Source organism: Leuciscus leuciscus, assembly GCF_965113295.1.
Source record: "Leuciscus leuciscus genome assembly, chromosome: 7".
NCBI lineage: Eukaryota > Metazoa > Chordata > Actinopteri > Cypriniformes > Leuciscidae > Leuciscus > Leuciscus leuciscus.
In genome coordinates this window covers 39,972,471-40,116,649 of record NC_138731.1, presented here as the reverse complement: position 1 = coordinate 40,116,649, position 144,179 = coordinate 39,972,471, and the positions used below count along the sequence as shown (strand labels likewise).

At 37.8% G+C, this 144,179-nt stretch overlaps 3 protein-coding genes across 6 annotated transcripts; 1 reads left to right on the top strand and 2 right to left on the bottom strand.

The window, feature by feature from the left end:
• Positions 1-2,271: 2,271 nt before the first annotated feature.
• igfbp2b (insulin-like growth factor binding protein 2b) lies at positions 2,272-24,600 on the bottom strand. Its single transcript, XM_082175338.1, has 4 exons — positions 23,901-24,600; positions 11,477-11,634; positions 7,642-7,782; positions 2,272-5,888 (listed from the first exon to the last, which is right to left on the bottom strand). Exons 1-4 carry the CDS (start codon positions 24,241-24,243, stop codon positions 5,730-5,732), a joined length of 801 nt encoding a protein of 266 aa, XP_082031464.1. The 5' UTR covers positions 24,244-24,600; the 3' UTR covers positions 2,272-5,729.
• A 19,800-nt stretch (positions 24,601-44,400) lies between these two features.
• LOC309502801 (uncharacterized protein) lies at positions 44,401-52,828 on the top strand. Its single transcript, XM_082175339.1, has 4 exons — positions 44,401-44,490; positions 46,738-46,810; positions 47,014-47,185; positions 50,041-52,828. The coding sequence occupies exons 2-4, from the start codon at positions 46,750-46,752 to the stop codon at positions 50,258-50,260; spliced, it is 453 nt and encodes a 150-aa protein (XP_082031465.1). The 5' UTR covers positions 44,401-44,490; positions 46,738-46,749; the 3' UTR covers positions 50,261-52,828.
• A 5,065-nt stretch (positions 52,829-57,893) lies between these two features.
• On the bottom strand, positions 57,894-139,097 carry slc4a3 (solute carrier family 4 member 3). 4 transcript variants are annotated; one of them, XM_082174614.1, is made up of 23 exons: positions 138,971-139,097; positions 126,030-126,183; positions 102,239-102,395; positions 96,784-97,031; positions 95,650-95,825; positions 93,634-93,854; positions 77,903-78,045; positions 75,418-75,598; positions 74,413-74,548; positions 69,525-69,708; positions 67,440-67,542; positions 67,060-67,244; positions 65,753-65,975; positions 65,452-65,670; positions 64,657-64,805; positions 64,314-64,508; positions 63,582-63,785; positions 63,068-63,157; positions 62,689-62,855; positions 62,305-62,558; positions 59,543-59,712; positions 58,881-59,054; positions 57,894-58,767 (listed from the first exon to the last, which is right to left on the bottom strand). In XM_082174614.1, the coding sequence occupies exons 2-23, from the start codon at positions 126,081-126,083 to the stop codon at positions 58,690-58,692; spliced, it is 3,711 nt and encodes a 1,236-aa protein (XP_082030740.1). In that variant the 5' UTR covers positions 126,084-126,183; positions 138,971-139,097; the 3' UTR covers positions 57,894-58,689. The 4 variants fall into 4 exon arrangements, with proteins under 4 accessions (XP_082030740.1, XP_082030742.1, XP_082030741.1 ...); XM_082174616.1 differs by having other exon boundaries at positions 69,543-69,708; XM_082174615.1 differs by lacking the exon at positions 138,971-139,097 and adding an exon at positions 129,428-129,591.
• Between the last annotated feature and the right edge of the window lie 5,082 nt (positions 139,098-144,179).

The following is a 144,179-nucleotide window of genomic DNA, read 5'->3' as shown; positions in this document are numbered from 1 at the left end:
ATGAGGACCCACGAATATTCCCCCATTATTATTATACATTATATTCAACATTATATATAGTAGTTTAATGTAGTACTGACACTACAACTCTGTAAACTTGAATTTTTTTCTCACACAGAAATTATACACAATACATATTGTCACTATATCTACGATACATATTGATGCATTTTTGTATTGCGATACATTGTGACACTATATACTGTTACACCCCTATATATATATATATATATATATGTATGTGTGTGTGTGTGTGTATATATGTATATAATACACACAAAGAGTCACACCAATCCATCGGGAATCTGTGACACATGCAGTCATTGTTCATCTGCCAATTCAATTGTCTTCATTGTTGAACCAGGATTTGGGTGATTAACAGACGAGCCCAGAGGAACAGAGCATTACAGGATACAGGTTTATTTTGGGTGAAGACTTGCTGCATTTAAACTCTGCCCAGAGGCAAGGCACCTGGCTTTCCAGAGAAGTCAAAGAGATTGCTCAGGAACAAGGAAGTCATTTACCAAGAGCCCCAACATCAAGGGGGGATCTCTGACCGACAGAAAGGAGTCCCAACTTCTCCATTCAAATAAGTGGGGAAACCAACAGTACGGATAGATATATGTGGAGCCATGTTTTATCACAAAGCACCAGGGCAAGTTAGCACAACATTTCATGACTGCTTGGACTCGAGGATCAAGCCAAAGAGGCAAAAGTGCCACTGATAAGAGCCTATATTGCAAAACATTGTTGATAAATGGATTAAATGGTATTTCTAACATGTTTTCTTGTGAGTTCAGAGCCAAACCTCTAGCAGCGCCGCTGCTTCTATGCAAATAGCTGGAAAAATTACAAAATATGTGGATTTTATTTAAATATATGGTGTGAAATAAGTACTGGATAGTGTTTGGGGTCTGAGACTTTAGTCGCCTCAAGGTAATGGCTAATGCAGACATACAGGTGAAGTTCTTCCTGGGATAACTCAGGTTTACGGACTCCAGATGTGATGGATCAGGACTTTGTCCGCAGCCGGGCAGCATTCATTTGTAAGAGACAGATCAAGGATGGGGAAACGAAGCAGACCCGGAGAGGAACACGTGTCGGCGATTTGATTTGTGGGGCAGTGAACATGACAATTACTATAGCCTTCAAAGAAACTGACAACTGCGTTTTAGACTTCAAAGCACTCACGTCCCTTTTATCGCGCAATTAGTTGAACAACTATAGATGGCTGCATCTTATCACAACATGTGGCTCTCCACACCGCTCTTTCGCCTGAGAACACAATGATTAGAGTTTAGCTTTTCATCCTCGGCCGGTCCCTGCGTGAGGCGCACCGCTGCTGTTCGCTCCTGTAATATTTTTGAGATTCACATTCTGCTTTCTGTTTTAAGGAAGGATGAGATTTGATGCAGATAAACTACTGGACACCAGGGGAAGCTTAAGGTGGATCTCTTACCTTACAATCTCTCCGTAGACCAAAAATAAATAAAATCATGTGCACTGCTAAAGTATATAAGGCTCTATGTTTAAACAGATAAAATTAAAATAAGAGATACAAATAAAAAAACATAGAGAGACAATGACCTTGATAAATCTCAGTCATCAAGAGGATAATCTGGCCAATGAATTTCCAAACCTTTTCCATTTGCTTGCTTTTACTGAATAAAGCTCTTAAAAATACTTTTACTTACATCAATTTCCAGCTGAAAAAATTATTTTATAGCAGAGCATTTAAAAAAAAAAAACAATCTATATAATATTTAAGAAATCAGAGACATGCAAATAAAACACTGTAGTAACATCAATTCAATGAATTTCTTGTCTACCACAATAACGTGTTTGATTCATTTTAATTTGTGGTCTAATTCTATTAATACAAACTAATTTTAAATATATATTTAAAAAATATGATTTTATAGTATTTGGGATGTGCTGGACTGGAGTAGACTTTACAGAGTGCTTGACTCTTGCGTAGTCAAACCAAAATCTTGACTTCTTTTTCATTCCTTGGCTTTTTCATGCCTGGAAATCACCAATATTATTGAATGCTTTATGACCATGGGAACCCTGAGAAGGTAATCACCACTTACAATATATATATATATATATATATATATATATATATATATATATATATATATATATATATAAATATAAAATTCAGGACGGGCTTATGATTCATGTGCATGGAAAACATTGACAAGACAACTCAAAACCCAACAAAGAAATCATAAAGAAAATTCATAAAATGAAAACTCGACAAATGAATCATGTGTCTGAAAGATAATACATTTAATCATGCTGGATTTTATTACAAGAATTTAAAACCAATGTCTATTTGTGCATGCATTTATGGCTTTTTCCATTGCAGTTGTACAGAAAACTCAGTTCATGCACCATTCGCATGACAGTGGACACAAAGAGCATGCTTTGAGTAATGTACGTTATTTAAAACCACCGCATCTCGTGACACACAGGATACGCAATGAAATACAGAAAAAGAAAAACATGTGAGATGCTGGCATGGTACATGGCTTTGGATTTGCTCAAGAAATTCCCCCTGTCATTTGTTTAAGACTCTCCAAATGCAGAGACCGGCTCTGACAGTTTTACACTGCACCAGATGGCAAGCAATCCTTCCCACCGTCACACTGGCTCCAGGCATGGCACAGCATCGAAACGTTCACACAAGTACACACAAACACACACACATACATGAACACTTCCATCCCATCGGAACCGCTCTGGCAAATCAATATGCCCGAAAACCACAGGGATTGGTTTCGCACTGTTTTCAAACTAGGCCAAACTCGAGCTCCCGTAAAATTTACTGTACCACCGGAGGGTAGGCAGCAATCTATTTTGGAAACAAACCAAAACGGAAAACTCGTAACCCGTGTCTCAGCAAATCTATCTATGAGGCACCAAAATCACACGAGGGGCAGTCTGTAGCGGTAGTTAGCACAATGCTAACTAGTTAAAGTAAATACATGTAAGCTACTACTTAAGGCGAGCGAGATGTGGTAATACTGTGAAAGTTACTGGAGGTTAATGTGTTAATGTATCATAAAGACTAAGCTACAAAAGCAAACGCTGGGCTGAACACTGTCTAACACGTTAGGATCAATGCTAAAGCGCAATCGACCTCTATTTCCGGATTGAGCTGTTCAATTCAACTCTCACAGCGAGGGAGATGATGGGAAAGAGAGAGACAGATGGGGAAGAGATAAGATGAGTAAGAGATATGGGTACTAAATGAAAATATAACTTAATCAAGGGATGTTACAGCTGCCGCCCTTTAACAACCCTTAACTGTTGTTCACATTGATAATGATGTCGGTTTCCAGCGACATGACAATAAGGTCACATACAGTGGCACACAAAAGTCTGATGCGAGGCTACATTGACAATTGAAATTTTAAAAGTTTACGTTTATGAGCAGCATCTGGATACTTGTTTAATTTGTGTTCAGATTTTCCAAAGCTATGGCTATTTACACAGGCCACCAATGACGTCAGAACTTGCAGTGGTAGGACCGTCCAGAACAATCATTGATCTGGGGACCTCCAGCAATAAAACCACTGTTCGTGTGAACAGGCTGCTAACAGAGCAATGTAACCCATTCAATCCCACTGCCCCTATCCATTTAGGTTTGATTTGAAAAATGCTTGGGGTCATTACGGTTTTTTTTTATGGTTTTTTTTGTTGAAATATGATACTTTTATTCAGCGAGGATGCATTATATTGATGAAAAGTGACAAAATATTTCAATTTTAAATAAATGCAATTTATTTGCAATTTGTTTTGTTTGTTTTGTTGTTTTTTTCATCCAAGAATTCTGAAAAAAAATGTTTATCGCGGTTTCCAGAAACATATTAAGCAGCACAACTATTTTCAACATTGATAATGAATGATTCTTGAGCAGCAAATCATCATATTAGAATGATTTCTGAAGGATCATGTGACACTGAAGACTGGTGTAATGGCGTAAATAAAAGCAAGTAAAATTCAGCTTGTCCATCACAGAAATAATTAATTTATAATGTATTAAAGTAGAAAACAGTTATTTTAAATTGTAATAATATTTCACAATACTTTTATACTGTTTTTGTTTTTGTTTTGTTTTTATCAAATAACCAGCCTGGTCATTTAAGAATTTATTTTTCAGATTTAAATTAGTTTTTGAATTGGATGGATGGATAGGTTCAAGGTTCAGACTTTTGTACCCCATTGTATGTTACTTTATTGTTTGCAATTTTCTATTGGACCGACTGAGCCTAACCCTGCAGTTCCCCACAGGTTACAATTGTGACCCAAGAATAAATCATATACTTTCACTAACTTCAAGCTTTTTTTGTTAAGAAAAATGTGTTGCATTGGGCTACCCAAAGAGTAAAAAATAATGTTTTTTTTCACATTCCTTTCAAGAACTCTTCAACTCCACATTCAAACATTCTACTGGGCAAAATACATCCCTCTGCAGATGAGAGTGAAGCAAAGTGAGGCACAGCCCACTGGCACTGCAGGCAAACCTCTGTTTATTTATAGGCACTTATCCCACTTTATATCACATTTGTCAATGTCAGCCCTGTGTCCAAATCAAGCCCTCTGTCAGCACATCATTAGTAAACTCTGATCCTCACTCTACAAACACACACATACACCACCTGCATTCTAGCACGTCCGAAAGACCACGAGAACAGAAGTCTATCAGCCGCCATGAGCAGGGATGGCCAGATCTTGAGTACCTGGAAGCGACAGCAATTATCGATTATGAAAACACACTTAATTACGTGAACTTCAAACCTATGATGCCGATTGAAGTTCAGTAATATGTGCCAAAATGTGGCCTCATTTTCAATTTATCCTTTGTTTCTGTCACATTTTAGGCCTTTAGCACTTCGCACTCTGATTGGTTAGAGGGACGGCAATTTGCGGTGACCCCGCATAGCAACTTGCGTACATGGTGACTTTCAGCCCGAGGCAACTGAATGGAAACATAAGTAGTGGTTTAGAGACACATTTTTTAAATGTTTTAAATGCATGGTCTTAATGCAACACTCATGCGGAAAAGACGCCAGTTTGATGCATATCTACAAACGGCACTTGAGTACTCAAGGTTGATTTATCAGTCGGGTACTCAAGTAGTCAAAATGGCCTCCAGCCTCTCAAGCACAGGTCCTCTCAAATCAGCCAACAAATCACGACCCCTCCGCTTTCTCTGTCAACGAGTCACAATTTTTGGTTTCATAATTTGGGAAGTCAAGCTCCTGCTGTTGTTCATTTGCAGTTTCTATAATCTGTTTCTGGTGACCAACGGTGCAATAAATGCGCAACCATTTTTATTGGGTCTCCAAAAACAAAAGAGAGAATTAAACGGACACATCTTCACACCGAACAGCTGCAAATGCTGTACAAGCGACTCCCTGCAACCAGATTCAGTCACAAGATTAAAAGGCACCAGATGAGCCTATAAATAGGCAGAAAAAAACAATCACTCAGGGTTAAATTTGGAGTACAGTTATCTGGATTTGAGAAGTTTAACTACCTGTCCTTGAAATGTCTTTGCTGGCATGTGACTTTCCACACTCCTATTGACAATACAGATCATACTATTTCAAAAATACACACACATACAAGTACAGAATTACACACATGCACACCACTCTTGCACTCGCTTTTAACTCTCCTTGTTTGTGACCCGGTGCATCTCCCTGATGGAGCGTCTATTTCTGCTGGGCGGTGGGCGGTTCCAGGTCGGGGCCGCCATAGAATTGGCTGCAATTGGGGTCCCCCCTCACTTTGGGGGACGAGGGTATCTGGACACCAGTGTAGGGGTTGACGCACCAACACTCGCCCCTCTGTCCGTGGTTGGACATGTGGCACTGGAATACAAGAGAGGGAAGATGATGAGAGGGGCGGGGAAACGGTGGGTGTTAGGGGCTTAATGAAGCTCTTGGGCGAGTACGGGGTGGAGGCACTGGCCTAAAACAGCCCTCCCGCCTCATTTGGCCCAGCACGTCTCATTGACCCCTACTGAGCACTCCCAAAATGAGGTCATAATTGAACTGGACATAGCTGACGCTGAGACCCAAAATAGGCAAAAAACAGATTCTTAATTTTGTCCTCCAATGGCAAAGAACAAAAACTGACAGTTACAGTAATCGCAAGAGGAACAGGATGATTACAAAACAATTAAGTATGGTGAGGTACACTGTTTTGAGCCCTGGGAACAGGGTTTGCACGTCAAAACAACATTCCAAATTTACATCTCTGGAACACGTTTGTCCTGGTTTAAGCTGCAATGTGTCATGTCCGGACATAGAAATATTAAATATAATATAAAATTATATAATATAAAATTAAAATTATATTAAAAAGAGCCTAGAAAATAGCTTTATATTTATATATATATATGTGTGTGTGTGTGTGTGTGTGTGTGTGTGTGTGTGTGTGTGTGTGTGTGTGTGTGTGTGTGTGTGTGTGTGTGTGTGTGTGTGTGTTTAGGGGCAGGGTAAGGAGTTGGTCATTCGTACGAATTCAAAAGAATTGGGCAACTCGTAAAATATGTACAATTTACCAAAAATCATATGAATTCGTATGAGTGAGGTCGTATGTATTTGTACGAATTAGCCACCTCGTAAAAATCAGGTTGGTGTGTGTGTGTGTGTGTGTGTGTGTGTGTGTGTGTGTGTGTGTGTGTGTGTGTGTGTGTGTGTGTGTGTGTGTGTGTGCGTAAATATATATATATATATATATATATATATATATATTGTATATACATACATACATACATATATAACTCTATGGTAACTATACAGTATACAGTAAGAGTGAGAGCTAAAGAATGTATGTAGGTAGGAAAGATCAGATAATTTGTTCATCACTTTTAATAGCAGACTTTGGTATCTTGGCAAATTTGAACATATTTTAAGACATTGTTGAGACTTCTGAAAAAAAGTGGACATTCGTGAAATTTTTTCTAAAGAACCTAAGAACCTTCAACAGAATCCATCTAGTTGGTTCTCATTTTATCTCATCAGGCTGTGTAAGAGAGGTCATTAAGATATAAAAGAGATTACAAAAGAGTTCTCATTAGTGATTCTCTTTCCTCTGAGAACGTCACTACAAAGAAGGGCAAGCCACCCCACAGACAGGTTAGTCATTCAGCAAAATTTTCATTAGCTTGTAACTCTCAGCTCAGATACGGTTGCCTTGGCTTTGATAAAACAGCCTTCTGTAGAGAATGTGGGAATGTTTTATACACAGTTTCTCTTTGGCTCTATCTTTGTGTCATTATTGAACCTTCCATGTGGAATTGGATAATAAAACAGCAGGTTGCTGCAGATTGAAAGGTTGTGCAATGTCTCATATTCCTATTGCCCTATAGAGAAATTAACACCCGCCGCCATTCAAATGTGGGTATGTTTTGTTCTAATCTACTGGCCAATGTACCAGGTGACCTGAAAACATTTCAAACAGACAAAGGACAAAAAGGCTTCATAAACTACTTCCATTTTATTTACATTGTAACTTATCTAATGCATTTCAATTAGTAAATGAAAATGTCTGGTAAAATTGGGCATTGACAAGCTACCACTGTCTTCGAAAGATTGAGGTAAGTGTAGATCATTTCACCTGCTTAAGGTTGTACTGTCCTGTCTTGTCACAGTTGGGAAACTTCAGGTCATACAGATTTTCCAGAGGCCCCTTGTTGTCATGGAACACCATTCGGGAGATGTTCTCTAAGACTTTATCCAGCTCCTGCTGACACTGGCTCTGTAAGACAACACAGACATACAAACATATATTTGAGTATTTCTTCAACTCTTAAAACAGCCTAAAACACATTTTTTTACACTCTCACTAGTTTAATTTGTATACTAACAATGTCCAGAAATGGACATACAGAAATGGAGTCATTTTTATATATTTTCTAATTAAACATTTCTATCACATCTCAAATTGCATTCTATGATGAAAATGACGTTTTTGGAATAAAATGGCAATTTCTTTTGTCTTGCTAAGGCTAATTTTATAGTTAGCATTTTATGTATTCTAAATACACACAATTTTCACACTTTTTTTAATAAATGCACAAGATTACAGCTTGAAATGCAAAAACAAAACAAAAAAAGAAATATATATTGTGAGTTTATGCTATTACCGGGCAGTGTTTTTTAGACATCAGAAATCTCATTTGTAAGTCGTAAAACAAATGTAAATGTAAAACTATAAAGTTTTAAACTAGTTTATCTAGTTTCTAGTTTGATTAAATATAGTAAATATTAACATAACAGGCATTCACAAATATAAACATCAAAGTAGCAAAAAAATGTGATGAAGGGACAGAGTTAATTTGACCTTCATATTTAAAAAAAAAGTTAGTTTTAATAAAAATTCTCGAAGAAACACTCACATAAGAAGGAGAGTGAGATAAACAGCAAGCCGGCGGCTTCATGAAACATTTATGTGGCTGATATTAATCTCGTACTCCAACTAATTTTCTGGCTTGGTTCTACCTCCCCACCTCTCAACAAGGACAGGCATCGGCATCAAAGACCATTCCTGTCTCCCATTCCTTCTCTTTTTCCCTGTATCTCTCATGATGGCTGCTCCCTGCTTGGCCCGGGATAAGAGGGCACTGGGGGAAGAAGGCCTGCCAGGGATCTTATCCGTACCGTGCGGATGAAAAGTGCTCCATCACAAAGCAGTGAACAGTCCCCTGCTGTCATCGAACATGCCGTCACCCTGACATTCTCCTTGAATGTCTGCTTTTCATTGGGATATGTAATGGTTACACTACTGATTTATGACCCCCACAGAAAAGATGTTTATTCGGTTTGGCTTTTATTACCCTACCATTATCACTGGTTTGAATTTTTATTGCCTTGGCTTCTTCTTTTTATTGCATCTACCTTATTTTAGTACTTTCCAACATCCATTTGCTTTATCAACATATCATTTAGCTGTTTTTATTGTAGTTACTATATCTTTCAGGTCAGCAAAACCAGAACCAGTGTGCTTCATAGTACAGCTAAATGTTGTCTTAGCTGTTGTTTGTTGATGGTCACATCGATTGTCTTTTCCCAAACTATTCCTTGCACAATAGAATACGAAAATGTGAGTGGATATAGGACTGTTTTCATTAATGCGCTTAAGGCGTCCTTTAAATAGTGAGGATATGCTGATATGACAATGTAAAATGGGGATGCTCGATCTTAATAAGTTGTTATGCAAAACCAGGGCCTAAAACTAATGTTTGCCACACCTGAAAATGGCCAGTGGCTTCAGAAAATGTACTGGCCACAAATATTTTTTTACCAGCCATGAAACAGATTAATCCTAATAAATGTTACAAATTATTTAATCTAGAGTAGTGAGTGATTTTATTTGCCTTTTGTTGTTTGATTAACATTAACAGACAGCAGCAGGACTATTAGGCTGCTGTCACTTTAAGAGCTAATGCACGGATCCAATATATCATAACCCGATACACATGCATTTTATTTCTCAATTGTTTACAAACACTTAAGTCATAACTGACTATGTATACGAGGATACATGTCAGTTGTTTTGACATAATTTGTCTGTTCAAGCGCAAGAAGACGTGAATAAGAGCTCAATTCAGAATTTGCACGCTGTCTGAGACGTGACTTTCTGAGCGCGCTTCGGATGAATTGAGTTCCATTTCGCATCTTCTTGCGGTCGAATATTTAAATTGGCAAGGCTTAAACTTTCAGCGCTGGTCCTTCAACTGTCTTGAGCATTGTTCACACAATATTGCATTGTTAGAATTCATAAAAATGTTACCGGCCAACTGGCAATTGACACTGTGTCATATAGTACCTGTCAATGCCGATTTTAACTCGCATTTGGAACTTCGCGAGTGTTAATTTTAGGCCCCATTCAAAGCATGTCCTACAACATTTGAGTTACTACGAAAACTACCAGACCTACCATTGACTTCGGTAAGTTTTACTTCACTCAAATGAAGTGAAGGCCAAGTATGGTAACCCATACTCGGAATTTGTCCTCTGCATTTAACCCATCCAAGTTAGTGCACACAGATTAGGAGCAGTGAGTAGTGAACACACACACACTGCAAACCGCAGACACACCCATTCACTGCAGCGCCTGGGGAGCGATTGGGGGTCAGTCGTTTCCTGTCGGTATTGAGAATTGAACCCATGACCTTCTGGTAACAAGTCTGACTCTCTAACCATTAGCCCACAACTGCCTAAAAATTTATGAAAAAAGAAAAACGAATTGACAACTAAAGTAAATTAGCTAGAAAATGTGTCTATTGGCTAAGAACAGTAGATGATGCCTGATAGAAATGCTGATTGGGGTGAGGTCCTGTTGTAGTGGTCACTTGGCTAAGGATTTAAGGGTCCAGGTAAAGCATGGTACAATTCCAAGAAAAGTTAATTAACTCTGTGGATTTGTGTGATGGCCAAATTCGACAAGCACTGGCCCATTCCTTGTTTCAGCAGAGGCGGGAGCCGTTTGTTCTGTCTTGGCAATCCGATTGTGACTGTTTGCTATCACCGGGCAGTGTTTTAGACATCAGAAATCGCTGGTTAATTAGGTAACTAAGGAAATTATATTTTCAACTGAAAACATAGCAAAAGTGGCACCAGAAAAAGCCTTGATACAAAAAACACTCGAAAAACAGCTTACAGCTGTTTTTGCACAGTTCCAATCATGAAAATAACATACTGGAGCAATAAATTATACATTGACAAACAACCTCAGACCACAGAATTATAGCGACATCAAATTTAGAGGGTTGTACAAAGGACATACCGTAAATCTGAACCCCAGAAAACTGTGTGAGGATAATTCATGTTTAGTTGATACAGAAAAGAGCATTTCTATGTCATAGTGAGAGACAGTGTGTGTGTGTGTGTGTGTGTGTGTGTGTGTGTGTGTGTGTGTGTGTGTGTGTGTGTGTGTGTGTGTGTGTGTGTGTATATACCTACTTAACTATATTTTGGGGACAAATTTGTACCCAGAAGTGACCAAAACCTGACAAAATCTCCAAAAACCTCCCTTTACGGATGTCCTCATTTGTAAATCTAGTACAAAAATTAAGAAATTAAAGGTTTTTAAAAATGTAAAAATGCAGAACGTTTTGTGTGATGGGTAGGTTTAGGGGTATATACAGATTGTACAGTATAAAAACCATTACGTCTATGGAATGTCCCCATCTAGATAGCTACGTAAACGTGTGTGTGTGCGCGTGCGTGCGTGCATGTGTGTTGTGTAAGGCCATACTTTTGTGTATGTGGTGTATTAGTCCGATAACCAGAAGAGGGCACTGCCGTACTGAACACAATGACATTCAAGGTGAATACAGGTCTTTATTTCAATATGTCAATCATTCTCTGTGTTAATCTAAAGGCCCTTTCATACGACTCGCTTTATTGTTCTCAAGAGTGCTGTGTCTTCTTCACAGAGGGACACTCACCTGTTTGGGGGGAAGCGTTTTGAGATCATCCAGGGAGCTGAACATCCTGTTCCTCTTACTGTTGTGATGCTGCTTCACAGCCATTTCCTTGTAGTGTTGGTAGTTGTTTTCTTTGCTGGTCTTCTTCATCAGAGGGGAGCGCGTGCTATTTACTTCTTCTGATGGAGGGAAGAGTATAGGTTACAGGAGTTGTGCAAAATTCATACAAATTTTCTCTCTCTGTCTCTCTCTCTCTCTCTCGCTACACATATACATACACATATACATACACACACACATACACACACACATACAATGTATGACTTTAAAGTACATATGTAATTGATACTGAAAAGTGAAATAATTAGAAATACAATTGCTTTTGAATGCTGCACAACTCTATCAGGTTAGATGTTGCTTTACAAATTATTTACATTATATTATTACACATTATTGTTCTCAGGTCAAAGACCGCAAGCAATCTTTTTAGTCAATAAAAACAAACCCTGGATCAGTGTCCTGGCAGTGCATCAAAGCATGGCAGAGAAAGAAAGTTAAAGGCTGGGATTAATGACAGCTCTTGATTCCGATAGGCACAGAGGCCTGTGAAGAGATACGTGCCTTTTAAGTCAAACCATGCCTGGCAAATCACAAGTGAACTACTAATAACAAAAGCAGACTTTTATCCTTATTTAAAAGTATAGTTTACCCAAAAATGACTTTCATCGTATGAAAAAAAGACATTTTCAGAATATCTTCTTTTGTGTTGCACAGAAGAAAGAAAACCATACAGATTTGGAATGGCATGAGGGTGATTTTGATCCTTCTGCAAAAAAAAAGAAGGTATATAGGTTTGGAACGAAATAATATAATAAAATAATAATAAATAATAACGCAACTGTTCTTTCACAAATCATTTTTTACATAGGTTAAGGCCGGGACACACTAAGCCGGACGTCAGGCTGTTTTAGAGGTTTAATCTTCCGCACCGTTGGCTCTAGTCTGACGCCATCAGGTTTTTTAAGCCGATTCAGCATGTTGAATCGAGAGAGAGAGCACTCTGATTGGCTGTTCAACTTCGCGAATGAGTCAGTGCACGAGAATAAAAGTGAAAGTGATGAAAGCGAGCAAAGAAGTCAGGACAGTACAGATAGAAGGCTGTTATAATCTTACCTGAGCAATTGAATGCATGAATATTTTCATAACATGAGCCGACTATGAAAAAAGTGATCAGCGTGATTGATATTCAAAATGGTAAGCAAGCACTGCTTTGTTTGCGGTTTTGTATGCAGTCCTAGTTTTGGTTTCCCTTTTTGAACGACAAAAATAGACTATTGATACCTGCTGATATAGACAGATATTTGCACACAGACGCAGAACGCACATGCTAGTTGACAGTCACCTAACCTTTAGTCCTTTAGGTGTGTTCAAGTGCAGCTTTTTGGCCGAGACGCAGCCAAGGAGAGGTGACAACACAGTCAGCTTTCATCGCAGCGAGTTCTTTGATGTCGGCTTGGTGTGTCCCAGGCTTTACATGTACCTCTTGGTAACATCACTTGCACAAAGCGGGTCATTTGGACTCTAGCTGGCCCTTTGAAACTCTCGCCTGCATTCAGATGTGTTCTGTGTCTGGCCCATCGACATTAAAAAGCAGAAACTCAGGCAATGAGCCCAGAGCGGCTCGCATGATGTCAGCGTAGGGTGAGTATGAGCCTAGAGATCTGAAGGAGGGTGATCGCTCTGAGCATTGTCCAGCACTGAATACTGTGGTCTAAAGTTTCAAGCCCAATTGTGAGGAACAGGCCTAAGAATAGTGTCTGAAATAGCGGGTGACTTTGCCAGAGTTTGCCTCATTGAAGACATTATTGGCGGGCGTGCTTCAGCAGACACCTGCCATTACATATCCTCAGAAGCATCCCTGTTCCACACTCTCATCCCTGGGCCTACACCAGCAACACTTCCCACTCACAGTTCCTCTCTCTTTCCAAAGGCTTAGTGTGTGGGCTGTGTGGTTGGGGAGTGGACAGGAACTCTTTTCAGGGCTTGGGCCGGTTTCTCTCTCGCTTCTCCCAAGGAAGCATGACATGCTGTTGAAAAGTCAAGTGCCACTTGTGAATTTACATACCGACTCTGATCCAAAACCTAGTGAGATATCTATGTAGGGTCTATGTAGAGGCATTTTAAGGCATCACTGACAAACTTCCGGCACAAAACCTGCTCCAACAAGAAGATTTGTGTCGATTTTCAAAAACACAGGCAATCCCATAATGTATTGAGCTCAGAGGGGGGAAAAAATATCTAATTATGGTAGACAAAGCAAAATGGCAAAATACAAACGCAATGGATTCAGTACCAAAAAAAAAAAAAAAGGACAGACCAACATTACATTTCTGGACCAATATTTATAACTAATAGTTTACTCTTTAAACAGGAGCTTAAAAAAAAATGTAAAAAATCCCTCGAAAATGTATCCTGCGGTGTTGGTTAGGCTGCATTTTTAAAACCTTGGAAACATTAAGACATTTTAATGCTAATAATAAGTAGTATTTATAATTTTGAAGTACTTTACAACAACAGCAGCAACATCATATACTAACATTACATTTCTGAACCTATATTAGTGACCAATATTTTACCCTTTAAACAGGAGCTAAATAATTTTTTTTAAAGACCTTGACTAGACTAGAATCCAAACTCAAATTAAATCTGTTCATCATATAAAGCAATCATGTCTCTTCAAATCATTTGGACTAAACTGCTCAATTCATCTGGATTAGTTTAACGATCTTTTATTAACTTTTTGAAGCGTCTAAGTAGTAGTTGCGTAGCTGTCAATGACAGAAATATCTCAGAATTCATCAAAAAGATCTTCATTTGTGTTCCGAAGATGAACAAAAGTCTTACGGGTTTGGAACGACATGAGGATGAGTAATTAATGACAGAATTAAATTTTTTTAGTGAACTAACCCATTAACTACCACTTAATTTTCTGACAAGTAAAACCATTTAATTTAATATGAAATGTGATAATTATAATCATGATACAAATCTGTAAAAACATCACACAGATAGAATAATCTTTACATATATGATCTAGTAGAGGGAAAACTGAAAAGAAAAAAACAGCAACTCAAGGTAATTTCTGCTCTGGTTGTATGCTACCACCCATAATCAAACACTTCAAAACTTCTCTTTGACCACTGATTTGGTTTAATCTATGCATACTTCTTTAATGAGCTTAAACGGCAGGCTCTCTCCAGGATTTATCGAAATGCAGAGGTCTGACGGCAGGATTATAACTGGTTGTATTGGTTTACATTACACAATCTACTGATATATACAAACATGCACTCTGTGACATGCAACATGAAGGTCTCTTGTAACCAGTAAGCTATGGTCAATTTGTGGATGAACTGAGGCCCACTGCATGCTGGGAAATCAACCCAAAGACACTGACATTGATTGAAACCTGTTCGCAGTTTACCCATCTGGTTAAACATTTACAGAAAATGCTCTTTCAGCCCACACGGCTATGTAGAGGGAGCCGAGCAGCGATGTTGTTTTTCCAAACAGGCTGCAGTGAGCATGCTGGCTCTCAGAATGTGTCTGCATGAAAAAGTAATGCAAAAAAAACATAAGCAGCTGTGATGCCCGAGAAGCCGGCTTGTATTTGGCGCTTTTTCTTACTTGCATAACCATGTGGCCTTTTGTAAAGGTTGTAACTTCAAGGACTCGCTGTACCACGGCGGCACGAAATAACAGTGTAGAATGTAATTTAATTTCCTTTCTTCTGTGGAACTACACGACTCACAGGAAAGCTATGCCAGTGTCCGGCAAAACAGGACCAGGTGTGGGAGAGTTTTGCAAAAACTAATTGTTGGTTTTGGTTGGTGCAGAATGGCTTCCCTTGGGCATTTGCAAGAGGTTTTTGGAGTTCAAATTTGATGCAGCTTTTATTTGGCCTGGCACGTCGTACGATTACTTGCAAAAGAGTTTAAAGTCCCCCTGAAATCAAAATTGAATAATTTTTTGGGGGCTTTTAGTATGAGTATGTTAGCCTTCCTGTAATTTATAAGCTAGTGTGCTCCAAAACAATGACAAAATTTCCATTTAAGCATTCAAAATTTACAGTTTCTCTCTTCTGCCAATATGGATCAATGATTTGGATGACATCATCACTCTGCACTTCAGCTTCTCATCAGATTTTCTGTCCAATCAAATGCTCTCTAGTATCTGAAGCATCCCGCTCCCTACACTATAAATAGACGCTGAAGCTGCGGCTGAAATTGGGCACTTGTTCACACATGGCGCACTGTGCACTACATAGGGGACAGGATATGATTCAGACAGTGTAAATATGTTTTCCATTGGGGCGAATGAAGTTTTGTTTCACGTTAATGTCACGTGTCTGCTCCGGTCCAGAGACTTTAGAGCAGATCATATGTGCGAGTCGGCGCATACCAGAAAACATATCGGACCCATTTGAATTCTGCAAAGAATGCTATATTTTAACACAAAATGGAGGAGAAACGTATTATAGAGCACAACGGCTCATCAAACAAACTTCAAACCTCATTGGTTCTTGCTGAAGCTCAAACGTGCGGCGAGAATGAACCTCATTGAGCTTCCATTTACCACAACTGATGTGTGAGTAGATGAATGCGAATAAAAGCCTAAATTCAATCTGTTCATCATATAAAGCGATCATGTCTCTTTACGATCTCTTTATGAACTTTTTAAAGCGTCAAAGTGTCTGAAAAAGCTCTCAGATTTCAACAAAGACCTTCATTTGTGTTCTTAAGTTGAACAAAAGTCTTACGGGTTTGGAACGACATGAGGGTGAGTAATAAATGACAGAATTTTCATTTTGGGGTAAACTATCCCTTTAAACTAAACTGAAAACTGTTAATTTAAATATAAAAGATCATTCAAAATATGAATAAACTATAGGCCTATAAACAATACTAAACTAACATTGGAAGAGAGCTTGGGTTTGGTCCAAACAAAGTGTGAAAACAGCTGTAAGAGCTAGTTGACTTATTTCCCCAATTCTTACCACTTCTTTTACTGTTCTGTCCTACAGGAACTTTCACTGGTGTCCTCTATCTGTCCTCTACATCATTGAAACATCTGTTCGGTGTCTTAGTATTTCGCACTCTCTCTGATTCCACTTAAGAAAATCGTTCTGAGAAGTAATTTGTCACCATCCTCTGGGAGCACTTCCCCGTTTTTTTTACTCCCCCCATTTGATGAAAAAGCATTTAAGATTTAATTCAACCTAAACTAGCCTCCCTGAGCCTCTTCTCAATATGCAGTGGATCGTGCCAGCACATTTCTCTGTGTTTCTCTTCAACTCTCCCTCTCTCTCTCTTTTATCTTTTCTGTAATTGCATATGCAAAGACTAAACAGCAATGTTGTACAGTCATAAATCAGAGGCCTACTGAGGGAGCCTCGATGATTCAACAGCCACTGTGCACAAAGGAAATGTTCTCAGCAGACGAATGAGATTCAGTCCTCGATTCTGCTTTTGAGTGCATGTGCTTAATCTGATCATTTATATATACTAAACACTGATTTCAACAACAACAAAAACAATGTAGTATGAGATGCAGGTTAATGAAGCACTGCTATAGGTTTCTCACAAGTCATGCAGGCATTCAAAGGTGTTGCACGTAAATATACTGAACAAGAACTCAATAACTGAAATCAGTGAAAATATACCATCACAGCATTTAAATAAACATCAAATTGAAAAGTCCTATATCCACTTTTTATAATAACAAACAACATATTATGTACATAACACAACATGCTCACATTACAAGAAAATATCAATATATTGTGAATGTGATTAACAGTTATTTCAAATTCATAACACTGACATGTTCAATAGTGCAAAGCATAACAAAACTTTCTCTTTCACTAATATGCATATCCAAATTTAGGGTACGTTTACATGACAATGATGTACTAAAAATGGGAACGTTTTTCCTCGCGTACAGACGACAACAGTGTCAAAACGATCCTCGTTCACACGTATTATGTATTATAACTGTATTATGCCTCCAGGCTAGTAGGTGGCGATGTTACTTTGTAAAGAAACACTATGCGCCTACAGGCTGAACATGTAAAACACATGCGCATGACGTCACAGTTTTCACAAATTCGTGTTTATGTATAGTTTACACGGAGAGGATGAGACACTTTGAAATCCGTTTTCAGAAGCTTGCGTTTTCATGCCCACAAAACACTGTTGTCGTGTAAATGAACGACCAAAACGCATAACATTTTTAGTTGAAAACAGTGACGGGTTAATATGTTATGCTTTAATATGAATGATTCTTGAAAATTCTGTTATCATTTACTCATCTTCATGTAATTTCAAACCTGTATCTTTATATATATATATATATATATGCCTGTGTTCCTCAAAAGCAAGCAATTTGATAATCAGTTAGAATTTAAAAAATAGCATTAAAATTTTAGACTTTGAGGAAACAGCTTGAAGTCAAAGTTTTCCTCAGGAAATGCCTTGGATTCATGTAGTGTTGATCTTCTATCTTCACTTGGCACCATAGCAACTACAGCCTCCTGAGTGTCAAGAACTGCCTGAGCTTGAGCATTTGACAAGTGGTTGAGCAACAAACTTACAAAACTAAGCGCAGTGCTAAGCTTGGGTCTCAGGAATATGCTTTGCTATGTAAGCTACCATTAGTTTACAGAAATAATGTCCTCCTGCCATGAATTTTTTTTTTTTTTTTTTTTTTTTTTTTTTTTGGCAGTCATTTTAGAGTGAATATACCTGTTGCAGTCGATATTGACATTTTCAATTGTGTATCAGTCAAGCAGGCAGCCAGATTTATAGCAAGTAGTGAAAGATAGCTGGATGTGTCAGACTGTGTATTTTTGCTGACGCTTCATCGTCTCTCCAGTCTGTGGGGTGGGTTGTCTGGATGGCCTGAGGTAAAAAGAGCCCAGGAGTTTTTTTGTTATTTCAATTGCTTGTTTGACACCCATGACACTCCAGATGCCCCGGGGTAAAAGTAAAGTCATGGCGCCTACATGGAGCCTTTCTGGTGTCACAGGTCTCGACAAGCCGCCGCCACCCAAGGCACTGGAAAGGTGTTGAAGAAAGCGTGTTTCTGCATATCAGACCCCGGAGGGTTCCGAGGGCAAAACACGCGATACAAGGAGAAAGAGGAAAAGACTGAAAAACAAACATGAGATATAAACCACTAGCTTGAATAAACTTTGATATATATTTTATTATGGTGGCGAGGAGGCTGGATTTTCTGGAGAGAATCGGTGCAAAAGTTTACATTTGCATCTTTCTACTTGCTTTTATCTAATGACCCATGGCCGTCTTTGCAATCCCAGTGTCCATTTTATTTTAAAGTATATTGATCAGTATAATTTCAGATTTATCAGACTTATTTATCAGATCGATGTTTCCAGGTTTTGTGTCATTTTATTAGAAGCAAAAGTATATTGACTGATGCCCACAATGAGCAGTGTAAAAATAATTGCTAATTCAAAATAGTCATAAATAATATAATAGTATATAAATAATACTACAATAACACCATCTTGTAGCAAACCTGCTGTATTATTAAGTCATTATTTACTCATCCTCATGTTTTACCAAACCATTATGATTTTCATTCTCCATGAAGCACAACAAGTTAGGCTGAATGTCGACGCTGCTTTTTATGCCACACAAAGATTTTTTTATCACTCAGCCCCAAAAAAGTATCATAAAAGTAGTCTATACAACTCATGCACAATATTTCAAGTATTCTGAAGTCATATGATAATTTTGTGTGAAGCACAGACTAAAAATTAAGATGTCCACTGAAAATCTAAATTCACAAATATTCCAAGTCATCTGAAGCAATATTATTACATTTTCCTTCTGCTATAGCTTTGAAATTTCATGTGTAGTTGAATTTTTTCAAACAGTGTAAAAGGGCACATGAGAACCAATGTCGTTTCCCATCTAATCTTGTGTGACACACATAATTACGGCATTTTGCAATAAAACACAAACTGGAGAAAAAAAAAAAAAAAAAAACTTTGGTTGAGGGGTGGATTATTGAATAACATCTTAAATTTCTGGATGGATGGATGGATGGATGGATGGATGGATGGATGGATGGATGGATGGATGGATGGATGGATGGATGGATGGATGGATGGATGGATGGATGGATGGATGGATGGATGGATGGATGGATGGATGGATGGATGGATGGATCGAATACAACAACAAAACCGGCGAAAGTCACGCAACCTAAATGTCAGAAATTGTCAGTAGCGGTGTTCAGCCTTACATGTACGAACCGGAGTCGGACACAGATGGAGAGACTCAGGAAGAAGTTACAACTTTCAGAATGAAACTGGAAGTTTCTGAGTGGTTAGAGGATACATTTATGTAGTTGTTGTGGAGTTAAGTTGATTCAACTCAACGACTAGCATCTACCATCATGTTAATATAAAAATCTTTCAGAAACAACTTTTGTGCAAATCCAGAGTTGAACTGACACTCGTTTGTGAAGCAATCCGGCGTAAAATTATTTAAAATATATAACACTAACGAATTTCTTCGCCACATTTCCTTCATAAAAGAAGTTCAACCACGGTGTCCTCAGTGGTAGATGCCAGGAGTCTTAAGAGATATTGTGTTCATTGGTACATCCAATAACAGAACAATTGTAATGTTTTTGGCGCAGATATTGTATATCTCCAGCTGCTACAGCGAGGAAACAGAAATGGCTCACACAGGGCGGGATCTATGCTAATAAAGCAGATTGTCACCAGTCATGGGTGGAGCTTCCCCCTACTCTCTTACGTAAGATTAGGAGGGAAATCTGGAACCGCTCATTTGGAGAGACTATTTATGATTTATGGGGATTATAAAAAGGAGAGGGTGGATTTTTACCATTATAGGCTGGTTTACACACACTGGACACACATCTGTGTTAAAACACCTTATAAAAGTGAATTTTGCATAATAGGCCCCTTTTAAGTGCCATGCTAAAGGTCACAATGATAGAGGTCATCAGATGTGTACTAGGAACATATTAGATGAATAATGGTCATTCACACACATTGCAAAATAGTTATTTTCAAAATCCATATTGACTAAACATATTCAAGTCTTCTTGCAGCAGATCCTAAGTTTAAGCCAAGGGAGTATTATGCAAGTCAGCATCTGTGCACCGCTTAAGTGTCATTACTAAAGATGTTCCTCTCATCAGGTCCAGCATGCTGCTGGATCATGTCTGAGGGAGCCGTTCGACATATGAACAACGCTTACTACAGGTGGTGCAATATGCTCACAGTTGAGGCCATGCACAAACCTACACACAGTGCAATGATGCCAGATGATTCTGAATCTAATTCAACAGACTCAGTGCAGAATGACCTTTCTTTTTGAGATGCATTGTGCCAAATCCCCACAGTTAGTTAAAGCTACACTGATGAGTGCACACTAATGCAGTAACACAAAATGAATACCTCTCGGCATGTTGCAAACACAAAGATGAGGATCAGAGGTCCTGCATGCAGCACCTTGTAGTGAGTTTTCATAATTGCAGCATTCATTCAGAGTTCACTGCATTAATTAGCCTTAATAGACAACATAATCGCTATTCATTAGATCAGCATTAATTTGTGTTTTCTTTTCAGCAGAAACAGAAGTACTGGGCAAGAACGGGTCTAGCCTTTGCTAACAAGATTTCCACATGACTTTCAGGAATCGTACTCACTCACAGGACTTACTGGTTTGATGCTGATTGTGAATTCTTCCCACAGAAAAGAGTGAGAAAAGAAAGACAAATGTGCTTATTACTGACCGTAACAAGCGCGGGAACTGAAGATCGGATTTATATTCGTTTGCGGAGACACATTTATGTGGCCCAGTGGAAATGGACCAGTTTTAACAAATCAGATAGCTATCTGGTCAGTAAAAATACATGAAGTGACCCAGTGTGAACTGGCTATTAGGTGATTATAGGTTGAATGTCCAAGTTGAAGGGTGATTTTTGCAACAACAACAACAACAACAACAAAAAAACAAGGTATCATAATAGTCCATACGACTCATACACTATATTCCATGTGTTCTGAATATGAAGCCATTCTGTAGCTTTGTGTGAGGAAAAGAACTTCACTCACTGGGTTTTAAAATGGTTTGTTCACCAAAAATGAACATTTTGTCATGGTCCAACTATAATTTTCTTTCTTCCAGAAAACATTAAGGAGATCTAATGCAGAATGCCTGAGCTTCTGATTTCCACAAAATGACAGTAGGCGTTGATTTATACCGTAACCACAACATAAAAATAACATAAAAGTATCATTAAAAAATGCTTGACTTATCTGATATGTTCAAAGTCTTCAAAAGCCATTCAATTGTTTTTTGTGAAAAATAGACAAAAAAAAACTCCCAAAATTTTCCATCTCGAATGCGCTTCGGAGGGCATTTACACCTGGTGTTTTCACAATCAGATAGCTATCAGATCAGTGAAAATGCATGAAGTGACCAGGTATAAACAGGCCCAAAGAAAATAATACAGGGCCAGAAAAACATGAAGGGGAGTAAAGGTGAATTTTAATTTGAACTATCTTTAGAGCTGGCAGTATTTTCTCTTCATTAGAAACCTGCATTGGAAAGGGTTGTAAATGAGCAGATTAATTGCCGGTGCTGGGCAACCTTGTTGCTTTTGGTATCCCAAAATACACCATTCAGACAATGCTCAGACAGTATAGAGGGGCACATTCACAATGGTGCTTGCAAAAGTCCAATTTGTGCAGGGAGACATTAGCCTTTAACCCCTGATTTCTTGGAAAATTCAACAACACAACCGTAATGGCTGCCAATTTGTTTCAAAGCAGAGGCATTTGGCACAGTTTAGACATCAGTAATTTGAAAATTCTTTATTTTATTAGAAATCTAGGTCACATATTTCAGTTGTATGGCAAAGGTTTGGAAGCGCTCATCCTGGCCTCTAGAGCAAAAGAGACGGCCTTTGGTGATACCCAAATGAGATCTGACAAATTATATTATCAAGGCAAAAAGGCAGCATTGTGCAAGATACATTAGGACTATGTTCCTACAGACATATTCAGAAAGTACTAGTTGTCCCTGAGAAAGTTTCAGTTTCAAAGAAATTTCTTTTTTTCCTTGTACAACCTTGTAAAAAAAGGATGGATGAAACTACTCTTTACCTCAATGTGTTTAGTGATCCATGTTGTTGGTCACTCAAAACCCTGGAAAAAATTGATTAAAAAAAATAATTGCTTCTCTGGGGACCACTGGATTAAAAAAAGATAGAGAGAGAGAGGCTGATATGAATAAAATGAGAAAGAATAGCAAAAACGTCACAGTGTCAACAGTTTAACAGGTGATTTGTTTGCTTACTGAGGAAATCAGTGGACCCATGGTCAACTGAACTTCAACACTGGTCATCCCATTGCACCTTGGTTTCAAAAACAATGTTATATATCTCCAATTGCTTCTAAAGCAGGTACAAGAGAAGCAGACCTCAAAAGTCTAAGGCTGCTGCTGCTTACTGATCTAATCTGACTGTATTAAACCCTAAGGACCATAACAATAAAAGCATGGATAAAGCACCATCTAACCTAAGTAAATATATAGTTCCCACAGATTTTTACAATGAATTTCCATGTTTTCCAGTTGTTTGTGACTACTAGATAAGCTTAGAAGAATTTGGGCCTGTAGTGACTACAGAAATGTCCATTATTTTTCCAGCCACATTCCCATCGGCTACAACCTGCAGCAACGAAAGAAATGAACCCAGTATACACACACACACACACACACACACACACATTTATATATATATATATATATATATATATATATATATATATGTATGTATGTATGTGTATATATATATATATATATATATATATATATACTGTTGAATTCCTTCTAAGATACATAAGTAAAGTGCTTAAGAATTAAATATTTATTTCATATTAATTTATTTATCAATTTCTAGAAGATGAAATATTTGAACAACTGTCCAGAAATGTCCATGACTTTTTAATATTGCATTAATTCCCATGACTTTCCCAAATAAATCTAAATTTTGACAATGTCTGACATTACCATGTTTTCCATGACTGTGAGAACCCTGATGTAAACTAAATCAAGCATGTATGAGCAGATGCACCAGAAGCAGTTCAGACAGAAGTTGGTGATCTAACAAAGGGGCTGTATAAACAATCAAACAAGATGGTGGAGAAAAGGGTGCCAGAACAAAGACCCTGCACTGATTTTTGTTGATTCCCCAAGTCCTGACACATGGAGAAAAGAGGAGGCATCAAAGTGCAACATCATCCGTGTCATATACTTGTATGCGTACATTTTGTCAGCGGCTGTGCATCATTACAAGTTCACAAAGTCTTGAGACTCACCACTGTGTCCTGACTCCTGGTTAGTCATGGTGGGCTCCAGGTCCACTTTGTTCTCGCATCGTCCTAGTCCCTGTATCAGCTGTTCCAGTGGTAACTCTGAATTCGCACTCGGGTAACACCTTAAACCGCTCCCGCATCTCGGCGTATAGACGCCGCACAGCTCGCCCTTCTGCCGTGCGCAAACCGGACAGCAACCGCAACCCGGTTCCCTGACAATCTCGCAAGAGGTGGTGGTCTTGGGACACGCCGCCTGGCGCTCCGCGGTGCAGCTCGGGCAGCGGAACACGATCTCCCCGACCGAGCCGTGCACGAGCAACAAACTGCAGAGCAATGCACAAAACATGCCGTTATCTTTAAGACTGACAGATGTCGGGATTCTGCAGGCGACTTCAGGTGGAAAAGTAAAAGTGCGTTTGGGGACAGGTGAGGTTCGCCGGAGAGCTCTGCTGGGTCCTATTTGCTGTCATGTTACTCCGACATGACATCACGTCAAAACCTAGTCAAAGTCAAATGAAGAGTCGATATAGTCATCTGTTTCATCTTTGAAAGATACGCTGTGTTGGATTAATGTTTGTTATGATTGATTCTACTATCATGTTTCTTAAGTTGAAATGACCATAGTAAGCATATGTCTGGGCTAGTCAAAACAACAGCATTCTCCTTCAATGTTTTTGTTACAATACAATGAGTGTGCGATTTAAACATTGACTTGATTGGAAGACAATTCTATGGAAGCTTGTTTCCTTCACTGAATAAAAAATAAAAGAGGTAATTGCGACTTTTTATCTCACAATTCTTTCAATTTTTTTCTCGCAATTGCAATTTATCGCAATTCTGAACTTTTTTCTCCGAATCGCGTAATATAAACTTGCAGTTTTTTCTCGCAATTGCAAGTTTACATCTCGCAAATTCTGACATTTTTCTCACAATTGCGGGATATAAACTTGCAATTGCGAGATATAAACTTGCAATTGCAAGTTATAAAGTCAGAATTTTAAGATATAATCTTGCAAATCTGACTTTTTTCTCACGTTTGCAAGTTTATATCTCGCAAATTCTGACTTTTTTCTCGCAATGCTGAGTTTAGGCCTATAGCTATCTAGCAATTCTCACTTTTTTCTCAGATTGAGTTATAAACTCGTAATTACAAGTTATAAAGTCCAGTTCTGAGGGGATAATTTTCTGTGAGTGTGTGATTTATACATTTACTTGATTGGGAGAGAATTTTATGGAAGCTTGTTTCCATAAAGCTTGTAACGCAAACCACTTGAGCGGCCTACTGGTGCACACAAATTCATTGACGTGATATGTGACGTTTTGTGGTTACTAAAACTGTTTGAAAACCATTAAAACTTATATTAGCTACTTATACATAAAAAAAAAAAGAAAAAAAAAAAAGATTAACTACTTTTTAGGATCTTTTTGTTTTTTTAAGGGTGTTCAAGCCTTAAAACAAATTAAGAAAATGACAGAAAGATTATTTTTGCACTCTCCCATTTTCATTAACTGTCAGTAACTCTCCCATAACAGTTTCTTTGGTATGTTGACAAAATCTAAATAGTCCACCTGGTTTATGTCCCCTTGTGGGTCCCTTGTACAATATACTTGTGTTTCGAGAAGTATTTGTTTAAAAAAAATTAAATAATTGTTTTGTTTTTTTGTGGTGGTTGCTTGTTAAATTGGCCTATAAGAAAATAGGTGGATTCACAAAATGCTTATTTTTTTCTTGCTGATCAGATTATTTCAGGTCTACACCACCCCTTTCAATTAGATCAAAACTTCATTGGGTTCGAGCTCAATCGTATTGAATGAGATTTGAATGAATTTACATAAAGGCTTACAGTCTGATTGAGCCATCAATCCGATTATAAATGGATTATTTGGTTGCATGTAAATGTAGCTACTGTGGGACAGGTTATGCACCGAAGTTTAATACTTAAAGTTAGGCGTTTGTTCAAGTTTCGTTCAAACTTAACCCTGAGCAGTAGTAGCAATGCTTGCGTTAGCATAGGCCTACCAATAATTAATTCTTAATAATATTTAAGCTCCTTTGCTGATGTGTTCATTGTTAATTAGTTTTGGCTGCCAGGACTGTTATATTTCTGGACTTGGCAGAAAAGGCTGGGCTTGACAATAACAGCTGTAGCTAATTTATTATTTAGTTTATTTCTTTCTGTTTCCAAATCACGTATCTCTCTGTATGTGAGTCAGGAGCTGTACTGCTAAACAGGCTTCTGTTACCCCATGTGTCTGTCTCTCATGGTTGCTGTAGAGACTGAATGTTGTTGATCACTGTTGATTTATGAGCACAGAAACAGCCGCTGACTGAGTAACTCTAGCCTGTAGTAACAAGCTGTCAGGCATAAGGATTCTTTGTTTAATGGATTGTCTATGATTCTATGGCTTATTCATGCCTGTGCGTCCCCGTGGCTTATGAAATAGACTTTGGAGACTTAAGGCTGAAGTCTTGATTAGCCCTGAATATACAAATCACTGTATATCATCAGGAAAAAACACATGCAGTCAAATTTGCTTAACAAACCATTTGTCAGATATAATGTAGTTTTTAGCTTTCTGATGGGAAAGAATAGTTGATTGATTATGCCAATTATTTTTGGACTAGTGGTATTTCAGTTCTATTAAGGGAATAGTTCACACAAAACTCAAATGTATCTAATATTTATCTATTAAAAGAAATGAAAACTCACTCAATCTATTTTCTAAATGCGTGTTATAGATTATATTGTAAACAATTAATATGTGCATGTTTCATTTTGAAAAATATTTTGACCTCAAAATGTCATAACTGGACCTTCCGGTGAAAACGGCAAACTTCTCTCTAATGATGTATGAAGGACTTCTCCAATCATTTAGTCCACTTAAACCCCGCCCATGAAAGCTTACATTCATCTGCCTACACTTTTGAGTGCCACGCCCACATCTCATCATCCAATCAACAACTGATTCATAGGACCAAATCCCCGGCCTACATTTTTTTTTTCTTAATTTTTTTTTTTTTAATGATCTATTACACTCTGATGTACTTCAAAATATGTATGAAAAGATTTGTCAGTACTTTGGTTTCATCGCAACTTTAAATTTCGGTCTGTGTCTCACACAAAGTTATCACACAAAGTAATCATATAACTTCAGAACATTCCGAAAATAGTGCAGAAGTTGTATGGACTGCTTTTACAATTTTTTGTTCGTTTTGGAGTTTGTATGAAAAAGAGCTATATTACAAATCTTCAAAACTTCTCCTTGGAAAATAAAAAGCAACAAAACAGTTTAGACTAGAGTAAATAAATAATGAGAACATTTTTATTTTCAGGAGAACGACAGTATTCCTTTAGGAGAAGAAAAGATGGAGAGATTGAAATGGAGGGAGGGAAAGAGGTGTCTCTTATTTTGGAAAAGCAAATAAATGGCATGAACCTGAGCAGCTGCCGTATTACACAATGTCTTTCCAAGGTCACCAACTGGAATATCAAAGAATTCCCACTGAGCAGCCAACGGACCTGGTCTATGTATAAACATCCTCAGAGTCCGTGTTCTTGTGCCACACTAAATATGACATTAATTCTCACTAAAAATAAATCTGTGTGTGTGGGAAAGTCTTAAGTGAAGTTTTCCATAATTAGACATTTCCTCAACCAAACATTAGGCACAGAGATCCAGGAAGACAGCTAAGGGTTGAGCAAACTGGCATCCAGGTGAAGGGACACCTGTTTCATGCTACCAATACACGAGGCAAGAGAGCATCAGGAAAAAATTGCCTTTTACACTTTTCCACTGTTAACAAGCTTCCTGCATTTGACCCATGGGTAAATTCTGGGACTTCCAGGCGGATGTTGTGCAACTTAGCAAAGGATGAAGTCTGAGCCACCTTGGATTGGTCTGTGAGGTAACGTCTGACAAGTTGGTCCCTCAACACCATCTCTGAACCTCCTTTCTCTTAACACACCAGAATCTGGCAATACTTTTTCCACAAGGAAGTATATACGGAGTCTATGGTGAATAAGCATTACAGATTTTATTTCTCACCACCGTTAGGGCCAACTCTTCATGTCATGTTTTACTGCAGCTTGGGTTAGTTATTATTAGGCCCAGACGACTTTTATTCGGATTTTCAGTGTTGATTTTGAGGAACCATGCAGCGCAATTCTCCAAAATGGTTTTAACAATGTCAAATGTGTTAAACGGATCTTAAAGTAGTTCTCTCTTACTTTAGATTATGTATGGGCCTAGTTATCCAGTTAGGATACCGTATATTTCATGAGTGAAACAATAAATAATAGTATCTGTGTCCTCATTTTTGTTCTATTTTAGGAGATCTCCACAACTAACTTGCAGATTTAATTTTACACTTCATTTGTCCTCTGCAACTTTCCTCCCAGATCATGATATGTGGACATCATTCTCTCTCTGCATTCTCCATGTTTCATTAATTATCCGGCCCCCACCACACAGTAATTTGTTTGGCACTGGTGAACTGCGGCCAGTCAACTGAAAGGGTTGAACCCTCGGCATTGCCAAGATACACAGTATCTTCTTTGTGTCCAGATATAAATAATTGCATTGAGTGTGGAGGACTGCCTGGACATCTTCCCTTCAGGTTTTTAGGAAGAGTGGCAGCAAAGACCAATGAGATTTGTCTGGCTCATTGAAGGACTGGAGTCTGAGTGCCACCTGGAGGATTAAGCCAGGGAAGATCTAATGCAGATCTAGAAGGTTTTGGGTTTAAAGGGTAAGTTCACCCAAAAATGAAAATTCTGTAATTAATTACTCATCCTCATGTCGTTCCAAACCCATAAGACCGGTCAGAACGTCAGCTCACTATTGGCTGACGCTGGTCATGTGTGTGATGCACAAGTATTCTCGTCGCTTCATAATATTAAGTTTGAACCACTGTAGTCACTTGGACTATTGTAATGATGTTTTTACTACCTTTCTGGGCCTTGAAAGTTGCAATGACGTTGCTATCAATGGAGGGACAGAAAGCTCTAAAATTTCATCAAAAATATATTCATTTGTGTTCCGAAGATGAACGAAGGTCTTACGGGTTTGGAACGACATGAGGGTGAGTAATTAATGACAGAATTTTTGGGTGAATTAACTCTTTAAGGACTTTCCATATAATGTTCCACATTGCCACTCATTTTGGCCAAAAACTGTGTGGACTAAGTACAGATGATTTCAGTTGTGGTTGCAGATATCTAGTTTACTAACTAATTTGTGCTTCAAACTAATTAGTTTCTTACTAAGTATCTTTCAATGATTTTTGAATGAACTTTTCTCAGAGGCATTCATTCTATCAACAAAGTACACAGTTTTTCCATGCAGATTGGGAATGACCTGTGTGCTCTTATCTTATTTATTCCTGTGATGCAAAGCTGAATTTTCAGCATCATTACTCCAGTCTTCAGTGTTGAATGATACTTCAGAAATCATTCTAATATGCTGATTTGGTGCTCAAGAAACATTTCTTATTATTAATGTTGTTGTGCTGCTTAATATTGTTTAAAATGGGATACATCTTTTTCTTGATTTCGTGTTTTCTAAATTCTTCTGTATCCTGCTATCTATTGTGCTCACTAGGAGCTCAAAAGCAGAAGTCTTCTTGCTTCTGACAACTATAATGTGTACGAATTTACTATATTTCAGGGTTCATATTTTCATCCCTGTCTAGAATAGCTGTAACTTCCTGCAGTGTCACTTGTTCTTCTGACTGGGAATGTTTTTTACAAATGTTTTGTCAACAACTTTTATCGGATTTGGACCTATTCCTTTTAACCCCTTAAAGGAACATGGCGACTTTTTGGGACTTTATTCACCGTATCCCCCAAAGTTAGATAAGTCCATACATACCTTTTTCATCTCCGTGCGTGCTGTAACTATGTCTGACGCACAGTCCACCGCTAGCCTAGCTTAGCACAAAGACTGGAGGTAAACGGCTCCAGCTAGCATACTGCTCCCAATAAGTGACAAATAACGCCAACATTTTCCTATTTACATGTTGTGATTTGTATAGTCACAGCGTGTACGAATAACAAGGTCACATGAGACACAACCATCTTCTAACCGTATACACACTGGGAACTATATTCTCAGAAGGCGAAGCACTGCTACTTCTGCGGAGTGATTTACTCCAATTCTGAGCGAACTCTGCTCCTCACCACAGGGGCTTCTCAGGCGCTGCGAGCAAATCACTCCGCCCAAGTAGCAGTGCATCGCCTTCTGAGAATATGTGACCTTGTTATTTGTACACGCTGTGACTATACAAATCACAACATGTAAATAGGAAAATGTTGGCGTTATTTTGCCACTTATTGGGAGCAGTCGGGTCATTTATTTTTATTTTTTTATAGATTGGGCTTTGGTCGGACTCGGGCTCATTGAGCTTTTCTCCTTTCATCGTGCCCATAATATACGTGCAGAGGGCAGGCTACTGTATGAAATATTGTTATATTGATAATATTATAAATATGCCATGCAATATGCGATCACTCAACTAACGTGACGCGCGTGCAAGGTGACAGTTGACCATGCAGAGCATCAGGGAGAAGTTGGAGCGTAAGTTGTTACTAAAAGTTCCCAATACTTCAGGAAAAGCTGCATTTTGAAAGAGTTTTGATTTGATTACTGAGCCTGAAGCCTTCAACAGTGGATGCTATTCTTTTTCTTCACAACGATCGCGAGTAGCGAATGAGCCTACTCAGTTCAATGGATTTTTTATTAATTTTTAAATTTTTATTATTTATTTATTTATTATTTAACGTTAGCCAGTTGGCGAAGAGTTCTTTGAAACGTTGTTCTTCAGTAAAGTTACTTGACATAAAAAAAAGGTAAATCTTATTACTGCTGGATCACATTTGGCTGTATAATATTCTCTACTGCATGCTTATGCTTCTCTGTAATGGACAGTCTGTATTAATATGTGGGCATAATTGTCGGTGGTGGTAGTTATGTTTGAGGCCTATAATAAAAGTTTACCTAGTAGCGTGTGTGTGTATGTGTGTGCGTCTAGCAGAGACAGCGCGCATCAGAGAGCGCGCGTCAGAGAAAGCTCAAAGTGATACTGATGTTGGTCTCGGGTCGGGTTCGGGCAGAAAAATTGCAGACGTTTTTGGGCTGGGGCCGGATTAGGGCTTGAACACCACGGGCCAGGTCTCGGTTAGGGCTGGATGTTTTGCCCCATGCAGGGCTCTAGGCAGTATGCTAGCTGGAGCCGTTTACCTCCAGTCTTTGTGCTAAGCTAGGCTAGCGGTGGGTGCGTCAGACAGAGTTACAGCACACACGTATGTACGGACTTATGGTATGTATGGATATGTATGTATGGACTTATCTAATGTATGGTATGTATGGACTTATCTAACTCTGGGGGATACGGTGAATAAGCTAAAGTCCCAAAAAGTCGGCGTGTTCCTTTAAGGAGTCAACTTCTTTTTTCTTATCTTTGTACTTTGCTCTCTTGACTATGTTCGTTTTAGTCGAGAGGCAGTTGGTTCATTTTGAGTAGAAGTCAGGATGCATACCCACAATTCTTGTCTCCGGAGGCTGTCCATGTCAAACCATCATTAAAACTCGTGGGAAACGTGGTTCCTGTTTTCCCTTGAGTCAGATTGATAGCTGGTCTATGGCTCCTATTATTATGTACGAGTATTTCCTCTCTTATGGTTTCCTGTACAGTAGATGTGTTTTCAATAGGAGACATATGGGGGTGGTTAATGATCTGGGCTGGGTTCAAAATCCGGAAGGGAAGAATGACTCTTGAAATGGGCAGCTTTTTCGTTTCTTATCGCCACTGTGCATTTGAGTAAGGAACAAGGCTGTCAGTCTAGTTGTCAAAAGCAGAAGAGAGCCAGTTGGAGTCTTGTCTCAAACAAGCTATTTTTAGTTCAGTTATTAAATGCAATTGCTTTGATGGCAAAGCTGAATTTTCAGCATCATTATTCCAGTCTTCAGTGTCACTTGATCCTTCAGAAATCATTCTAATATTTTGTCGAAACCATGGCATTTGTTCAGGATTTTTTGATGAATAAAAAGTTCAAAGGAGGATTTATTTGAAATAGAAACCTTTTCTAACATTATCGATGTCTTTACTGTCAATTTTGGTCAATTTAATGGGTCCTTGCTGAATAAAAGTATTAATTTCTTAAAAAAAACAAAAAACTTTAACACTTTTAACTTTGTATCTTCTTAACTCTTTCCCCACCATCATTTTCTGTTAAAAGCAACATTTTTGGTAACTTTAACACAAATTTCATGGCCCCCAGAATATTTTGTTGTATAAATATATGAACATGCAATATATCATAAGAAAGAACAGAGCCTCTGTCAAAAAAATAAAAAAATAAAAAAATAAATTCTAGCCTTAAGCATTCTTTTTTTTTTATCAACACTCACTTGACTGTGGGTAAGTTTCATAAAAAAAACAAAATTTTGAACAAAAAGCTAAGAAGATTCAAAACCTTTTTTCAAATATTACAATGTGCACAAGTAATGCTTTTATCACTTGTTTCTGCTCCTTTATTGTCTGTGTTTTGGTCCAGAGATTCTCTACTCTTTCAGAAGTTGCCTAATAGTGCCCCCTACCGTATAAAAGTGAAAATACAGAAAGCCAGAAAATTCCGACAATGGAGGCGAAGCGTTGTCTTATAAATGAGAGAAAAATTCTGTAAATGGCGGGGAAGCGTTGTCGCATAAATGACGGAAAATTGTGTCAATGGCAGGTAAGCGATGTCTCATAAATTACTGAAAATTCCGTCAATGGAATTGCATTTGAGAAAGCATTGTCTCATAAATAAGGGGAACATTTGTCAATAGCGGGGAAGCGTTGTCTCATAAATGAAAAGAAATCTGGCAATAGCGGGGAAGCGTTGTCTCCTAAATCATGGAAAATACCGTCACTGGCAGGGAAGCATTGTCTCCTAAATGAGGGAACATTATGTCAATGGCGAGGAAAGAGTTAAAGTTGTCATAAAAAATATTGGGCCCTATCTTGCACCCAGCACAAGTGACTTTGTACACCGACGCATGTATCATTCCTATTTTGCACCTGCGCAAAGCGGACTTTTCCCTCCACAGAAGCACGTCGGTAAGTTAGGAAATACACTTGCGCTCCCGGGGGCGGTTCAGCGCAAAGAGGAGGCGTGTTCCGGCGCAAACGTTCCTTCATGCTATTTTGCAGGTTTAGAAAACAATTGCGCCACTAACCAGGAAAAAATTGCTTAAAGTCAGTGGCGCGTTGTGCATGTTATTCATATGCTATTTTAAGGGCGCATGCTTGGCTATAATCAATGTAGCATGTGCACAACGCGCATACACTTTGATTCTCTCATCTACACAGAAGCAGTTTTCATTTTTGCAAATCATACATTATTACGATGGATGGATGGATGGATGGATGGATGGATGGATGGATGGATGGATGGACAATTTATTATAAAAGCATACATCTAGCTTACACATTTACCCAAATTATCATACGCCTGTTTAACCGAAGTTAATTTGGGTGGGTTTCTCCATTTCAATGTAACTTCTCTCTTTTACGGCCGTGACGAGAGCGTTGCTCTCCTTGGCTGTGAACCGCTCCTGGCGCGCGCCTGGCAAATCCACCGTTACAATAGCAATCCGCTATGGAAAAAGCGCGTCTGCTCTTAAAGGGAATGTGAGATGACGCTCTGATTGGTTTATTTCACGTTACGCCCAAACCACACCTATGAATAATGAAGCTACTTCAGACCAACCCATTTTAGATTTGCGCCTGGCGCAAGAGTCATTTATCCCGCCGGGAAAATAGCACCAGCGCCGAGACCCGCCCACAAAGTTACTTGCGCTTTGCGCTTGACACTTGCGTTTCAGATCGTTAAAATAGGGCCCATTGTCTTAAAGAAATCTTTGAATAACTTCAAACTTTTAACTTTTTGAAAAATATAATTTGGATAATTTCTTGAAGAACGATGATGGAGGACAGATCTTTCAGGTAAAATCTGACATAAATAGGGGACAATATATCAATATTTCAGTGGTGGACGAAGTACACATACCATGTACTTGAGTTAAAGTAAAGATACTCAAGGTAAAATATTACTCAAGTAAAAGTAGAAGTGCTGCCTTTAAACATTCACTTGAGTAAAAGTACAAAAGTATTTGCCTTCAAATGTACTTAAGTATCCAAGTACTATGATTTTTTTATTGCTATAATGTCCTATTATAATTTTTGTCACAAGACTCTTGCTTAACTCAGTCTACGTGAAGACTCTGTCACTCTTGGCACATCCGTCTATTAATAAAATGACATTAATTAGTCTATAATATATATATATATATATATATATATATATATATATATATATATATTAATATATATAATATATATATATTTGAATTGAATAAATGTTTTGTGTGTTTAATTTTAGACGGAAGGGGTCAGTATTTACCGATAATTGCTGCAATAATAGCTGCTGCTCTCTGCCCCGCTTAAAATTATTGGCAACACAAATTGTTTGGAACTATTGAGAGCTACACGAATCACGTGACCGCGCGGCGGCGAGATCACAGTAGGCTTGTTCGACTTGAAACGGCACACTGCACAGACCAATCGGTGAATGACATTAAAATATCGCAAGAGTACCGCAAGTAGACGCCTCTGTATGCTTTTCAATCGCTCTCGCGATTTCGCTCTATACTTTGATGTCATAAACTGATCAGTCTGTGCAGCGCCGGTTCAAGTCGAACAAGCCGTGTGTGTCGCAACCTTATACTGTCTATGGTCGCAACTCTCATATTTAACGGCTCTGGTTCGCGCAGCCCCGTTCACACTGCCAGCGACACGCAGCGACAAAGCGACATGATCCCATTCATTTCAATGGAGCGCTGGCGACTTCCAGCGACACGAGCGACGAGCGACAGTGACAGTTGGCGACAGAATGTGGGCGTGTCAAGCGACACGAGACGCGCGACAAAAGTTCAGAAATTTCAACTTTATGCAAATGAGAAGCGATTTTCGCGAGCGACAACCAATAGGAAAGAAGACTTTCAGAGGAGCTCAGCTCACGTTACCGTCTCGAGTGCAGGCAAGACAGAAGAGTTCGAGGGCGATTTCACTGTTTTATATGATTTGACTGTAACCACATACATGGATATAATAAAATGATGCATGGAAAAGAAACTGTCGACAGTCTCAGTGAGTTTAATTCACACATTTAGTTCGAGTGTTGTAATTATGATGCAAGTTTAGCACTGCTGCAGATCATTTTACAGTTTCCCCTGCATTATGTTGACTATTAGGGACAAGAAAATTTATTATTTGTCAAATTCGAATGACGTTTTAGTAATTTATGACAGTATGAGTTAATCTGTTGATTGATCGATCGTTAATGATTTAATCCACTGAACACTGCTGTGGTAATATAAAAACACTCTCCCAACAGCATACTGTTTCTTTTGAGCCTAAATCCTAGTCAAATTAAAATGATATAGTTGTATATATCACTTGTGATGGTATTTTGTATAGATATGGCCAGACGTGCAGTCTACCAGTCACATTAGAGCGACAGCACTATGAACGCCCACAAGCGACTTCACAGTACAGAGACTAGCGACATACAGCGACAAAATCACTGGCAGTGTGAACGGGTAGTAGATACCACCAAGGCAAGTTCAAAACAAAGCGCGCACGTTGTAGGCTACTGTGATAGGTGGCTCTTTTGACCAGTTAAGGCTTTATCCACTCATAAATAAAAAGGAACGACTGATTTTGAAAATGTAGTAGAGTAAAAAGTAAGATATTTGACTTTGAAATGTAGTGGAGTTAAAGTAAAAGTCTTCCCAAATTTAAATACTTCAGTAAAGTACAGATACGCAAAAAAGCTACTTAAGTACAGTAACGAATTACATTTACTTCGTTACTGTCCACCACTGCAATATTTCATGGATTTAACTCTTTTGCGGACAAAAAGTGTTGTTGGATGTTTCTCAATGGACGCTTGTCATGGACATTTTACCCAAGTGCGACGGATTTGATTCATCTCACGATCGCTATTTCATAACAAAGGTATAAATAACTGGTCACAATATTTCTGCCTCACCTTTGTTCGTTGTTTCTTCATCGTTGTATCTGATGAAGTTCAGTGCACTTAACATGAAGTTGTAACTTGATTGAACTTAAAACTTAAAGGCAGCAATTAAACTTGAAGAGGGTTGACATGTTTTACAATGTGTTTATTATAAAATATTCTTTGCTTCTGACACTTGTAGCAAAATGATTCATTTGTGCCTTAGGGCCAGTGAACATGATGGCAGGGCAAGTAAAAATGGAAACTACAGGCGTGACTGAGCCAGCAGAAAAAAAAATCCTTATTGTTGAGACCTGCAACAAGGTCCTAATGCAGATCCAGCCTGTGTGTTTGTTCAGAGGCTAATGGGATTACGCCTGCATTTCACTAAAATGGAAATGTTTTCATATAACCACTCCTGGAAATTTTTCCCATCGCAAATGGCTTGTGATTGTAGCATGTGTATGTTGCCTAGCAACTCCAGATGGATGTGCATTAGGTAAATACTTTTACGCCGTGTGAAAATTCTGAATGGCGCTGAAAGGTATTTTCACAGCATTTATAGGTGTCCATCTTTCAAGCGGTTGTCTCATTGAAGCAAATTTAACAGTGGAGCAGGAGAATGTTTCCATTGCTCACGCTGGACTGTAATTGAAAGGAACAGAGAAAAGGATCATCTGGCCTTGCTAACACCCAGGACGAAAACTTGGACTGATGAGATGAAAGAGGTGAGCAATGTTTTCCAGTTCCACTTTAATTGCGTTTTAAAATTAAAAGAAACAATAAGGCCCCGCTCTGTTCTGCCTTCCAAAGAAAGCACCGAACTGAACGTGGGGTAAATGTGGTCACCTTGGACGAAGAATGGACCTGGTCTCAACACAGCGGAGTTGGTTGCAAATCACAAAAGTAGTTTGGCAGAAAGGACAAGGCTGGTGTCACTCTTCAACCCTGGAGAATCCAGAATATATTCCAGTACTTCAACAATTTAAGTGAGTCAAATCCAGATTAGGCGAACACACTTGTTTACGATGTTTTCGCTAAGTTGTTAAGCTACCAGAATATACTCTTTCAGTGAGATCATTACTTCTTTGAAAACCTTAAACTTCAAGAGGGATAATTAAACAAACTAATAATAAGGAAATGGCTTAAAGTGTTATGCATCACTCACTAAAAATGTCTTAATTCATTATGAGCCTTTCATGTTGAGCTCTCATTAGTTTCAAGACATCACTCTGTCTCAGTCTGATTACTGACCACCTCATGTCTACTGGAAATGAAAACTGTAAAGCAAGAAAATGGCAAGCTCCAATTAGATTCCTCAAGAGCAACACAACTTTTGGCAGTTTATTACCACACAGTCCATCATAAATTGTTTTTAAAACTACCATGTTAATAGAGTGAATGATTGTGAAGAAGAAATAATCACTGGATTTAATGTTTTGCATGAAATTGTGAAATTATCCATACTCACGTATAGTTCTGCAGTGATGATTAATTTTTGTAGGGCAACCCAGAAGTTCACATCATCCTGGATCTCTCGAAAATTTTTTTGATTTTTCCATTGACTTGATTGATTATTGCAGAAAATAAGCTCTGTGGACAACAGACGTTTATGATTCTCACAAGTTTTGTTCATCAAGATAATCTTCACAAATCAACACAACTTTTATGAATTTTGAGACCTCAAACAATCGCCTGAAGTAAAAAGCTAAAGTTAGGCAATACCATGGTTTCATCATTTTAGCATCACCAGCTTTAAGCTTAAGATAACTCTTTCAGTCTTAATATATCTGATAGTTCAGGTTAGAATAGTTTGCAAAGGTTTAATTATAAATTCAACATGACTGTAAAAGTGACTATTGTCAGGTCTATGTTCTGTTTTATTTAATCTGGTACACTGGTAAATACCAGTTCACAAGTGGAAAATATCATCTTTTCCATAGCACGTGAAGGCACCATGAGACATGTGGAAAACACAAAAGGGGGTAAACAAAACACATAATATATAAACAATTAAATAATCATAACAACAAAATATAACTAACAAACAAAATAACAACTCAAACGGAATACTCTGCCACCCCCATGATATGGGAAAACATGGCGCAGTCCAATTATCCATTCCCCTACTTAAACAGCTGAGAGTCAGTTGAAAGCAGGGGGGCAGGGTTTCATATTATTTAGAAGTTTCCCCGGGCGCCGCCATTGGCTAGCGGACCATCACCTGCTGTTAGCATCCCATTGACTCCCATTCATTTCGGCGTCACTTTGACATCGAATAACTTTACATCTGAGGCGTTTAAAGACTCCATTTGTCCATTATTTATTTCTAAAGAAACACGACAATGTATAAAAGGCTCCATTACCTTGTATCTTACGTTATGGCCCCGTAGAAGCAGTTTTTGTAAAAATAGGCTAACGATTGCGTCATAACCACTCGACTCTCTGTCGCACAGTAGAGAAATTACCGTATGGACAGGAGGAGAAGCTCGCGCGCAATCGGGGGGAAGTGGAGGCAAAATGACAAAGTAATTAATCAGAATACTTAATTACTTTGCTCCTGCTCCTAGCTCATGGACACCTCCTACTCACACTCTCCGTCTCTGCAAGTTTCGGAAGGGAATGATTCAGATTTCTCTTGGCACAGCTACTAGAAGACAGACGGGTTGCTCACGTCACATCTACGTCGTCAAGCTCAGTTTGAGTCTGCGCAGTACGCTCAGCCATCAGGAAGTTAGTGCTTCTAGTTGACTTCACTTGTCTCCGTTATTTATATAAAAGTGAGATTTGGGTTTTTCAGATTTTATGTATGTCAATAACACTGCATAGAAATTAACAAAACACGTTTAAATGGAACTTCACAGATTCCTTCCCTCAAAATAAATAAAATGTTGTTCTCGACTCAAATGTTCAAATTCTAGATTTCTTCCTTTACTTATGACCTTATGTCAATATTAGCTCAATTTTAACACTTGAATTAACTAAAAAAAATAACCCAAATACCAGTGTATGTGAAATCACATATACAAGTTTACACCATAAACATTCATATGTAAAATTGCATGAACAAAATCTGTTCAGTAACTTTTTAGAATGCACAGTTCGATAATGTCAGTCCAGATGATAACAAATTATATTCTTTTTTCCCTCAGTTCCTTATAAAGAATGGTCCTGTGCTCAAAAAGAACGAAATGTTGTAAATACTCCAAACCTTCAAGAACCAAATGAAATGTTTCGTTGGAAGCAATGCAGATGTCCAGGAAGGCAAAAGTTAAGTGTCTTTGGTCGTCTCAAGGGTGGCCCGCCATCTTCACACAGTGCACATTTGAAGTGTTCATTAAACAGTCCTCGAACAGAAGAATCCAGAATCTAAATTCTAAGATAACAAAACTGGCCTGCGCGCACACACAGGACAATTTTCTTACTCAATCCACACTTACATACATTTTTTTACAGCTCTGTACATATTTTTAAAACCGTGTATACATTTACTCCATACAAAACTGAAAATTTTTCCTCTCAAAAATACACCGATACACCACTGAATCACCATATTTCAATATGTATATTAAAATAAACATTTTAACTCACCGATTCCTTTGTGTATTAATGATATTTCTTATTTTCTTTCAGGTTTCCACCGATCGCCTAACGTAGGGGCAGGGTTTCATATTATTTTGAAGTTTCCCCGGGCGCCGCCATTGGCTAGCGGACCATCACCTGCTGTTAGCATCCCATTGACTCCCATTCATTTCGGCGTCACTTTGACATCGAATAACTTTACATCTGAGGCGTTTAAAGACTCCATTTGTCCATTATTTATTTCTAAAGAAACACGAAAATGTATAAAAGTCTCCATTACCTTGTATCTTACGTTATGGCCCCGTAGAAGCAGTTTTTGTAAAAATAGGCTAACGATTGCGTCATGTCATAACCACTCGACTCTCTGTCGCACAGTAGAGAGATTACCGTATGGACAGGAGGAGAAGCTCGTGCGCAATCGGGGGGACGTAGAGGCAAAATGACAAAGTAATTAATCAGAATACTTAGCAAAAGTTGCTCCTGCTCCTAGCTCATGGACAGCTCCTACTCACACTCTCCGTCTCTGCAAGTTTCGGAAGGGAATGATTCAGATTTCAGAATGTGTCCAGTTTATATACTGTCTATGGTTGAAAGTCCTTTTGCCTGTCAGCCAGCGACCCCCAGCAGCAACTCCCCAAGAACTGGTAACTCAAAGAGAAAGGTATTAATTTCACAGAACGTAACTTAAAAATAATGAACCTGAAATTAGCTAAATTGACAAAGTTAACTAAATGTGTGCACCCAAATAGAAGACTGTCAAATAACCAATAAAACAGTTTTTAAAACTAAAGTGTGTGTCCAGTTATTTATTTTGTATAGTATGTAATGTGCTCAAAACAAATGAAAGAGTTACCACCTTAAGCTATTGTTGTTTCCATGTGTGGCTGCTAGTGCGGCCATCACAGTACAATAATTACGTAATATCTAAATCATACATATATATATAGGCTAAATCACAAGCGGGCATTACCGATTACATTATTTTATGTTGTAGAATAATAAAATGTGAAAATATATATTGAGCTTGTTTTAACTACAGACCTTATTTCAGGCATTTAATCAAACGCCCATTCAAAACTAAAGGCTAAAATGCAAACTCGTTTCTGGATTTTAGCCTACAAAAATACATAATCTATCCAGCGCTCTATTTTGCACATATTTCCAGTAATTTATTTAGTTTTCTGTACTAATGTATGCTGAGATTGCTGTGCCTTTGATTATGGTATCATCTATTTCAGATTTCCCTGCCATTAAACAGCATGTAAAAACAAAACTTAGTGATCGGAAAAATCTGCGAAGTAGACCAGACTTGTTTCAAGTCAAAACTCTGGATACTATGCCTTAAATAATGTAATTTCACATATGAACCAAAGACATCCATCCTGACATATGTCAGACTCCAGCAGGCTTAACATTTCAATAGTGCGTTTAGGTTTCAGCATGCTGTCTAAGTCATGGATACGGCACTTACGTTTATTCTGCACTATGGGAGGCCTTGTATATGTTCCAATGTTGATATAACAGTATGTGGGAAATCTGCTGATGTTGTTAACATTGATCTAGGGCTCCTGGGGGTGATGCATTTATGTAGAGTAAGGTCCAAAAGTCTGAGACCAATACTAGAAATGCTTCTACTTTGCATTTACATCCATTTTCGTTACAAATTATATTATGAGCTAGCCTGGCAAGCAAGACCTACATCAAGATGTTTAGTCTGACACGCTCACTCCGAGGGGCGGGATAAACGGCTGTCTTTCAAATTCCCTCTGCACGCAATAGGACAACGCTTCAACCAACCAGAGCGTTTTCCCAACAGCGGAGCTAGTTGATAGATTCAACTTTTGCCATATCTGGCCGGCAAAACTACGAACACATCTTCCTTTTTTAAAGAATGACTTAAGTGCTCTTTTCTCAAAGAAAAACTTAACTCCAAGTCCTCCAGAGTCGCGGACAAAGCCGATTCGAAAGACTGTTCTCCAGCAGCCGTCATTCTTTGTTTTCAAGTAGCAGCCAGGTAACCGTCGCAACTCTGTTGTCATATGTTAAGCCCGCCCCGCCTACTCTACAAGCGACGTGATTGGCCTGACCCAATTTAGGTTTTTGCAGCTCGAAAGTCTATGGAGAGTTGCTAGACTGCCCTGGCTGCAAAATACATTTTGCTGCCGCTAGGGTGCGTCTAGATTTCTAGGCTAATTATGAGCAGCAAGTTGACTGAAAATTTGCATTGATACAACAGAGATTCAAGTGGCATTCTTTGATGCAGTAGCAGACTGTTTTAAGTGACGGTTTTCCACGAAACTCCCCGGCACATATGGCTATATTTAGCAGCTTGACGGTTTCTCATGCAATGCCTTCTGAGGGCTCAAAGGTCATGCACATACAACAGAGGTCTCTTGCTTTTCCCTACACAGACTGAGATTTCTCTGAATACTCTGAATCTTTTCACAATATTATGTATGGTAGATGGTGAAAGACCTAAATTCTTTGCAATCTTGCATTTAGAAATGTGATTTTTGAGCGATTTGACAATTTTCTCATGATATTTGGCACAAAGTGATGAGCAATTACCCATATGCAAAGACTGAGATGTTCGTTTTACACTCAATCCCGATACCCTCACCTATTACCAATTCACCTATTGTGGACTGTTTCAAAAGAGTTTAACTTGGATATTTTATATGCTTTTCACTTTTATTTTGCCTTTCTTTTTTTTTTTTTGGAGTGTGTTGCAGCCATCAAAATCTAAATGTTTACATTTGCAAAATACAATTTAGTGAAATATTTTCTTTATACTTTTGTCAGTTAAATAAAGTTGAAAGAGAATTAACAAATCACAGATTCTTGATTTTATTGCATTTTACAAAATGTCCCGACTTTTCTGGATTTGGGTTGTATATCTGGGAACCACAATATCGGGCAAAACTTTTTGTCATGGCCAAGACAAATTTGTGCATCAAAAATATTGCATTGAATATGAAATGTCTGTTTTAGCCAATGTACATTGTAGTTCTTAACCGAACAGTGAAAGATAAGATTTTGTAACCAAGCGTGTAAAATAAGCTCTTTGAGTTATTAAATTCTGCCCTTTTTGAAAATATGTGCAATTTATTTTGTTTATTAAACGCGACGGAGTGCCAACTCCACTCTCGTTCTTCTGTTGTACAAACCCAAACCTCAACTTTGGAGAAGCATTAAAACTCAAACAAAACCCAGGAGTTATTAATGCTTTTTGGCCGGGCTTCAGACAGCCGTCTTGTTTTATGGTTAGAATTCGGGGAAATGATTTAATGGAAAAGGTTCAAGGCACTACCCGGCTGATTCAGCTTTCCTTTTTCCTCTGCTGTTTCACTTGCATACCTAATTCATGTTTACAAATGTTTCCCCTCCACAAGCACACACACACACACACACACACACACACACACACACACAAATAGATCCCCACTTTCCTTTTAGAGGTCATGGAAAGGTCTCCCCTGCAGGAACTGATTTATGAAATGTGCATATGCTGCAAAATTGCATGGATGGGAAATGTGCTGTTATGAATCCCTGATCTTTTTTTCTTCTTCTTCTTCTTTTTTTTGTTGTGTGCCTGGCATCATTTTATCATCATCTCTAGGATTATGCAGACCAACATGCACCATGACAGAACTCGTAAATTTGAGTGAAACATCTGCATGATTATTCACAAAGATAACTTGCTTCATGGCATGAATATGTGGCCAGTAGGAAGGGGATTCTGGGGAATATGTGCATGTCACACAACTCTTAAAGTCAACAGGACCTTCTTAACTTTCCAAATCACTTTCCTGGTCTTATTTCGAATGATTGGTGCATGATATTAATTATAATTTTGTTCCATGCAGGTCCTGGGAATTTGTATCAGATAAAATCAAGTCATATCCTACAAATATACAGTTTCACTTAGAAAAACAACACTTGTGGAAGTAAAATGGGTTGGAAAGACATTTGAAGTTTAGTTTAAAGTAGAGAGAAAAAAAAGTAGCATTCAGTAGCAAAAACTATTTTCTATTTATGTATTAGTATTTTATGTGCTTATTTTATTACCTCTACTTTTCATTGATTAGTTTTCCCCCTTTGCAAAGCTTAAGCAGTACTAAAATATATATTTTTTAATTCTGACCTTAAAGTGGCTTGTTAAGTTTTTTTTTTTTATACAAACAATTATTTTATTTTATCCACTTAACAATATGTAAAGTATGTAAAGTCAAAAATGCTGTTTAATATTGACTTCAAATTGATTTATCAATAGTTTATCATTCTATTATTCTTATTTTTTACACAAAAAATATTTAATTTTATCCCCCTGCAATGGTTTAGCGATATATATTAAATTAAATCATGCCAAAAATGCATTTAAAATTGACTTAGAGTGATTTATCCATAGTTTAGCATTTTATTATTATTATTTTTTAATACCAAAATTATTTTATTTATCGTCATGCAATGTACGATAATGAATATGTATTAAAGTATGCCATGCCAAAAATGCTGTTTCATATTGACTTTAAAATAAATGTTATTTCCCCTGCATGTGATGATATAGCAATATGTAAGCTACTAAAATATGTCATGCCAATATAGCAAAATGAATTTGAAATTAGTAGCCAGACTTGGTGTGAATGTTTATTGTGATCAGGCCTGGGACACACTGGAACGTGGATCACATGCCTGAGAACGAAAGGGAAGGACACACAGGAGCCTGGGAAAGGAAACAGACGTCCAGAGGCTTAGTGGCTGTCATTGCGAAAGCAAATTCCCACTCTAATTAACATCAAGAGTTTCAGTGACTGTGTACATATGCACTCTGTCTCTCTCTCTCTCTCTCTCTCCATTAGTGTGGATCACAGCACAGGCTCTGAAGATACTTGAATTTATCCTCTAGCATAAGTAGGTGATATAATCTGAGAGGCTGCTCCAAAGGCAAGGTAAGTGCGGATTTTAAAAGCTGGATTTGTATTGAAAAATATATATATATTAACAATAGTGGGTGGTGCTAAAGATCATGCAGAAAATGTCCACCTGTTAGTGATGTGGGAATGGCAAAGCGTTGGTCTTAACATTCTGACTATTATCCATGTTGTACAGATGGCTGTACACATCTCAACCATTTTAGGAATGAGATTACATAGAGCGCAAATGTTCTCCTGCTTCTCAGATGTTTCTCCGGGAAAAAAAGAACTTTAGTATTTTCAAGTGTCTCCTCTAAAAGTCTCAGAAGAGATCTTGATGTCTCACATTTGCCAAAAAAAAAAAAAAAACCCACCAAGTCTGCAATCAAAAAGATCAAAGAATCAAAGATATTATTATAAACTCAAATTATTCTCATCAAATTCATCCAATACCAAATCATTTGAATTGCACTGTCACAAATTGTATAGCTCTTTCCCAGCTAACAAAAAAAAATGTTCTAAGAATGTTTTGCTAATGTTCTCATTAAGTTATAAAAGCATTATTTCTAAATGGTCTCTGAATGTTGAAAACTGGAAGTTTTTTAAATGTCTTAAAAACGTTTTTGCAAAATGTTTATACAGACGTTAAAGGGATAGTTCACCCCAAAATGAAAATCCTGTGATAATTTACTCACCCTCAAGTTGTTCTAAATCTGTATAAGTTTCTTTGTTCTGATTAAGCTATTTTGAAGAATGTCTTCAAATAAACAAATTGACTTCCATAAAATATCTCCTTTCCTGTTCAACAGAAGAAAGAAACACATACATCATTTTTATTTTTGGTTGAACTATCACTTTAAGGCAACATTCCATTATATCATTCTTCAAACATTACGGGAATGTTACTTTTGAGTGTTCTCTGAACATTCTGAAACAAGTAGTAAGTTAGTAACATTTAAAAAAAAATTTCGACGAACATCCAACTAAAATGTTTCAGAACAAAAACACTTCATGAACAATGTATAAAGCAAAATTTTTATGCTAACATTTGAGAACATTATTATAACTTTAAATAAACATTCTATTGATGTTATTAGTTTTTCCTTTGCATTTTTCGTGTATAGACGACAACGTCGTAAAAAAGATCCCTGTTCACACGGATCCACGAAAACTAAAAGCGCTGTATAATTCATGCCAGGCCAATAGTTGGCGATGTCACTTAGTAAAGAAACACTAAGCACCTATAGACTGAACATGTGATACGCATGCGCATGACGTCACTGCTTTCACTGTGTTTTTGTAGTTTACATGGAGACGATAACGGTATCGTTTTCAAAAACTTGCACTTTGAAATCCATTTTCAAAAGTTTGTGTTTTCAGGCTCCCCAAAACGCCATTGTAGTGTAAAACGCATACAAAATTAGTTGAAAATAGTGTCGTGTAAATGACTCCTATATTTCTGAGGGTTTCCTGTCAACAAATCCCCCCCTTTTTTGTAGGAGAAACATCTGAGACAAAATTGATACTTTAATGAAATTTAACAGATCTCCATGAAGTGTCCCATTTTATTCCTAAATTTCCACCTTTGAAACATATGTAACACTAATGAATCATAACTGTATTTGTTCTCCATTAAGTCTCATGAGTTATGAACGAGAAGTCTCTGAGCAATATTTTCCTTTGGGTTTGAGACTAACTTTCCAAAAGCCATTTGATATATTTGACTGTAATCTGAACCCTTGTTTTTGTAAATAAAAGGTCTTTCACACATGTTTCATAATGAAGGATGGTGGGTGTAAAACAAATGTGCAAAAGCTAACAAGTGCTTGCGGGAATAATGAGCCTTTTTGGAATATTTTGACACTGTTTGAGCCCAGCTGAGACACATGCTGGTGGAAAGATTGTTCCATTAAATCAGAGCCAAGAGAAAATGTGCATCTTGCCCATGTCAGTAAAAGTCAAGCATACTTAGAAGATATAAATCACCAAATGTGGGAGACTCATCAGAGGGGAACTCTAAACAAGAGCTCTGGAAACATGATAAAGTGAGCAAATGGACCGCAGCCATAACGATGTCAGCCCGAACAAAGAGACCACTTAAATATTGTGCTTTATGAGACCACCTCCTCCACCTCCTCAGCCTGCCGTGGCTTATATTTCTCATCAAGATAAAGAATATCCTTTGGGCCAGTTTCACGGATCTGTTTGAAAGGCATCGCGCCATTAATACAGGCATTGTTTGGACTGTTTGACGAAAACTCACAGGTTCTCTGCTTTTCCCAGAATTCTTCAGGGATGGAGAGAAGCGAGGCCTCTGTGATTTCTGCCCGTTTCATCATGTGTTTAGCGTTCGCAGGTAATCACAACTGCCCTCTATGCCTTCGTGAGAGATTCAACAGACCCTCCCTCTTCTGTCTGGAGCAAGCAAATGCAATTAGTCCAAAGGAAATGGCCATTTACAGACATGAAATCATCCTTTGTGTAAATTATACGTCTTTTAGTGGCTGTAGAAATGGCTAATGTATCTTTTCTAATGCATCTTCTTTTACTTTGTCCCAGTCTTGGTGAAGGGAGCAGAAAGCGTCTGGATGCCGCCAGAAAGGTGCAGGGGTCTGCCATGTGACAAAGTAACCTATGATGCTACGGTTCATGAATTTTGTGTTCTGCCGTTCACTCAGACTATGGCAACCACTGACTACCAACTCAGTTGTCCCTGGCCAACCACTAGAAGGTGAGATAGTTGATTGTTATATTGTCTTGACACAAGCAGCTGTAACTTCTCCTAGAGCAGGGGTCCTGGAGGGACAGAACCCTGCAGAGTTTAGTTCCAAACCTGCTTCAACACATACCTGGGCTCCATCCGAATTCGCATACTTCCCTACTATATATTAACGAGTTTGCTTGCCCATAAAATCTTTAAGATATTAGGTTAAACTTATTTGGCTTGCTGTCCACTGAAGAGGGGCTCGATGAAGCAGCTTCAACTCAAGCTCTGATATACCCCCCAGTGGCTAAATGTAGGATATGATAATTGAAGGGCAAGGTACCTGAGATGAAGGTGGAGTTTGGGGAGGTGGAGGGATACTGGAACAGCTGATGCTAGAGAGAGGTAAGCGGCTGCTTATATACTCAGGCTGTTGATTGAAAGATTAGATGGGCTCACTCCTCCCTAACTTGCGTTTAGGAACTTCATATAGGTGAAAAACATTATGACCAAAGAAGCATGTTCAAATTCACAGTACTGAATTTAAAAAAGTACCCGGATCATACTTGTGGTGAGATTTTGAAGTATGCATACTATGAATGGACACTTTACAATCCCATGAGGCCACGGGAGAGGATTTGTGAATGGCAGTAAAGCAACATAACTGACTCTTGGTTGGTCACATGATAATGACAACATGGCGAATGTAGCCAAGTTACATTGATACTACACACACTCATACTATTTAGAACATAATTTTTTTGCGGTCATTAAGTAATTACTTATTCTAAATAAGCCCCTACTCAAGAGAGTATGCGATTTCGGACGCAGCCCTGTAGTTTTCAAATAAGCCTGAAGGACTTGATTAGCTTGATCAGGTGCATTTAATTAGGGTTGAAGCTAAACTCTGCAGGGCTGTGGCCCTCCAGGAACTGAGGGGCTGTTTACACAACACCGTTTTCATCTAAAAACGCAAAAAAAAATTGCGTTTTGGCCATTAATTTATACGAAAACAGCATTTTTGGGAGCCTGGAAACACAAACTTTTGAAAGTTTTTGAAAACGATAACGTTATCGTCTCTGTGTAAACTACAAAATCGTGAATTGGTGAAAACGGGGCCGTCATGCGTATGTGTTCAGTATATAGGGGTGTAGTGTTTCTTAAGTAACATTGCCAACTACTGGCCTGGCAGCAGAATACAGCGTTTTTACTCACTTTCGGGGATCCATAGGAATGGGGATCGTTTTGACAACATGTCGTATGTGCACGAAAAATGAAAAGCAAAAATATTTCCGTGTTTTAACATCGTTATCGTGTAAACGTTCCCTGAGTTTTGTACCCGCGATCTGGAGCTTTCAAACAGGGTAATTATCGTTAACTAGTTAAAACATTTTTGTTAATTGAAATAATATAAAATCACAAATATTCAATGAAATACTAAACATAAATTAGGAAGGTTGCCTTGGCTACTAACTGAAATAAGTTTAAGTACTACAATTGGAGTAATATTTAAAAAGAACAACAACAACAACAAAATCATAGCAAGCTTATTTTGTTTTATTATTTAACTATTTTATTTTGCCTTGTTATTTAATTTTATTTATTGAATTTACATTGTATTTCATTATGTTATTTTATCTTTATTTTTGGTTTTATTTATAATATTTTATTTTATTGTTGAATCTTATTTAAATTTTATTGTATATTATTGTATCTTTGTAATTCATATTTTATTATATTCTTTTATCTATTATTATTATTATTAGAATTATTATTCTATAATATTATCTATTTATTCTAAATATCTATTATTTCATTCATTATTTTTATCTTATCTTTTCATTTCATGCAATTTATTTATTTATAATTGTATTAATATTTTATTTTATTATCTATCTATCTGTTCATATGTGTCCGTCCATCCATTTTTGTCTCATTAGATAGATAGATAGATAGATAGATAGATAGATAGATAGATAGATAGATAGATAGATAGATAGATAGATAGATAGATAGATAGATAGATAGATAGATAGATAGATAGATAGATAGATAGATAGATAGATAGATAGATAGATAGATAGATAGATAGATAGATAGATAGATAGATAGATAGATAGGGATGAATGGATCCCTATCTATCTATCTAATGGGACAAAAGTAAAAAAAAAATCCCTCAGTAGGGATTTGAATGACTTCTTCTTAAAGAGCGTCTGCAGTCTAGAGTCATGGGAAAGTCAAGCCTTTCTGCTTCCCTGGGGTCTTTGTAACATCAGATTTTTATGAACAGTAACGCCAAACCCAGAGGATGACTTTACACTCTTCAATCTTCACGACAGCCAGCCCATGTGGGTTGTCTTAAACCAAAATATTTAGTCCAAGTAATTGCGTATCTCGATGAGCCAACAAATTACAGCGTACCTTCAACTTGACTTCTCTTGTAGTGCCAGGGCTGTCGCTACAATTCAGGGGGCGCAGGACAACATTTTTATGGTTTGGCCCTTACTTTCTGCTAATGAATAGGTTATACGAGTGGTTCTCAACTGGTGGGTCATGACCTAAAAAAAATGGGTACAGTTCTATACTGAGAAAACAATGCTTACAGCAAGCAATAAAATGCAACTTATATAATGATATATAATATCATATCATATCATATATATATTGTCCTCTCTATACATAGTCATATATCAATTTGTGAAAGGGAGTAAACATTTCCCATATATTTTACTGTTGACATTAATGATACTACTGTATTAATACATTGTTAAATGAACATTGAATAATGTTTTTAGGGCATTTTTGTATGGAAGTGTCAGAGTAAAAAAAAAAAAAAAGTTAGTTTCTCTGTAATTCACCTGCTGTTTCTTTTGGTCTCTCAGACACTACGTCAACCTGATGTTGTGCATTGAGAATCTGGCTAACAACACATGCTGTACCTACGCTCCCTACAGACACCACGTGTTGATGGATATCCACAAGGTGTATTTTTCTCTGTGCTTATATATGAAGGATCCAGGTGTGCCCACCCTCCTGCTGCTCATCGTCCCCTGCACCATTGTCCCGCTCATAATACCGTTCCTCTGCCAGTACTTCAATTAGAGTATAGACTGGCAAACTACAACCGATGATCAGACAGAGTGTTACTTTTTAGAATGGATAATGTGAATGAATCAAAGTATTCTCAGATGTTTTGAAAGGCCTGACACTCACAATATATCTGCAATGATATTTAATGCACCATTTGATTGGCTATTAAGTTTCCTAAAGACCATACTAGATTACATTTGTGCATTTGGCAGATGCTTTTATCTCTGAATCCATGACCCTGCTCTCCTGCTCTACTGTTCATGAGCTGCAGGAATGCTTTACTATCTATACTGTCATTCAAACATTTAGGCAAAAACGCTAAATTACAAATGAATTTGTGAAGCGGTGACGGCATGCGCATTCGTGTTACGTGTTCGGTCTATAGCCATGTCAGTGTTTCTTTACAAAGTGACATTGCCAACTACTGTCCTGGGAGCATAATACAGCAATTTTAGTTATTTTCACGGATCCGTGTGAATGTGGATCATTTAGACAAAGTAGTTGTCTCTGTGCGAAAAAAGCAAAGGAAAAATCTTTCAGTTTTTAATGCATTATTTTCATGTAAATGTACACTTATTTTCACAAAGAGTTCCTTTGTTTAACAGTACAAACAGTGTTATTGTGAAATATTATTACACTGTAAAAAATTTCTAACCCTCCCAAATCAAAAATTTCAAGTGACCGATAACATCTAAATTTCTTGCAATAGTCTGTTAACATTGGCTCAATGAGAAATAATACGTCAGACTAAGTGAAAAATTTAGATGTTATCGGTCACTTGAAATTTTTGACTTGGGGATGTAATTTTTTTTTACAGTGTACAATTTTACGTTTTCTATAGTCCTATGTTAGGACAATATATAGTATACACAGTATACATAAGTTATAGCACAACAACACAGAATATACATATACTCAATGAACTGCATATTATACAATATACACTTAAGATACAAATGCAGGCTATATATATATATATATATATATATATATATATTCCCCCCGCACAAATATATAATGTAAAATACTATATAATGTAATACTGTCGCAACGAGTACACAAGTGATTATGAACAGTGGGTTTGATCAGTCCGTTTAGTTTAAGTCAGTTGAATTAATATTGTGTCAGCCAATGAATTAGGATAATTATATCTAAAGAGCAGTATATAAGGGTCCGGTGTGAGACTGTAAAAGGCTGAATGTGGGAGTTTAAGAGTTCAGAAGTCTGATCACTTGAGGGAAGAAGCTGTCACATAGTCTTCCGCACGATGATAGCAGCGAAAATAGCCCATGGCTCGGGTGGCTGGAGTCTCTGATGATGCCACCAGCTTTCCTCATAGATGTCCGGGAGAGAGGGAAGCTCACCTCCAATGATGTGTCCGGCTGTTCGCAACACCCTTTTGCAGGGCTTTCCTGTTAATGGCAGTGCTGTTGCCGGACCAGGTAGTGACATAGCCAGTCAAGATGCTCTCCACGGTGCTGGTGTAGAACGCCTTGGGGATGCGAAGGTTCAGGACAAACTTCCTCAGCCGTCTCAGGAAGAAGAGGAGCTACTGCCTCTGTGTGGACAGACCATGTGACGTGGACACTGAGGAACTTGAAGATGCTGACCCTGTCCACTGGTGTCCCGTTGATGCTGATGGGGCTCTGTTCTCTATCTTGTCTCTTGAAGTTCATCACAATCTCCTTGGTCTCGCTCATGGTTTCATCGTTCTTCAGTTATCAGTCCTACCACTGTTGTGTCATCAGCAAACTTTATGATGGCGTTGGAGTTGTGTGTTGCCACTCAGTAGAGGGAGTACAGGAGTGGACTAAGAACAGAAACAGAACTTATTACGCATAATAAATGTCTTTACTGTCACATTTGATCAATTTAAAGGATCCTTAGTATTAAAGTATTAAGCTGGATAAAAGTATTAAGTAAAAAAAAAAAAAAACATTACCAACCTGAGACTTTCAAATTCAAACTATATATATATATATATATATATATATATATACATACATACAGTATATATATATATATATATATATATACACACACACAGATACAGATAGATGCAGTCATTTAAACAGTCAATGCAAAGACATTTGAAACACATAATAAATATTTATTTTGAGACAAAAAAATAACAATTTGTTTTACAGTGCTCTGAAAACAGTGTTTTCTTTTTACAGAATAGCAATTGGAACTGCTATTAAATATACACATAACATCATAGTATTTTCAGTATTGCTAATGCTAAATAATACATAATTTTCACCATATGAACTCAAAATGTTTGTCTTATTTTCTGACAGACAAACTACACGTCTTAATTATGACCAGGCAACACTTTTAGAGATCTAATAGAGGTCTTTCTGACATGGTCTAAAATGCTGCAAACTCAAAAACCACTACATAAAATAAAGGATTTGCCATGACTCTTTTTTTGTGTGTGTGTTATATAGAGGTTGTCTCATCTGGATCTAAAGTTAGCACTGTTTGAATTAGCATGTAACAGAGGTAATGAGTCTCAGTATCTTCAGCTTGTAGTCGTAACTGTTTACAACTGAGTAAAATGCTTTGTTAGAACCAAAACACTGGCTTTTGTGTGGTCTGTGTGAACTGTTAAATGTGTTGGGTGTGAATGAGATTAATATAATCTGACTGCAAATATTTCTGATTGTCATCCATTTCATCACAACGGGAAGAAGAATGGTGTACATTTAAAATTCACAACATGAAACAAAATGCAAGCAAGTGTAAAAGGCATCAGACATGAAGTTAAACACATCTTTCATAGCATCGGGTGGGTGGTCTGCACATACAGGGTGGCACCATCCACCAAAACCGTAGTCATTCAGACACACATTTTGCGGTTGCACAAATCATACTGTTTCCTTTTCATCCTAAAAACCACAAACAGGAAATGGCAGTGCTTTTTATTATTTCACATAATAACCATATCCACACAAAGTGTTTTTCCTTTTTCAACTTCTCATATGACCCTAAAATAAGTGAGGTACCGACATCGTTGAGCTCCCCGCAAACCCGAACAAGTGTGCTCTTCAACTACGGAGAGCTTCTGGACTTCCACATCAGGTGAAAGTCTCCCAGATACTTCGTTAGTTGGGTGAGTAACATGTCTATAACCACTGTAACAGTTCAGTGGGTGCAAGAAATCTATGCCACTCCATGTACATTCACTGCATCACATCTGTGGCTCAAAGAATTCAATATTAAAACCTTTTTTTTTTGTGCTTAAAGAGCTGTCTCACTCCTTCATAGGCTGCTAGGTAATCGATATCTGCCATCCCAGAAAAGTTAGTAAAGACATCGTTAAAAATAGTCTAAGTGACTACAGTGGCTCAACCCTAAGTTTATCAAGCGACAAGAATACTTTTTGTGCGGCAAAAAAAATAAAGACTTTATTCAACTATTCATTTTCTTCTGTGTGGGCCTCAAAGTTCTCAAAGTCCATGAAGTGTAACAGCGTAGCGCTTCTGGGTTGTACGTCAGAACGTAGGCTCACTATTGGCCGACGCTGGTCATGTGTGTGATGCTGGCCAATAGTGAGCCTACGTTCTGACATACAACCCAGAAACGCTGCACTGTTACATATGTGAACTCACTCAGAGGCCCACACAGAAGAAAATGAATAGTTGAATAAAGTCATTATTTTGTTTTGTTTTTGGCACACAAAAAGTATTCTTGTCGCTTGATAAACTTAAGGTTGAGCCACTGTAGTCACTTAGACTATTTTTAACGATGTCTTTACTAACTTTTCTGGGATGGCAGATATCGATTACCTAGCAGCCTATGAAAGAGTGAGACAGCTCTCAGATTTCATCAAAAATATCTTAATTTGTGTTCCGAAGATGAACAAAGTCTCATGGGGTTGGAACAACATGAGGGTGAGTAATTACTGACAGAATTTTCATTTTTGGGTGAACTAACCCTTTAAAGGAATGATCTGCTATTTCCTAACCTGAAGGGGAATTCCATGTCAAACATATTGGTTGCAGCAACTATGAGGCAAAACACTGAAGGAATATGATTCACATTAGCAAAACTAGGTTAGTCATTGAAAACAGTTTGAAACAACACCCTTCTGATCTAGAATAAATCTTTTGCTGCTGAACCAGGCAGCCACGACTGATAGTAGAAAGCAGAAAATGCTGTTGCTGCTACAGGAAAGAGGTTTTGAAAACAGAACATTCCTTTAATAGCTTTTATCCAACATTTTCTGAAAATAATCAGAGCCAATTTAAGAGAGAACTGAATTCGATGTAAATGAATAGCAGCAAACTTGGTGATCACTGTAGGTTTTGGCCCAAAAATGCTTCGGGTATCAAGTGATGTTTAGTATTTCCATTCTTTCATTTTCAAGCTTAAGGTAAGTTTTGTTTTGGTACCAGAATGGTAGATAGGCTAACTCCAGGAATCAGGAGGCCAAATGGTTTAACTTTAGGTCAAATTGTTCAAAAGTTATAAGCAAATAAATTTTTGACAAGTCACCCATGACCAAACCATTCAGTCTGTTTTCCTACATAGTTCATAGACATAGTTCACCCAAGATTGAAAAATCATTTAGGCCTACTCAGCCTCATGTGACTTTTTTCTTCTGCAGATCACAAAAGATGATATTTTGAAGAACTTTGTGAACCAAACAACACTGGAGTCCACTGACTTCCACTGTATCTCATTTATGTTTATGGTCCACAGTCATACGTGTTTGGAACCACATGAGGGTGATGAATGATGACAGAATATTCATTTTTGGATGAACTGTCCCTTTAACTTAATCTGAAGATCATTGGAGAAAAGACTGGAGAAAATTCGTTAGAGGAGCAGCACAATTTATCATCAAATATCGAAGATGGAGGCCGATCTACTAGGTGCTAAATAGTCTGACAAGCTTGAAGTTGGTTAAAAGGCTGCCATAGACAGACAAATAATAGTATGAAAACCAACAAATACAATAAGATGCATCCAAATCGTCACTGCTTACCTTAACTACTCTTAGAGGTGAAAGCACACAAAGTTGGGCCTGTATGCTCACAATCCATGGATCAAGCCAATCATGTAAATTAGTGCAATGGGCAGATCTGTGTAACTTAGCATTCCTGCTTACAGTGCTAATTCATAGTGGGAGATGAAGATCAAAAAGCTCCTGGAAAACATGTCTCTGTTTCTTTCACTTTCCTTTGTTGCTTGGATTGAACTAACTCAAAAAAGCAAGCCTGCAGAGATTGTGATGGAAGTGTGAGCATTAGTGGTAGTGCAATACATTTCAGACTCTCCATAAAGCTTTAAACTTCTTCGAGATATACAAGAAACTAATAACCCCAAGAAAACATCAGCTCTGAGAGCAACCAAGGAGCTTTGTTTCAACCCAATTGGAATGAAAAATTACACAGAATATCTCTTGAATATCTCCATATAATTGAAAACGAGATGGAGCAAATGCGCCACATTTTTCATCAATTTGTTTTCAAGACCAGAGTATCTGAGCTGCTTTCCACATTAATTTTATAGCAACAACATGCACAATCATCTCATTTTTATTTAACTTCTCCGAAGTAATTTTTGGAAAAATATCTGAGACCAAGTCAACATGGAGACAAAATGTATCCAACTAACTTCATTAATGCATGTTCCTGGCCTCGGTGCACATTATTCCAAAGGAAACAATGTTTGTCCTCATTAAAAGTGTAACAACTCACTCTACCTCTGAAATGACTTTCCTGTTTGCTGACATCACTCTAATATTTGAGCCCGGCCCCTTCACCACATGTCTCCATTTTGCCATTTAATGCTCACTTAATTTATAAAATCAAGTCCCACCTTATATTTTGGCTAATTAAAAAATCCTGTTTCATCAGAGATGTCACATTACAGAACTAAAAAAGGAATGTGAATGCCATTTCCCATTTACCTTACATAAAACCTCACTCAGAACTTCAATAAATCTCCTGAGCTACAAAAAGAGCCATTTTTGAGCAATAACATTTGCCTTTGGTCAGCTAACATATGTAGCTAAAACTAAGATCTGTAGCTTACCAACCGATGAGCCTGCCAAAGGCTTCACACACTGGGAATCCGATTCTCAAGCAATTACAGCTGGCTTGTCCTCATCAAATTTCATCACTCAGCTACATCCCTAATAAATGCTAAGGGCAAAAAAATTAAAACCAACATTTTACCATCAGTTTACCCTTTTGGCTTCCGGACAGAGCTATCCGATGGCTCAACTAAGAATACACGGCAAAACACCTCAGATGTGTGGCTTCGTATTAAGTGCTTCAAAGACCTGCCATTCGCAACCACAGATCTCCCCTTACCGCTCTCAGGCTCGAAAGCAGCACTTAGCTTTGTGCTTTCCAAGAAACTAAACATCTATTCAGAGAAGCATAGCACTGCATGACAGATATTCCTATATTGCACAATTTCCCCTTGTTTTCACACTAAAAAACTGGGGAAACGACGAGCAAAAAGAAACACATGTGGAATATGTGTTTGTGATGAAATGAGCTAGTGTACCGTGACAAGACCAAGAAGTCTGTATTACGCACAAACAAATTCAATACACGCATGGACGGCACGCTATTTACAGTCCAAAAGGGCGGCTTTCTCTAAAGGCAATTGTCCGAACTCAAAACATGACTGTAATGGAACGATTCTTCCTGTTTTCAGGTCCGTCTGAGCCTTATGTATGAGACTGTTTTGATCAGAGGAAATTTCTTTATCAAAACACAAAGAAAGAGATGAAGATGTAAAGGTTTAAAAAAATAATAATAATCCAAATGGAACGGCAAACAGGTGACTCGAAAGTCTAACTGCTAGTGAACTAAACTCGTTTGCTGATTGTGTCGGGCTGGTCGGGATGCTCAAACAAACAGAGCAATGTTTTCAATATGTTGCTGCATATTAAGTTAGGTTGGGAGAAAGTATTTTAACACAGAAAATACACACATCACCTTTAAAGGCTTTATATCAAGGCAAGGGAAACATGGATTTGTTGGCTTAACAAGGATTTTAAAAGGTCATGCACATTGTAGCTATCCTCTGACCTTATCCTATGACCCTGACAAACAATTTGGCAGTACGTTTCATCAAAGCCTCCAGTCTAAACTGTAGCAATAAGTGCATCCATACACACTGGCAGTTGACAGCCTTTGGAATCGTATTGATTCAAAAAGTTAGCATTTATGCAATCAACGAAATCCAGGTTTCTATGGCTTTAACCTATTTCAGCTGAACTGTTCCCAAATACACTGCAGTATAACAGCATAAGGAATGGAATTAGTTCTCTGAAAAGATCTATATTGAAAACACACAGACTTGAATGAACAGATTTGGGCAATAAAGCCTATAAATTCTAAATGCTAAATTTATATATAGCAAAATAAAGCTGAGCTGCTCAAAGAAAATAAACTTATCAGTCACTCTGGGAAACTTCAAGACAAATAAATAAATAAAAATAACATAAATAAATAATAGAATACAAAATAAAATACACTTTTAGCAGTGAATCTGTTTGGAAGGGAAATCATGTTCTGAGAGATAATTAATCTCTTGTAAAAAAAATAAAATAAATAAAATAAAATAAAATAAATAAAATAAATAAAATAAATAAAATAAATAAAATAAATAAAATAAATAAAATAAATAAAATAAATAAAATAAAATAAAATAAAATAAAATAAAATAAAATAAAATAAAATAAAATAAAATAAAATAAAATAAAATAAAATAAAATAAACTTTTAGCAGTGAATCTGTTTGGAAGGGAAATCATGTTCGAAGGTTTGTTTCGCTAACTCCAAAAAGCGACTTAATTCAAAATGACTGACAGGCTGAGAGTGATATCTGTCAGGAAGCAGGGACATTTTCTGCATGCTATTCCATATAGCACCTTTACACGTATTGTAACTACTGCATACATCAATCAAAGTAATCTCACTACTGCATAAAGTACGTCTAAAGGGACTGCACTACTGTTTTCAAGCAACGGGACTGCACAGCAAAGGGATTGACCAGTCTAAAGGGCACTGAGAGGTCATGCTACTGTAATATTCAGACCCTGTGGTCAATGCCTACAGTACAGTACAAGGCAACAAAGATCTACAGGCGCAACTTATTGGATTTGTCTCACCATCATTGCACTTTGGGAGGTCTAAGGTGCACGGGCCATATCTATATATTATATTATATTATATTCAAAGGTCACTGGGCAGCAGCAGTCAAACATGTAGGCCACGTTTTTGGGAGAAAAAAAAAAACAAAGAGAAAAAAGATAAATAATAGTAAGTATCCAAAATATGATTTCAAAGTACACATGAAATAATTCTGAAAGACGGCAGTACATCAGAGTTCTTCAGATTCCGTACACCTTTCCCATTATGCATAGACCTGCGATCGATCGGTCAGTGACGAGGTGAGCCATGTGACCTGCATCTAGACAAGCATGTGGATCTCGTTGTACTCATCGCGTCCATCTTCATCAAAATTTGGCGAATCCTCATCAGCATCCAACTGCAAGAACAAAAAATGTGTTAAAATGAAATCAAAACCAGGTTTTGATCGGATCATCAGGTGTAAAGGAGAGCATGGACAAACATGAATGCAATATTAATTAGCAGACTCACCGCTGCAAGCTCTCTCTCCTCAAAGATCCTGGTCAGGATGAGTCTACGCAGAGGTACGGTCATGATTAGGATGAAGGGAAAGGCCAAAGAGACTATGGTCGACTTCACCACCCACAGCAGGACGATACACAACAACTGAATGATGGTGAACATGTTCATACGCCAAGTCTTCACCTGAATGTCAAACACGTTAAGCCTAGAATTACAACAAGGTCTGAAAACTTGTGAAAATGCTTCTATTTAGCATTTTTCTATTATAATATAATAGATCATATTTTTGCATAAATTATATTGTCAGACACAAATTTGCTTATTTCATAAGCAACAGAAATAGAGCAGAATATGAAATATTTTCAAGCCTAGATTTCCAATGTGGTCTCAGACTTATGGACCCTTACTGTGCATGTAAACTATATACAGTGTTCCTTTTTATTAAAAGTGGTTTGTCATTTTAATTTTGGGGATTCTGTGAAAAAGTGCAAATTGCAATGGGGATTTGTGCGCCACCTTGTGGATGCTTAAAAAACTTTCAAACAGAATCCAGATGTCAATTTAGTACAAACTTGTAGCATATACCAAAATCAAACACAAACACAGATGATCATCATTGCATTTGTAAATAACATCACCACCAGCTCAAACTCTTGGGAAGAACTGATTACCTTGGTGACATAGATGTGGTCAGGGTGATGTTTAGCAGGCGTGACCATGAGTGTGATTCGCTCATAAAGCTGGATACCAGTAAGAGAAGTGATGCCCATGTACAGAAATATCCCAAACAGCACAGCCAGAGGAATATGACGCAGCACATCTGTCATCACTATAGACAACCCTGCACAGAAGAGATAGGATTGATAACAATTGATAATATGATAAAGGACACCAGAGTTCAATACATATTTCAATTTAATATATTGATAATCAGATTCAACTATTCTTCTACAGAGTAGGCCCAACAGTTCATTATTCTAAATGCAGGATGTTCATGGTTGCCAATCAACACAGCATCTTGGCACATTTCTGGTGTTCATTTTCATTCGTTTTGAAGTAGTAAAAACTAATTGCAACTGCAAGCTCTGACTTCTTCCTTTTGGCTGTTGGGATGTCATATAAGTAGGCATGAGGAACGAGAGGCTGTTCTGTATCGTAAATGAACTCCGCTTTGCGTCGTGCCTAACAACGCCCTTCAGCCGTGACTTATTCACGATACAGCACTAGCCTCGAGCAGGTAGTTAATTACTTAAACTTACCATTTGGTGTTATTTTATTATTTTATTGCATTTATCACTTCTTCAACCTAATATGAAAGTGAATTAATGTCATCAATAACAAAGCCACACATTAAACCTCTTAACTCATGCCATAGTAACAGGCAGAATCTTCTTATTATAGTAACATGGCTGAACATGAATGCACCAACACTACTGTTCAAAGTTTTGGCCTCAGAAATTAATATGTTTATTTAGCAAGGATGCATTGAATAGATCAAAAGTTACAGTAAGGCATAATGTTACATAATGTTATAAATATAAATGTCCATTCATCAACGAATACTGAAATATATATATATATATATATATATATATATATATATATATATATATATATATATATATATATATAATGGTTTCCACAAAAATATAAAGCAGAACAACTATTTTCAACATTGATAATAATGATGATTTCTGAAGGATCATGTGATACTGAAGACTGATGTAATGATGCTGAAAATTCAGCTTTGCATCAAAAGAATATATATATATATATACAGTATATAATTTTGTTAATGTTTTAAACCAGAAAACAGTTATTTTAAATTGTAATGATATTTCACAGCATTACTGATATTGCTGTATTTTTTATCAAATAACTGCAGCCTTGGGGAGCAAAAGATACTTATTTTCAAAAACAAACTTTTGAACAGCAGTTTATATAGAATGTGTGGTCACATGTGTGATAATGAGATGCTCATCCAATCAGAATTTTACGGAGCCCCTAAAGGGACCTTTGCAAAAATAAATACACTCACCTAAAAGATTATTAGGAACACCTGTTCAATTTCTCATTAATGCAATTATCTAATCAACCAATCACATGGCAGTTGCTTCAATGCATTTAGGGGTGTGGTCCTGGTCAAGACAATCTCCTGAACTCCAAACTGAATGGCAGAATGGGAAAGAAAGGTTATTTAAGCAATTTTGAGCGTGGCATGGTTGTTGGTGCCAGACGGGCCGGTCTGAGTATTTCACAATCTGCTCAGTTACTGGGATTGTCACGCACAACCATTTCTAGGGTTTACAAAGAATGGTGTGAAAAGGGAAAAGCATCCAGTATGCGGCAGTCCTGTGGGCGAAAATGCCTTGTTGATGCTAGAGGTCAGAGGAGAATGGGCCGACTGATTCAAGCTGATAGAAGAGCAACTTTGACTGAAATAACCACTCGTTACAACCGAGGTATGCAGCAAAGCATTTGTGAAGCCACAACACGCACAACCTTGAGGCGGATGGGCTACAACAGCAGAAGACCCCACCGGGTACCACTCATCTCCACTACAAATAGGAAAAAGAGGCTACAATTTGCACGAGCTCACCAAAATTGGACAGCTGAAGACTGGAAAAATGTTGCCTGGTCTGATGAGTCTCGATTTCTGTTGAGACATTCAGATGGTAGAGTCAGAATTTGGCGTAAACAGAATGAGAACATGGATCCATCATGCCTTGTTACCACTGAGCAGGCTGGTGGTGGTGGTGGTGTAATGGTGTGGGGGATGTTTTCTTGGCACACTTTAGGCCCCTTAGTGCCAATTGGGCATCGTTTAAATGCCACGGCCTACCTGAGCATTGTTTCTGACCATGTCCATCCCTTTATGACCACGCCCATCCCTTTATGACCACGCCCATCCCTTTATGACCACCATGTACCCATCCTCTGATGGCTACTTCCAGCAGGATAATGCACCATGTCACAAAGCTCGAATCATTTCAAATTGGTTTCTTGAACATGACAATGAGTTCACTGTACTAAAATGGCCCCCACAGTCACCAGATCTCAACCCAATAGAGCATCTTTGGGATGTGGTGGAACGGGAGCTTCGTGCCCTGGATGTGCATCCCACAAATCTCCATCAACTGCAAGATGCTATCCTATTAATATGGGCCAACATTTCTAAAGAATGCTTTCAGCACCTTGTTGAATCAATGCCACGTAGAATTAAGGCAGTTCTGAAGGCGAAAGGGGGTCAAACACAGTATTAGTATGGTGTTCCTAATAATCCTTTAGGTGAGTGTATATAATGACTTTCTCGTGAGCACGTGAAAGTCTGTATTTTTTTAATTTTTGCAAAGGTCCCTTTAGGGGCTCCGTAGAATTTAGAGTCAGTAATCTATCAATATCTGTGATAAATTTTATTTTTAGTGTTTCTTACCCACTAGGATAGCCACACACATCCCTGTCACCCTCTGCTCTTTAACTTCTTGGATCATGGGCTTCTCTCCAGGGGCAGTGGCTTTGCTCATGACTGTCAGAGCATTCACGTGAGTCACCGAGCGCACAGTGGCGGCAGTCAGCCAGGGCAGGCCGAAGAGTGGGCAGATAGCTCCCAAAGTCACTATCAGAAGCAGGTCCAGATGAAAGCCAGAACCCTTGATCAAACGCCTCTCCTTCTTGCTCACTATCAAGCTGCAGACAGGATGAAATTGTTGGAATGAATACAATGGGCCACAAATATGATTGCATTTCCATCTGAGGTTAAATTTAACATCTCAAGATGTGTTGCAAAGGACTGTACATGTAATGTTAGCTTACTCACGTGGTGATTTGAGTCTCCATGAATATGAGGATAAAAACCAGCAGGGCCGGGATCACTGAGGCCCCCATCATCCAAACTGGAAAAGGCTGTTTATCTCCAAACGGACTGATAAACCAGCTCCGTTTGTCCGGAGATGTGACCGAGAAACCAGAGGGGACGTTCAGCTTCTGCAACCACAAAAACACAAGCGCTCGTATCCCAGAGATCCTAGGCTTCATTGGTTACAGCGCTCTGCCAAACCAACCACACTGTAATACAGACTCGGAAGAAACCTGGCTCCAATTACAGGCCAGTACTTAATAAGAAGAATACGTTGCATGGGAGAAGAGTTTCTTTGCAGTAATATATAGTGCACGTGAGAGTTTAAGAGTGTGGTTACCTGTGTGTATGTATCAGGGATGAGGCAGTCCACCAGCACGGAGATCAATATGGAGATAGGAATCCCGAAATCACCAATGATTCGTCTGGCCTTTGATGATGACAGATGATAGACAAACACACGCACACACAAACAGAGGATGGCAAACTTTTTAGTCAGCGCAAAATGTTTGCTCACAAGGAATCATAACTGGAAAAAATCATGTTTGCAATCACCATTTTTGTTGCTTTCCAGAAAAAACATAATTAAAATGAAATTAATTTATTTGAAAAGCAAAGTTGTAGAATGATAGATGATAGATAGATAGATAGATAGATAGATAGATAGATAGATAGATAGATAGATAGATAGATAGATAGATAGATAGATAGATAGATAGATAGATAGATAGATAGATAGATAGATAGATAGATATAAAAGACACAAGACATATAATAATGAAAAATTAGCTTGCTTCTCTTGATTGATTTGTTTCAGATAAATACTGTATATTCCTTTTAACAATTATATTTACCTTTCCACCAAGGAATCTGCTGTTACGAAATTTTCGCAGAAAGAAGGCCACAAAAAAGGTTCCTATCATGAGTACTAAGGATAGCAGGGCTGTGTTTGGCTGGTTGAGGATGGGTTCCCCAATCACACCTTTGTCTATGGTTTTGAAGACAGATATTACAGGAGCTGTAGGGTAGCTCTTCATCAGAGGGTGCTCTTGAAACACCTGAGGGAAAATAACACATTTATTTATTTAACCCTCATTTGGATTCTAGCATCTGATAAATGATGTAAATAAATAAGCAGGTTTCTTCACACCTTACAGTAACAGCAAACTACCAATAGCATTCAATAACTTTGTTTCTTGCTGTCTACCACCTTACATAGGTAGCATCCTAAGTTAATTTCAGTCCCGGCGCCAAATTCTGTGCATCATACAAAATGTGAACCCTATAAGAGCAGCATGGGAGACTTGACTCGTGATTTTAAAGTTTGCCATTAACATGTTGCTAAGCTGTAAGGCACAACACTAACTATTTTTATTGACACTATCTGATCATCAGTTTGTATTCATAATCAATATTTCTCTCTTCAGTTTTGTTGCAGAGTATTATGGGATTGCCTTCTAAGCACATGCAAAGATGCCCTTGAATTTGGCAAAAAGAAGACACCTTCCTTTTAAAACAGTCTAAACATCTGAAGCACACCTATGATGGCTTTGCACATGCTGGTATTGGTGGCATTAAATCTGTACCTTAATTAGCTTAGAGAAGGTTTCAAAGATGAAAATGAGAGAGATGAGAAACGCAAAGATCTCTTGGGTGAAAGGGGAAATGTAGCGCACGAGGAAGCTCCCCTCAGCTGCCACAATCACCAGGACAATGAAGATGAGCCAGAACCCGATCCACACTCGGCCTGTGAGATATTCGAAGCCCTGCGCCTGGCAGAACTGATAATGAGGAAGAACAAAGAAAGAGCAATAGGAAAGATAGCAGAAGAAAAAGAGAGAAACAGGATAGAAAGGCAGACCAATGTTAATGAAATGAAACTTCCTCCTTTTTCTCATAATGTTTGAACCATAAAGACAAAAAAAGTACCTTATAAAAAGCCTCCTCAAAGACCAAAAGTGGTCCAGAGAAACCAATTATGAGCAAGGGCTGTCCAGCTAGCAGTGAGAACAGCACACCCACTGTCGCCGTGGAGATGATGAGCTCAGAGACTCCCATCATGCCTTGTGTCTTCTCACCTAAATAAATGAGAATATAAAGTACCAAATCATACAATGGAAACTCATTACCGCCACACTAGAAACATAAATCATGCTCTGATAAATCTGAAAAACTCTTTTTTTTTTTTTTACTTATTCTACTTATTACATCATAATTATGAGATAAAAAGTCATAGTTATGAGATAAAAAATGGAAATTGACAAATCAAAATGAAGAGTCATTATAACATAAAAAGTAAATTATGATGAAATTATAATATAAAAAGGTCAAAATTATGAGATGCTAATCATAACTGAGATGAAGTCAGAATTATGAGAAAAAAAAGTAATTGTTGACTTACAAGCTCATAATGATTTTTATCTCATAATTATGACAAAATGTCAGAATTACGACACACTATGTCATATTTATAAAACAAAGTTACAAAAAGTCAGTCATGAGATAAAAAGTCATATATATGACACAAGTCATATTTATGATATAAAAGTCAAAATTATGACACTCATATCTCATATTCATGACTTTTTCATGTCATCATTATGATTTATCAAAGCGTGGGTTTTTTTTTTTCTTATGTGGTGGAATGGGCTTCTATATTATACAGACTCCACTGTCAAAGATAGAAGGTGAGTCGAGGGACGAGAGCGTCACTGTCTCACTTGCCTAATAAACCTCCAAAGGTGATAGTGGGCGAAAGAGCAGCAAAATAAATGAAAATGACAGCAGCAAAACATTGTGTGTCCATGGCGTCCTTCAGGTCGCTTAGGTAGCGTGGATAACGGCGGCGAATATCATGGATCACACCTCCAAAGGGAATACCAGAGCGCTTGAGAGGGTCAACATCAAACTGATCTTCCTCCTCCTGCTCATCCATACTCGTGTCTATAACACAAAGAGCACAAGTCAACATTAACAGAACAGACAAACTGGAAAATGTGAATCTCAAATGTAATAAGTATTTCACCTTTGGTCTCTTGCTCAGCTCCTGTAACAGTACTGCCGCATTTTTTGTACTCCCTCTCTTTGCGCTTGCGTAGCATCTGTTTCTGGAAGGAGGCCACAGTCTTCAGCAGGTCTTTTCCCTCGACGTCCGATGGTGGAATTACAATACTGCAGTCTAAGAACTCATTGATTCCATTAAGAAGGTCCTGGCGGTCATCAGCAAAGTATGCTACCTCGTGGAAGTTCTGTGGAAGGTCATGAAAAACAGTGAAACTGAGTGGTTTAAAAGATATGAGTATCATTTAGCAACTTTTGACAAGTCGGGTGCAGTCCTGAAACTTCTCATCAGGCCAGCAAAGTTTTATGTCAAAAAAAAAAAACGTATTGGCGTTGTTGCTACATGTATTTGTGATTTACTGTAGAAAGGGTTGAAAATCAAACATCTTTATGGTTATTTTGGTGAGGCTTGGTCTAAAAATCATCTGAACCAATTTTGTCCAATCTTCTCAAAAATATACAGTTTTCAATAAAATTCAATATGGCGGACGGGTCATAATTTAAAACTTGACAAATGGGGTGTCATATAACAGAATGGAGGAATATGAGTTAGCCAGAATCAGAATTTTGGGTCAAGGCATTCTGAAGTTATGATTTGATTTCTATGCCATAAAAGTGATTAAGCACTCTTAGGACATGATGCCAGTGATACCCATAAAGTTTTGTTTCAGTTTGCCAAAGTAATGGTGAAAGCACATCTTCTGTTTGAAGGCTTAGCCATAAAATTTGTTAGAGATTTATAGGAGAATGGGAAATAATATCGAAAGTCCATTCAGTGATTTTTGTGTGGTTTGATCCGAATATTATCTTACCCAATTTTGGAGAAGATTGGACAAAATTTGCAGCAGAAGAAATTTTTTAAATGGCGGCCAAGTAATAAGGTGAAACTTGACAAATGGGGTATATTTTGACTTACTTAAGGAGTATGAGTAAACCAGAACTGTAATTTTAGGCCAAGGCATTTGGATTTAATTTGTATGCCATGAAACTGTTTAAGCCCTCTTAAGACATGAAGGCATTGATACCCTAGTTTGCCTAGGCAAAAATCTAGCCAGAAATGTATCTGAACTGAACTGACCCAAGAATCATAAAAAAACGAAAATGCAATTTTTATGGCACTATGCAGTCGTCCTCAACCAGGGGGCCGTGGTCTAGTAGGATTTAAAATATTTAAAATAAGACAAAGCCAGCATTAAAATAAGGTAAAACAACTAAAAATCCAGATATTTCTTATCAAACCATAATTCATATTGTATGATTCGGAAGATGAACCTTATCAGACATTAGGGTAGAGAAGGAGCGCCCAATCTCATGATAGTCCATGTTGGTCTGCGTGGGGCCCAGCAGCACAAAGATGAACCGAACCGGGACGGGGACTTCCAGAACGGACTCCAGAAGGACAGCCTCGTTCAGCCGGACAAAGGCCATCGCGGGCTTCTCCAGGAACTCCACACACCCTATAAACACATATATTGCGGTTAAAATAAAAAACCACACAAACAGAGATCCAGAGACAGAAATCAAACACAACAGAAAGCATTCATCTTCGCTTAGCTGACTGAGGCATTATTGGAAAACTCTGGTGCGATGACTCAACATCATCTCTGGACCTGAAAACAACAAACGCTGGAACGAAACGCTCCTTAACTTACCCACTAAGACCACTGTGGCCTCGGCATCCTTGGGAATCTTTGCCAAAAGTTTCATAGATCTGGCGGCAGCATGTCCCTCAGCTGAGACAGGGTGGAGGTTTTTCTTTTGTTGACAGAAGAAAATAGTTAGTGCCATTTGAACGCCACACATCAGCCTCAAGCTGTGGCAGAAAAGCTTTGGCAGATAGCGCATGCATAGCTGCTCTCACTCTGATTGTTTATTGTTCCATTTCGTTCATGTGTTCGGGTGACAGGGTGAATTTTAATGAACCATTGTGCCTGTTTTGCATCACCGAGCACAAATCTAAACCTACAGATCCAGGTGACAAAGTGGAAAAGCAAATGGTAAATCACTTCAAATCAATTTAACACAATACGTCTTTACTTTTTATATGGGCTGTTTCGAATGTGCCAACATTTTTAGCCATGGGGAACATTCATAGTTTCACAGCTAATGTATCAAGAGTTTAACTTGAAGCACCTGTAAACTCACTATTACGCTTAATCCTGCACATGTGGCAGAGCAACTTACATGATCCAAGCATTAGCAGTGCTGCTAACCAGACCCAGACCGAATGTGCAGATGCATTTTCATATATTCTTGCTTAGTATTTTGTCTTGTTTTCCAGTACAAATACTAAACAATAGCTATGTTTCCATCCAAAGTTGCAAATTTAACTTATGTGCAAAATTGGAACATCGCATAAAACATTTGCAAATAAAGCAGTTTCCATCCAGTGTGTCGAAGAGAACAAAATTGTCACTTCATGATAAACTGTCGCTAAATATCACTAAGAAAAATGGAAGTTCTTGCAGTAGGAGAAGCCACTGTATATAATAATTTTGCATACAGTATAATAAATTACTTTAATTTATCTTAAAGTTATCTTGCTTTCAGAGGTGGATGCCTGCTGTTTGGTAACGCAGTCGTATAAGACAGTTCTGGCAGGTAAATATACTGACCACTTTGATGACAGACATTGCTCAGGCATATCAGAACGACCAAGACAGCATTTCAGATGCTGTGCAATGAGATCGGTCCACTGGTTGGTCCAATTATGCAGTCCCATCGCAAAGTCACATTACTTTTTTGAAGTGCATTTATTCTGTAAATGTGTTTCCATCGTTTCACAAGTTTTTTTATGCACATTTTTAGAAAGTATGAGCATTTTGGCATTTCCATCCAGCGTTTTTTTTTTTTATGCAAATGATGAAAATGCACATTAAAACAGGTGGGTGGAAACATAGCTATTGTTCCATTAAGATACATTTACTTAAGAAGCAGAATTACTTCATATATTATTTCTTGTTTTCTGAAAAATGTATCAAGATTTATCAAGTTTATCAAGTTTTTGTCTAAAACAATAAAATATCTGACAATGAAAAGTCTCGTTTTATGACAATGGGGTAAAAAATATAAAAAGATTTCACCCCAGTGTCATAAAACGAGACTTTTCATTCAAGAATGTTCAAGAAATTTTTTTTTTTGCAGTGTTCTGCACTGATTTTGGTTAAAAATCTGTGTGATTCTCTGGAGTGTATTTACACAGAGTAATACAGTGCTACACTTTCATTAGTAGCTGAAAGCATAATTGAATAAGCCAAGATATGAAATAAAGAAACGATGCAATGAGTAGAGTTTTGGAAATTATAGACGTTCCCATTCTTTCTGCAGAGTTGGTTAAAGCTAGTTTAGCCGGTTTCTCAAGCTGATGTTTAGATTGATTTAGTTTTGTTGGTTGACCCAGCCTAACCAGCTGACAAGTATCCAAACACGTCTAAAACGAATAAAACAACCCAGCCTGGTCAGATTTGTGGTCAACTAAGACCGGCAAACCACCGTAGGCTAGTTTAAGGAATTTTTTCTCAGTAGATCTGGTTCTAACCAACATAACATGTACATTACATCGCTTGGGTGTAGGCCTTCAGTGCAATGCATACTGAATAGACCAAGCACTACCTCATGGAGATCAAAGATGGTGTCCTCCAGGTAAACACATCACTGGCCCAATAAATTTGGTAGCAAGATTCTGGAAGCCTGGATGCTCACTACGACATGCACACAAATGGAAGCAAGCGACTCACAAACAATGCCACAAACACCTCTTTCTCATGTTCTGCCGCTTTGCTGTCATGCATCTCCTCGTGGTCCTGGGACACCAGAGGTAAGCTGGTGTCATGAACGTGATTGTGGTTGTGACGGAAGCTGCCCAGGCTGTTGACAGAGTGATTCCGATGGAAAAGGCCCTCTTTCTCATCATTGGGGTGACTGGACAAGAGAAAGTAATTTGTGAAGTCTAGAGAGCAACTTTTCATGTGAGAATGTTAAAAGCATCCTGACGTTATAAAATCATTTTCTTGATTGTTTTTTTTTTTTTATCTGTAAACATTCTTAAAACAAGATAAATGTGAAACAGCATAATATAATATAATATAATATAATATAATATAATATAATATAATATAATATAATATAATATAATATAATATAATATAATATAATATAATATAATATAATATAATAATACCTTTCTTTCTTCTCAAGTACACTTGTCTCAAGTAAACTCTATTCTATAAACATCAGGCAATAAAGGGATAGCTCACACAAAAATGAAAATTCTCATTATTTATTCATCCTCATTGTGTGTGTTTTTTTGTGTTTTTTTTGCCATTTATCTTTATGAAACAAAAAACAGCATCCATGAAAATATAAGTCATATGGGTCATATGACAAGAGGGTGAATAAATGACAGTATTTCCACTTTCTTTTTGGGTGAAATATGTCTTTAATACTGGAAATGTTATGACTTCTTTAATCTGTCAAGCTACTCGAGTCCATTTGTTCTCCTCCGTGAGACAAATATCCCTGCTCTTGTGTTTATTTAGCTCCACGGGTACAGCAATTTCCTTGCTTATCAATGTCCAAAAAGGCAATTTTCCATCTTCGCTTGCAATATTTGCAAAGCAAACATAAAACCCAACATGTCAGGATACCAGAATCCAAACTGCAAAACCAAACCACATTCCCTGTTCGCTCGAAAAAACATGTGCCAAAGCAATCAGTAAAAAATGCTAAAGACAACAGAAAAGCAACATGCGGCTAGATGATATCAGGGAATATTTAAACAGAATTCCAACTCTAAAAAATTGACTGCAGAGGTAGTCCAATGAATTAATAAATGCCTTTATTATTTTGCACAAAAAGACTAATCTTGTTTTGCTCTTGGTGCTCTACGTGTACCGGAAAAAGTAAAGAGTTAGACTAAAGAGTGGCTGCCAGGCTTTGTTACACACGTCACCGTGACCGCGTCCAGCGGTTGACATCGGTACACTCATTAAGCTTAATTTGAGATCTTGTTACGCTCCAGCCAAACTGGTCACCGAAAGGTTCCCAAACACAAGGTGTGACATTGAATTGTGTTTGAAAACATTCCCAAAACTTAAGTAACTAATGATCTAACTTATAGAGCACCTTGATGTATTTTTTTCCACATTACAAAGAATTGTTTTGGCGACTAATTTGACACGTATTCTCATGGAAAGCTGCATCTGAGATGATGGGAAATGCTGTAGAGAGGTTTAATCGAGTTTTTGACTTCATCATGTGTTTGTGTGTGTTTGTTTTATAGCCTGGCAGAGTGAAATACACATCTCTGAGTAGTTCCAACTTCCCTTAACTGATATAAAAAGACAACAAGAAGAAGCAAGCACAACTGGTATTGAACTTTTGTGGCACTCACTTCAAGTTGCCAAAAGAGATTCCAATTAAAAGAGATGGCAACATTTGTTATCCTTAACATGTATTGGTAACAAATTAAAGTGATGTTTAGTTTTAGCCTAAGAACAGGAATAAATGATTAATCACAAAAACATTATTTTTTTAATCAAACATATGCAGTCGCCCCAAAAATTATTTGGTCATTCAAGCCACACCTAAAAAAGATATAAATGTCTTTGCATTATACACTAACGTTCAAAAGTTTGAGTTAAGGTTTTTGATTGTTTTTGAAAGACATTTAAATGTGGCTTGAGTGCCCAAAACTTTTTGGAGCCACTTCATGAATATCTTTTGTCATATTAATGCAAAGGGTTTAAAAAGGTACATCTTCAAACCATTAATGCAACCCACATTTCTGGTCATGCAATATTAATTCTGTTAGCAGTAGCACTCAGGTAGAGTACCATTCTGACCTCAGAGTGTGGTCCTGTGGCTGAGCAGAGCTTAACAAAGAAAACACACGGCACTTCACAATCCTTCAAGAAATGAGGCCTGTCTGAGCCATACTAAATACTGCATTTAAACAGCACTAACTTAAAGCTGCAGTCCGTATTTTTTCCTCTTTGTCGCCATCTCTGTTCGAAATCTGCAATTGCAGTTATTCGCGAAATTATCAACTTTACGTGGGTTGTGCCTCGGCACGGCACAGCGCGGATGAATCCAATGTTTTGAGGAAAATGTGTGGCTGTCAGTCGCCGCCGGTGTTGATACTGTCATTCGCAATCACAGATTCTACTTTTTGGAAGTATGACCATTGACCAACATAAGAATTTTCACCGGAAAATGTCATCTGAACATCCACTTTTGTTCTGACCAACTAAGGGGAAAAAAGCATTACAGTAAATCGCGCTGATTAAATCTAACGATCGCTTATCATATCACGTCAAACCGTGCAAATTATACTTTGTTCTCAAATTGTTAATGTTAACAACATCGGCATTGCGTGACTACATTTAATGTGTATTAGGGCTACCTGTAGTTCAGTTTCCATTTCTGTGTAGTCTAATTTCTAATTGTCATACCAACAAATTAATGTTCCTTAGATCTGGTTCTCTTTGAAAAACAAACACACCTATCTGTAATCCGATGCATGTTTAAAACTGGAATATAATAAAATTTTTACCTTTCAAAAGCCCTTCCGATATATATCCTTCTTTTCGCATGGGCCCGGTTGCAGTCTCTTTTTTTCTGTAGCCACTCCGAAGTCCGAAATCTTTTGCATTTTACAACGGATGAATCTCCAGTTGTCACTGGTGATTGTCGTTTGAACCTTTCTGGACCCGCCATCAAATTGATAAGTTTAATTATATCAAGTGCTGTGAGAAAAGGCTATAAATCTCCACCTCCAACATCCTCACACTCATAGCCTACTAGCCGAGACTCCTTCTTTATGTGTACAGATGTGACGTAATGACGCAAAGACATGCTCGAATTTCCTGCTGAAATACACCAGTACCACTGGAATTAAAAACATTATTACAAGCTTACCATTTTGAATCGAGCTGAGGCAAGCAGATAATCTTGAACACTGGCTGGTTATCTACTTGCTCAAAAATTTATTTGGGATAATTTTTAATCCAAAAAAGTTACGGACTGCAGCTTTAAAATAGTCCAGAAGTAAGGTAAGCAAGGTAACAAAAACACAGGGAATGGGTTACTAGAATAATTCACCCAAAATCGAAAACTGTCATTCTCCAATACAGCTGTATTGTTTTTGAAAATGATGAATGTGTGAGCTAAAAAGTGCATGATGATTTATATGGCCAATCTCCCAAAAAAGCACCTTAAAAGCATCATACAAAAAGTCTGTTACTTGTGTGTTATACTTCCAAGTCTTCTGAAATCATATGAAACCATAATTAAAGGATATTTGTTCACTTCATAATTAAAATCTCCTGATAATTTACTCACCCTCATGTCATCCAAGATGTTTATGTCTTTCTTTCTTCAGTCGAAAAGAAATTAAGGTTTTTGAGGAAAAAACATTCCAAGATTTTTCTCCATATAGTGGACATCAATTGCAACCAATGGGTTGAAGGTCCAAACTGCATTTTCAATGTAGCTTCAAAGGGTTCTACACGATCCCAGCCGATGAATAAGGGATCTAGAGAAACGATCAGCCATTTTCTAAAAAATATTAAAATGTATATACTTACACAAATGCTCGTCTTTGAGTAGCTCTGCGATGCGCCACACATTACGTAATCACGTTGGAAAGGTCACGCATGACGTAGGCAGAAGTACCGCGGTATGGCAACACCCACGTCACGATTGACCTTTCCAACGTGATTACGTAAAGTGTGGTGCATTATTTTTTTTAAATGAGCGATCGTTTCGCTAGATTAAGACCATTATTCATTGGCTGGGATTGTGTAGAGCCCTTTGAAGCTGCACTGAAACTGCAATTTGGACCTTCAACCCATTGATAACCGTTGAAGTCCAATAAATTTTTTCCTCAAAGAAAGACATAAAGATTGTGGATGACATGGGGGTGAGTAAATTATCAGGAAATTTTAATTCTGAAGTGAACTAATCCTTTAAAACTGAAGTTTTTAATCTCTTTCGCACTAGGGTTGAAACTGAAACCATGAAAAATACATTTCTGTTACTTAAAATAAAATAAATGTCGACTGAAATAAATAAAATATAAAAAGCATTTAAAAAAAAAAAATTCTCAATTATACTAAAATAACACTGTTTCACGCTCATTTTTAATAAAATAAAAAAGTAGATGCAATTGTGGCGTGGCAAGTGCCGGAAAACGTAGACAGCATATTAGATTTGAGAGATATGGGATATACTGTAGCTATGGACATTTAAAATAAGTCATTTGGAGTGGTTTTATAGATTTTTGGGGGGGCTTAAATCACTTTTGCTGCAACAAAGGAAAGACAACAAATATTTCAATGTTGAAATGAGATGAGGATGAGTAAACAATCTATTCCTTTAAACACTCTTTGATGTAATCAATGTCTGATGTCTCTGCAGCTGCAATAGCAAAACCCCATTAAAAACTCTATTGGCCATCGGCCTGGCGCACTGTCATACGAAGTATATTTGTTGTGTAATCACGCCTCTTAATTTAGCAGGAAACCAATAGAGGCAGCTCTGACAAAGGACATTGGCATCAAGGCCCACCGCAGAGAAGATCAATATGAGCTTTGTTTGGAGTAATGATGTCTGACCTCCACTCACCTGTGTTTGAGCAGAAGCGCTCGCAGCACGTTGGCTCGGTCTTCGGCTCTGATCTGGTCCGAGATGATCATGGTTTCCACCAGCAAGTGGGCGATGCCAGGCAGTGTGGTTTGATCCAGATCTAGCATTATGGCACCTGGGTAACAAAACACAGAGTTTGTAACATCGCTACATTTATAATACACCTCTGTCAGCTTATATAATGAAATAATGTAAAATTGTGGGATCATTCTAAAGACTAAAGACATATTCTCACTTCTAATGCCACGATTCAAATAATCTCTAATGTGGAAAAATCTCATTCTGTATGTTTTTTTATAATACAATGGGATATTATAAAACAACACCAATACACACACACACACACACACACACACACACACACACACACACACACACACACACACACACATACATATATATATGCAAATGTTCAAAGTAGCTTGTATTTGTAAAGTATTTAATACACTGGATTATCCAAAAATAGCACTGCACCACATTTCAATCAAATGGTCAGCATAAACAAATATATCACGACGTATACTGTTACTGTGATATTAAATTTCTCATATTCTGATCACACCGCCTAACTCTACATAACCACAGTATTTTTAGTTGTTTTTGCAAACCCTCATGTCCGTTCATCACTGCCGTCCATTAAAGATGTTTTGTGTCAGGGTTGTCATGTTGGTTCCAAAACCACAAGAACTGAAACTTACCAAAACCTTCTCATTGATAGACATGTGTTTGGATTTGTAGTTTGGAGTCCTGCTTTTTCAAAGGCATTTTTCAAAACTAAAGAACTGTTTACCTTGAATGGAAAATTATCAGTTTTTCATGGTCAAAAAGTGGATATGCCCAAGAGGGTTTAATCCATTTATATCATTTAAGTATCCATTTAAATTCTGTCAGTCACACGGTTTGTCAACTAGAAACAGCGCATGGATGTTAGGATTGGACCAGGATAGTGGGGTTGAGTGGGCTGGCAGAGCGTTCGACTCTTACCATGTGTGATGGTCCTGCGGAGCTCCAGCAGGCTACGGAAGGACAGCGAGGCCACATGCGGTTTGCCCCAGCGATCCGTCTCCTCCTCCACGTCTTCCTCAAACTTGATCCAACGTGCCGTCTCTTTCCAGCGCATCTCCTGGTTCTTATCCACTATCAGCTCGTTGAGCTCCACAAACACCTATGGTGATCACAATGTCAAAGACACGTCATAAAGAACTTTTAAAGAAGTTGCTTCAAGGCAATTCCCAGGGAAACTCATAGGAAACAGGCAAACAAGTACACCTCTAGCTGGAAGGGGAGCAAAACTTGTATTTGACCCTGGACAACAAAACCAGTCACATGGGTCAATTTTTTTAAATTGAGATTTATTGAGAAGCTGAATAAATAAGCTTTCCATTGATATATGGTTTGTTATGATAGGACAATATTTGGTCGAGATACAACTATTGAAAATCTGGAATCTGAGGCTGCAACAAAATAAAACATTTGAGAAAATTGCCTTTAAAGTTGTCCATTTATGTTCGCAATTGTGCTGCATTCACTCACAAAAATAAATGTTTTATATATTTACGGTAGGAAATTTACAAAATATCTTCATGGAACATGATCTTTACTTAATATCCTAATGATTTTTGGCATAAAAGAAAAATGTATCATTTTTACCCATACAATGTATTGTTGGCTATTGCCACAAATATACCCGTGCGACTTATGACTGGTTCTGTGATCCAGGGACACATATATGACAGCAATATCATAAATCTTCTTTTGTTTTAGTGTTTTTTATTCAAGAGTAAAAGCACAGGTAACGGATCTATCAAAGATAAATGAAAACCTTTAAACACAGACCGACTATGAGCTTAATCACAGTTTCATAACCAAATTCTCAGTGCTAAGAGCAATGCTACCAACGATCCTAAAAAGATATCAACCAATTAGAGAAGTTGTTGTTACATGATCTTTCACACTGAATGAAGCATTGCAAATGATGCAATCGAATCATTCTACCAATACACTCAAACTACTTACATATCTGTATATATTGAACCTTACAAATACATTCAGCAACATTTGGTATATTATGCTTATGACTTTAGATAAATCAGTGTTAGTATTGTTAGCTAAAACTAACTATTAAAAATCATGTTTGTTCACTGAAATAAAGCTGAAATAAAATATAAATATTAGAAAACATAGATCAAAAACATAACTTAATAAACATGATGAAAATTTGAAATGTCACTGTGGCAAATAACAGAATTAAAATTTGAAATTGAAATTGTAGTATTACTACATTTTTAAAACTAAAACTGAAATAAAGATGAACTAAAGCTAAAAAAAAGAAAAAAAGTTAAATCCAAAAACTAATAAAAAAATTACAAAAGTACATAACTACTAAAATTAATGAAATACTAAAACGAAACCTGAAAAAAAAATGAAAGCTAATTCAAAATGTAGTACTATAATAGAATATACAGTATATAATAGTAAAATAAGACTATAAGAAGTAAAAATAAGAAGTAAATGACTATAAGTAAATTATTTTAGATTGTCCTGTAAATTCAGATTCGATTGGTATTTGCAAAGATATTAATAGTTTATTTCCTTTAAAAAACAGTCTTTTTTTTCTTTTCTTTTTTCTTTTTTTCTTTTTTTTTGATTTCCAAATAGATTTTTCTTTGAATCAATGCAAGGTAATGTTGATTCATCTCTGATGATTCCTTTGGCTGAAGAACAATTTACTGAATAAACTGTTAAAATGGCTAAAAAGTAAAGGAAAAAGCAAAAATGCTTCTGGAACTGAGGTGCTTAAAAAATTTGAATTCACTGTTGCGTTCTATGGAGGACTTATGAATGTGTAGATGAATCCTGTACTCCAGCGAGACAAATGATTCTCCTCCACTGGTAGATTCAGAGCTCATAGATCAGCAGAAAAAGCCACATGAATAGCACATACTCCACTGTTGATTGACTAAGTGCCTTATGTAATTAATCCAACTGATTTAGAGACACAGATCTCGCTCGTTTAGTGAATCCCACAGGATGAAACGGATCAATAGGTATCAGCAGACTAGAGGAAATATCTCTGAATCAAGGGTCTCTCCTGCTCCTCTAGATTGATTATCTCTATTAACACCTCCTCTTTATCAGTATCAGTGTCAGTCTAGGGAAAATGGAGGCTTTACTTTGAGCTACCTCTTGAGGAACAACACTGAAATTCAGATCTCAAAATCAATACGCATTTTTGGCTAGTTTTTCAATGTTTACTATATTGTGAGAGCCTGTCATGCTATTATTTTATTTTTTGTCCGCGCTGTTCTATTATTGATCAATCTGCTCATAAACGAAACCTAAACTGTCACTTTGCATTTTAGTTAGTTTTTGTCTAAGAATAAGTTATAATGTGGAGCAAACTGTCTGGATGAACGAAACTAGGTTTCATTTTTCTTTTCTCCATGCGGTCAGGAAGCTCAGCTCTCACCTCATGAGTTTTCTTGTCCATCCTCTTTCTCCTCTTCAGACTGGACAGAGGAGGTGAGCTATTGTTGGATCGTGGTATTTGACATCGTGATGATTTCTTGACGAGGTGACGTCTAACCCCAGGATTGTCCTCGAAACGGTGACCTTAAAGTGAATGAAAAGGGAAGAGGTTAGGCAAATAAAATAAATGAAACTGTCAGTTTTGTAAAGGCAGATGCAGAAAAAAAAAGTGAACCAACAATAAACTAACAGTCTGCTTTAACAAATAACACACCAAAAAAAAAAATATATACATCTTCATGTCTTTATTGAACACACTGTGTAAACATTCATAGCAGTGGAGTCAAATTAGTGGAGTCCAAACAACGGGCCTGTCCCAATACCCACCCTTGAGAGCCATTGGAAATAAGAGCACAAGACTGTCCCAGGTCTGATAAATGTCAACGTTTTGACTTTGGAACGGTATTTGAGGTTAAGTGTATCCCAGGAACTCATGTGTCCAGGAGAACTTTCCATTGCGAGTTAAATTAATTAAATATTACATGTAATTTGGTAGTAAATGTAAAGTGTTGCATGTTGTATTGGTGCAGAGCATGTTTATTGTTATCACTTATTTGGAAGCATCACACTAACAAAATTGTTTCGTCTCTTAAATTGGGAAAACTGTACAGACATGTAGGAGTTTATTTTAAAGTGCATAGTTTTAAAAATCAAAATATGTAAAAAATTATGACCTGTAAAAACTTAACATTTTTTCAACACTATACCATGGTTTCATAAACAAGGTTTAAGATAGTCTGAGATTAAAATGCATTATTGAACTGTTTTAACTGAAAGCAACTTGCATTGATATATCTTAAAATATGTCAGTGTCATTGTTTTGTCTCAAGATGCACACCAGTAATGTTTGTTTCTAAGGCACGTTTATAAAAGCCACTTAAATGCCCCCAATTGAACTAAGGCTTAATCCTGGCTTAATCTAAGCCCTGTCTGTGAAACCGGGCCTATATGTTGTAAGTGTGTTCCATCAGGTAATTAAATGTTCTACCCACTTTAACACTTAGGCCAAATACCGAAAGAATGTCATGTAAGTGGTCAAGACTGCAAATGTTGGTATTGGGACAAGCCAAGAATAGCCATACTGGAGGTGTTGATCAGAGCTGTACTGCCCTATAACAAACACTCACAGATTTAGATTTTTTTTCTATTTGCATCAAGCATTGCCTGATCCATTTCTTGAAAAGGAGATCTCAGAAAACATAACATTGAGAATCGTTGACTTGCATAAAGCTGAAAAGGGTTAAAAACACCCACAAGCCTTGATAGTCATGTCCATGGCAAAACAAATTGTCTATATGACCAATTTATACAAAAGTACATGATAAATCCAAGGGTTCAAGTAGCTTTTACTCAACTGTAGCAATGAAATTACATACATTTGTGTGATTGAGAGTAAAAACGGGCCTAGAAAAACAAGAGAATCCCAGGCCTTCTCAGCTGAGTGCAACTAAGAGGCGTACTTTGGATGCTAGGCCTTTCCAAAAAAATTGCTGTGATTTAATATTGTATCATTTTAGCCCACAAACCGAGGTTTTTATTGAATTTGGGATAATTGAAGGGGTGTATTATGAGAAACCCTCTCTCTCCAGCTGTTCCGAGTGCCAAGTAAAAGGCCAGGGCTCTCCAAGGGTTGAGGCCTGCCAGGACGCCCAAGGCCTCAGCTGGTTTGTGTTGTCCTAGTAGCCCGGGGATGTTCATTAAACAAAGTACATTTTTTACCCTTTCTCTCCTAGCCTCGCACATGACTCTAACCCCCGCACCCCCCTTTAAAAACAAAAACAAAAAAGTCCACACACTGGTGATGGGCCTTTACCCAGGGGTAGAGTAACAATAAGGTGGCCGTGCCTTTTGGCTGTACTCTGGTTGTGCTTTTCATGGCAGCAGAGCAAAAATCCTAGAGGAGACCAAAACAGCCAAGTTTTCATCAAAACACCACAGGACGAAACCAACTCAGGCCGCAAATGTGTGTTTGACGCACAAAAGTGCTGATTTGAAATCTCAGTTCAAACATTTGAACTGTCCTCCCTTATTTTGTTAGCATTACCCAGAGCCATAGAGAGAGAGAGTTGTGACACTCCCATAGACCTCCGTTGTAAATAATGGCGGCGCTTTTAACCGCCTACTTCCGGGATATGAAGATCGGAATAGTTCCAAACACTGTCATTTGGGCGTTGGACACCATTCACTTACATTGCTGCGCGTCGAGTTGTTCCAGAGTTAAGTTGCCGAAATATCGACCTCTTTTGAATTGTCAACTGTCTATATTGTATCAGAGGCCCTTTGCGATGCTTATACTGGTCTTCATTTGTACATGCACAGCGTAATTATTTATATTTTATGTTGGTTGTTTCAACCAATTTTCAAGCACTGCCTGCTAGCTAACGTCAGTTAGCTAGCGCGACTTCGTCAGCTAAGAGTTCGGTAATGAATCGCTACCACCTTTATAGCAACTTTTATTTAATTTAATTTTTTGGGATATACTAACTTTTCATTATGTTATTATTGTCTTGAGTGAAGCGGCTTGTGAGAACAATGCTGGACCTTTAGGATTGTTATGGCCATCACCAGTCCTGTCTGTTTCATGGATCACCTGCCCCTGGTTTTTGTTTTTCTTGTTCACACACACAAGCACACATTTTTGTTGTCTGTCATTGTTTAATAAAAAATATTTTATTTGAAAACCTTCATTTGTATCAGCCATGCTTAAATTCGTTTTTAATCTGTTATAGTTTTGATAATGTGTATGGCCTTAATCTTAAAATAATATTCTTAGTCTTAACATGATCATGTTTCACGTTGTGGTCCTGGGGGTGGCCACTTTCATCAGAAGAAGTGAGCTAGCTTCTAAGCGAATTCTGAACGGACCGCCACGGCAGACCTCTTTGCGTGATCACGAAGGTAGGCTAATGGCTGAATCAAAATTTATAAGCAAAATCACGGGAATCAATAGCCTAATACAGCCCAGTTGTGCTAAAATAAATATCATGAGACGTCCATCATCAGATGAATGATATGGAAAAGTTAAGTTAGAGCCGCTAAAGCCAGTGCTACTACCCATGCGAACATGAACACTAAGCTTTTCCCTCCAAAAATATAGCTTAAAACTTATCTCCAAATGCAAAACTGACATTAACAAAATGCAATAATGCAATAACAGCTGAAAAAGTACTTGGGTGTGTGTTTTATTTTATATTTACCGTTCAATAATGCAATCGCTGCTGTCTGTCCCATAGAAGAACATGACAGCCAGCGTACGTTTTGGAACTATTGGGGCTTACATGAACCACGTGACAGCCATAGCGGCGACATCAAAGAGTGTCGCAACTCTCTCTCTCTATGGCTCTGGCATTACCTATTTACCACCTTCAAACACACTCTCGAAATGGTTCAATGGCACAGGCACAAGATCTATTAAAAAATGCATTTAAAATGCATTTCATGCAGGCAATAAATTGAATACACCTCTGAAACTCTAGAAGAAAACTCAAAATAAATGTATAAAATATTATTAAATGTTATCAAAATTAATGTATGTTATAATACATAATTATAATGTAATACAATATCCTTAATATTTGAAAAACTATCCAACGAATAAAACACACACACACACACACACACACACACACACACACACACACACACACACACACACGTTGGGTTTCTTTCCATAGACATAATTATTTTTATACTGTATAAACTGTATATTCTATCCCCTAAACCCATCACAGAAAACTTTTTTAAAAAAATAATTTTTAAAAAACATCACTTAGTATGATTTTTTAGCTGTTTTCCTCATGAGGACCAACAAAATGCCTCACAAGGACAAGGATACTATAGTACTTAATGGTTATACCGGTTGAGATTTTGTGACTTTTTTGTGTGTTTTTGTTGCAAAAAAAAACTAAACAAAAAACACATTAAACTAGCATAATTACAATTTCTAAGAACTTGTCTCATTTAAACTAGGTGATTTTGTTAAATATTTGCCATTTGCCATTGACCAAAATGCAGGCAAATTGCAGTTATTAAAGTTTTATGACACAGAGTTGTGTGTATTATTGAAAAGAAACAGCGAGACAGAGAGATAAGATGGATATTTTCACACAGACATTTTCCCGAGGGACTGCAGAGAATCACAGACAGGGAAAGGCCTTGAGGGCATCGCACTAGTAAACAGTCTACACAAAGACAAAAGCAAAAGCCTGAGGGTTTTACTTTTTATCAAAATACAAGGCAGTGAAAAGCAGTGTTTGAACTCTGATTGATAACTGGAATGTTTCAGACCCATCACTTTTTATATAAGGAACAGTAACATTTGTTATTATTTACTCAGGTTGTTACAAACCAGTATGACTGACTTTCTTCCAAAAAAAAGAGAATGGATAATGCACTGGTTGCTTTTTCCATGCAATTATTGTGAGTGTGTGTGTGTGTGGGGGTGGGGGGGGGTGGGGGGTGTGGGGGGGGGGGGGGGGGGGGGGGGAGCATTCAAGCTTGAAAAACAAACACAAGACATAAACTTAATTTGGATTGTTTTTAACTATGTTGAGTCTAAAAGATGAAAGTTAGTCAGTATTAGCTTCTTGATTATTGATTTGGCTTATGGCTGATATAAGAAAGATGACAGATTCATTTGCAAATTTAACAGAGACATCTTCTGTTGGTGGAACATCAGATTCATCGAACAATCACTGTTCAGTGCCTATACATGCCGGAAAGACAAGAGCATTCACAATTCAGTATCCAAATAGATGTAAGAACGAAGACCAATCATAATTCAGTATGAATATACAGTAATAATGACACTTGTGTCAATCAGTGTACACTTTGGTAAGAATTTTTTAATGTTTTTGGAAATATGTTTCATCTGCTCTCCAAGGCTGCATTTATTTGGTCAAAAATACAGTAAAGTATTATTGTGAAATATTAAGATAACTTAAAGTAAGTACCATGACTCCAGTCTTCAGTGTCACATGATCCTTCAGAAATCATTCTACGATGCTGATTTGGTGCTCAAGAAACATTACAGTTGGACTGCTTAATATTTTTGTGGAAGTAGTGAAACACATTTTTCAGGATTCTTTTATTAATAGAAAGTTGAAGAGAACAGCATTTAGTTGAAACAGAATCTTCTTGGAACAATGTTAAAAACTTTAATGTCACTTCTGATCTATTTAATACATCCTTGCTGAATAAACCTAATAATTGAGTAACTGCCCCAAACTTTTGAGCGGTACTGTAGGTCAAAAAAGGTTCAGTCTGAATAAATTACAGACGAACAAACCTCTAACCATAATGCATGAGGAATATCAATAGAAATCACTATACTTTATGTCTGAATCAAGTTACTGCGTAATATGACTCTGCCCTGAGATGATTTGTGCATGTGGAGGCTTGGCTGCACATGTACTATATGTGTCAACAGGAGTGGATATGGAACTTCATAAGCCATCCACTCAAACATGCCACATCACACCGGAGGCCATAATGTTTCATGTCAGCAAATTGTTTGCATGGACTCAGCTTGACATTCATTATCTTGTATTTCCCTACACGGTCAATAAAACAACTCAGTTCGAAATCCCCAGCAATCAATTTCCAATGTGAGCAAGATCTATAGAGAGTGGAGTGCATTTTTACAATGTCACAACCGCAGTCATGTGAACGGAAAATCCTATCGGATTTAATCAAGAGCTCTCTGTTACACATTCAAGTGCAAATGCGTACTTCAAGGCTTTTTGCCATTCATTAACCTAAACTACAATTGTCAAAGACAATGGCAAAATTCTGTCAAAAAATGATGTAAGTGTGAAGCAAAGTGGAGGTCGCTGTGACATTTGCAAAAACTAAGGTGGCTGGAAAATATTACCCTTCATCACGCTTCCAACTTTTTCACAGTAAGCACACTTACGGATCGGTTCGACTGGGGAGCCAAGGTGTGAGTGGATGGACTCCAGAAGGTCATAATCATCAAAATCCAGCACAAACTCCTCAAAGTCCTCAAAGCCGACCAATGCAAAGTTTCCCAGAGGGTTTTCCTGATCCATACAATGCCCCTTTCCAGCATCTGCATCAGGGCATTCCTCCCCTGAGCCGCCACTGCCGTCCTTCTCCTTCTCCACGTCTGTCATCTCCAAACCTGGTGTCTCCGGATCATCCAGGATGCCACCCTCTTCCGCGATGCTATTTTGTACCTTCTACAAAGTAGAACTCAAAAAACTCTGTCTAATCCCGAGTATATCCTGGATGCACAAATTTCTAGAACTATGGAATGACCAGAAATGTGGTTTGCGATAAAATTTTGTCCAAGTTAAAGAAGAAAAGAAGGAAAAAGGATAATCTCTCAGCTAGGCCCTCATTCCAAAGAGAGTTTGTAAGATCCACCTGGCTGCCTGATGAGAAAATGGTGTCTGGCCTCAGGGTTTCCAAGCAGTAGTTCTGCGAGACGTGTCCGCATGTACGCAAGCGAACAGCAGGGATCACTGGAATTGGCTGATGATCCAGAGGAAATGTTGATACAACTGAACTACTTTTGAGGACTCGCACTAATCTATTGGCTGCCTCTGTGCTTTCCATGACGTTGTCGATTGATCCCGCGGCTGCATGAGGGACAGAGATGCGGTCCTCCGTGCGGATTGTCCCCCATCAGGTACAGAGCGTGTTACAGCACCCTATCAGAAAGCAGAGGTGAAAACCTCCATGCGAAGCAACATCGGTGCGGATGAAGTGCACAACATGGTGCCACACATTACACAGCACTGTCTCCACATGACCGATCTCCATGGAAACCATGGCTGCTTCTAGAGCTCAACCCTGTCTCGTTTTCAAGCGGTTACCTGCACAAGGATAAGCCAATCACAGTTCAGATGCGTTCGATAGCCTATAGCTGGACATTTTCTACATTTGTATGCATATCAGAGGGACATTTTATTGCTCAGAGGTTTCTCTTTCATAGCTCATCATGAGATATAAGGGAGATCTCAGTTATGTTTAATTTAGATATGAACTTTCTAATTTTAATTCTTTAGAATAAACAAATGTAGACTCTAATATGTTTATTATTTAGACAAGATAAAAGAGAGCTTGGGAGAATTTAATGAGAAATATATATATATATATATATATATATATTATTCTCAGGAGAATGCAAGAAACTTAAGAAAAAGTTTCAATTTGCTCTCCATTTAAATCCTTTTTACAAAATAGATTATATTGTATTTCATGTTCACTGTAATTGCTGAGTAGGAAAAAACAATGGGATATTGAAAATTTTTTTTTTGAGGTTATTAAAAAAAAATGTATATAGTCAAGTCAAGTCAAGTCAAGTTTATTTGTATAGCGCTTTTCACAATACAGATTGTATCAAAGCAGCTTCACAGTATTAAATTAAAATAATACAACAAAGTTTGTTTCAAGAGGAATTTATTGATTGATAAAATTAGATTAAATATCCCCAAAATATCCCCAACTGAGCAAGCCAAAGGCAACAGTGGCAAGGAACCGAAAAACTCCATCAAGTGACCTAATGGTGTCCTAAAACTCCATCAGGTGACCTATATATATAAGCGCACTATAATCACATTGTTGTGAGATACAATTGGAATAGTGAGACAATATTTGTGGTTATTCAATGAACTTAAATATATAGAATATATATTCCAAAAAAATCTAAATAAAATAAAATAATAAAATAAAATCTCCCTGTAATTGTACTGTAATCACATTGCTGTAGGAGAAACAACTGAGAAAATATGCCATTTGAGATTATTCAACAAGCAATTGCAAACTATTCGAAAAAATAAAAAACAAACAATGGGGTCATTCAAAAAATAAGTAAGAAAATCAATTATGTGGTTTACACAAGTGAGCATTCGGACATTTATGGTATCTAAATGCCCTATAAAGGTGTCACACATATGAAAACAGTGGCATGGAGCGGGACAGACTTAGACATGAGCCGTTTATAGCAAGCTAGTGTGATGCAAGGCTTAAATTCAATGGCCTGTTCCAGTGTGGCGGCCTCATTTGTAATTTGCTGCGGTAGAGCAGTCAATGCTTCCTCTTTTCTAAAAGCAGGAAAGGCTGCGGGCGGGTCTCTGGGAAGGATAATCAATTGGAACAGTGAAGTTAATTATAGCTGGAGGGGACTCATCCACAGAGCCGTTGCAGCCCTCACCTAAAAGCACTCTGCTGGACTCTGGCCTTCATTCACAGGGACTCATTTAGCCATATTAGCTGCACTGTACGTCACGTAGAGTAAACAGCAGTATCATTCATGAAATTAGCCTGTATCGGCATGCCAGATGGAAACATCTATGCATCCTTCAAAACCCAACCAGCTGCAGACATGTTAGCATTAAAGTATTTATAAATAAAATGCTAAAAATATTTATAATAAGCAGTACTGAACAATTTAACTAATAATATCAACTTATTAATATATCAATATGAAAAACAATATTAACAATGATATAATATATGATATATTAAAATAATATACAATGATGTAAACAATACTGAATTGTATTGTACAGACACACACAAACATAATATATATATATATATATATATATATATGTATATATGTATATATATATATATATATATATATATATATATATATATATATATATATATATATATATTAAAATAGAAAACAGTCATTTTACATTGTCATAGTATTTCACAATATTAATGTTTTTTATTTATGTTTTTATCAAATAAATGCAGCCTTGGTGAGCAGAAGAGACTTCTTCTAAAAAACATTTAAAATCGTACCTATCTAGAACTTTTGACCGGTAGTGTATACAGTATATATATATATTTTATTTTATTTATTTTTTTTTTTTAAGGGATAAATTCAGTACATTTCATCAAGTAAGATAGCTGAAAATCACAAGAACCACATTTCATTCATCATGCAACATGCCACAGGGTAAGCACCATTCATGAGCAAACATTATGGATTCAAATATTCTGGATGGGACTTTATATCTCAAATGAACAAGGTACTAAACTTAGGCTCTGTGAAAATCATCTGGCTCAATAAAAGAGAGTGTGTCTAGCCATTCCCATGGCTTGAAAAATCACCACATGACACAGAGGAACAGCTGGGAGGCCAACTGGAGCATGGGAGCCCATTTAAAACAAACCCCTCGCGTCAGGAAGAACTTTACAATGCTGCATCTAAGAAAACATAGTCATGTGCAACACATCTTTAGGGATCCTCCCAGACACTGTACGGGAATGACTTCAGTGACATTCCCCAGGATAAAAACACTAAAGAAATAAAATACTAATTTGCACTTTATACAAATAGGGTGCCAAAGAGATCCTTAAACTTATTTTTAAAAGACTAATTGAAAAAATATTTTAGAGAAATGTAAAGACTTTTTTTTATCTTTTATCAAAGGTTAGTGACATGAGTCACCTAACCTTCATAAACTGATCCACAGCCCACAGATCAAACTAAATATTATTAAATATTATACAACACTTCTATCGAAAGACATTTGATATTTTATAACTATTCTTCATGTTATGTTAGTTTTATCTTAAAGTCCCCCTGTGGTGAAAATCAAGTTTTTAATGTTGTTTATGCTTTAAGACAGGGGTGCCCAATCCTGCTCCTGCCGATCGACTGTCCTGCACAGTTCATCTCCAACCCTAATCAAACACACCTGAAGCAACCAATTAACGTCTTCAGGATCACTTGAAAATTAAAGGCAGGTGTGTTTGATTAGGGTTGGAGATGAACTGTGCAGGACAGTCGATCGGCAGGAGTAGGATTGGGCACCCCTGCTTTAAGACAAACCATGTCAGTCTCAAAAATGCACTTTGAAATATCTGGTGTTTCTGACGTCACAACCTAAATGTAACCAACAGGTTAGCATATCATTAACAGCAATCTAGCAGGGGAGTCTCGAGAGAAGCAAGGTTATTCTGGTGTATTTTTCAGTTATGATATGAAAAATTGGGTAGATATAGCAAATTTAGCGGGTGTTTGATGTATATTACGATGTTATGATGAATTATTTGCCTTTCTCCACTGGCGTTCTAAGTTGTTCATAGTGTTTCTGATGATTGTTAGAAGGCAGCTGTCTGACTCTGGAATGGCGAATGGGAACATTGTTTGTGTAACATTAGCAACACATTATTAGCTGTTTGATAACATAGTCAAGCAAAAGGCTAATCATATAAATTGCCATTATGTGTCCAACGTTTGCAAAGAGCGATATTATTGTGCAGCGTTTACCTCAGTAAGTTGAGCCAGTGAATCTCTGATCGTATACTAATCTCTGAATCTCCACGTATACTAAATGAAGCAAGGGTGTAGAGTTACATTCAAGCTATATTAAGGCATGAAGACATTTTTTTCACAGGGATTTTTTTTTAAATATGTCATTTTGGTGACTAAAGATAAAATTATTGACTACAGGGGGACTTTAAATAACAGTTTATTTAACATTTCGCCCAACCAAAAATAAATAAATAAAAACATGGGATTTTTCTTTATAATACCTTTTTTTTTTTTTTAAGTAATGGGACATTCTATTTGTGGAAAGTGCCAATTACACTCTTGCAAGGGTTTTTAAAGGAGCAGTAGTATTCTTGGACTGTCATACCCTGTAATCAGTTGAGCTTACTTTATTAAGAATAATCATTAATGTAAAAACAGCAGGAAGCACTCTGGTGCATGGCGAAGATCCAGTGACCCTGACCACATCTGAACATCTCGAAGTCTTGTTTACAACCACGGGAAAGGAAGCAGAGGGCAGGCCAAGTGCTGACCATGGCCAGCCAATGATCCTGCTGCTCTGCTTTCCACCAAAACACATTTATGAGTATGGACACGAATACCCCAGCGCCCCGAAACTTACCAGAAACATTGCCAATGTGAACGTCTAAGTCCACTATACAAACACTCCCTGTCATCACTCCCCTCCTCTAGACTGAGATTTTAATGAGCATTTGGAGGGACTACAGGCTTTGGCTTGTCAAGATCAAGTTAAACCATCGGCCCGAGACTCGGTCGTTGGTGTGGTTCCAATGACACATGCAATCAAACACGCCAATCTAATTTTGTTTGAGTTACTGCACTGATTTCAATTAAGATCGAACGACCGCAACAACATGCAAGTTGTCTGCTTTAATCCTTATTTTAATCATCATGGCTACACACGCTGAAAACTCAAATCAGTAAGTGCACTGATTCTCGGGACAAAAGGCTACAGTTGCATGTTGTGCTCATAAATGTACACACCCCTTGCAGAATCCAGGAACAAAATTTATAGATGAAACCTTAAATAAGATCATAAAAATGATGTCCTTTCTTAATTAAGCACTGAAGAAGACATTTTTAAGGAATAGTCATATAGTCAGCCTGTCGTTATCAGACCCTGAAATTGTCATGTATTTGTCTCTTGTTTTGTGTGCAAACACATGGCCGGTTGTTTTGACTATGTGTTTGCATTGTCTTGTGTTTTGCCTCGTTTCCATGTTGTTAATGTTGTATTAGCGTCACCTGTGATTGTGATCATGTGTCCTTACACGTCCCTTGTTTCCTCGTTAGTATTGATGTTCATCAGTGTCACCTGTACCTTTGTAATAATGTTTCTATGTAAGCTCCCGGTGGTTGTTCCTCAGTGCTGGTTTGTCTTGTTAACATTCGGTTCTGTGAGTATTGTGGTCTGTCTGTGAATGGTCCAGTTCCGTTTTATTGTCAAGTCTAGTTATTGTTTGTTTGCCCCATCGTGGGTCTTTGTTTCTGGTTGTAAATAAACCGTGTTTTGTGAAAGTTACTGTCTGTGCTTGGGTTCTATTTAGTGTAACGTTACAGAAATAAAGCTCAAGCAGTGTTGCTTCTCACGTATCTCAAATATATCTTATTTTTACTTGAAGACAAAAAAAAGAAAAAAAGACTTCGGGCCCTATCTTGCACCCAGCGCAATTGACAGCGCAACGACGCATGTATAATTCCTATTTTGCACCCGCACACAGCGGACTTTTCCCTCCACAGACGCACGTCGGTAAGTTAGGAAATGAACTTGCGCTCCCGGGGGCGGTTCAGCGCAAAGAGGAGGCGTGTTCCGGCGCAAACGTTCCCTGGTGCTATTTTGCAGGTTTAGAAAACAATTCCACCACAGACCAGGAAAAACCTAGTCTAAAGTCAGTGGCGCGTTGCGCATGTTATGCTATTTTAGGCAAGGCAAGGCAAGGCAAGTTTATTTATATAGCACATTTCATACACAATGGCAATTCAAAGTGCTTTACATAGAAGAAATTAAAATAATGAAAAGAATAATTAAAACAGTTTAGAAAAATAAAATAAAATACAGTACTTTGAAAAAATTAAAAAAGAATATTATTATAGATCTTTCCTTCAAAGGATTCCCTTAAGACTTAAATCTTTCAACCTTCTTTTAACCTTCAATCTGCTTACGACTTCCATCTATCAACTTTCCTTTAACTTTCTTTTCTCCCTCATTTACTCACACGTTCTTTTCACTTTCTTTAGCACTGCGTTCACATTCTTTCTCAGACGAAAACTTTAATATCGTCATTTAAATACTGTTCTACTTTCAAACCCACATTAATACACGTCACTTTCACATTATCACCTTCTGAGTGGGCATTTACAGTTACGGGCTAAATGCCCTGCTGACATAGGAGAAATTAAAATAATTAAAAGAAATAAGAATAATTAAAACAGTTTAGAAAAATAGAGTAAAATACAGTACAGTACAAACAGTCGGACGAACAGCGGCACAGTGCTCATTCAGTAAATGCACAGCTAAACAGAAGTGTTTTGAGTCTGGATTTGAATGTGACCACTGTAGGAGCACATCTGATCTCTTCTGGAAGCTGGTTCCAGCTGCGGCTGGCATAATAGCTAAAAGCAGACTCACCATGTTTAGAGTAAACCCTTGGTATTTCTAGCTGATATGATCCTAATGATCTGAGTGATCTGTTGGGTTTATATTCAGTGAGCATATCTGCAATGTGAGGTCCTAGGCCATTGAATGATTTATATACCAGTAATAATACTTTAAAATCAATCCTAAATCTAACTGGGAGCCAGTGTAAAGACCTGAGGACTGGTGTGATATGTTCATATTTTCTGGTTCTGCTCAGAATCCTGGCGGCAGCGTTCTGTATGAGCTGCAACTGTCTAATGGTGTTTTTGGGAAGGCCAGTGAGGAGTCCATTACAATAATCCACCCTGCTGGTGATGAAAGCATGCACAAGTTTCTCTAAGTCTTGTCTGGAAACAAAGCATCTAATTCTTGCAATATTTTTCAGATGATAGTATGCTGATTTAGTTATTGCTTTGACATGACTACTGAAACTAAGGTCTGACTCTAGTGTCACACCAAGATTCCTGACTTGATGTTTAGTTGTTTGACCCCTAGAGTGAAGGTATGCGTTCACTTTGAGAACTTCATCTTTGTTTCCAAACGCAATAACTTCAGTTTTGTCTTTGTTTAATTGAAGAAAGTTTTGACACATCCAACTGTTGACTTCGTCAATGCATTGGCACAGGGAGTCAATGGGGCTGTAATCATTAGGCGATAGGGCTAAGTACAGCTGTGTGTCGTCTGCATAGCTGTGGTAAGCAATTTGGTTATTTCTCATTATTTGGCTCATTGGGAGCATACAGGTTGAACAGGAGTGGCGCAAGAATTGAGCCTTGAGGGACTCCGCCTGTCATGGATGTCCACTCAGACTTATGGTCTCCTATACTAACATAATAACCTCTCCCATCTAAGTATGACCTGAACCATTTTAGGACTATCCCAGAAAGCCCCACCCAGTTTTCCAGCCTGTCAAGAAGTATGTTATGATCGACAGTGTCAAATGCAGCACTGAGGTCGAGTAGTACCAGCACTGATAATTTTCCTGAATCAGTATTTAAGCGAATATCGTTTATTATCTTTATGAGCGCTGTCTCTGTGCTGTGGTGCGGTCGGAAACCAGATTGAAAATTGTCAAAGTATCCATTCGAGCTTAAGAATTTGTTCAGCTGATTGAAGATAACTTTTTCAATGAGCTTGCCTATGAAAGGAAGATTTGAGATCGGTCTATAGTTGCTTAATATGGTCTTATCCAGATTGCTCTTTTTCAGGAGGGGCTTGACAACTGCAGTTTTCAGGGAGTTTGGAAAACTCCCAGAGAGAAGTGAGGCATTTACCACTTCTAGAAGATCTGCTTCTAAACTGTTTAGCACACTTTTGAAAAAAGATGTGGGAAGTGTGTCAAGGGCGCATGTTGATGTTTTAAGGTGTTGTACGGTTTCTTCCAACATTTTGCCATCAATTTCTTTGAAGTCAGACATAGTAACTACTTTCTCAGGTGGTCTGATCTGTCTGACCTCAGCGCAACTCAAGGATGTGCTGATCACCTTTCTGATATTATTGATTTTCTCAGAGAAGAAAGAAGCAAACTCACTGCACTTGCTGTTTGAGAGCATTTCACTAGGAATCTGGCTTGGGGGGTTTGTCAGTCTCTCTACAGTAGCAAAAAGAGTGCGTGTGTTGTTTAAATTGCTGTTTATAATATTTGAGAAGAAAGTCTGTCTAGCTTTGCCTAGTTCCATATTGAAAGCATGCAGGCTGTCTTTGTAGATGTTATAATGGACTACAAGTTTTGTCTTCCGCCACATGCGCTCTGCTTTTCTGCATTGTCTTTTCATATGTTGCACTGCTGTTGAGTTTCTCCAAGGTGCTTTTTGTATTTTAAGGGCGCATGCTTGGCCATAATCAATGTAGCGTGTGGACAACGCGCATGCACTTTGCTTATCTCATCTACACACAGACGCAGCAATTCTCATTTTAAAAAAAACATATATTATTACAAGGAAAAATATTAACACTCGAGGGAAATCATTGTTGTGTCCATGAAGATGTGAAAAAATAGGCATAAATCTAGCTTACACATTTACCCAAATTATTATATGCCTGTTTAACCGAAGCTAATTTGGGTGTGTTTCTCCATCCCAATGTCACTTCTCTGTCTTTTACGGCCCTGACGAGAACGTCGGTCTCCTTGGCTGTGAACCGCTGCTGGCGCGCGCCTGGCAAATCCGCCGTTATAATAGCAATCCGCCATGGAACAAGCGTGCCTGCTCTTAAAGGGAATGTGAGATGTCGCTCTGATTGGTTTAATTCACGTTACGCCCAAACCACACCTATGAATAATGAAGCTACTTCAGACCAACCCATTTTAGATTTGCGTCGGTCGCAAGAGTCATTTATCCCGCCGGTATAATAGCAACAGCGCCCAAGATCCGCCCACAAAGTTACTTGCGTTTCGCGCTTGATAATTGCGTTTCAGATCGTTAAAATAGGGCCCTAAATAATTAAGATAAAATGCACAAAAAAAAAAAATATATATATATATGATGATAAATGATTTGCTTCCTCCAAATTCTGAAAGGGCAAATGCAAAATAAAGATAATGTATGTACAAATAATGATTTATTGTTAATATTTTGTTGTACTGAGAAAAAATGTAATTGTGCATTAGAATATTCTAGTGATAATATCTGATATGTGTAGAAATGTCAAAACTAATAGCAGGTTGATTAGATGATTTGTTTCATGTCTCTAAAATCAATAAAAATTAGCGTCCCGCTATTTTCACGACTCCTTCAGAATTGATTTTGCTTACTTTTCATGTCATCCAGGTCAGCGCTGGCGAGCATCTGCGCCTCTGCTTCGTCTGTAGGAACTTTCTGGTAGACCGCAGTCTCCATGGCTGTCATGCTGCCTATGCAGATGCGTTCTCGTAGGTCGTAGCTGTTCCGCTGGACTCCAGCCAGCCGGTGGACGGGCTTCCTGCGAAACCAGCCTCGTGTTGTCATACTGGCAAGTTCTGGAGAAGGGCTAAACCTGTTAAAAAGAAACCTACAATTGAACACTGCCTTTACAACAGTTTTTTTACCTTTGGTTATTAGCAGGATGAAATGAACAGGACTGCATTGCTAATAGAGTGAAATATGTGCATGATTATATGTGTCTGGGTTAACCACGTAACACCTATGCTGAAAAGGATTAAAACAAATTAAAAGTAATATTAGCTTTTGTTTTAAAGTGCCCCTATTATGCTTTTTCGGGTATTACCTTTCATGCAGTGTGTAATATAGCGGTTTGTGAATGTAAAAGGTCTGCAAAGTTTTAAAGATTAAAGTGCACGATAAATAAATAAAGTCTTCCAAAAGAAAGAATTGATTCTGAACTACCGAAACGAGTCGTCAGTATAATTGGTATTCATTGGCTGCCCGCTAACATCTTCTACATTGACTCGCGCCCTCAAACACTGTAGCTGGTTGGTGTTGTGTACATGTCGAGAACGAGAAGACCCTGGTTTTTTACTCTGCAAAAGCAAATTCTCTTTGTATGCACTTCCAAAGGAGGAGGATGTGAAGAGCCAGTAACTGGCTAACTCATGTTATTACAGTCTTACTGAAATAGTTCTGCTAATCAGCTGTGGGCCACTATTCCCTAAAACTGTGTCCATTAATGCAGATTGTCTGTTGTTCTTACATCAGTCATTCACGTTAGTGCTAGGCTATCGTATGCGCTGTTAGTGATGCAGTTAATGATACAGTTCCAGATTGTAGTCCCAGTTAGAGAATGAATCTTCGGTTGAGTCGTTTGAGAATCTTTAAAAAATGTGATGATGTGCAATGTATATTAAGATAAAATGAAAGTGTTGTTTGACCTTTGATGCATGTAAACCTGTTGTAGGAGACCTCCATAAAAAAATTAGGAACCTTTAAAATAGCATAATAGGGGCCCTTTAAAGGGCAAATACACTCATTAAACAGTTTTTTTTTTTAAACTAAGCTGCATCAGCAACTATAATTTGATCAAACTGAGAATGAAATGTGGCATGATTAATATGTATCATCAATTTGATTTAATGCTGGTCATATATCCCAATCAGTGTGTTGTTCAGAAATTATACACCGAATTAAATGAGCCAAAACATGAAAAATATACATCAAAAAATGACCCAAGTTCAAAAAATACATCAAAAAAATTACCCAAGTTCAATTAAACTCACTAAAGAATCAATGCACTTGGAGCATTTTCATTCATTTAATTAAAGTCAGAGGCCCAGACAAAATATACAATCAAAAGTCTCATTATTCAAAGCAATGGCACTGCAAATAAAACAAATAATGTTAAATAAGGCAATGCTATAAATACATGCCTAATGATGTTTTATTTGTACATTTTCCTTAACCAAATATGCATATATAAGCTGCAAGAAGCAGGATAGCCAGCAGAGGGCAATAAAATACAACTTTTCCAGCTCACTCTCAAGCCGTCATCTCCTTTTCACAGTATCACATTGTATAAAAAGTTGCATGATGCCCTTTCCATTGAAAGCACATCCAAAAGTAACTGCTGTGAATACACCATTCAAATGAATCACTTAAGAAATGAGTGAACTTACACTAATGTCTTGAATGTATTATGTATTGTTCTTTACTCTAATAAAACCTGGAAGCTCTGCATATGATCGAAATAAAATGCACGCAATTGATTGCTTACAATGATTATTTCTGAAATAGCGTTGAATAAATTTGATGGCTACACATCTTGGAATGACATGAGGGTGAGTAAATCAAGTTGTAGACTCATTCAGGTGTAGATCTTTCATTTATTAGTGAAATACCTGTTTGAAATCTCTTCCTCCTCTTCTCCATCCGGTCGTTCTTGTGTTTCCTGCTGCTCCTCCATTCCGGCGGGGATGGGTGGGGTCTCCTCACTGCTCGGGGGTCTCTCGCTCTCCAAATGAAAACTGGTGAGAGAGAGGTCGGCCGCCAAGTCCTCTTCACTTCCCAAACTGAGCTGTAAGATCACAGCATCTGTCAGCATCTCCCTATTATCCTGCAATCTCTCACACATATATCCACATATCCAGCAGTGCAGAAGGAAACTGTGATAAAGGTATATACTGTATACAGCATATTGTTTTTAATAGTATGTGCAACTGAATGTAATGACAAACTCTTCAAGCAATAGTACTCTACATTGTTGTCACATGACCTCATTGTAATATATTGCATGCTTAATTTAGCAAGTGCTGTCCAGGTGGCTATTTTTTGTCTTCAAATCAAGATGCATTTACTAGACAAGTAAAATGGCAAGCTATTACCTAAAAAAAAAACACGCAAAATGATCTGCCAATGGGGTGAGAAAAATAATATTGTTTCTGTTTGAATTAAGATTATTTTTCTTACACAATTCGCGCTAATGTTGCTTGTTTTAAGCAAAAAAAAATCTGAAAACAAGACATAACATCTTATGGCATTTTACTCATCTAGTAAATCTTGATTTAAGAGTTTTTAGATATTTGGACTGGAAACAAGACTTTTTTTGCCGTGTTTAATTTTAACCACCTTTTTTCACATAATTTTTAATTGCACATAGCTTTCATAGATACATTAACTTTTTCTTTTAATTTCCTTGAAATTAGTTTGGAGGACAACATCAGGCAGAATATGTAATAAGAATTCTGTAAAAAAAAACAAAAAAAGTTTTATTCAATGAAATAATCAAAAGATTAATCGATTATCAAAATAATCATCAGTTGCCCCCATCAAAAAATGTCTTAACTTCTGATGGTCCAATCACAAGAGTCAAGAAAGAGACATTATTTCCATTTCATATTTCATATTAAAGGAAAGGTCTAGTCAAGTGCATTGCATTGTTTGATACAGTATACCAGCAGAAGTAGGTCATCCAGGTACATCAGTACTAAAAATGTATGTACATACTTCAATCTACAAAAATAAGTTGAAGTAACCTGTGGCAGCTCTTCAGATGGCTCAGTGGGCGTGGCTGCTTGGCACTGGCCCTCCATCTCAGACTCCGCCTCCTCCTCATCCACCTCATGAATAGTGGGCGTGACATCTGACGGGGGCATGGACGTCTTCTTTTTCTTCCTCTTTTTCTTTCGCCGGCGGTCCATACTGAGAACCCTCTTGCGGAAACGCTGCGGGGGGAGGTGGGTGGACAGGGGGTGGTGCGTGTGGTGGAAGGTGTGCCGGTGATCTGTCCATAAATAGAAAGAGAGAGAGAGATTAAGTAAAGGATGATGTTCAGACTGCAAACGGCTGACAGATGCAAAAGAAAGAAACTGCAGAGTGATACGAGAGACTAGCACAGGTCAATGATTCAGTTTATTGACACTATACAAACACATTTGACCAATGAATGCCACCATTGATCAAACCATCAATCAGAATCAAGAGAATTTCCAGAGAGATATTCCAGAGAACCGTGTAATAAGCAATTACAAGGTCTTTTAAAAGGTCACAGATAATTAAGCTGCCATTGCAACATCTCCATTAGATGGTTCCTCTTACTCAAATTTCTCTGTTATCAGGTATCTCTTATTTCACAGGCTTAAATCTTGCATGTTACATTTAAAATGTACATATAATTAACAAGCTACAGCAATTAATAAATATGATGTGCAGACTTATTTCAGTATTATACACTACAGTTCAGAAGATTGGGGCAAGTACTTTTTTAAAATAAAGTAATACTTGTATGTTTAAAAGTGACAGTAAAGACATTTACATTGTTACAAAAGATTTCTATTTCAAATAAATGCTGTTAATTTGCTGTTCACAAAAATCCTGAAAAAAATATATACATTGCGGTTTCCACAAAAATATAAAACAGCACAACTCTTTTCAACATTGATAATAATAATAAGAAAAGTTTATTGAGCAGCAAATTAGCATATTAGAATGATTTCTGAAGGATCATGTGACACTGAAGACTGGAGTAATGATGCTGAAATATCAGCTTTGATCACAGGAATAAATTACATTTTTAAATATATTATAATAGAAAACAGTTATTTTAAATTGTAATAATATTTCATAATATCACAGTTTTTACTCTTTTTTTTTTTTGTAAAATAAATGCAGCCTTGGAGAGCATAACTGACATCAAAAACATGGAAGTGTGAGTGTTCTAGATACCTTTTTTTTAACTGACCTGCAATTTGAAAATGGGGAATTACATATCAGATGCAGTGGAATGGGGGGAAAAACCTCTTGAGAAATGTTTTTTAAAAGTTAAACTCCTTTTAACTTTACATGGCTTCCTAAACGGCTCTCTAAACATGCATCAAAGATGTCCGTCTAGTGCATGTTTACATAGAAAACAATAGAAAAATGTGTTTTGTGTGAAAGGCTCGGTGACGGTTTTGACATAACCAAGATCTACGCAATGAGCGTCTTTATTTCTGCAATGTTTTGAATGAACAACGTAGCAGCGATGCATCAAGTGGGTTCTATGGAAGCTTGTTTCCACCACAGAATAACAAATAAAAAAGGTAAGTGCGACTTTTTTTCTCGCAATTGCAAGTTTATATCACGCAATTCTGAGAAAAAATTCAGAACTGCGAGTTTATATCTCATAATTCTGACTTTGTAACTCGCAATTCCGAGTTTATATCTTGCAATTCTGATTTTTATTTTACATTCTACGAATGTTTGAAATTCTAATTGTAATTTGACATCCCTTACAGAGCGGTTAACGTGTGATTTGTCCTGTGTTCAGGGTGCCTCTGTTGTGAATGCATCACAGGCTAGTTTACACCTCCCACTACTGCCGCGACATGTAGAAGGAAATGTAGGCCCTGATTTATCAGGGTCTGGCAAGCGACTGGCACAGACGCAGCTCCACAGGAGTCCAGGGAGTGTGAGAGAGCCATTAAAAAGTCTTCTCTGTACTTCTGAACTGCCATGTTCTGTACACCTTCTGCAGAATTATGTATCTAAACATGGAATCTTCTAGCAGTCTGACACTTTCAGCAACAGCAGCAACAATAATGCACTAAAAACGGAAACGTTTTTCCTTTGCATTTTTCGCGTACAGATGACAACATTGTCAAATCGATCCCCGTTCACACAGATCCGCGAAAACGACTAAAAACGCTGTATTCTGCTGCCAGGCCAGTAGTTGGCAATGTTACTTTGCGAATAAACATTTTGCGCCTATAGACTGAACACGTAACACACATGCGCATGAAGTCACAGGTTTAAAAAATTCACGTTCTTGTAGTTTACAAGGAGATGATAAACGGTATCGTTTTCAAAAACTTCCACTGTGAATCTGGTTTTCAAAGGTTTGCGTTCCCAGGCCCCCAAAATGCCATTGTCATCTAAATGAACAGCCAAAAGGCACACAAAGTTGTTCTTTTTAGTTGAAAATGGTGTTGTGTAAACAGCCCCTAAAGTTTGAAAAAATATATCTTTGACCTTATTCGCACCTCATATTAACATCCGTCTCTGAGAATCCGGTCACAAGTGGTCAGCACTAAACGCAGCTCTTAACACTGCCATGCAAAAAGGCAAAATGCATCTCGTTGAAACCAAGCGTGCAGCACAAGCCCTGAAAAGTTAAGCCAAAACGTCTTGATCGCCCCCCGGTGACTGGTCCCAGTATAGGTCATAAGCCCCGCCTCCCCGTGTTATTCAACGGGACGTGAGACCAACTAAACAATTAAAGGTATAGCGGAGGATCTTTCCAAATTTTAGATAAGACCCGCCCTCTCCACTTTTTGAAAAGTTTGATTGATTCACCAGAATGATTGACAATTAGGAGGACCAATAGTTTAGACTACCCACCAGGAAGTAAAACATCCTCCGCCATACCTTTAAATTACACTTCAAATATCTTTTTTCCAAAGGTGGTTTCTTTCATTTGCTGTCGTTTTTATCACGCTGATGTAAGTTCAAGTGTCTGTTTCAAAAATAAGTTGGTTTTTAGTTAGTTACGTGATGCGGTGGTGTAACGTCATGATTGACAGCTGTGATTGACAGGTTCTCTGAGCGAAGTAGTCACTGAAGCACCAACGGACATTTTTTTCAGGATCTTCGGAGGACTGAGGAGATTGTATTTACTTTATTTTAACAAGCCTCTTGTTGTACTGCAATCAATTTTTTAAAAAGTGTGCAGAATCCACTCTCCCTGAGTGCATTCGGCGAGAGTGAGGGCGGAGCGTTGATTTCGCGGCTTTACTTCCTGCTCACTACTGCGCAGGTCTGGTCCCGAGATCGCTACAGCGCAGACTCAAGTTCCAATATGTCAGCGCCATATCGGGACGCTGACGGCTTCAGTTCTCATCAATGGAAGAGAGCGAAGGGGCGTCGTCCATCTTTTTTTACAGTCTATGGTTGAAACTGATTGGGACTCTAACTCTTAGAGAGTGATCTCTCATGTGACAGACAGGTTTTGTAGTGTGTGGTGTTTGTAGAAAATGTAGTGTGAACATTTCTATCAGATCAATAAGAATTCAATCAAAACACAGAGTTTTAAACGTAAAAAAAATGATGCATGAAGCATAACCATCATTTGAAAAAGGGACTTGAATAACAGTAAGCATTATACTTAAAATGTTTGTAGTAGAGTGTTCTTTTGGTATTATTTATATATTATAATATTATTACTATAGTATTTTCTAATATTTTGAAATAGCTTCTATTTTATATTTTCAGTTTTTTGTATTTTAGTTTAAGTTTTAGTCATTTTGTTGTGATACATTTTTTTGTGTCAATTTTGTTGTTCATTTCTTTTTTTATTTCTTTTTATTTATGTATTTATTTATTATTATTATTATTATTTATATACTTTTATTTAGCTTTAAAAAAAATATTCCGGTTTTGGTTTTAGTCATTTGAGTACTTTAACCTAAACTTCTCTGTTTTTAGTTAGTTTGACAAGACAATTGTTTACTTTTCATTTAGGCATTTTCTCATTTCTTAGATTCAAGTTTTTGAACTATTATATATATATATATATATATATATATATATATATATATAGGCTTTATTTCAATTAACAGAAACTGTTTACAAAGGCAACATTTCTAATTGTCATTTAAGCATTTTCTAAGTTTTTACGTTTAAGTTTTTCATCGAATATTTATATTTAATTTTATTTCAGGATTATTTCAATTAACAAAATATTTGTAATAGTTTAAGTTCTAATTGTACAAACAAAATAGATTTTTAATAGTTTTAATTGTCCTTAACAACACTGTTATAGTAATATTAAAATATTTTTCACACACACAAAAAAAAACCCACTGATGTAGTCTATTAAATCAAAATCTTTCTCGGCAGACCACTACACTTGTGATTGGATCATCCTAGTCAGATTTCAGACCTTTTATAAACACTTGAAGATTATTTAAAATGGAGAGCACATATAATTATTAGGGCTGGGTATTGACACAAATTTCACAATTCGATTCGATTTCGATTCACAAGCTTGCAATTCGATTCGATTCCGATTCCGATTCGATTCAATATTGATTATTTTGGATATCAGGTACAATACATGGCACATTTTCTCAAGGAAAACAAATCTCTTAACTAATGCTGTAAACTATGGGAGTCAGTTGTAGCCTATAGGCTTCATTAGCCATATTGAAGGTAAAAATTAACTGATTTGTATACAAACACTTAAATTACACTTTTATTTATTTTTATAATAATAAAGTTATATGAAATATAAACATTTAAATGGTGGCTGTCATACACACCTGCCAGATTTATTCAAACATGCATTCAAAACTGAAGAACATAAAAAATTATAATGAATGTAATATGGTGCATATATTTAGCAAAATGCTCCTCTCTAGAGTTAATTTTTCTAGCTGAGTTTATGGTCACTGGATATGGTTTTTCTGAGGTAAATGTGACGTTACATGACATTGTTTACAAGCTGATTTACTGACGTCTTTCCATTGTTGAAACACTGATTGAGCGATTCCATGTCACATGATACGGATTTCGATAAGTTGTACTCTATCTTTTAACACACTTTCAGATGCTCATTCATGTTTATTTTGCGCTGTAACTGGTATTATTAAGGCGGAGAGAAGATCATGTGCGCGCCGCTGCTGCTCTTGAGCTGAGCTGTGCCAGAGCGATTTCACGCCACAGCGCCAAAACGGTATTTATGTTTTAGAATTTCGTAAGAAAATGGACGTAATTTGAAATCTGAGAGTTTGTTTCATATCAATAGTAACAAAGCCCAAAGATTATTGAGATTTATTGGATGGGATGCGGGCTACAATGTTACATTAATTCATCAACTGAAAACAGGATGACTAATTGATTCTTGGGATTTAAGAATCGATATCGGTTCGTAAAAATGAGAATCGATTAAAATCGAGAAATCGATATTTTTTACCCAGCCCTAATAATTATGGTTATACGTCAGACAGTACTTACACTCAAAGTCTTTCTCATTGTAGCTGCGGCCCATTTTGTCTGCGCCATTGATGGCAGACTCAGTAATGATGTCCCCGAACCTCTCCACAGACAAGGCCTTCTCCCATTCCTCATCTTCTTGTCCTGCTGTGGAGTCCTTCTCTTCTTCCAACAAAACCTGCAGATGAGATCATTTGAAACCACACAGTAAGTGCCAGACAGATGTTCCAGATGCTAAAATACATTTGAGGAAGTATGGGAAATAAACTTGAGGCCAAATGATTCCTTCTGGCATGCTCTGAAGAGTTTGAGCAGTTACGACCAGATGTTTTATGTTCTCCGAGATTGAACCACAACCACACGTCCATTAGCGTTCACCAAGTGCACCGCAATTCTGGATGGGTTATCAGCGATGAAGAACAGGGCATCATGGTGACTGAGAGGCATCATTGGAGATTCTAGGCATGTTTTTTTCTAGGTTGTTTGTTGTTGTCTCACTAGTTGTGTCATCAGGTTCGGCGCTACTGTTGGAAAAGTCAAAATCTTCTGACACTGTCAGAATGTCGTCATTAATCAGCTGTCGCCGAACATGTCAAACTAGCGATACTTCAGATTTTGGCTTAGGATCAGAAGAATTTTTTAGGATTCTCAAAACTTGTCTCAGACGGCAAAATTGTGGCCAAAATCGCAGTGTGAACCCAGCTTGAACAGAAAAATCAGACCAGAATAGAAAATATGTTTATCTTCATTAATCCAGCGGAGCAAACCAACTCCGTGACGTCACAGGTTGTGATGGAAGTAAAATAATGCCAAATGTATTTGAAACAAAAAAGCTTGTTGAATTGCACTAATTGAAAATTTTGCATTTTCATGGGCTGAAATTCAACATGGTGGTATATTTAAGCTGTGAATATTTTAATTCAAAACATTTCACACACAATTTCATTATTAAAAATTCAATAATCCATATTTACCTTTTAGATTTCACTTCCAAAATATTTGGTCTGTTTAAAAATTCGCTTATACACAAATTCAGTGGTTCAAATTCGACAGAAAATTCAACACTGCACATCAGGAACTGCAGGAAATGCAGTAGAGTGTTGATGTATAATCTTCATCTGCTGTAAGTCGACCTCACCAGCAGGGGGTGCAAGCGTGTGTTGACGAAGACCAGAGCAACAGATAGAGAGAGTCATTCATTCATAAAAACGGATTTGCTGTTTCACAGCATCGATCATTCGATGTGTCTGTTTCTCCACTGCACTTCAACAGATTCCCTATCTGCACTCACGATAATGAGTTAGGCCCAGTTTACAACTGGTATTAAGATGCAGTGTGGTCGATCGGATCACAAGTGGACGGTGTAATCAGAGTCTAAAATGTTTAGCGCTTGTCCACTTTCGACCACTTCCAGAGGTAGTCGAAAACGCATTTGACTGGATTGCTTTCGTAGTGTAAACGCACATGTGGTGGAATGAGTCAGAACAGCCACAAAAGACCGTCTACTCTCCGCCTACTGGCCTAATGCGTGAACCTTATGGGAAGTGCGCTAGCTAGACGGGATTTAAACTTTGTCGACTGAAGACCCACCTTTGGTTTGAAGACGAAAAACGTACCAAGCACAATGTTCTCTCACCATACCTGATTTCTAACACACACACTCACAGCGTTCGGCATGGTCTTGCGGCTGTCAGAGCAGAAACGAATGCTGATGCTCTGTATGTTTTTCCATCATCTCCAGGCATGTTCATATATAAATTGCGTGAGCTTATTTCATCCATTAGATCGGAGCCCATACCTTTACTCACACGTAGACCCTCCCCTCGAAGAAATCAGGACAGAAGTGGTTGAAAGTGGACAAAAGAGACGAATTAAAACACCAGATGTAAATGGGAATGTGTCTCCCTCAATGTGATCCGATCGACGAAAACGCATCTTAATATCAGGTGTAAACAGGGCCTTAGAATATTCCGCAAGAGTGTGATTATAAACACAATCTTCTAAAAACAAAGATGGAGCATTGTTAATATCTTACAGTATCAAGAGTATATCTTCATTAAAATTATCTCATTACCATCATGATCAAAATAAAACTAAACTCTTCGTCAACCCAGCTAGCAAAAGGTCGTCTATTAGACGTTGAATAGACGTAAATCTTCAACGTCTAATTACGACTTTTCAACGTTGAAAACAGGTCGATCTATAACGTCTTGATGGAATATGTAAAACTCTTTAAATTTATTTGAGATAATAAAAAACATGGTTTGGTAGTTTGTTTTTCTCCGTTATTTTAGCATGTATAACAGACTTATCCTGTCTTAGATGATCAGTTGAAAACACGTAGTCAAACAGTCCGGCCGAAACTACATCGATGAAATCACGTCGTAATCCGGGCCAAGGGGGGCCGACTTATTTTCAACCATATTTCAACTTTGAAAGACGGTAATTGTTTACTGGGAAGGAATGTTGAATGGGACACTGGAAGGGGCAGTCATATTTTAGCTGCCCATATGGCCCCGCCCACAGTTCCATCTATGGGAGGCATCTAACGTTTGGCTCGTGAGAAGAAGGCTTTGAAGAGCGCGGGTGGGATAAAGCATGCTGACAGGCTACAAGGCTCGCAGATCAGTCAGACTAAATGTCACGGTGTCAGCATGAAGTCGACAGCAGCCCTGCAGCGTCCCCATTAACAAATACAACTGCATTCAACAGCACCTCTGTCATGTCCAACAAGCACCAAGATTCAGAACGGCCAACTGAACTCGGCAAGCACAAAAGCCAACAAATCATTTACCCTGAAGCATTAAAACAAACATGAATCTTTTAAAATACATTTTCTTTAATTCTTCAGGAAAATAAGCACGGGCAAATGGCAGGCCTCTGCATAATTAATCAGAGCAGATGGGGCAAATTCGGCAAAACTGAAATGAGATGAACGAATGAGGCACTAATTAAGGAAACAAAGTCTTCTTTGTTGTCTGTGATCCTCAGCTTTGCGTAAATTAATGAGGACAACATTTCATTAAGCTCTCAGTGTCTGCACGCTGTGTGCCACTCTTTTATCATTGCTCAAGTGGTGACTTTAATGAAGACCTGTGAAGTCAAATGATAAACGGCTGGCTCTGATAGTAAAGGAGACTTGGAAATGAGCCAGTTTGGGACACTGGAGAAGTCCATTCTGCTGTATCACACGATTTCTGCTCTTTCATGATGCTTTTCCAACCTCTTAAATGGGTACTTTCCAGCTGGCAAAATGGCCTTTCAACAAAACTTGGCTGCCTATACAGTAGAAATGTAAAAAAAAGAAAGAAAAAAAAAGAAAGAAATTGTTGCTACCTGACTAGAGAAAACGTCGAAAAAAGGCTGCTGTCTTCCATTTTGCCAAATAGGTAGGAAAACGTCAGCACCCATAATGCACTGGGCATGTTGCTGTCCAAGGCCACTCCCACCAGTCTGTTATTAGGCTTGTTTGTATGGAAGCTTATTTCCGCCACAGAATAAAACATTTTATAAGATAATTCTGACTTTTTATTTCACAATTGTGAGTTTACATCAAGTCGCAATTGCATGTTATAAAGTTAGAATTGCGAGATGTAAACTCACAATTGTGACATCTTTTCTCAGAATTTTGAGATATAAACTTGCAATTGCAAGTTATAAAGTGCAATTGCAAGGAAAAAAAAAAAATCTCAGAATTGCGAGTTTATGTCACAAATCGGAACTGTTTGAAATTTGTCTTCCTATCCCTATTTGTTTTGACTCCCTTTTTGGGATTTCATCCCAAACCTCACGTAATTCACATCCTTATTATATTACAGTAATGTTTTACTATAAAGAATATACTACTCTTTTCCTGCTCAGCTCAGCTACCGTTCGGACGCTCTTGCTTACTGCTCCGCGCTTTGCTCTATCGCTTTTATATTTTATCTTCTATATTTTTATATTTTAGCTCCTTTTATCACCTAATTTTAACTTCAGCAAATCAGCACAGTGCTCAAACGACAAAGTTTGGATTACCACAAAAACGCAGAATTCTTCTACCCGACCAGCTTACATTCCGGGGAAAGGAAAACACAACTGCCTACAAGGATAAGAGAGAAAATGCCTCTTCTGGAATCTACTTGCTGCACTAACTGCCACAGACTTTTACAAAGGATTGCAGTTCTTGAAACAAAGTTATTTACGGGACCTCCAAACCAGACGGAACACACAACAGAGCTTCGTCATGGACACCCTCAGCATATAGCCGGTGAGTCCCATGAAACTAGTGCTCCTCGACAGGTAGAGAAACAAGCCGATCGACTTACAAATCGATGGCACAAACAGGGAGCGAGACCCAAAGGCACTCGAGACATCAGATTGTCACGAGCCCCACATATTGCCGCAGTAGCATCCTCTACCCCAGATACAGCTCTGACAAGGATGGCAAACACTGGTCTCCCACCAACACCTATACATCTTGAGAACAGATTTGAAGTACTAATGAATGTAAATGAGGAATCCCCAAACGTGATGAATGTGATCGAACACAGACTGTATCAGCCAGTAGCTAACACTGATGCTAACTGGCGCTCAAGGTCGAGCAGACAGCGGCACTCAGCTCAGAGCACAGCCGAGCCCAGGACTCTGATAGTGGGGGACTCCATAATCAGAAACATTAGCAGCAGGGATACAACTACATGCTGCCTTCCAAAAGCAACAACTTCTGATATAAACAGGGAACTTCAGAACATTCTGATGAAACATAAGACTGCAAATCGACTCATAATTCATGTGGGGAAGAATGATATTCATAAAGAGCAGTCAGAACTCCTTAAGAAGGATTTCAATGAACTTTTTGAAACACTTAAAAGACTGAAAGTTCAAACATTCATCAGTGGACCACTCCCAGCAAGAGGAACAAACAGGTTTTCTCGGCTGCTTGGGATTAATACATGGCTGCAAAAAACCTGCAATATAAAAGGAGTAAACTTCATTGACAACTTCAATCTTTTCTGGAGTCAGAGACAACTATTTCATCGGGATGGCCATCACCCAAACAAACTTGGTTCAAGAGTGTTAAAGGACAATATCGACTTCTCCCTCAATCATCCTTCTGCAGTGTGTGTCAATCTGAACGACACACACACACCTGGAAACAGTATGAATGAACACGGGACTTCACTTCAGCAACAAGATGGACATGCGGTTGACATATCACACAAGGACAATGTTAACACCACTGAGCCACATCAACCTCTGCTCACGGACACAATCTCAGCTGAGCCATGCCCACAGAGCTCACCACAGACAGACACATTAGAACTGCTCCAAGATTCAGCACCCAAGGACGACTTCCTGGAAAACAGCCAGGGAAGCCAGGACAGCATATCACAGCCTCCTATAACACCTGAGCAACAGCCCCTTTCACCAGATACTTTCTCACTCTCGCCAGCGACTCCACTCCTGTGCTTCTCACAGAAAATGGAAGAATTAGTGCATGCTGGAACCAGACTATCCCACTCTTTTGCTGCAAGCCCCCAGATACCAACCAAAAATCGTCAGGCACCTCAAACACCGAAGCCTGCGCGCCGAGCTCGCCCGCCCCCTCCTCCTGTGAGAGCTCTTCGGCCTCTTCGGCCAAAACGCCAGGGCCCACACCCTCCTCCATCTGCTCGAGGTGAACCAAAAACAACTGATACCAGCTCTCAGTGATGTGTTTTGGGTTCCTGTTATGATAACAGTAACTTTCTCAAATGTTTACAGAACAAGCGGGAACCCAGTGTGCCTGCATCTTTCTCTATTGCTGTTCTATTACAAGATAGAAAGTCTAAGGCCTTCAATAGCCGTACAGCAAACCCAACTAATCTGGTGCCTATTACATGTCAAACTAAGATTGCTGTGGGGACAAAAAGTAAGACTGTTAAGTTAGCACTTTTAAACATTCGCTCACTTAAAAATAAATCACTTCTAGTCAACGACTTAATAACCACAAACAACCTGGACTTTATGTTTCTAAATGAAACCTGGCTAGAATACAGCTGCAGTGCAACAATCCTCAATGAAACAGCCCCTCCTAACTTTACTTTTATGAGTGTCTGCAGAGCTGTTAAGAGAGGTGGGGGTCTAGCTGCTCTTTTTAAAGATATCTATCAATGTAAGCAAATATCATTTGGGAATTACCCGTCTTTCGAATATCTGGGTACTGTGTTAAAAGGTGCTCCTCGCATTTTACTTATCATTATTTACAGGCCTCCAAAATATTCTCCAGCCTTTGCTGAGGACTTTACAGAACTGTTATCAACAATTACCTCAGAGTTTGACTGTTTTGCCATTGCTGGAGATTTTAACATTCACATAGATAATGCAGAAAACAATATGGCAAAAGAAATCAAAACTGTTTTAAAAACTTTTGATCTGACTCAGCATGTACATGGACCCACACACAATCATGGACACACTCTAGATTTACTTATCAGTAAGGGTCTAAACATTTCATCGATTTTTATTAAGGATGTAGCACTGTCTGATCATTTCTGTATTTTCTTTGATATATTGATCTCTCCTGCCACTGAAGCTAAATCTGTGTCTGTCAAGAAGAGATGCTTAAATGAGAACACTAGTGTACTATTTATGAAGGCTATATCCTTAACACCAAGCATATCTGCTGACTCTGTTGATTTTCTCCTTGATTCTTTTAACTCAAAAGTTAAAAATATAATTGATGATATTGCTCCTGTTAAAGTCAGGAAGAAGAGTGGCAGACAAAAAGCACCTTGGAGAAACTCAACAGCAGTGCAACATATGAAAAGACAATGCAGAAAAGCAGAGCGCATGTGGCGGAAGACAAAACTTGTAGTCCATTATAACATCTACAAAGACAGCCTGCATGCTTTCAATATGGAACTAGGCAAAGCTAGACAGACTTTCTTCTCAAATATTATAAACAGCAATTTAAACAACACACGCACTCTTTTTGCTACTGTAGAGAGACTGACAAACCCCCCAAGCCAGATTCCTAGTGAAATGCTCTCAAACAGCAAGTGCAGTGAGTTTGCTTCTTTCTTCTCTGAGAAAATCAATAATATCAGAAAGGTGATCAGCACATCCTTGAGTTGCACTGAGGTCAGACAGATCAGACCACCTGAGAAAGTAGTTACTATGTCTGACTTCAAAGAAATTGATGGCAAAATTTTGGAAGAAACCGTACAACACCTTAAAACATCAACATGCGCCCTTGACACACTTCCCACATCTTTCTTCAAAATTGTGCTAAACAGTTTAGAAGCAGATCTTCTAGAAGTGGTAAATGCCTCACTTCTCTCTGGGAGTTTTCCAAACTCCCTGAAAACTGCAGTTGTCAAGCCCCTCCTGAAAAAGAGCAATCTGGATAAGACCATATTAAGCAACTATAGACCGATCTCAAATCTTCCTTTCATAGGCAAGATCATTGAAAAAGTTGTCTTCAATCAGCTGAACAAATTCTTAAGCTCGAATGGATACTTTGATAATTTTCAATCTGGTTTCCGACCGCATCACAGCACAGAGACAGCGCTCATAAAGATAATAAACGATATTCGCTTAAATACTGATTCAGGCAAATTATCAGTGCTGGTACTACTCGACCTCAGTGCTGCATTTGACACTGTCGATCACAACATACTTCTTGACAGGCTGGAAAACTGGGTGGGGCTTTCTGGGATAGTCCTAAAATGGTTCAGGTCATACTTAGATGGGAGAGGTTATTATGTGAGTATAGGAGACCATAAGTCTGAGTGGACATCCATGACATGCGGAGTCCCTCAAGGCTCAATTCTTGCGCCACTCCTGTTCAACCTGTATATGCTCCCAATGAGCCAAATAATGAGAAATAACCAAATTGCTTACCACAGCTATGCAGACGACACACAGCTGTACTTAGCCCTATCGCCTAACGATTACAGCCCGATTGACTCCCTGTGCCGATGCATTGACGAAGTCAACAGTTGGATGTGTCAAAACTTTCTTCAATTAAACAAAGACAAAACTGAAGTTATTGCGTTTGGAAACAAAGATGAAGTTCTCAAGGTGAACGCATACCTTCACTCTAGGGGTAAAACAACTAAACATCAAGTCAGGAATCTTGGTGTGACACTAGAGTCAGACCTTAGTTTCAGTAGTCATGTCAAAGCAATAACTAAATCAGCATACTATCATCTGAAAAATATTGCAAGAATTAGATGCTTTGTTTCCAGACAAGACTTAGAGAAACTTGTGCATGCTTTCATCACCAGCAGGGTGGATTATTGTAATGGACTCCTCACTGGCCTTCCCAAAAAGACCATAAGACAGTTGCAGCTCATACAGAACGCTGCCGCCAGGATTCTGAGCAGAACCAGAAAATATGAACATATCACACCAGTCCTCAGGTCTTTACACTGGCTCCCAGTTAGATTTAGGATTGATTTCAAAGTATTATTACTGGTATATAAATCATTCAATGGCCTAGGACCTCAATACATTGCAGATATGCTCACTGAATATAAACCCAACAGATCACTCAGATCATTAGGATCATATCAGCTAGAAATACCAAGGGTTCACTCTAAGCATGGTGAGTCTGCTTTTAGCTATTATGCCAGCCACAGCTGGAACCAGCTTCCAGAAGAGATCAGATGTGCTCCTACAGTGGTCACATTCAAATCCAGACTCAAAACACTTCTGTTTAGCTGTGCATTTACTGAATGAGCACTGTGCCGCTGTTCGTCCGACTGTTTGTACTGTACTGTATTTTACTCTATTTTTCTAAACTGTTTTAATTATTCTTATTTCTTTTAATTATTTTAATTTCTCCTATGTCAGCAGGGCATTTAGCCCGAAACTATAAATGCCCACTCAGAAGGTGATAATGTGAAAGTGATTAATGTGGGTTTGAAAGTAGAACAGTATTTAAATGACGATATTAAAGTTTTCGTCTGAGAAAGAATGTGAACGCAGTGCTAAAGTGCTAAAGAAAGTGAAAAGAACGTGTGAGTAAATGAGGGAGAAAAGAAAGTTAAAGGAAAGTTGATAGATGGAAGTCGTAAGAAGATTGAAGGTTAAAAGAAGGTTGAAAGATTTAAGTCTTAAGGGAATCCTTTGAAAGAAAGATCTATAATAAATATTCTTTTTTATTTTTTAAAAGTACTGTATTTTATTTTACTAAACTGTTTTAATTATTCTTATTTCTTTTCATTATTTTAATTTCTTCTATGTAAAGCACTTTGAATTGCCATTGTGTATGAAATGTGCTATATAAATAAACTTGCCTTGCCTTGCCTTGCCTTACTGTAGATTGCTTTATTATTTTAATGTAATACCATTTTACTACAATAAATATACTGTATTTTTTATATAAGCTCAGAAGACATGAGGATGCATTACGAGAATTTGAAGTAATTTGGAAATATGTCCCAATGCAAATGCTCTTAAAAACAGGCAAATAGACTCGGATGAAATTGGGGTGAAACCTGGTCATGTTTTCATGAGCAGCAATGTAATATTATCCCTTTTCTCTACCTCTCTGTTCAGTCACCTCTCCCTCACTCATTCGGTTTCTCTTCTGTAATTGCCCCTTCTTAATTACCATAATGTATCAAAATAACAAAACAAACAAACAACAGCAGGGTTTTTAGAATAGTACTTTTTGAACAGCATTTCCCACTGTTTCTCTACTCAGTGTAAAACAAAGGACCCAAACAGCATTTGCTCTTGCAGTTCTCTGATTGTGCAAATGTTAATGGCTTGAGCGAGACTGAGTGCATGCGCTCCCAATAAAGGTTACGGGTTATTTCAACTGCAAGGTGAACAGAATGACAATGGGAATTCAGTGAGGACAGGCAGATGTGTTTGCTTGCTGTTAGAAAGTGCTCTGGGTAAACGGTAGATAGAGTTACATACGTCATAGGTGGCTGCCCGCTCTGCCGAGATACTAAGGGCTTCTCATGATACCAACATTTCAGTAGTCGATTCCAATGCAGTGAAATTTCGGGATTCTGTTCATTATAAAAGTAAATGAATTGTGTATTTTCCTGTCCCACTTTTCCGAGGCAGCGTTCCTGTTGCATCTTGTGAATTTGAGTTAAGCACTTAAAAACCTGTGTGAGCTGCAAAAATGAGAAGAAATGTCTTTCTGTTAAGTTTTCTCAATAGAATTTCCACGGGTGTGAACAAAAATAAACATACGACGTTAGCAATGAAGTATGATTCACAAACAAATTACTTTAGTCAGTTCTTTTTAGTAATTCAAACTATGGTAACTGATTCGATTCATAAGCAAATGACTCTTAAGGAACAGGTTCTTTTTTCATGAATCAAACATACAGTGCATCCGGTGCAGTCTGATTCCCAAACAAATGACTCTAATGAACCGGTTCTCTGTAGCGAATCAAAAACATATCGTGGGACTAGTCTAGTTCAATGCACAAAAAAATTACTTTTAAGAACCGGTTCTTTTAAGTGAATCGAAAACATACTGCGTGGCCAGTGTACGTTTGTCATCTGAATGAATAATGACTCTAATGAAACACTTATTTTAATGAATAGTTCCCACATGAGCTCACAGAAATAACAAGCCACAACAATCCAACGGTCCAATCAATTCTCCATGTAAAAAATCAAGTCCCGCCCAACATTTGTTTCTTGTTTGAGAAGCCGTTTCACTTTTAAAAAAACAATTGCAATAGTAATTTGGACAGTTTGTTAAAAAAAAATATATATATATATACATTTTTTTTTTTTTTTTTTTAAATAAAACCTGACAGGGTGATCAGGACACCGACGCGAAACTTATTACTTGGCTATATAAGTAAATAATTAGACACAGAATATTGACTTCAGTTGAAACATTATATTAGGTCTTTAAACGCTAAGCTTCCGTGAAGAAAGCAGTTGCTAGCAAGCAATAAATTCAAACTAGACAGACATTTAAAGGGATACTTCACCTCTGGAAAGATGAATGTGTATTTAAAATGGGTCATTTATGGAGAAGAAATATGAAATTATTTTTGAATTTGGAGCTTTCTAGACTGAGAAAAGCCAGAAAATTTATTTTTGGCTTATGTGGATGAAAGACAACAACTCCCAGAATGCACTTGCTTCGCTGCCCTAGGAGGCCACTCCCAAGCCACGCCTACTGGTAAGAGAGCGCAGATGAAAACAACAAGGCTAGGCTACTGGTGAGTCTCCGTGACGACGAGTCTGCCCGGGATTTCGAGATCAGGCCAAAATGTCCGGGATTCGGCTTTTGCGTTCTACAGTCGCCATTCATTATGTTTACTGTGGCGAGCAGGACGAGGCTGAGGGCCGTGGGAGAACGGCGCGAGGCCGGAGGCGTGATTACTGAGACGCACCGGTCTCCTATCTCTCACGGAGGAGCGGGAATTTTCTTAGCAATGTTAAAACGCACATCGACCGATCACTTGTTTAGCGTTCATGTAAACACTACATTCAGATTCACCAATCGGAATGAATTCAGTTAGATTGAAACAAAAGGTGTGCATGTAAACAATGAATGGCGACTGCAGAAAGCAAAGGCCGAATCCCGGACATTTTGGACGATCTCGACGGCCGGACATGTCCGGGAAAAAGAGGATGGTAACCCCTAATACTCAGCTTTCTCCTACAACTCAGTTTTCTCCACAGAACAAGAGCCTGCTAGCTTAGCTTCCAAAAAAAGATGTCTGACACTATGTGTACATTCTGTGAGTGAGATCCCACCCTCTATGGGCGGGTTGAAAACATGCGGGACAGCCCCTCCTACTGGCTGTAGTCTTTAGCCTCTGGCCAAAAAATCCTCCGATGACGCAAAATGACGATTTTTGCATCATCGGAGGATTTTTTCCAGACAAAAAATACATAAATCTCTCGTCTCAGGAAGATATGAGGGTGGGAAGCACGGTCATTCGAAAACACTACGGGTTTTCTACTGATACAAAGCTTAATGCTAAATCCTGAAGTATCCCTTTAAGGGACACAGACATACGGTACAGTAATACCACTTAGGCTATAGGCTACGCCATTTCACCACATAAATAATTATGGGGATTAGGAGATACTGATTTGAGATTAAACTGTTTTAAAATATTGCCTGTTTGTTATCTTATAATCCAGTACAGTGTACAAAACAATCGTTACAATGATCCCTGTGTTTTTTTTACCGTTTGTTATCTGGGAATAACATACCACTGGATGGCTCGATTGACCAATCAGAATCAAGTATTCCACATGAGCCGTGCAATAAGTATTAAAGAACACATTGCGTGGTTTTCTCTTTTTCCTCGAGGCCCAAAAGCTCTTCAAAGAGCAAGCACACAAATATGCAGTCAGCCCTCAGGTATCAAATTGAGTCTGTATTAAGTACTTCTTACTTCAGAAAATATCAACTTGAAAGATACCCATGTTATTAATATCTCATGCATGAAATTTGTGCCTCAGCTGAGAGAGAGTGAACTGCATCTTCTCTAGGCCAGCTAGTGAGAGCTGTGGGAGTAAACCTCACTCCCCTGTCCTCAAGAGACGCACTAGCGACTGACGCTAGATGCTACGGTCTCCAGCGTCCTTGTTAGTGTGCCCGCCTCCCATGCTGGAAATCCCGCTCGGAGCGGTGCGAGTAAAACCGATGGGGTTACACTTATTCTTTGTCTGGAGGCTGCTCAAGGAGCTATTCTGGTGCTCGAAGTGCCCTCTAAAGCTGCAGGTATGCCTGCTAAGTCTGGCCTGGGTATCAGGTGACTGTGGAGGCCCATCTGAGCTCTTTGTGAAAGCACAGGATACTCATTCATTCTCACAGTCCCACTATTTCCCAAAAGTACTGACCTTTTCAGGCAGCCAAGAACAGAGAGACAATCCCTGACTAACACTTACACCAGGGTTATCCACCATTCAGAACTGAACTGGAATTAAAGTAGCACACACACACACACACACACACACAAAAAAAAAAAAAAAATTAATTTTAATGTAAGGAAGTTGAATTATAAAATTCAGAGAAATTCATTTTTGTTTTTAATATATTAATACATTTAATATTTCAGTATTTTTTATTTATATCATTTTTATTTTAAAAAAAATAATCTTTAATTTGTATTATATTAAATAAATAATTCATATATATGTATGGTATTTTCTGTGTGTGTAATAATATATTATATTATTGATACATATTATTTAGTATTTGATGACATTTTTTATTTGTTATATAATAATTTTATAATATATTATTTTTATAATAATATAAAAATTAAAATAAAACTATTAAAGGAAATATATATGTGTGTGTGTGTGTGTGTGTGTGTGTGTGTGTGTGTGTGTGTGTGTGTGTGTGTGTGTGTGTGTGTGTGTGTGTGTGTGTGTGTGTGTGTGTGTGTGTGTTAAACACAACCTGCATTTTTCAACAGCAAAAAATGCTACCTATCAGAATTGTGCTACCAGCATCATATTGATGCGGTCTGAGGCTTTATTAACATCCATTTCTACCCCTACCCTAAACCTACCCTTAAAACAATGCAAAAACAGTGTTGGTAGCACAATCTGATAGGTAGCATTATTCAGCAGAACATTGGCTCATACGCACAACATCATTCATCTTGAAATCATATGATTCGATTCGTGTCTTCTGATTGGTTCTCTGAACTTAGAGGCTTTTGCTGGCCAAGGGAAGTGGTGTTTAGAGGTTTCTGGTAACAAACCGGTATTTCTGAATGGGCAGATGCTGCAGGTTTGAAGTGAAAGTATTTGATGAGCTGATGTATTATATGCCGTAGTTCGATTTTTTGAGTTTAACGAAGACTACTGAAATTCTAGTGTTGTGACAGCTCTGCAGCCTCAGCCACAATGTCAAATCACCATTCTCCATCTAGCTTTGGTGAACAAAACACAACATGTCCCTTGAGCCCCACTGATGCTCTCAGTGATGTGTGTCAGGTCTCACTACAACAACAGTGACATTCACAAATATTCCCAGAACAAACAACAACTTAATGTACATGTGGCCTGTAGTGATAGACAGACTATCAGGCCTAGACGACTGAAAAAAATGGGAATAAAGAACAATCCCATGAAGTATTGTGAATGACATAATCAAATCAAAATTAATAATACAAACTTGTGTATGAAACATGCTATATAAATAAACTTGCCTTGCAGCAGAGAGAAGAAGCGAGCTGCTCTACAAATGGCTCTTGCACGAGAGCTGGATAAGAGACTGTTGTCAGAAATGAAGCTCACAGATGCTGCCAAGGAGTGATGGGAGACGAGAATGATGTAAATGAGTTGTTTTGTTTAAGCTTGTAATCGTGAGTCATTGGCTTATAAACAACTCAATTTGTGTCATTAAAGAGCTGCAGGCAGAGACACCTTCCTCTGCTTAAAAACACCAGATCAACCAGCTCACAGCTGGCATTTCACTAGCACACTACGACAGGATTCACAGCATCTGCCCTTTCCCACAGTACCAGCGATGACTCACTGTCACTATGGAAAAAATTTCATGGCATGTTTTTGAAAAGAGAGGTAAATACAGGCAAAAAAAAAAAAAGGTCTGCTTCATTTTCTCCAGGATTTTAAATATGTGTCAATAGCAGGTCAAATGTACATTCCTGAAGTGTCGAAGGCAGCTATAGAGTTGGGAATGGAGAGCCATTCGGGAACTGTAAAAATACTAACAAGTTCTGACTGAATATACAGTGGCAAAGCAAAATAAAGGATGTAAACATAAAAGTATTTAGTTGTGAACTTCATTAACTGAGACTAAATAGGCTGAGAGATAAAGATGAGGTGCACATTTTTCTTACTACAATGTCCTTACTGGTTGCATGCAGCAACATTGACCAGTATGGTATGATTCACAAACAAATGAGTCAGTACTTTTTAATGAAAAAGTCCAAAAGACTCACTAATTGCAGTGTTGCTGTTGTTAAAAATATTAAAATATTAAAAATAATTTTCTGAATTTGAGATTAAGCTCAAATAAAATAAACTAATGAAATAAAGCAATGAAAAACTTACTTAAAAAACCTTGCCTTGGCAAGGATGGATAGAGGCAACAATGCTCTTCTCTTCTCTGATTTTAAACAGTGCTTCCCGAATGCACAAGAAATGCAAAGACAAATAAAGCTGTCTAAAACCCGCGTCTGCATTTCAGTCCAAAAGGGTGAGTCAGAAATGCTCCTTCACCCCTATACAGACAAATGTGCGAAGCTTTCCTGTGAATGGAGGAGTGTGAGCCAGTGCGTTTCTTGCTCCAAACTGTTGAACTCTCTTGAAAAACGACAGAACATTTTATAAATAGTGTATTATAGCTGCACAGTGTTTCTATTGACACAGAAATGGCCCTAACAACACACACGCAATACTGTTTTTGTATAATTTTTCTTTTTTTTTAATTAGCATTTATTACAACAAGGTATTTTTCGTATTGATACCTTAAAAACATCCAGTCAAAAAGTGAGTCAGATTAATTCAGTCATCAGACTTTGTGATTTTATCCGACTAATAAACTGTGTTGTCTGTTTATTGTCTTCTTCTTATTTGCCTGTTTTTCTGCTGTTTTTTGCAACATGAGTAAAATGTAATTTCTTTTGCCATAGCAATGTAGGTTCAGTAGCAGCACAGGGAACATTACGGCAAAATAATGAATCATGCAGCTGTCAGAGTTATGTTCTGTTTTGTCATGTTTCTTTGTGTATTTACTCTGCCTTCGTTGTATGCTAGTTTGACCCAGTTCTCTGTTGTGTTTGATTAGTCTTTTAGTTCACCTGGTGTACATCTATTAACTCATTAGTTCCCTCGTTTAGTTCTAGCATAAGTACATTGTCATTGTTCATTGTCTTGTCTTGTCAGTGTATACGCGTGGTGTGCATTCTCCTGCCTTCTTTGTTGTGGATTATCAAGTAAAGACTGAGTTTGAAGTCTTTTGAAGTTCATTTGCTTTCATTGCATTTATCATCACCAGACTGTGACAGGAGCACAATGAAAAAAAAATTGGTGTAGAAACAGAAATTGCTTTAAATTGTTTTTGACATATAGTTATCCGCATTGCAATATATAAACAATTCTGAGAGAGAAAAAATCAAAGATAAAGATGTCACAATTACCTTTTTTTAGTTTTTTATTCCATTAGCCATTCCTATTCCATTCCAGCATGTTAAATTAAAAATGAAATGAAGTAGAAAAGATTGATTTTCCTGTAAAACGTACTCCAATATGCTTTGTTTTATTCTCAGTGTTTTTTTTTTTTTTAGAAGAAACTAGTGTCTGTAAAAGTCTGTCAGTCAATATAGTTATATAAATATTTTTTGTTATAGCAGGTCTATGATGAGATGTTGTTCGTTTATGTTTGCTGAACATACATGCACATTTTTCCAAGCCTTAGTGTGTTTAAGAGTGAAATAAGAGATAGGGTGGACTATCCCTGGAATAGATGTCTGGCCCTAATCGGTCCCTTGAGGACCCCGCTAGACGCTGCTTTATCAGTGTTTGCACTGTACGGGGTCGAGGATAGACGGATCTCTATTCTCAGTGGTCTGAGCTCATGGTTGTCATGGTGACGATGATATCATAGTGCTGTATACAGCTGGGGTAACTGCCCCCCTCTATCCTGATGCCACCTGTTCAGATTGGGTGGGGCAACATTGATCTGCTGCTTAAAAATGTACAGCATGTGGTTTACTGTACAGAAAAAGATGGTAGGTAGTTTGTTGCTCAGTTAGATGACTTGTAAACAGACTCACATGCTCAAACAGACTGATGCATAATAGGATTAGATTCGTACATAATTCCTAATTCTTGATCACTCTCTGTCAATCCTCTCTGTTACGTGTAGTTTATCATTTTGTTTTCTTTCCTTAAAGTCAACATGAAATGTTACTTACAACTCATTTTATATCCATATTTGCATGAAACATTGTGTAAAACAATTGATAATTCAATCCCTCGCTTCACTAAATCATGGCCACATTGTAATATTTCTTTCCTTTGTTTTGGTTAAATCTGCAGTGGCCGAGAGATCTCAATGTGCAGCAACTGAAGAAAATAAAAAAAAAACACCAGCAAATTAAGAAAACGTCTTCATCAGTTTGACAACACATGTTCTGCAAATGCAGATGCACAATGCGCAGCCAAATACAGAAACGCGCTGCAAATACTCACAACACAACTAAATACAGAAACGCGCTGCAAATACTCACAACGGAACTAAATACAGAGACGCGCTGAAAATACTTCACAACGTAACCAAATACAGAAACACGCTGCAGATATTCAAAACAAAACTAAATACAGAAATGTGCTGCAAATACTCACAATGCAACTAAATACAGAAACACACTGCAAATACTCACAACACAACTAAATACAGAAACACACTGCAAATACTCACAACGCAACTAAATACAGAAACACACTGCAAATACTCACAACACAACTAAATACAGACACGTGCTGTAAATACTCACAACGCAACCAAATACAGGAACGAGCTGCAAATACTCTGCAAATACTCACAATGCAACCAAATACAGAAAAACACTGCAAATACTCACTACGCAATTAAATACAGAAATGTGCTGCAAATACTCACAAAGCAACCAAATACAGAAACACGCTGCAAATACTCACAACGCAACTAAACACAGAAACACACTGCAAATACTCACAATGCAACTAAATACAGAAACACACTGCAAATACTCACAACACAACTAAATACAGACACGTGCTGTAAATACTCACAACGCAACCAAATACAGGAACGAGCTGCAAATACTCTGCAAATACTCACAAAGCAACCAAATACAGAAACACGCTGCAAATACTCACAACGCAACTAAACACAGAAACACACTGCAAATACTCACAATGCAACTAAATACAGAAACACACTGCAAATACTCACAACGCAACTAAACAGAAACACACTGCAAATACTCACAACAACGCAACTAAACACAGAAACATGCTGCAAATACTCACAATGCAACCAAATACAGAGATGCACTGCAAATACTCACAACGCAACCACATACAGAAACGCGCTGCAAATACTCACAACGCAACCAAATTTAGAAACACGCTGCAAATACTCACAACCAAAATACAACCAAATACAGAAAAACCATTATTAATAATTGAGCAGCAAATCAGCATATTAGAATGATTTCTGAAGGATAAAAACTGGGGTAATGATGCTGAAAATTCAGCTTTGCATCGAAGGAATAAATTACATTCATGTTATTTCACAATATTACTGTTACATGTATGATCTGTGTTTCCCCCCTTCATTGTGTTTTTGGTTCAGTCTTGTGACCTAGTGTTCCATGATTTGTCTAATTAGTCATGTCTATCACCTATGCATTGTCAATCACCTCATTAGTTATCTTGTTAGTCCATGTGTAGTTATACCTTGTGTTCTCCTTCAGTCTTTGTCCTTTATTGTCAATGTAAGCGTGAGTGTTTGGTGTTTCCCTTGAAAGTTTGGTTATTAAATGTTATTTCTAGGTATTCCTCATATCCATGAGCTTTGTCCTACACGTAATGTGACAATTACAGTTTTTATTGTATTTTTTATAAAATAAATGCAGCCTTGGTGAGCGTAAGATACTTCCTTCAAAATCATTTAAAAAATCTTATTGCATAATATGTTTGTTATCAAGCACGTAATTTTGACAAAATTAATGTTGAGTTTGATGTAAAAATTACATTAATTCTGTCTGTCCTGTCTGTTCACACTGAAGTCACACAGCAAAAATTGGTTTTACTTTATTTTGATGGTCCCTTTTACACTTTTACATTCTGTTGACTATAAGTAATGTTGCACCTACATGTCTACTAACTCTCATTAGATTTAGATCTCCCAAACATTAAGGTATACAATTTATTTCTACTTTTGAAAATGTTCATCACCATCATCAAAAGAGCTCTGTTAAATGTTCAAAAACCACATTGCGCTGCAGTATGCATGCAGAAGTGTGTGTCCTGCTGCCACTGGATTTTATGGGATGTATAAATAACACTCGGTCAAATATTTGCGTGTGGGAAATCAGTGTGCAATTCTGGGCTAAACTGAAACAGCGCATCAATCTCTGAACACTTTCTGTTTACTCAGACTGGCCAAATCATCTCGCTTACCACTATTGATTTCTTTATTCTCTGTTGATTTTTGTCAATTCAAAGAGGAGGTGATGCTTGTGGGAAGTCTGCATCAACATACGGAATGCTGATTATTGCTTTAGAAAATAAGAAAGTAACAATGTGCAGCATTAACATGTTGCTTTTGTCTGGGTTGTACTATAATGTCTCCTGCACACTATTTTATTACTAAACATTCAATTCTCTTTGCTGAAACATGATATGGCGATCTTTACAGCCAGGCACAACATACCAAATGGCCATCCGCATGCAGGTCGACACCAGGCAATTAATCTGGTATCTGATGCCATGGTGAGCAGATTGCTGCCTAAAACGATCCAACCACACTTACTCACAATATGTCAGCAGAGTTCATGGAAACAGGCCCTGAATTCTGGTGAGGCTCCATGTATTGGTACTAATAGATGTATGTTCCGAATCCTTTCTAACAACTAATGATGATGTATTTAAAGGGCTCATGTCATTAGGAATCAGATTTTCCCTAATCTTGTGAGAGTTCATTGTGCTAAGAAAACATGTAACTCTAAACTGTAACTCAAAACCTCAACCCAGTCCAAAAAGAGCATTTATTGAAACTGAGCTGCTAAAATGACTCATGAACTTTTGTACAATTCTGCAATAAGAAAGATGAATATATTCCAACACAGCAGCATCTATAGAGTTTTCAGAAACTTGGCCAATCCAGCCACCATGCGGTAATATGAAGTATATACACATTAGAGTAAAATGATAATTTCAAGTGTGAATTAGGTGTTTACATCAATGCTTTAAAGGAACATCGCATAATGACCAATTTAAAGGTGCAGTAAGTGATTTCTGAGAAACACTGTTCAACCCAAACAAACACCTCTCCCTTCATTGCTTCGCCCCCAAATGCATGAACATGCAATGCAAGAGTTGATCTCTCTTTATCATATCATAAAGTGAAGATGACAAATGAACGACAAAAAATTCAAGCAATAGTTGGCTGTTAGTTGCCAGAAGCACACCAGTTCCAGCCAAACAATGACACTCAAAACTATCCTGTAACTATAGCTACAACAATAGCATATTGGTTCTGTGAAACATAGCAAAACCAATGTTACTCACATATGGAGCAGAAACAACGCAACCTTGGCGTCCATTTTTCAGACCTTCCCGCTTACGTCTCTCCAGCGCTGGAAAGCTTTTCAGATATTAACGCGGGTCGTAAATCTCTTGCCTGAATCCCTTCTTTTTCCAGTGATATTCCTCTGACCTTTTCTCTTTTGTAATGTTTCTCATCCATCTCTGTTTCTACAGTCTTTCTTCAAATCTCCCTCTTGCTCACTCTCTCTCCTCCCCCATCATGAGTAGCCCCTACTGCCTATTGGCTACAAGTTTGTTGTGGTGCTCAGTCCGATCCATTTTCAACAGTGCTTCTCAAAAATCACTTACTGCACCTTTAATTCGAAGGGTTAAGTCCCCGTAAATCCTGTTATCCCTAAAAATTAATCTTTGGTCACCAAAATGACATATTTAAGCGTTTCCATGAAAAAAATTTATTCGTGCCTTAAAATAGCTTGAACGTATAACTCTACACCATTGCCTCATTTAGTATACGTGGTTCTATGAATATGCAAATTAGCCCCGCCTCCACTCACTCACACCAGCTCAGATATCCACTCGTTGATGATCACACGTTGACGCAATTTCAAACCACGATTTTGGGACTGTCTTTGGTTCACTGCAGTTTTAAGGAGAAAATACTCAACAAGGGTGTTGACTTATGAATTTACACAGCGTTTGTTTTAAAGCATATTAAAAACACCACATAGACATATAAACAATATTAAAACCTGCACTGCAGGAGGACTTTAAATAAGGGGGTGGAAAATGGTAATAATTATTAATTTAATATATTTTATTACTAAACTAATTTAAATAAAATAATCATTTTGAAAAAGCATTACTGAGTTTTTCTCTAATATCGGAGGGCTTTATGCCAGATGTTGTCGTGTGCCTCCCCCTCAGAAAGCCCATTGAAAGACTGACATCAATAAGAGAGGATCCACCGCTCTCTGAGCTGACAGCACCACAGGACGACGGTGAACATCAACCAATTAGCACATCTCAAGACGCCTCTGACGAGACAGTTCTTTTAAAACACCGGCCCTGATTGCATTTGCTAACATCTAGGAACATGTAAACTATCAGTAATGGCTCTAGTTTTACTGCAGGTGGTCTCAAGGTCCAAAAAGGTCTCATTTGCTCTGCTGTTCACGTGGATAGGAATGCCATCACTTAGATTAAATGGAATACTAAATAAATGATGGTACAGTATCAGAATAAATTAATGTGACTGTATAAACCACGTGTCTGTTTCTTTTACTAATAACAGCAAGGAAGCTTTAAAAAAACTTGTTTTAAAAAACAGTAAAAAAAGGCAATATTTTGAATAATAGTAGGCCTATATTGAAAAATAAACAACATATTACAATGTTGTTGACTAATGTGTTGTTAAAAATAAAATGTGTATTTTCTCTATAATGGGTCAAAATATTGGTGAAATAGTTAAAATCTTGGCAGGGAAAGTACAAATTAAACAACTGCAGAAGCAACAGCAGAACATCTCCTTTTTATTGAGCCCAAGATGAAGAATTTCTTTTACACTTCTCTCAACATGACAGATTTTCTCAGTTACAGTCGGCCTTCATTTTTATTTGAATATACTGGGTCGCAAAATTGTAAGCAACAGGAATGCGATGGAGGTTGACCGTTGTGGTTTGCCTTTTTTTTTTTTTTTTTTTTTTTACTGCTCTACGTCTGAATATTACATGAAAATTGTGTCATATACAGTATAAGAGCAAACAGGCCAACAGGTTTATTTGACTTAAAAACCCTAGTGAAAAAACCCTATTCCAAAATGTATTTAAAATACATGTTTTTCATACTAAGTATAGCAAATGCATTAACATACTGACATATCGCTCGACACTTACTGATATAAATATTATAATTATACTTATTTGGAGTGCTTCTTCACTAATACAGCACAATGCACATTTCATAATATTAGGCCTAAAATGTGTTTTAATAACACTTTTAGTAAAGATAGTATAATCTCTGTATAATGTCAGTCTTTAAATGCAAGATATTTAAAGTGTACCTAAAGTATACTTGCAATAGTTCCACTTCAGCACAATCAAATATACTTAATCTTTAGTTGGACCTTCTGGATAACTAAACTAAGAACAAAATGAGTTGTCCCAATTTAGCAGACTTAGTGTATACCAATTTAGTACCAAAAGTACAATTGCAGGGTATTTATATTAAGTACATAAATATGTAAATGTATTTGCAGTATACTTAGCATAAAATAAATGCATTTCAAATACATTTATTTTTCACTAAGGTTTGGCTGATTAACTTGATATAAATTAGTTATCGCACGCAACACAAACAAACATTAGATGCAGGCAACCACAAAAAGGGCCATTCAAATATACACACACTGCCTGAGATCCGTGAATCCCAAGTGTCAAACGAGACGGAGGTCAGACTGATGCTATTGTCCTGTGTACGGCCCGTGTGTTTCATCACATGTAACCCAGCACCTGCGCCTCCCTGCTTGGCACTGCGCCACCAGCCCCGAACCTGCCGTTGCTCAGGAAACCAAATAGCAACCATTTGCAAATCCAACCATATACAAGTCTTTCTAACATATATTTTCCACAAAAAAAAAATATGAAGCAGCACAACTGCTTACAACATTGAAAATAATAAGAGATGTTTCTTGAATGATTTCAGTCATGCAAATGCAGCTCCTATCTCTTTGAATGGGAAAACATAAACTTCTCCAAAGCTGTTCACCAAGCTAATAATTCAATTTCATATTTGAAATCACCAATGAAATCTGACGGTCTAATCGAATGGTCTCATAAATGTAGTTTCTATAACACTCAAATCGTGACAAAAAAAATAATTTTTCAGGCAGCCAATGCGCACGTCTCAGAACACTGACTGTTTCTTTAGCAAGTTAGCAAGTCAGCAAGTCTTCTAACGTCAGCTGCAGTGACGCAATGACATTATCAATTGGCGATTGGCTCTTACTTAGAAGGCGGGACTTATTCCGCCATATTGCGCGTTGCACTTTCTCCCATTTATAGTAATATGAGTGCACCGTCATTTTATACCTAAAGTCTTTCCTAATGCATTCTATAGTCTAAATTAAAAGAAGTTATCAGGAATGAGACATTGATAACTATTACAGACTTGTGCATCATGAAATATAGTTTACATGAGGAAGGGGGTTACATTTACATCCAAAATGGTAATAAATCTAAACAAAACCCAAATTATAGGTATTTGTTGCTTGAATTATATGGATTCAGTCATATTTACTGAATAGAAAGTGCTTGAGTGTGTCTGCAATTACATATGGAACATATATGAAAGTCAGCAGACGTTTTTGTTTTCAAACAGTATGTGTAGTTTATTCTATATTGCTTCATTAAAGCTTGTACTGCAAAACACTGTGTAAATAATGATTTTTAGTGCATTTTTCTGCTGAGCATGCAATGCAAAAATAGGCTCAATGCTGAAACTCCACTTGCAGCTGTGCTTCTGCTTCAACATGCACTTCAACAAACCTTTGGGAACCTTTATTTTTAAGAGTATAACTAAAACTCAGGGTCTTCACATCTCTCACCTGATGCAGGTTGATCAACACATCTGTCTCGGGGGCATGACCTCCTGTCGCCATGGGGACAGGGAGGGGCGCCGCTGCGGGAACACGAGGGGGTCTGGGATCAGCCCTTCTCTTTCACGGCTGGATTTCCAGTCAGCCTGTGGGGTGGCATAACCTGTAAGAGCGAGATCCCTCTTTTAGATTAGATTAGGCCACCAGATCCCAAAACAAACAGAGGATCAAGGGTACGTGGGAAAGAAATACTTAGTTGCAGAATTTCCAGAATAAATCAAGAAGAAACACACAGATCATTTTCTAGTCCTTAAGTTACAACGCAGGGGTTCATCAATAGCCAATGAACTCAACTGACATAATATTGATTGTGTTAAACTGTTAATCGATGAAACAACCATGTTAATCATGAGAAAAATGTCTGTACCCGGTTGGTAAGATCGATTCATACATGAAACAGTTCAAAATGTTTCAAAAAAAGATATAAAAAATAAATTAAACTCATTCAATTAATCATCTGCGTCATGTTCACAGAAGTCTCTGTGTGGCTATACATACACATACAGTAAATATATATATATACACACATCATGCTAATTCACAGTTCATAACAGATACAACTTTTGATCTTAAAAGTGTATTCATAAATGTTGAGATTAACATTAATTAATGCTGTATAAGTATTGTTCACTGTTCATGTTAACTGATGTTAACATATTGTAAAGTGTTACCTTTATTTGTTTACCTGCATGTCATGTGATCATTAATCGATATCAGAGAACCGTGAACATGAAAATGTGATGTTAAATAATTGAAATATGAATGTAAAAATTTCAAAGGGTACTTCAAGTAATTATTTTAACTCATAATAGTTCGGCTGATAAAAAAAAAAAGGTTAGACATGTCGCATTGTGCTATAACAAGTTAGCAAACTAGTCCAGAGAAAAATCAATATTTTGAATGTGCTCATTTTCTTGCAAGGCTGACTGTTTTCTACATTTTAATAGGAGATTTGAGCTAATCTACAAGCCAGGCAATACAGTTATTTCAAGCTGAATCCTTGTTTCATGTCTGTGTATTTATTTACTTGATATGTATGTATTACATGTATTACATATTAAACATAATATGGTACAGTAAGCAGATTATTAACACAAAATAAACCAATTCCGTATGAATGAACTGAATGTCGCAAATACTAAACATGCATTGCAGTAAAACTGTTCTTCATTCATCTTTTCATAATTTGATCGTTATACAAAGATCATGGATGTAATACCGCACCATACATCATATGAGTGTGGATGGTGTGAGTCTGCTGTGTGGTTGTGCGATCGTGACAGTGTTCGCTCTGCAACTGTAAGTCTAGAGTCTGCTGTATTATATGATAAACAGCTCTTATGGGAATCCAGCGCTGATGATGACTCATGTCTTGAGTTTGCGTCACTGCAGACAGCCCTAGCATACGTCTCATTTATGCCGTATTAACCGCACCCAGCTGGATATCATTCTTCAGGAACGCAGCTGCAAAACGACAGTGGCATCTCCATGTACCAGCATCAGAGATTAAAACACCTCGTCTCTGGCCTGAAACGTCACAGTTCTGCTGTCTTGAATCCACACAAATCTAGGAACATTGATCCCGATCAGACCGAAATGAAAAGAACTAGTTTTTCATCATTGAGCTGGAATCATCTCCCATGGGAACAGTTGCTCCTTCATAGCTCAGGCTGAAACAAATAAATACATTTCATGTGCTTTTATATGAAGCATAAACATGTAATCATGTAGCAGATTTGACCTTTAAAATTGATTTGACTCCTTGGTAAAGATTAGACAATATCTGCGTTTATATGGAGCCTAATAATCCATTTGTAATCGGACTCGTCGCACAGTCGGAATAACAAAAGTCACATGTAAGCATGCAATCTGAAAGAACTAGCTAAAAGTAGTTGTTGATGTACAGTAATACATGTGGATAGCATACTTAAGATAATTTGGTCTTGGAAGAATTTGATAAGGAATGTTTGAGCTCATAATGAGATCTCTGACCTTCAATTGCAGACTTTGATATCTTGGCAAATCAGAGCAGTGTTTGTTGAGATCACTTCTGAAACTCGAGTGCTTCTCAAGCTTTTTGGACTTCATTACCAGACAGTCCTTTTTTTCCAACCCCAAAGTAATTCATCATATTTAATGGCAGGATTCAAGAGGATTATAAATTAAAAACAACAGTTTATATGAGAAAACATAAAAACGTATCTACAATAAAGATATGACGCTGGTCTTTTGAGTAAAAGCATAAACAGCTGTGTATACTTAGAGTGATGAATAAATCAAATGTAGAACTCCAGTTACGGATCCTAAATTAAGCAGGACCGTGTGAGAACAGATTCACTGCAAGCATGGATCAAGTGTACCTACTCAAAAGTAGAATTCGGCGGTAGTGGGCGGGTGTGGAATGAATCTCGCAGTAGTGGGATGAAAAAATCAATCCACGCATACCTCTGCGCTGCAGTGAAAAAGTGTCCGAGTGAGAGCTCAGCGCTGCAGAAACATGATGGTTTAGGCTTAGATCTTGAGCGGTTTTAACATTATTCTAATTATTATTTCTTTTCTTTTTTTAAGTCATTTTATTGCACCATGGAAGTTTGCACATACCCCTTGTTTGAGAAAAACTGCTCTAGAAGAGATGTGAGATTTCTGTGAATATTTTCTCAAGAGACTTAAAGGGATAGTTCACTTCACCCATTGGCTTCCATTGTAGGACAACAAAACAAAATACTACGGAAGTCAATGGGTGCCGTCAACTGTCTGGTTACCAACATTCTTTAAAATATATTCTTCTGTGTTCGACAACAGAAGAAAGAAATTCATACATGTTTGGAACAACTTGAGGGTGAGTAAATTATGACAAAATTTTCATTTTTGGGTGAACTATCCTTTTAAACTCATTGTCTAGGGAAAAACTGAGATACTAAAGTGCTTTTATTTGTGCTTTATTTCATTCCTTTGGGCATGAATACGTCAAGATTAAGTTGATTGAGGGAAATCGTTAAAATAAATGTTTAAAAACAACTTTTAAACTCTTACTGTATTACTTGCTTAAAGGATGCCTTATATAATCTTGTTTGCTTGCAACTCTTCAGGAGCATAACAATGTTTTGGGGTCTTCACCCGCCTCTCTCTCTCTCTCTCTCTCTCTCTCTCTCTCACACACACACACACACACACACACACATCAGCAGGAAATGGCCTATCTGACATATTTATGGAGCAGCAGCAGAATATTTCATCAAATCATTCACTTGCCTTCTGCAAATAACCCAAGTGGGAAACTGCTATTAATGTATGAGAGAACACTCAGGGCATCATGGGAGAAAATAATAGTCCCACACGTCGCTCACCTGGGAAAGCAGTTGCTTGTGAACACTTCTAGAATGTCTGATCCATGAAAACCCTGGGCATCCTCCTGACTTGAGGGTCACTTCTCTCTCAGCTGTTTAGTCTCTGTCGTCCTGCTGTTGGTCTGAGTCCAGCAAACTCAAGTCAGGTTAACGCTCAACCTCATGTGAAGATGAATCTTACAGATGTATGAATCATTTTGATAAGTATCCCTGTCTGCTTCCTGTGTGTCTAACCAGCATTCATCATGCACTTCCTCTTCCCTTCACCGAGCCTTCAAAGCTCCACAAATGATTTATGAGCTGCGCTGGCACACAGAGTCGTCCTTTGTAAACAGAGATCAGCAAAAGAAATGGTCACTTGATGTTCACTGCAGTTATGACTGCCTATATTAATATAGCACATAATATTGTAGTGTAACATTCAGGCTGGGTAAAAAAATTAAATAATAATTAAAACTGTGTGAAACTGTGTCAGACTTTAAATAGCTTAAATGTTATATTAAGTATTTTAATAACTGTGTGAAACTGTGTCAGACTTTAAATAGTTTAAATGTTATATTAAGTATTTTAATATGTCATGCATAACTTTGTTATTTTGCTTAATTAAGTGCATCATCGGAGTATTTAAAATGCGCATTTTCAGTGAATCACACTATTTCTACTACAAAACGGCATAGAATACTGCATATGTACGTAAATTGGACCTTGTGAATAAATAACTTTTCTATAAGATATTTATCTTGTAAAAAGTCATGGTAACACTTTATTTTGATGGTCCCTTTTGAACATTCTGTTGACTATAAGTAACTCTGCAACTACATGTCAACTAACTATCATTATAGTATTAGTAGACTGTCTGCTTAATATCTGATAACTCTTTAGTGTGATGGTCCTCCAACAGACACTCTACTGACTATAAGTAACTTTGCAACTACATGTCAACTTATTCTAACCCTAACCCTACCAGTCTACTAATACTCTACTAATACTCTAATGAGAGTTAATAGACATGTAGGTGCAATGTTACTTCTAGATAACAGAATGTGTTAAAGGGACCATCAAAATAAAGTGAAACCAAAGTCATTTATTCAACGGATTGTTCACCCAAAAATTTTTATTCTGTCATTATTTACTCACCAGTATGTTGTTCCAAACCTGTATGAGTTTCTTTCTTCTGTTGAAATAAAGAGAAGATATTTTAAAGACTGTCTGTAACCAGACAGTTTACGGTAGCCATTGACTTGCATAGTAGGGGGAAAAAAATATATGGAAGTCAATGGTTACCGTAAACTGTCTGGTTACCAACAGTCTTTAAAATAACTTATTTTGTGTTCAACAGAAGAAAGAAACTCATACATTTAAGCTTACATTGTAATTGACAAAATTAAAATGAAAAAAATATATAAATTATTGCAATTACATAATTAAATCTAAAAATATATATATATACATACACGAAGGACTAGTCTTTATTAAAATCCACACAGAAAACTCAACCACATTCAACATAGACGATAATGGACAAATGACCTAAGGAAACTCAGGGCTTATATACAAAGAGAATGTAGGGAATGAGTGGAATTAGGAACGATGAAAACTAATTATTTAAAAAACAGGGAAACTAGGAAATCAGGCAAACAGGAACAGAGCAAACAGAGTGAAAATGAAACAAAAAATGTGACATACACGTTACAACATGTCTTGTGGCATCCAGCCTGATTTAAATCAGTGTGCACAAGTGTTCAAATCTGGAGTCTCGTCTTTAAGGGTCCATCACCGTTGATGCACGCACCCATTACTGGATTAACAAATGACCACATGCAGCTTTTACTCCAGAGAACGTGTGGGTCACATTAAGGTCTGCACAAATGAGTGTACGTCAGGACCAGATGTTTGTTTCTGAGGGAGCTCTAGGTAAATTATTAACGCTAATAGCCTCTTATCGCAAACAATTAGGCACGCAGAGCCCAAGCAGATTTAGCTAATGGCCCCTGGGGCCATGGACTCTATAGAAACAAACTGCTTCTAGCTTCGTAACCACGAATGCCTCCACCTTTAGGCGCCCTTTAAGCACCAGTCTGACTTTGGATGTGAACAGTTAGCTTACGTCCTGAGCAGAGGCTTAGTTGCAGCTTCCAACATTCAGCTCAATGATAAGAGTGGTGAGTTCAGAAGCACTGTATTCAAGGGCGATTCTGGTTGTTAGCTTGTCTTCCAGCTGTCTCCGGGTTCTGGATTTTACTACAGCGTCGTTCCACAGAGAGCTTTGGCTGTCTAAATAGAGCTCATCCAAAGGCTAATCACAGGCATGCTTGATCCCCCAAACCCAACATGCTCTAAATAAAGAAATCCCCAATGCACACAGCTCATAGACTCTGCGGAGCCCTACCTCCACTATACTCTAAAACCAGCAGACACAGTAACTATCCACTATCCTCATTCCTTTTCTGTCTGCTTTTAAGATGCATGGGGGAATGATTTTGATTCAGCTAGAATGTTTTTTCTCTACACTTGATATATACCTGGTTATAATGCTCTCCTCCATCATTTTATCATCATTTGATTAATAACTGCTGCCACGATCAATAGAACGTGCACACAATGAAATTAAACAAAACAATTAAAATTACATTTATGCCTAAATTCCAATATTATACATTTATAATCCATAAAATGCATTTGGAAGACATTTTTATCCAAAGCAACTTGCATAACGTTACTTGCATAACGAGTCTAATTTACATTTACATATAATTTACATACAGAAATTATGTATGTAGATCTGTACATCTATCTATCTATCTATCTATCTATCTATCTAGCTGTCTGTATGTCTGTCTGTCTGTCTGTCCTTAAGGTCTATAAATCTTAAACTTTTACTCAGGAAAAAAACATTTGTAAAGCTGATAAGAATGAGTATTAAAGTATTGTAATAGAAGTCACTGATGCGTTAGTCTCAACCCTTGTAGACTAGTAATGTTTAACTCATGAACGAATTAGTGCTTTTGAACAAATCATTAAAGTCAGGAGTTCAATACATTATGGTTTTGTTGTCATTCATTAAGAAAACACTTAGGATGCTTTAACAGTTTAGACACGCATATGTTAATATTGTATAGAGCTCTGCAGTGATGATGTATTTTTGTATTCCAACCCCAAAAAAAGCATCACCCTGGTTTATGATTCTTACATGTTTTGTTCATCAAGATAATCTTATTAACCTTGAAGCCTTTATACAATTGTCAGAAGTAAATAAACTAACAACACCATGCATGGTCACATGATTCCACGTCACCATCACTGAGCTTCCAACAATTCTTTTAGTCTTAATTTATAATCTACAGGTTGAAAAGTTTGATGAGGTTCAGCCTGATGACTTTAAATGTCTGATAATGCAAATATGCAATTTTTTTAAATTGTCACTGATGACAATTTGTTTTTCCCACCACTAAATTCCCACCACTAAAAAAATATGTCACGATACATCAATCTCAGCACTATAGACTGTAATTTAAAGTAAAAATGTGAGAATGGAACGTGGACCAAAAATACATAAATATTATATTAAGTATTTTAATATGTATTATATTATATTAGCGTCATTCCACCCTGTGCAATGTTTGCAAAAACTTACAAATTATTTATTTTTGTTTCAGTGATGGACAACATTAACATTGAAAAAATCTATATTCATTACAATTACATTATGAAAACTAAGCATATATATATATATATATATATATATATATATATAGGTATTTAATTTAGTATTTTCTAAATATTTAACACTTATTTTACAAAATATTTCTATAATGATAAAATATTTATATAGTGGCAAAATGAAAACAGAAAAAAGTTATGATCATATCCACTATATAGTACTAGTGCATCCCAAATCATAAAAATTGTATGCTAAATCTACGCAGGTGAATTTTCAGAGTGTGTATTATGAATATGATTTTCTTTAATCATTAATTAAATCATTATATTTATGAAATCATTATAGCATCTGCCATCTTTTCAAATGTAATGGTCTTCAAACCACAGATGTAGTCTGGTAACTCAATCAAACATTATTTGAAATCAAAAATGTAATTTGATGCCACCAATCATAATGCAATAATATATAAAGAGCTATTTACCTCATGGTTCAGCTCACCAACTCCACAGTTATTTCTATAATTAACCGGGTCTGCAAGAGGAGAGTCAATTCACATGCTTAAGCCTATGCGTGCAGACAGTAAGCCAACCTCAGGAATTAAATGAACTTCTCACAAAATGAAATTACATCACGGGGACAGACTTCTATATGTGTGAAGCAATACATAGCCGATGCTAAACCCAAAGCATCCCTCGTAAGAGGCTCAATCAGTTAAAGAGGCCGTTTTATTGAAGTGTCTTGTTCTCAGTCTGTCTGAGCCTCTGCTATTGTGCTAACAGGTGTGATCGCAGCACAGCACCCTCACATCACAGATTACTGCGGCCAGTCTACACTTAATAACACACCTTCCACTGAACCCAACTAAGACGGAAAGTTCTTGTGACAGAGATGGAAACCATGTGACAAAGACACTTGAAGGCAAGCCTGCAAACTTAGCTAAAAAAAATCGTAATTATTATCATTTAATGAATGGACCGCCCATCAGCTAATCTTCAACACGTTTTTGCTCTTAGACGTTCGTTTTAGATTGATCTATTTTTTGAGTTTACACCGAACACGTTACACACGTTTCTATGGTTTCCGCAAACCGTGATTAACTGTCGTACAACTCTGAACGAAATTCAGTGACGTCACAGCTGTAATGTGATTGGTTATCAAGGCACATGTGATCCAAGTTGGCTGTTATGCTTTCTCCAATGGTAGAGCCACAGATCCTCGTATCTCCCACTAATAAGACCATGGCTGCATCTGAAATCGCATACTTCCCTACTATATAGTGACAAAATATATGAGACAAAAGAAGTCCGAAGAGTAGTACCAGGATGACCTACTACTTCCGGCGAGATTCTGAAGTGTGCATACAATGGACACTTTACTATCCCATGAGGCCATGGGAGAGGGTTTATGAATGGTAGTGAAGCGATGTAACTGACGCTGGTTGGTCACATGATAATGACAACATGGTGAATGTAGTACGTCCAGATTACACTCATTCAACACACAATCATACTATATAGAACATACTTTTTTAGTGGTCCTGAAGTAATTATTCAAAATAAGTACCTACTCAAGAGAGTATGTGAACTCTGCACGTGATAGTACACCCCCAAAAAAATTGTTTTACTCATTTACTCACCCTTATGTTGCTCCAAACCTGTATGACATGCTATATTTTGGGGAACATAAAAAAATATATATTTTTTAAAGAATTATTTTGCCCATACAATGGGAGTCAATGGGGTCCAAAACATTAGACAGTTTTGACTTTTTTTATTATTATTATTATTTATCTTTTTGTGTGTTGGAACAACATTAAGGTGAGTAAATAATGGAATTTTAATTTTGGGGTGACCTATCCCTTTAAGTTGCACACCCGCAGCCTTGGCCTCTGCTGAATAACAATACAAACAATCATTCTACTACAATTATTCTAGTTTGTGTTTGCATGTTTTTGTTTGACATAATTAAGGGGGTGATTAAATGTCAAGAAATTGCTTTGACACTGTTAATAAAACAGCTATTGCTTGTTGATTTAGAAAGCAACTAGCTCTCCAGCAGACATACTTCAGTTTGTTGTCTCAAAATAACAATTAACTTATTAAGCATCAGATGAACAAGCAAACAACAAGCTGAGGAAACACTGTTTACATCACCATCTATACAGATGATAAACACACCACTGACAGCTGAAGAATGACAAACATTAGGCCGAAGAACAACTGAATATATATCTAATGTGTGTAGCAAAATCAATACACGGTTGACACACTTCTAATGTCACACACTTATGTCAGCCCAACTGATAGTGATAGAGATCATAATAACTTTTATACTTTACTTCTTCATGTGATTCCTCATGAATGCATTACTCTGTGCTTATTTGAAAACGAGCACATCTGCAGCTATTCCTGGGCATTTATCCGGGTAACAGATGAGACCTAATTACAATTGAAGCTTTGATCATTTAAAGGACTCCAGCAGAAGATGTTGAAGATGTTTCAATGCAATCTTGACAGTATAAATGTACGTGGTCTGCTGCAGCTGTGTTGGAAGTAGACAGCTGGCTCTATGATGCATCGATGAATCAAGACTTAACACCATTCAACCCTTTTTGGATGTTAAGGATTTGAAAAACAAAGCAGTTTCTTCTGCATGATAACAGCGTGACTGAATCGCATTTATCATTTAGTGGCCGTCAAATCTATCAAACCTACGGTTCAAAAAGGCAAGCATGTCTATGTTACAGCGGTGCTTCTCAACTGGTTTTGATTCAAGATCCAGATTTTACAATGGAAATCAAGTCGCGACACAATACAACAGATTATTGTAAATAAAGATGAATTAATATTATCATGAACTGCATCCATTTAGCAATATGCAACTACTACATTAACTACTACATAGGCAGAATAGTAAAATGGACAATTTTGTAAATCCACGGACAGAAAAAGTGTGATGTGCCAAATATTGTCTTCAACAACAAAGAATAAGGGTCCTATTTTAACGATCTAAGCGCATGGTCTAAAGCAGGGTTTCTCAAACTCGGTCCTGGAGGGCCACTGTCCTGCACAGTTTAGCTCCAACCCTGATCAAACACACCTGAGCAAGCTAATCAATGTCTTCAGGATCACTAGAAACTCACAGCTAGGTGTGTTTGATCAGGGTTGGAGCTAAACTGTGCAGGACAGTGGCCCTCCAGGACCGAGTTTGAGAAACCCTGGTCTAAAGTGTACGGCGCAAGTGCACTTAGGGAGTGTCCGAATCCACTTTTGCTAGTTTAACGATGGGAAAAAACGGTCGGCGCACCCAGCGCATGGTCTAAAAGGGTTGTCCCTATTCTCTTAATTAGTAATGGGTGTGCTTTGGGCGTAACGTGCAATAAACCAATCAGAGTCTCATCTCTCATTCCCTTTAAAAGCCAGTTGCGCTCGCGCCATGGCAGATTCGCTATTTACATGGTGGCATTTGCAAGCGGAAAGATTGAACGCTTCTCCAGAGAGGAAACGGATCTGCTCGTGCGCGAGGTTAAAGCGCCCAAGCAGGCCATCTACGGGACAAGCCGGATTCCACCATATCTTTACGTACACAATCTTAATATTTTACATTGTAATCCTTTAATTAATTAATATTTTTTTTATATTTGGTTAGTTTGTGTGCTGCTGCTCGTCCCTGTGTGTGTAATAAGCAGAGTGTACGCGTATTCTGCACCCGCCTATAGGCGCATATTACTAATGCGCCCTTTAACCAAAAAAATATTGTGCCATTGACTTTAGACCAGGTTTCAGTTGGTCAATGGCGCTGTCTTTTTCAGTTGCCTCAAAATAGCAACGCGCCAACATTGCGCCTGAACACTCCTCGTTTTCAGACCAGCACGCCCATGGGCGCACAAATGGGCGCAAATGCATTCGCTATTTAAACAACGTGGCAGGACGTGAAAATGATAACTGCGTCGGGCTGAAACTAGCGAAAAACACTTGTGTCGCGCCTGGCGCCACATTGCGCCAAGTATATGATAGGACCCTAAAGGGTTTTCCAATTCAGAAGTTGATCATCATATTTATTAGCTTATGTATAAAGCATTTGGCCTTTTTTCTCTGCTCTCAGCGACCCTGTATCAGAACAGATCGGTGACCCATTTTTGTGTGGTAAGTCACAAACCCACCACTTGAGAACCACTGGTATACATACTGGAGCTTATGAATCTATAATGCCATAGTAGCACAGATCTAGACAGTTGCAAAGGCTCTGACGGGCACCACCTCTTCTGGGAGTATCTATAATTTTCAGCCTACTTAACATGATCCACAAGGTCCTATCCGTTGATGTATGGATCTATATTTGGATATGTGTGTGGGCAAGAGAAACGATGTCGAGGGCACATCTGCAAAGATCTAACACTTACGTAGGCCTACATGAAGAAAACAAAATACTTTAGCTACACTGCTAACTTTCATAGTGTTGTTTGAAGGAAGTATAGTCCAACATGCTGAAGATAAGGCCAGGTGCAATTTGGTTAACACAAATTTGAACTGTAAAATATCAGGGTTGTGGCATTAAATAAGTACCTAAGGATGTAAAAATGATGAAAATGCATTTTCAATCCAGTTCTTGCCCTTCAACAAACTAACTATGCAATGTTGTCATATTTTTTTCTTATCATTCATCATCAGTAAATTACATTTGATCATCATGAAGTTTAAAAAGTTGTAAAGACGTAGACCAGGGTTATATCCCATATCTCTAACATGAGTCCAGCTGCACAAATGCTTGATTTGTGCAATGGTTTTGACCCAAGCAATGGTTTTGACACACCTAGTTGAAGATTTTAACCAAATGTTTAAACTGCATTTTTAAAACAAGGATATTCTATTATGTCAATCTGTAATACGCTATTTAATGTTAGATTCTCACTGTGACAACTTACCCCATATACTGTTACAACATGCATCATCAGCATGGTATAAATGTAATGTATCTTTCTACATGTGCCAATTCAATAACTGAATTTCAAAATTAAAACCACCCCAGGGAATACTTAGAAAATAATTGTGACAACTAGCCCCGATTACAACTAGGCTAATTAGATCACCAACATCCTAAACTCTTTGATCCAGATAACTACACAACTTTTCAAAGAGACATAGGAAGGAAACTTTTTAATAACTAATTGCACAAAATCTGACACTAACATTATTATATTCCTTTACTGATATGGGTCAATGGCTAATTCAAGATGAAATCTTCTGAAAATGCATATATATTTGAGTAACTTAAAAAAAAATTAACCCTGCTTCATTTCAACAGTTTCTGCCATAAATCTTTCATTCTATATTTAGTAACCAATGATGGGGTTTCGATAATAACTTCATGCATGCTCAGGATGACTAGCTCAAATAACCTACTTCAGCATCTTTCAAGCATTAACCCTTTCAGGAGCGCAAACGCTCTGCTCTTTGTTACATGTTTCTCGATACTATCAATTTGAATGTCTTTTCACTATTAAATTTTGCATAGAGGACTGAACATTTCTGCACACAACATCGCCTTTAAATCATTGTATCCAATCCGTAAAATGCGTCTGCAAAGCAAACGCTTCACCTCACTATACGACTGCACGAGCATCTTCCTATCCATATGGATGACCTGTCCGCGTATTTTACGCATCCGAACCGAGTGTTTTGTCGGCTTTGTGGTTCAGCACACACCCCTGTCATCATCATATCCATTGGGAGACCCATTTCTGCCATAGGCTCTGGAGGAAGGAGCGCATGCACGCACCCGTATCCACGATAGCCAAGATGATCTGCGCTATTCCTCATTGTGCCATCATGAATGTGTGTGATGCTGAAGATCTGCACCCGGGCAGTGTTGTGCTCGCCTACCTGTGTGTTTGGAGAGTTGTCCAAGCAAAACGAGAATGTAGACGATGGGTCAGAGAGCGCAGCGGCCGTGCTGGTCCATAGTGAAGCGCTCCAGCTGCTCTATCTCTCTCTTTCTTTCTATCTCTCTCTCTCTCATCCGACAGCGATGCTCGCGTCAGCCACTAGATGATGCTGAGGGGTGCGCGCGTCATGGGTGCTGCGCATCAGGGCCAGACCGTCAAATATGATCATCCTTGTGTGAGGGACCCCCTTCCTAAAATTTAAAAAGGCATATTGTTCTATTATATTTTTGTAATAATTTTTATGTATGTCAATCTACTTTTTATTGTTTCATTTATTTATTTTTTATTATATGTTTTAGTTATATATATTTTTTTCTATTATTAATTCAGTCAAATTGAATTTATAACATAATCAATTAAGGTTGGGAACCGAGAAAAAGGTTCAATTTCTTTACAAAATACATAAAAAAAAATATATATTTTCATGATTCGGTTCTTGAATGTTAATTATTCCATGAAACATCGAGCTATACACTTTCTGACAATGTTACACCTGCACTACTATTCACTGAATCTAAACCACACCATGTGCAGTCCGAATCCCGAATGGATTAGGTGTGTGATTCCCAAACGAATAACTTTTATAGTGAATCAAAAGCATAAAACATGCAACCTAGTTTCAGCCTCAGTCTGATGCATATGGGACACTTATCTGGAAACACTTCAGGAGTTTCGAAGTCGTCATCTGATTGGTTGAATTCTACAGGATGTCCGGGAGATGTGCTGTGTGTGTTGCGTTTTTTAATGGTCCGCCTGGAAACAAATGCCATGATGCCAAACCCCCTCGTGGAAGTAGAACGCCGTTGAGTTTACAACTATGACCATGTGCACTTACCAGGATCAACTAAACGCTAGATTTTCAATATGTGAAATTCGTGGCTCCATTGTTGCAGTAAACTTGCACAATATTCTTGAATGAATAATTCATAGATACACGCCAGACTATTATTGCAGGGACATTTGGCGCGAGATGTGCGCTGACGCGAAGTCTTTCTTCAAAGTGACGTCACTAACTACTGGCCTGGTATGCATAAACACATGCATAATACAGCGTTGTTAGTCGTTTTCGCAGATCAGTGTGAATGGGCATCGTTTTGATATCATTGTTATCTGTACTAAGAAAAAAACTTTTCCGCTTTTAGTGCATCGTTGTCATCGTAAACATACTCTTAGTAAATTAAAAACATACAGCTCAGTGTAGTCACATTCCCAAATGAACTACTCTTGTGAACCGGTTCTTTTTTTTTTGCGAAACAAAACTTAAAATTAATCAGATGTGGTTCGACCAACCCGATCTCACGGCAATTCGTAAGAATTTTACGAGGTGGTTAATTCGTATGAATTCTTACGAACTCACTTGTACGAATTTGACGATTTTTGCTAAATCGTACATATTTTACGAGTTGCCCAATTCGTATGAATTCGTACGAATGACCTACCCCTGACCCCGCCCCTAAACCTAACCATCACATGGGTTTAGACAAATCGTACAAATGAGGTCGTACGTATTCGTATGAATTAGCCACATTTTAATCACTCGTACGAATTGGTTGTGAGATAGCATTGGTCCGACTCCCAACTGAAGGACTCTTGTGATTCGGTTCTCATCAGCGCCGCCTCTGTGCTAATAATGACTCTTACCGAGTCGGTTCTTTTGAGTGAATAAAACATTTTTCTTAATATGAATGAATGAAAGAGCAGTTTATAACTTTAAAACACTGCAAAAAAAGTAAAAGCACAAAATGTAGCCTACTAGTGATTTTCTGCCAGGACATTATCCAGTAATTTCACGGAAATGTATACGTTAACCTGAAAGCACAACACAATGCAATGCGTAATTCAAAATACACCTGTAAAATACCAATACAGAACATTCATATTTATACAGTAGCGGTAGCCTACATTGTGCCATATTTTTACAGACCTTTTTACAGTGTAGGTTTTACTCGAAATACGCCAAGAACAGTTCCTGGTGTTAAATGGGAGTTGATGTACTAAATGAACAAACAGCAAGTATAGATTAGTAGTTAAAGTTAAATAACTTGGGCCCATATTGAACTGTCTTGCTTTTCTGCAAATAACCTTACAGATCCTTTTACTCATTTCGACATTTGCGAGCCTTTCTTTTCAACCGTACCCTACATTTGCTTGTTTGAAAATAAGAAATTGTGACCTGTCAGATTTGATGAGAGCCTGTAGGCCTACATATCAGCTCCTTCCTGCCAGACATAGGCTATAACACTCATTTCCCATTCAGTGCCTTGCAGCGAAATTAAACCAGCATATCAGAGGGTCTGAAATGAATGCAGTGTTGGACTGATAAATTCATGACTTGGACTTTTTCCAAACACACACATTGCTTATTTTCTTGTCCCTAATCACTTGTTTTGTTGTCATTGATTTCTCTCATTCTGTCACTGCTCAAAGGCATGATGCTCTTCTCATGCTGTAACACAACAGCTGGTTTATCAAATAATTGAGAGATGGAAATAGTGTTTTCCTTGGATAAACCTGATGTAGTGGTTTTGCTGATAAGGTACAGTCTTGTTTTAGAGTGAGGATGATTATTTATTTAGGTGTTATTCAATAATAAATAAGTCATAAGAGGTTGCTCGCATGTCTTGTAAAAAAGTATTTCAGACAGAGATGCTGACCCCGATTTGCTTAATTTATTTTATGATCCCAGAGTCCCACTGTGTTCTATTGATGGCTAATTTCACTAAACCGACAAACCTTTTACACTTGAAATGGTTAAACTAGGATTGAGCTAATCCTTTTTCTTTGACATCCAAACTTTAAATAATCGTGTGTTTTTGCATATTCACTGTAAGTTGTGTAAATGACTTGAAATTAATTACTAAATTAGGAACAGTATGAAAGATGCACAGCCTACTGTAAGATTTAATACACTTTCAGATCACGCTGCCTCCTTGTGGATACAACGTTGTCATTTTCATAGCAGAATCTGAAATGATTTGATTGTGGAATATATATGTGAATAACTGTATATACTGTATGCCATGTTTTCAAAGTGTAATGATATGGAATGATGAATATAGAGAGAAGTATCATAAGTATGACTATTACTATTACTCAAACTTAGATTTGAACAAACCCCTAAACATTAAAATTGACTTATCACTCATTTATACACAGCACTGTCAGAAATGATAGGAGAGGTGTGCTGTTTTGCTAAGCTCTCACTTATGTGGAAAATGGAAAAAAAACTTAGTTGACATTTACTCTCCGAAGATGAATGTCCTGCGTCAGCAGAATCTCTAAAATATTCATGAGCTTTTAAAAGACGAGCAAATTTTGTTAGATGAGGGATGGTAATTTTCTTTGCCATCAGTGCAGAGAATATTTCATCGGTAAGATCTGAGCTGGAAAGCCCTGTCTGATACGACCGATAATATATGTTATCAACAAACGTCCCAAAAAAACTAAACAAGAACATGAATATGTTAATATTATGATGCAGTTCTCAACACTGATCCATCTAAGTTGTGGATTGAACATAATTCAACTCAGTTTTATTTCTAAAGTGCTTTTACATAATTGTTGCCAAGATCCTTTTACAGCAATCTGAGGGCCCTAGTACATAATCAGTGTAAGAGAGAAAGGGACACTTGTGACACGAAATATCTTTAAATCACAACAAGCTAGAGAGACCATAAATGTGTGTGTGTGTGTGTGTGTGTGTGTGTGTGTGTGTGTGTGTGTGTGTGTGTGTGTGTGTGTGTGTGTGTGTGTGTGTGTGTGTGTGTGTGTGTGTGTAACATTATTAATCTTAAGAACGTACTCGGTTACTAACGTAACCTCGGTTCTCTCTAGAAGAGGGAACGAGTACTGCGTAAGATATCTTACGCTAGGGGAAAATCCTTTTCCGCGAGATATTGGAGCCAAAAATTATCCTTCATTTTGTAATAATGCAAAACGCGTTGCAGCAGCAATGCAGACATAGGCGAGACAGCTCGCGCGCCTATTGGCTGCTCTGCGGCAACTGCAGCAGCCTATCGAGCGAGGCCTGGCGTGACGTCAGACCCAATCAGGGCACTTCGCGCCCGCTGCGTCACGTCCCGCCGAAATGGGCGTGGTCTAGGCCTATAAATATCGCTCGCAGGCAGCTATTATCTGGTTTTTCATCATCGAAGCAACCAGAGCGTGTGCATGCACGGCAAGATACGCAGTACTCGTTCCCTCTTCTAGAGAGAACCGAGGTTACGTTAGTAACCGAGTACGTTCTCTTACGAGAGGTCTCTCGTACTGCGTAAGATATCTTACGCTAGGGGACCCAATGTAAAACGCCGTGCATGCTGAGATCTGACACCAAAGACCCAAGGGCGAAAGCCCGGGGTACATATAGTGCACAATCACTCAGGGAACTCACAGGGAGTCCGGGAAGAGGGAGGGGTGCAGCCTCACTCTTCCACATATAGTAGTGTCGATGGGACGCGAATTTCATCATACAGACAGGGCGGGGCACGGCCTGAACTGATGGGGAAATGTGGGTCTTACACAGTTTGCCCAGCTTTATACTGTCGAACATTGAGCTGTGCTCAGCAGACGCAGCATTCTGAGCTGATCGCATCAGGTCAGATAATACTGGTAAATTTAGACCGACAGCAGCCTGGCCTGCAGGGCGGGAACCTCTAGGTTATAAAACCTTATAAATGTAGACGGGGAGGCCCAGCCTGCCGCCATACAAATATCTTGCAAGGCAATCCCACTTGACCAGGCCCACGAAGAGGCCATGCCTCTCGTGGAGTGCGCCCTGACACCCAATGGGCACTGCATGCCCTTGGAGGCGTATGCCAGCGCTATAGCATCAACTATCCATCTGGATAGGCTCTGTTTCGACGCGGCTAGTCCCTTAGAACGTCCGCTAAACGAAACAAAAAGCTGCTCCGTCTGTCTGAAAACAGACGAGCGAGACACATAAGCTCGTAATGCCCTGACTGGGCAAAGGAGGCTCGCGTCTCTTTCCTCATCAGGGACCGGTAGGGCTGACAGGGAGATAACCTGCGCCCTAAACAGTGTGTTGAGGGATTTTGGAACATAACCGTGCTTAGGTTTGAGTATAACTTTTGAGTCATTGGGCCCAAACTCCATGCACGCCGCGCTCACAGAGAGCGCGTGCAGATCCC

Bases quoted from the DNA above. Each gene is read 5' to 3' on its own strand.
- igfbp2b (XM_082175338.1), bottom strand. From the start codon at position 24,243: ATGTTTTGTGCATTGCTCTGCAGTTTGTTGCTCGTGCACGGCTCGGTC. The intron at 11,635-23,900 runs GTGAGTCTCAAG...TCCCTCCATCAG, and splicing joins CCAGGAGTCAGGACACAGTG to AAGAAGTAAATAGCACGCGC. The intron at 7,783-11,476 runs GTGAGTGTCCCT...GTTGTCTTACAG, and splicing joins AAACGCTTCCCCCCAAACAG to AGCCAGTGTCAGCAGGAGCT.
- LOC309502801 (XM_082175339.1), top strand. From the start codon at position 46,750: ATGGAGAGAAGCGAGGCCTCTGTGATTTCTGCCCGTTTCATCATGTGT. The intron at 46,811-47,013 runs GTAATCACAACT...ACTTTGTCCCAG, and splicing joins CATGTGTTTAGCGTTCGCAG to TCTTGGTGAAGGGAGCAGAA. The intron at 47,186-50,040 runs GTGAGATAGTTG...TTGGTCTCTCAG, and splicing joins CCCTGGCCAACCACTAGAAG to ACACTACGTCAACCTGATGT.
- slc4a3 (XM_082174614.1), bottom strand. From the start codon at position 126,083: ATGGCGACAGGAGGTCATGCCCCCGAGACAGATGTGTTGATCAACCTG. The intron at 74,549-75,417 runs GTAAGAGTCGAA...TTTGTTACCCAG, and splicing joins CCGCAGGACCATCACACATG to GTGCCATAATGCTAGATCTG. The intron at 65,976-67,059 runs GTTCATCTTCCG...GACCTTCCACAG, and splicing joins CTACCCTAATGTCTGATAAG to AACTTCCACGAGGTAGCATA.